Raw genomic sequence first — 144,179 nt, forward strand, 5'->3', positions numbered from 1 at the left:
AATTAATGCTCAATCTTAAACTCCTGCCAAATTGCTCAGTGTGATTGTGAAGCTCTCCAATCAGACAAACGCACCTTTTCTTCGCACTTATTCAAGCTTTTTGAACCAGAGTGTGCTAATAGCTTTCAGGAGCTTCAGAGTCTAAGGTGCCAGTGAGAGAGAGGATCCAGCTTTGCACCCATCCAAACAACAATGGAGTTGCACAAACTGCAAAGCCGACAAAGAAAAGCAAAGCTCCCCCAAGCAACGGAAGAAATGAAGAAGTCCTACCTCCAGTTCATACATAGGTGGGCCCAGGATGTCCTTCAAGGCAAGGAAGTCAATCAAAATGGGCATCTCAGGGGGCAGAGCTAGGTCAGAGGCGTCATGGAGGGTTTCAGATTTTGGATCTTCTGTGATATGTTCTTTCCAGTCTGGAAGATAGGGTTGGTTTTTGTTTTTTTTTAACTTTTCACTCTCAGTTTCATATTTGAAAAGGCAAAAAAAGACATTCTGATGGCAGCTCCTAAACAGAATGACCATATTCCACTGAAGAACAATGTACAGGTAATCTTCGACTTTAGTGACCGTTCAAAGGTTACAACTGCTCTGGAAAAAGTGATTTGTGACAGTTTTTCACACTTCCGACCCTTGCAACACCCCCAGGGTCCTGGGATCAAAATCCAGATGCTTGGCAACAGACTGACATTCATGTGATCCCCTTTTGTGACTTTCGGACAAACAAAGTCAATGGGGAAGCCAGATTCACTTAACCACGGTTCACTAACTTACCAAGTACAGAAATTCAATTAACCCCTGTAGCAAGAAAGGTCGTAACATGGGGCAAAATTCACTTAATAGATATCTCGCTTAACCACAGAAGTGTTGGACCCAACTGTGGTTGTAAATGGAGGACTACCTCTAATAAACCAAAATATGCCTAATCCTTTGGGTCATGCGTGCAATCTGGACAAGCAAACACTGCTTAAAACCCTGCAGCACAATCTAACCTTGATATAAAAAGTTACATATTCCACGAAACTGAATTCACCTAGACCAGCTTTTGTTTCAGGCAGTGAAAGGTGGACTGGGTTTCAGACACCACATGAAGTCGTGGTTTGTTGAATAAGCCAGGGTTATGTTTTCCAATCAAAGCAAACTAACAGCAGCTTCCTCGGCCAGTTTCTGATTTGTTCTCCTTCTATGCAGAGACCTGCTTTCACTTTGCAATTTTCTAGACTGGAACAAGCCAGGAAGACGTTAAAAACTAACCACAAATAAACCCTGCAGCCTGTCTTCACATACTGGCCTAAACTACAGCATCAGTGGGTAAATCAACAATAAACTATGGTTTCAACCTGATTTACTGCCTGTGTATGCACTGTTATTACTTCCCTGAGCCTTGTTTGCACATTATATTATTCGTGGTGAAGCACAGGAGGGCGAGCTTCAAACACCACCTTGGCCATAATACAATTTCCTTTTATTGTTTTTGGCGTAACGTGAGGGCCAAATGGAGACAAAATGTACTGTCCGATTCTGTTCTTGTTTAGGTCTGATACCTGAATTAATCCCTCGTGAAATAAATCTTTGGATGGGCTGTGCCAGGTTGGGGATCTTTTATGGGAGGGTTCTTCAAACTTAGCAACTCTAAGATGTGTGGACTTCAACTCCCAGAATCCCCAGGTAGAGCCTTGATTAGTTTGTAAGTAACTCAAGGTGGCAAACATCCCGCATACTCCTTCCTTCTCCTATTTTCCCCACAGTGACAATCTTGTGAGGTGAGTTGGGCTGAGAGTGACTGTCCAAAGTCACCCAGCCTGTTTCATACCTAAGGCAGGACTAGAACTCACCATCTCCTGGTGACTGGCCCAAAGTCAACCGGTCTGCTTTCATGCGTATGGAGGGACTAGAACTTACAGTCTCCTGATGACTGACCCAAAGTCACCCACCCAGTTTTCATGCCTAAGGTGAGACTAGAACTCACCATCTCCTGGTGACTGGCCCAAGTCACCCAGTTGGCTTTCACACCTAAGGCAGGACTAGAACTCACCATCACCTGATTTCTACCCTGGTGCTTTAACCTGTACTTATTGAAGGGTTCAGCAAACCTCTCTTATTTTTGCTGCCTACCCAACTGGAATTGAGGCAAGCTTTGACCAAACACAATCCCTGGCAGCTGATTCAGCTTGATGGCTGAAATACTGCATGTCTCCACGACAAATGTCATGTTCAAGACAAATTTGATTCACTCCAGCATTGGCCAAAGCAGCTTGCCTGCTCCAAGATCATCCTCCTCCTCCTCCTCCTCCTTCCTCCTCCTCCTCTCTACTTTTCCAAACAAAGGAAAATCCCTTTGCTTGTTTGGAAGAGGAGGATTCAAACCCCAGCACCAGGCAAAGGGCGAGACCTCTCCCTGCCCCATTTTGTCAGCCTCCCTTTCATTGCTCCGTTTCGCCTGCTGCCATTTCAGACCACACAAAGGGAGCGTTGGGCTTGGGAAGTCGGTTTTCCTCCAAATGGTCAAAAACAAAGACCAAAACGAGTGGGTTTTTTTTTTTAAAAAAAAAAACAACTTAAAAATTTACACCATTTGCAAAACATTCCCCTGACTGGCAGCAATTTCCAGCTCCAGTTTCCACACTGTAAATAACTTCTTTGCTGAATTTGTGGGTGGCGGGTGGGGGGGGGGCAGAGATGCAGAAGACAAAGCTGTCTTTTTGTTCTGCTGTTTAATAGTAAACAAGTTCCCCCCTAATGTTGCAAGGGAAAAGCTTTAGGCCTCTTCCACTGGTATCCCTAGAAACCTAAAAAAAAAAAAATGCATCTGAGGCTTTGCAAGGGGATGGGAGTAGACTTGAATAAGCGGGCTATCAACAGGTCGTCCAAAATTTATGTTGCTATGTGAAATATTTTTTTCAGTGAGTTTTGCCCCATTTTATGGCTTTCCTTGCCACAGTTGGTAAGTGGATCATTGCATTTGTTAAGTTAGTGACATAATAATAATAATAAAGATGTAGAGACTCTGGAAAGAGTGCAAAGAAAAGCAGCAAAGACGATTAGGGGACTGGAGGCTAAAACATATGAAAAAAAAGAGAAAGTCATAGAAAATGATAAAATTAAACTGCTCTGGGACTTCAGAATTCAAACAGACAAGCACCTGCAACATAACACCCCAGACTTAACAATTGTCGATAAGAAAGACAAAAAAGTCTGGATAGTGGATGTGGCAGTGCCTGGAGATAGCAGAATAGAAGAGAAAGAACTGGAGAAGATAACAAAATACAAAGACCTACAAATAGAAATAGAAAGACTGTGGCAAAAGCAAGCAAGGGTAGTACCAATAGTAATAGGCTCCTTGGGTGCAATCCCAAAACAACTGGAGCACCACATGAACACCATTGGCATTGACAAATTCGCTATTAGTCAATTGCAAAGGCGGCCTTACTAGGAACTGCTTCCACCCTGCGCCGATACTTGTAATACCATCAAACATCCACATCTGCCTATCCCAGGTCCTGGGTAAGGACTCGATAGGTAGACAAAATGCCAAATCCAGTCTGAACATCTGGCTGACTGTGCGATGATCCAAAATAATAATAATAATAATGCTTTTAAAAAGTTGGAAGGGACCTTGGAGGTCATCTAGTCCAACCCCCTGATCAGGCAGGAAACCCTATACCATTTCAGACAAGTAGCTGTCCAATCTCTTTTTAAAAACTTCCAGTGTTGGAGCATTCACCCTTTCTGGAGGCAGGTTGTTCCACTGGTTGATTGTTCTAACTGTCAGGAAATTTCTCCTTAGTTCTAGGTTGCTTCTCTCTTTGGTTAGTTTCCATTCATTGCTTCTTATCCTGCCTTCAGGCGCCTTGGAAAATAGCTTGACTCCCTCTTCTTTGTGGCAGCCCCTGAGATACTGGAAGACTGCTATCATGTCCCCCCTCGTCCTTCTCTTCAGTAGACTAGACATACCCAATTCCAGCAGCCGTTCCTTGTATGCTTTGGCCTCCAGTCCCCGAATCATCTTTGTTGCTCTTCTCTGTACTCTTTCTAGAGTCTCAGCATCTTTTTTATATCATGATGACCAAAACTGGATGCAGTATTTCAAGTGTAGCCTTACCGAGGCCCTGTAAAGTGGTACTGATACTTCACGTGATCTTGATTCTATCCTTCTGTTAATGCAGCCTAGCACTGTGTTGGCTTTTTTGGCAGTTGCAGCACACTGCTGGCTCATATTTAAGTGATTGTCTACATGGTAGTTAAAGGGCCATCATTCCCCACCCCTGACGTAGATGGGGGGAAAAAAACCCCTACAACTTGAAACATACACGCATGGATATTTTTTTTCTGACCATTCCCCTATTATGGAAAGTTCTCCAATGATGACTACTTTCATTTGTCAAACCTGCTTTCAGGAAGGACTTTTTAAGCTTTCCTCTTTGAGCTGGGCCTTTTGACTTAGGTCAGTGATGGCGAATCTTTTAGAGACAGAGTGCCAAAACTGCAACCCAAAACCCACTTATGCATCGTTGGGTGCCGTGTGGGCATGGCCCATTGGCTGGGTGTGGCCCATTGGGTGGGCATGGCTGCAGTAGTAACGGCAGACTGGGTGGGACTAAAAAGTTCAATCAATCAATTCCAACTTTGCAAGATCTTTTTTTTGCCCGCAAGAGAAATTAAAATTGATTGATCGATTGAACCTTTTTTTTTTTTTTTTTGCACATGGCGGCGGAGGCCTAAAGTGAAAAGGTTTTATAAAACCCAGCTGAAGGCCTAGGACTGGGGCGACGGCGCACGTGCCCACAGAGAGGGCTCTGAGTGCCACCTCTGGCACCCGTGCCATAGGTTCGCCACCACTGACTTAAGTTAAAGAATAAATCCAACTCTTTTTTAATTGCTCAATTTTCTCCTGGAGAAGAAAGGAAGGCTGGGAACAGGAATAGGACATCAATAATTAAAACACGCTTTAAAAGTTGCTTTTGAAATATACAACAACAATTATTGGATGTTAATGTAGGCATAGCCAGTAAAAAAAACAGAGGGAAAGGCCAATAAAAATAATTGTGGAAGAGGCAGGCTGACATCTGTTTCTCTCTAGAATGCAAGGGTGTGAGTCACACAAACTTATGGGTAGCAAACGCTGCATCAACATCTCTGTTGCCACCCAAAAAAGGTCCCATCTTAAAAAAAAAAAAAAAAGATTGAGGTACAAGTTCAAGAGATTAAAATGTTCTCACATTGCACAAAACGCTGTAAAAATACACCTCCAAATCTTCATATGGTTACAAGAACACGTTCTCTTCAATGTCTAGCAGGCTTTCAGCCAGACATAAAAATCACTGCGCTAGAATCATGCTAAGTCTGCAGCCAATATAAATATGCCTGGAATGATCAGTGAGTTTTAAATCTCAGGTTGTATTAATATGTGGGAAATACACATAGGCTCAGAATGTTTTGATCAGAATGAAGACAGGCACCTTTTTCAAGAGAGCTTGTAAAGACTCCTGAACGCACATATTGTAAGCGTTGGAAGCCATAGATAAAATACCTGCCGCGACAGATAATTTTCTGTTTGTATGGCAACCCACTGGAACAAACAATACCAATTTCCAGCAACGCTCCTGGGACCAAATCCCAAAACAAATCAGAATTGAGTTTAGAAGGTGTTTGTTTTAGCCCCAAACAAGCTTTTATCTTGTGAGGGTTGACAGTATATGGAAGGCGGACAGAATATGAGAACTCTCTCCACAGTAACAGACACAAATATTTTTAATTCCTTTTTTTTCTTCCCAAAAAATATTAATTTGCAGAAAATGACTGCCTTACGTCATGGTGGTTGGAAGATTAGAACATAGAATAATGGACGGGACCTCAGAGGTCTTCTAGTCCAACCCCATGCTCAAGCAGGAAACCCTACATCATTTCAACAAATGGTAGTCCAGTCTCTTTTTGAAAGCTTTCGGTGATGGAGCACTCACAACTTCTGAAGGCAAGCTATTCCGTTGGTTAATTGCTCTCACCGTGAGGAAATTTCTCTTTCATTCTAGGTTGCTTCTCTCCTCGGTTAATTTCCAACTGTTGTTTCTTGCCTTGCCTTTTGGTGCTTTGGAAAAGAGTTTGACCCCCTTCATCTTTGTAGGAGCCCCTCAGATATTGGAACACCGTTATCATGTCTCCCTTACTTCTTCTCTTTACTAGACATACCCAATTCCTGTAACCCTTCTTCATAGGTTTTAGCCTCCAGCCCTCCGATCATTCTTGCTGCTCTTCTCTGCACTCTTTCCAGAGTCTCAATTAAGAATAATTAAGATTACTATTCCGCTCGCCCCTAGATAGCAGCTGATTAGGTGGAAGCAGAGCCTTTGAAAAGTAACCCAGAAAGGGGGACGTGGAGATAGAAACGTATAAGACAGTGGTGGCAAACCTATGGCACGCGTGCCAGAGGTGGCGCTCGGAGCCATCTCTGTGGGCACACGTGCCGTTGCCCCTGCCTCATCTCCCCCTGAGACCTCACCAACAAACCCCTGGAGGAGAGTGGCCCATACGGAGCAGCGCCGCCAAGGACATGGCAGCCAGGCAGCGTAGACAAGACTCTGCCCTCACACCCCATCGCGCACAGTTGATGCTGCGGGGCGTGAGCAGAGGGCGTGGTGCTGCTGGGCTGCCTGGGCGATCTGCGGCAGACCCTGGAGGCAGTGAGTGGCCCTGCGGGCAGGCGGGGCAGGAGATGGAGTGGGGGTGGAGCAGGGGCAGGAAGTGGAGCAGGGGCGGGGCCAGTTTTGGGGCACTTGGTCTCTAAAAGATTTGCCATCACTGGTATAAGACGTGGAAGATGAAACCCACCCATGGCCTCAGAGATCAACTTGTGAGCCGAGCAACTGCTACATTCACCTCTCAGCTACAAACTCAGCTAAGATTTCCTCCTGCCAGCAGATGTGGGGGCAGATAATTCTGTGGTCCGCTGCGAGAGATGAATGCCAACACCGAAAACGGTGCCGTTTTATTTCAGCGAAGGACAAAACGTACGCATATCTGAAAAAATCAAAATGCAGCAGGTTTCCCTTCTTCGGAAACCATCCAAGCCAGGAAGCTGGTGAGAGCAGGAGATGGGCAGAACTTTTAAGAAAGGAGAAAGACAAAAAAAAGAAAAGAAAAGAGAGAGAGAGAGAGAGAGAGAGAGAGAGAGAGAGAGAGCTCACCAACCTTCTTCTGTGCCTTCCGAGCGATCTGGCTTCGTCTCCTTGTGCTGGCTTTCGGCCACTTTGACAGCAACTGCCCGGCAAATGGCTCCAAGTTTACGATCCAGGGAGCGGACTCCAGCTTCTCGGGTGTAGCTAGCAAAAAGCAGCAGCCAAGGGTGCCTTTTCAGTGTGCGAACACAAGCAAACGCCACCCCGGAATCCTGGTTGTGGCTACAGATCTGACTAGCTACCCTGCAGTTTCTGAATTAAGTGAGGGGGGGGGTCTGCAAATGATCTAAAAGGCAAAACAATCTAGGCCAAGAGTTGCAATAAAACAGAATCCTTGCCTCGGTATTTCCGCAGAGGATGCTGATTATGTTCCCTGCAGTGGTGGGGGCAAAACTCACAATGAGGGCCTGGCAGAATTTGTCTATGGAGAGTCTCAGACATCCAAAGGTGCTTTTTCAAAAGACAACCGGACTCTTATTATCGATGGTTATTTTTGTGTTACTTGGAAAGCCGAATTCTGCCACGTCCCAAAGTTTGTTTGTTTTTTTTCAAAAGGCAATGGACTTTGTTGCTTTTTCCTTGAAGACGTTTCACTTCTCATCCAAGAAGCTTCTTCAGTTCTGACTTCAAAAGGTCTTGAAGGAAAAACAAAATCCAGTTGCCTTTTTAATAAAGCACCTTCGGGACATGGCAGAATTTGGCTCTCAAAGTAACACAAAGCTAATTAAGAAGCCCACAAACTGGAAATGGTAGAACAAGATCACTGATCATCCTTAAACGCTGCTTCTTCTAAGACAAGTACCACCCACAGACACAAGCACATTTCTGTTGTCTTCCAGCTACTATTGTGTTGTTTCTCTCTTTTGCAAATCTCTCTTCCATTTCTGGAACCCAAAATGAGGAGGCCTGTTCAAAGATTCAGCTCGAAAAAGTCGTTATCGTTGCCTGTGGATTTTTTTTTCTTAACATTTGTCTGCCTTTTCTGTTAATTATTCAACTAATAATAATAATAGGCAACTGATGTTCAATATTATCACTACTATTTTTGTTATGCTGTCTGACACTGGTGGGGATGTATAAATTTAGAAGAGCTAAGAATGAAGGCCTCGTATTAATGAGCAGAGATATTTATGTTGCAAAAATCCCACTCTTCCAACGTTCTTTGAGAGTAAAATATTCCAAATTTATAATTGCTCATTTCACACCAGCAAAAACAAAACGTGGTATAGAATTTAAAATGCATCAATCATTACCGGGTGATAATCAGCAGGGTTGCTTCTTGGGGAATCTGAATCTGCTGAGGAGTCAGCCCGTGCTGTTCCAGCTGTTTCGGAATCAAATGCCGATGCGCGATTTCTATCTTTTCCTCTTGGGTGTATCCTTGGAGACAGTTCATGAGAGGAACTAACTAAGTACCATTTTAAGGAGGGTAAAACTGAACGTGAGAGTGAGAGAGAAAGCTGAGACAAGCTACTCCAGATGCCTTCTTAAGTTAAGTTGGTATAGTTCAGTGGTGGCGAACCTATGGCACGCGTGCCAGAGGCGGCACGCGGAGCCCTCTCTGTGGGCATGCGCCAGCGCCCCAGCACATGTGGTCTCTAAATGTTCGCCATCACTGGCCTAAGGCCAGCCAGCCTGGAGCCACCATTGGGGAGCCCGCCATCCCACCCGCCAGAGACCCCCTGGATCTCCCCCAACCCTGCCCGGCTCCCACAGGTGTCCCTCCCCATAAGCAATATCAAGGTGGCCATGCCCACCCCGGCCATGCCCACCCAATCTGCCATGACTACTGCAGCCACACCCATCCAGTGGCCATGCCCACCCATTCTGCCAAGCCTACTGTAGCTGCGCCCGCCGAGTAGGCCATTCCCAGCCGGCACCCAGCGATACATAAGTGGGTTTTGGGTTGCAGTTTGGGCACTTGGTCTCTGGTATAGTTAGTCCTTGAGATAAAACCACGATTGGGATCAGAATTTCTTGGGGCTGTTAAGTGAGTCATGCCCAATTTTATAATCTTTTTAGCCTGGTTGTCAAGCACATCGCTGCAGATGTTTAGTGAATCCTGCCGTCGTTACGTGAACTTGACTCCGCCCCAATGACTTTATTTGTCAGCAGGACCCCCCCAGGAACGGAATGGGACAGCTTGCTGAGCCAACTCACCATGGGACAACTGAAGAGAGGGAGAAGTAGAACTGCAGCTCACCCCGGTCCGTGACGACTCGCCACGGGACAAGAGTTACACTAATATCAAAGAAATAGTGGAGAAAGGATGCCAAAGGAGGGACAAAATGAAATGTGAGTGACAAAAATTAAAATGGTTTTTTAACTGTTTTAAATAATTAAATTGAATTGTTGAATTGTCCCGCAGCGAGTTGGCTGTGGCAAGAAACGATGGTTGGAAACTGATCAAAGAGAGAAGCAATTTAGAATTAAGGAGAAACTTCCTGACGGTGAGGACAATTAACCAGTGGAACAGCTTGCCTCCAGAAATCGTGGGCGCTCCATCACTGGAGATTTTTAAGAAGAGACTGGACAGTCACTTGTCTGAGATGATATAGGTTCTCCTGCTTGAGCAGGGGGCTGGACTTGAAGACCTCCAAGGTCCCTTCCAGTTGGCTGTGGCTAGTTGTCCCATTCCGGCTCACCCCACCCTTGAGGATTTCTAATTTGAGAAGGTTCAAATCTAAAGCAAGACAAGGCCTGCTGCGATTCACGTGTTCCTCTCTTGAGTTATCCCTTGTTGAATTGTTCCATGGTGAGTTGTCACACAGCGAGTTGGCCCATGGCAAATTGGCCAGGCCGAGTTGGCCGGGGCGAGTTGTCCTAGACACCTCGGGAAGATTTGAAATGACGATCACTTGATCCTGCAATGCTGCAATTACTGTAAATACATCCCTTTCTCTCTCTGAGACACACATGCACAAACACATCATGTTTGTGTTACCTGGAACCTGGATGATCTCCATTCTGTCCAACAAAGCAGGCGGGATGGTGGCAGTAGTGTTAGCGGTGGCTATGAAGAGGACTTGAGACAGATCAAACGCTACGTTTAAGTAATGGTCTGTGAAGTTATGGTTTTGCTCAGGATCCAAGACCTTTTAAAAGCAGAAACAAAAAATGAAGTGTTGGTTTTTTTTTTTTTAATATTTAAGTCATTTCATTTAGCTAAATATGCATGGCTACATTTTTATGAATTCGTGCAACACAAAAATGCAAATATAATTTTAGGATGATTTCTAAACAGTAGCCAAAATGAACTTTAAAATGATATTTTCACAATCCTCAGTGAGTAGATACAAATGGGAGTACCGAAATGCCAAACAGAGAATGATATGCAAACTCCGGCTTTAAAAAGAGGCCTTGTTGTTGCAATTTTTTAGCTAACAAAATTTCTAGGCACCTCCCAGTTCTGGCTATTGAATTACAGTTCCCAGGGTTCCATGGGAATAAGAAATGACATCAAGAAAACCCACGGATTCGAGGCTTTGCTTGCAAGAGGTTCCACGTGTGTCCCCGTCATAACCGATTAAATAAAATCAGATAATATATGACAGGAAAAAGATCTGGCTGACACCATGAACAGCACTGACACTTTCTGTAAATAAATACTGGGCTAGGTCAATAAGCAGTCTGATATGGTATAACTATGTGTCTCTTTGTTCCAGAAGCATCTGGGCATAAAGTTGATCCAAAAGCAAGGGACAAGAAGAACATCTCAATGTAAAAAAGAAAGAAAGAAAGAAAGAAAGAAAGAAAGAAAGAAAGAAAGAAAGAAAGAAAGAAAGAAAGAGAAGGAAGGAAGGAAGGAAGGAAGGAAGGAAGGAAGGAAGGAAGGAAGGAAGGAAGGAAGGAAAGAAGTTGTGGTTGGATGCTAGCAACAAAAAGGATGAGGATTTATGTTTTTGATCACCCCAGTGCTGCATAGAGAATTTTTTTCTGCGTCGCACTGCTAGAAATGAATCATCCTGGAAAGCCTATCGTGACTATAAATACCTCTATATCAACATTAATCTATGTACGTTTTAAAAATCCTCGCACAGGAAAATCACTGCAAAGTCCATTCTCATCAATGTAATAGACCAGGCCTGAGTAACTTCTGGATCTGACAATGTTATAGTCTCCTCCCAGATCAAAGCAGAGGAAGAAAACCAATGAGCAGGCAAGGGCCAAATTCTTTGGTCCTTGCATGCATGAAATGTGCCCCACCCTATTTGATGAGCAAGATCAGTGGGATGTCTTACTTAGCAGACGGATTAAAAACAAACCAGAGAAGAGGGTTCAAATGTCAATAATTGCCTTTTTAAAGGAGGCTGGAACAGACCTACAGGAGAATCACGGCGAAGGCAGAACACCAAATGCAACAGGCTGCTTTCCGTTGTGTGCAGCGTTAACTGCAGGGGGGTTTCTCCGTTAAGGGTTTATCAGCTGGAAACCCTGCTGAGACCACCAAGACAGAAACATGAGGATAATCCACCCACCATCAGAAGGGGAGCACAGACAGAGGTACAAGTATTTGCAACCAAACCCCTGCCTCGGTCATATTTCTCTGCCAAATGGCCACCCAGGAAATACGTCACTGTCACTTAAATGTGCTAATTAGAGCTAAATTAAACAAAAGTGTCATTCTGATTTGTGTTGCATTTCAAGGTGAACATCAGAGTTGCCGACACCAGACCAGGCTACACCGTTGTTGTTTTTTAAGGGTATCTTGGCTGAAGATTTGCAGACTGAAGTGAGCAGAAGGCTGCCAACGGCGAAAACCTTTCCATATTTCTGGATATGCAGTATATTTCACATTCTATTCGTCGTTTTAATCTCTTTGGGAGAAAATGTGCTTCAGGGATGGAACCAGTTCAGAGAAGGCAACTGGGTTGATTTTTTTTTTTATTTAAGTGGACTTTAGTAAAAGGACTGGTAGAAATGTGGACCATACTATTTCAGTCCAGAGATGGGGTTACTGCAGTCCTTTTCTCTAACATGTATTTACTTATATAAAATAAGTTTTTTTTTTACATGGCACACCACCCCACGGAAAACATCCACATTACTGACTGAATGCCATCAAACCTGGGAAATGTTTAGAAACAGCTGGAAGAATACTAGGCTTGGGGTACTAAGTTTAAAGCTCATAGGATAACTATGCTCCAACTTTATGCAGGCATTTCTATTATTTGAAGGGCCATCCCAGCAAGTTTAGTTGAAAGATAAATAACCAGAAGAATATGGGGATGGGGTGGAACCCAAGTTGCCCATTAATGGTTAACATGGAGCCAGGGAAAATCCACAATTCCCCAGATCCCATTCTCTGAACCAAGACAGGCGGTTTTCTGAGGTTTTAGTATTTATTTCTTAAGTTACATTTCAACCTATACATTGTTCAGCTCTGTTTCCATTTTTTTTCTCTCTGGAGAGATGACACACAGTGCTTTATCTTGATAACGCATGAGTGGCCACCTGCTGTGGATCAAACGTATACTAAGCTGCTGTCATTCTCTCTATTCTGTAGGTGCGCAAATTATTTCCAATCGTTTCCAAGCTCTCTTGTGCGCCTTTGTTGCTAAGGCAGCAAGCAAAAGCCAACAAACACAACTCGGAGGAAATAGCGGAACTCTGAAGTAAACAAGCTATGATGTAGCATCATGGCAATCTTTAAAGATTGTAATGGCTTATTACGTGACCAAGGGGATTTCTACTGCTTGGACTAAAAACAGCAGGGCTAAAGTTCAAAATTAACATGTTAATATGTTGGGTTTTATTATCTTATTATTTTCATGATGAAAAGAATAAAATTCGTGGGCATGACTCTGTTAAGAAGAGGTGTCAACTCCCCCGAAGCATCAGGTCTGCTTTTCTCCATGACTCCCTAATTTCAGTATTGGGTCGTGTTATATTGTTATATTCAGAATTGAATATGTCTAGTTTAAGGCAAAGAAGGACGAGGGGGGACATGATAGCAGTGTTCCAACATCTAAGGGGCTGCCATAAAAAAGAGGAGGTCAACTATTCTCCAAAACACCTGGAAGCAGGACAAGAAGCAACGGATGGAAACTAACCAAAGAGAGAAGCAACCTGGAACTAAGGAGGAATTTCCTGAGAGTGAGAACAATTAACCAGTAGAGCTTCAGAAGTTGTGGATGCTCCAACACTGGAGGATTTTAAGAAGAGATTGGACAAGCATTGGTCTGGAAGGGTCTAAGGGCAGTGGTGGCGAACCTATGGCACGGGTGCCAGAGGAGGCACTCAGAGCCCTCTCTGTTGGCACGCGTGCCACTGCCGCCAGCATCAGGCCACCACCGCCACTGGAGCAGGAGCCCCGCCCAGCACAAAGGAGACAAAGCGACCGACTAGCAAGCTCCAGTAGAGGTGGTAGAGCAGAGGTCACCAACCATTGTCGATTGGTGGACTGGAAGAAAAGGGTGGGGGAAGTTCTACATGCATGCATGTGCACATGGAGCCGCGAGCACGCACGCGCTGCAAATGGGGCGGGGCTAGTGCCTGCGTGATACTCACTAGCCCTGCCCCGTTCTTGCGTGGTGCAGCGCCTTGTATTTGTACCCTGCGGCGTGGCGGCAGCCATTTTTGCGCCTTGCAGCACGGTGGCCCATTTTTGTGCCCCTGGTTTTTGCGTGCCAGAGGCGGCACTCAGAGGCGCCTCCCTGCCCCTCTCCCCAAGGACACCACAATGCTGATGCAGCCCTGGCACTTTGTGATAAATAAGTGGGTTTTGGGTTGCAGTTTGGGCACTCGGTCTCTAAAAGGTTCGCCATCACTGGTCTAGGGTCTCCTGCTTGAGCAGGGGGTTGGATTAGAAGACTTCCAAGGTCCCTTCCAACTCTGTTATTCTGTAAGTGAAACTGATTGTTTTACACAAGTCTGGAATTTGTACAGATTTTATACACTGGGAGTTAAATTCAAATAAAGGCGGAAAAGAAGAACAGGTTATTCATGTTTGCTCGTACCTTCCAATTCTGTAACGCTGAGAAGAAATTTGAGCATTTCAACTGCCCTAGACGTGAGTTACAGTGCTAGAAAATGCAACCATCTCAAATTAGGATATGGATATACAGTAACCATGGGGTTTGGTTTTGTTTTCGAGGCTCCCAAGGTCTGTTTGAGCCCAGGGAAAAGCTGCTACATTAAGACATGGTGAACAAGATCCATTTGAGATACCAAGGGGAGGACGAGATTTCACAGCTGCAGCTTTGTTTTGGAATACGGCACTCAACCCACAAATCCAGAGAACTTGTCAGCAACAAAACTGCTCGAGGGCAAGAGAAGACACCCAATGAATCATACCGGAGCACCAGGGAATTTGCTTTCTATGCGTGGAAAGAGGCCAGAAACTCTTGATAGCTTTCAGAGTCTATTCCGAGATCTATTGCAACCTTCCATAGTGGCCAGATTTCTTGAGACTCTGCATTGCAAGCCAACAGAGAGAAAGTTGCTTTTCAGAAAGGGCTCTGGGTTCCGAATGGATGGTGTGCTTACTAGCAAAATGGTTACATGCATCTTACGACCCGTAAACATGCAACTACGGGTGGCCCCTGACTTATGACCACAACGGAGACTATTCTGACTCTGATATAAAACGCCTTCTTTAAATCAAGTCAGATAGATAACTCAAAAGAAACGATCTCATAACAAAAAATACATTTTAATCAGAAAGATTACTTGCATTCACGCTGTGGTTGTTACTCCTGGAAAATACATCTTTTGTCCATTTCTTCAGACCATTTCTTTAGGTAAAAGTATGATGCTCTCTTCCATACCATCTTTATAACGACTCAAGCTCATTGTGTGACCTTCAATGGCCCATGCTTCTTTCAGACAAAGAGATTCCACCCTGGCTTGTGTCCAGGAAGTCTCCCAATGACCTAGCATTTAACCCAATAACTGCCAGATATTCTAACATACTGATACCTGCTCTCTAGTTAGGGTTACATATGTTCCAGAATAGAGACCAAAACTTATGTTGCTAAGCAGGACAGCCCTCGAGTGAATTTTGCCCCATTTTACTGTCTTTCTCGCCACAGTGGTTAAATCAGTTAACCGTGGTGGTTCAGTTGGCCACGACGGTCGTTAAGGGCATCTGGCTTCCCCTATTGACTTTGCTTGTCTGAGGACCGCAAAAGGGGATCACGTGACCCCCCCCGGACACTGAAGCCGTTATAAATATGAACCAGTTGCCAAGCTTCTGATTTCTGATCACGTGACCCCTGGAGATGCCGCAATGTTCGTTAAGTGTGAAAAACGGTCACAGGTCACTTTTTTCAGGGCTGTTGTAACTTCGAATAGTCATTAAATGCTGTAAGTCGAGGACCATCCATAGCTAGCAAAGTCAGCAATATTCAAATGGGAAATCAAATACATAAAAACAAAAAGTGGGAAAAACAAGAAGTTGTGGATGCTCCAACACTGTAAGTTTTTAAGAAGAGACTGGACGACCATTTGTCTGAAATAGTATAGGGCAGGGATAGGCAACCTTGGCTCTTTTATGACTCGTGGACTTCAACTCCCAGAATTCCTGAGCCAGCGTGGCTCAGCTTGGAAACCTCTCCCTTTCCCCTCAGCATGGCTGGCTCAGGAATTCTGGGAGTTGAAGTCCACGAGTCATAAAAGAGCCAAGGTTGCCTACCCCTGGTATAGGGTTTCCTGCCTGAGCAGGGGGTTGGACTAGAAGACCTCCAAGGTCCCTTCCAACTCTATTATTATTATTATTATTATTATTATTATTATTATTATTATTATTATTATTATCATCATCATCATCATCATCATCGAATGGTTAGTGAATACATTTCATATTGTGCAATATTTCTGTTTGCTCTCCACATTTATCAGCGATTAATATGTTTGTGTATTACACAAATATAAATCTCTCTAGATAGATAGATAGATGGATGGATGGATGGATGGATAGATAGATAGATAGATAGATAGATAGATAGATAGATAGATAGATAGATAGATAGATAGATAGATATACACAATCTAGAAAATATGGATGATGGCCAGGAACCTAGCCAAAATCTCACCTCAGTATGCTGAGGTTTGAGAGGCAGCTCCTCCTATAAATTTTAGGTACCCATGGAAGACTTGACACAAGAAGGCCTCTATGAAAAAATTATGCCTTTGCTTTTTTCTGTTAATGTATATTTTTTATATTAACTCATTTACATCTATTTGAATGTTACTGCTGCATCACAATCATTTTTGTTCTGTCTGTGTACCACTTCAAGAAATGTATATGGAAAACTGCATAAACTATTTCGGAGAAAGAAATACTGAAAATGAGGATTATGCCCATTGAAGCTCCCTCAGTTTCTCCTTGTTCAGCATTCTGTGATTCATGCTTTTCTACTTCTGTGTATTTCCGAGTCCTCTCAAGCTCTCACTGGAGATGTGTTAAGAGAGCAACGCTACGTTACTATGAACAATTCTCACGTAATACAGGATGGAACGTCCACAATGCCTGGGCGACTGACTGCATGCTGCTGTCAACATAATTTATCCTTTCCATTATGGAATGAACACACATCCTTTTTGCTTATCGCCTTGAATTATGGCCTGGAAGAGTGCTGCTAATTAAAATTATATATCACACACTGGCATGCTGAGTTTGAACATTTGTCAAAGACAGAAAGCCATCTCAATTAGCTTTCCTTATTAGAACTTTTCAAATGAGCATAATACACTGAAAGAGTTGACGGAGAGTCAACGGAGATGGGTCAGAAGTCCTGCCAAGCAGCTAATGTTTCAGCCAAATCTCAACCTGGGTCCAAAGCTTGCTCCGTAGCAATGCCAAATAGCAAAAGAGGCACCAAACAATTCTTCCTACCCGATCCTCGTAATAGAAATCAGTTACTTTATCAAACTTTTATATTGCAAAGGTCTGACATCAACCTCCAGTTATCGAGAAAAGCCCTAGAGCAGACATGTCAAACACAAGGCCTGGGGGCCGGATGCAGCCCGCGAAGTGGTTTCATGTGGCCCGCGAAGCCATCCTGGAAACAGTGAGGGAACAGACCCCACTGCCTTGGCCCTGGCCCAGGCCGGCCGGGAGCCAATGTACAATTTTGTGGTGGCCATCTATGCTGAAATGCATCCAGTCTTAGCTCCACAAGGCCGTCTAGAAACAGCGAGGAACCAGCCCCTGCTGCATTGGTCCTGCCCCCTGGGTGCATGCTAGGGAGGTGTCACCCTTTGTGAGGAATGAAGAAATGGACCATGCCTTGGTGCTTGTCCCGGTCCCAACCCCTTCTGCCAGAGACCCTTAGATCTGTCCCACTCCTGCCCAGACCCCCACAGGCACCCTTGACATGAACGATGTAGAGCTGGCCATGCCCACCCAATAGGCCACACCCACTCCATCCACGCTCACCCAGTAGGCCACACCCATCCTGGCCACACCCACACCCCGAGGGCAACCGCAATGCTGATGCAGCCCTCAATGAAACTGAGTTTGACACCCCTGCCCTAGAGTTATTTGAAATTTCTAGCAGCTTCGCTTCCCTCACTGAATGAGGCTTTCATTCACAGGATCCAAGACAACTGTGTCACAGAATCACAAGACCTGCACAGAGTTCACTGGCATACAAGTGAAAACCGCCTAGAGAAAGAAGTTGCTTTTTTTCTAAGAATACAATATTGCTGCCTTAAATTAAGTTTTATTCAGCGTGACATTCGGTTGTCAGCCCCAGTGGGGACTTTACAAAAGTCATAAAGAGGGTGTGAAGGTAATAGTCTGCCCCATTTATTTTACTATCAAGATCCTGTTTTCAAATAGACAAGATTCAAGTGACTATTGCGATCCGGTTATCCCCTGAGCAGGACAGGAAGATAAAATATCATCTTCAGGCTCTTTGTTCCAGTGGTGGGGTTTGTTGTTGTTGTTGTTTTGCATGAAAATAAGATTAAAAAGAAGCTTTCGTGCATTCAAAATTCCTAGTCCCATAACAGGCAGAATCATCTCTGCAAGCATTTAGAGGCTGGCCTGTACTTTCTGCACGATTTCTCTTGTCTACAAATGTTCTCCATTAAGAAACACTCGGATTCCTTTCTGTCCACTCTGACCTTCAAGAGGAGGACATCTAAATATAGAATGAATGTTCCCTTGTTGACCAACGTAACTGGAAATAAGACATTCCGCTCTGATCAAGCAACAAATGCACCTTGACCTTAACCAGAGACTATCAACACATTGAAAAATTCCAGCCCTTTCCCCCAGCTACAAATAGCAGAACGTATTTATTTAACATTCAAGACAAATTGAACCCCAAGGTGTCATTTTCCTGAACACTTCAGGTTGGTTACTGCCTTCTTAAATATCATAGCTGAGGATGGGTGACCAAACACTCAAGTGTTGGTATCTAGGAAGCGAACCTATTTCCTCACCTGTGCAAGTGCAGATTGTTGCCAAACACTTAGCGAAGTGCTTTGCCCATCTTAAAACAGCCTCAGAAATATCAAATAAATTAATCTAGGGATATCTTTTATAAAATAAGGGGTAAACAGAATACAGTTTGTTTTTAATGTAACGCTATGACCCACAAACCAGAGCACAATGCAAAAATGTGTTTACTTAGAATTGCTCAGAAGAATTACAAGTTAGAGAATGTGCTTTGAAAGCCAAAATGAAATTCAGCAGCAACCACAATTCTTCCTCACACACCAATACAATCCTGGTTATCCAACTCCCCACAAGCTTTTTTTTTTTTAATTTCAGCACTATAAAGATGGGTTAAAACATATATTGCAGATATTATTTAACTGGGAGTCAGAGATGTTAGCTTCCTATAAAAGATTCTGATATAGAATCTCTTTGGTCTGGCAACAAATGCTAATAATCCTCTCTAAATTCCTTGTCCCAACAGAGGCAGTCTTGTGATATAACACATTGAAAAACAGAATGACTGTTTACGCTTAATTATAACCATTCTTAACACCATAGCAATGCCAAGTTGTACCAGGTCATCCATCTTATTTCAAGTGAAAACAATGGTTCCTTAATATGATGTGATTGTAGCATTTGAGTATTTAATGGAGAAAAAAAACACGGTCTAATGACAAATGACTTGTCATTTTGTCCAGCACAACACACTTGCTACTTCACCAGTGCAGCTGATCTGTTCTCCCTTCCTAATTCCTGTTAAAAATAAAAATGCCTTTCCTTGAGAATATCAATCCCATGTGCTTAAGTGCCTACTATCATGGGCCTATGATCCAAAATAGTTATCATTCTTAACAAGTTCTAACTTAATTGAACTTTTTTTTTTAAAAAAAGTAATAGTCTCCAGTTTCATTCCTCCACCACAGAAGCCAGTATGAATGTAGCAGAGATGTTTTCTAAAACCGATTAATGGATTGAAACTAGCATTCTGTACACTTCAAGAGTAAAAAATAAAAAATGACCACTCCCTATTTTAACAGTCCCAAGATAAACCAGAGATTCTCCCAACTTGAGAACTGAAACAGACATCAAGTCTCCAAAACGTAATACTCTTAATAACATGCTTTCCTTAAGAGGTGAAATTTATATCACACGTCTGTTTTATCGGAAAATCTATTTCATGTCTTCCTTATCTAGTGTATTCCAGATACGATGGGTGTGCAACTTCCATAATTTTGGCTGAGAAGGTGGGAACTGAGATCCTGACCCAACCGGAGAAGAGCATGAGGTCAGAATCCAGGGTTCAATCCTTGTTTGTCAGAACGCATCCCAATTCTTACCTCAAGCAATGCAGCTGCAGGATCTCCTTGCAGGCTTTTTCCAAGCTTGTCCACCTCATCCAGGAGAAAGACTGGATTGTTGACCCCAACAGTCTTCAAGCCATTGATGATACGGCCAGGCATGCTACCAACATACGTGCGCCTTGTTAAAAAAAAAGGAGAAAAACGGAAAGACTGAAATGCAACAGCATGAAAGCACTCAAAAATTGAAGATGCGAGCTTGGCTCAAGTTCTGCATGCACACCATCCCACAACGGACGCATGGCTGCCAAAACTGATGGAGTTAGCAGAGGGCTAAACTGACCATTTAGATCAGTGGTTCTCAACCTTTTTAATGCCGCGACCCCCCCCCAACTGGTCATAAGTCGAGGACTACTCAACCGGTCGTAAGTCGAGGACTATTCAACTGGTGCAGCACCGCTTTCAGAATGGGACTTTTGGTGGGCTCAGCAGGGCAGAGACAGCCTGGACAATTCCTATTGGCTTTTGAAGCCAATAGAATTAGACTCTATTCAAGAGAGTCTATTCTATTGGCTTTCAAAAGCCAATAGAATAAAAGGGAGGAGCACAGCTAAGGAAAAGGGGGGAAAAAATGGCGGACTGCACTGTTTGGCGACCCCCGTGAAATGGTCGTTCGACCCCAAATGGGGTCCCGACGCACAGGTTGAGAACCACTGATTTAGATTAAAGAAAAGAACACACTTAATTTTGCTTCTACTTGAAAATCGCTTCTGAACTTTGGGCTTGAGGTGGGAAAAAAAACCAAAATTTTGATTTTGGATTTTGCTGATTAGATAGGTTTAGTGTTCTAGAAATGGCTAGTATATACTATAATATAAAAGTAAAAAGTGGGGGAAACAAATTTAAATAAGAATTTTTGTAAACAGGATCTATGACGAGGCAATCAAGATGATCAATTAGAAAAGAAGCTTTATATTGATGTGGTTATTATTTGCAGAAACATGAGAAAAATGTTTATATTTAATTGTCATTTATTCAGATAATAAGAAATGCATTAATTTAAGGATGGCAAAAGAAAACATTATTGGAAGAAGAGAAAATTAAGCAAAGCCATTACATGGACTATAGAATTATAGAAATTGTTATTGTTTTTTAAATACTAACCCAGACAACACGCTATTCGCCAAATATTAAGGTGATTATGTTAAAAATCAATAAACCATATATAAAAACAATAAAAGTTGAGGTTTTATGTTATTATTTTATCCTACTGCACCAAAAGGAGCCGGAAGTCAATGCTTTTTTCTTTTCCCCTCTACCCTACACTTTTCTCTCTTCTCTTTTCCTCCCCTATTTTTCCTGTGTCTTTTTAATATAGATTTTTGTATTTTATGCTTCGTTAAAAAATAATAAAGTTTTGAACTACAAGTTATGCACGCACATCGGCAGGAGTGAGAAATTGCCTGAAAGGAGAAAAAATACACGGACTATGTTGCAATTCTGAAAACAGCTTATATAAATGAAGTAATGGTATGATCCGAGATATCTTAAGAGTATCTGATCAATTTCAGCTACTCCAGATTTGTCCACTTAAGCGTAGCTTTTCAAGATCTCAGTAAAGGCTCTCTCAACAGCTCTCAAATGAGACATCTTTGTGACATGGCCGATAATTTCAGAAAAATCATTTAACAAAGGCACAAAATATAAAATGCTCCAAACTGATTTTTGAAGTGCTCATCATCATTCATTGTAGGTAAAACTGGACATTCAAGCATGCTGACCTGAGTCCTCGAATGCCAGTTGTGTTAAAAGATTTTCTTTACATTGCTAGTTTGTTTAAACAATAAGATTCACCTCAAATCTGAATCAAGGAAAAAAAAATTGATAGCTGGTGAACAGACCTGGATATAACAAGGGTTAACAGAATAACAGTGTTGGAAGGGACCTTGGAGGTCATCTAGTCCAACCCCCTGCTCAGGCGGGAAACCCTATACCATTTCAGACAAAGGGCTGTCCAGTCTCTTCTTAAAAACTTCCAGTGTTGGAGCATTCACAGCTTCTGGAGGCAAGCTGTTCCACTAATTAATTGTTATATTCCACTAATATTCAAGCATGATGATAAACCGTACTTTATTATAGCAGAGATAAATCTAGTCTCTCTTTAGGCTTTGGGAAAAGCATGTTTTAATTTACAATAAAAAGGGTTGTGTATATGTGTGTATGTATAGGCATATACAGAGTTACTTATTCTTACTTGTAGTGCACTTACGTTATCACCAAAAAAAAAAAAAAAAAAAAAATCCAATAACTTCACATTGTGAAACCTTAGCAGTGAGTTTGTGAATTTCCGGCAACTAAATCTCACAGAAACAAAACGTAAATCAAGGAATGTGTGTACGATTATAAACCCATTTCGCTGAAAGGATGGAGAAAATGTTGTGTTATATAATGGGGTGGTTAATAAAATCCAGCTGGGGATGGAATGTTTTGCCAGCCTCCTTCACAGGAGCCAAATGATGTCAGAAGGCAGGATATAAGCCAAACTCCACCCCAAGTGTACACACACACACACACACACACACACAGAGAGAGAGAGAGAGAGAGAGAGAGAGAGAGAGAGAGAGAGAGAGAGAGAGAGAGAGAGAGAATCTCTTGTTGCTTCTGCATTTCTACTGCTCAGAGGGACAGATTAAAAACTTTTCTCCCGCATGGAATAGGAAAAATAATTCTTCAAAGCAGTTGACTTGTTTATGTTCTCCTGCGGTTTGTTTTCGCCCTGTCTGTAGCATCAGAGCAGCCTACCCCAAAGGCTCAGGGGATGTGTATACAAAGTGCACAAAAACAAGTTCCTAGCCCTGCACTATTATTAGACCTAAAGAATGTTGACAATAAAGGAACTCTTTTTCTTTTCCTTAGCCTGGACTGGCATGGCTGCTTACGACTACAAAGGCTCTTTTCCTTCAGCTCTCGGCCAGCTGTCTCCTGGGGATCGAAACACAAAACAGAACCAAAATCAAACTTCTCCCAGACAGGACTCAAGTCTAAGATTCCCCCTGTCTCTCCAGCATGGCTAGAGGAACTTAATAAGGTTGTTTCAAAGGGATAAATGATAAGAAACTTTCTAAGCTCAGGGCAAAACCACTCACTATCTGCATCCGAGCAGGAAGAGCATTCCTTTTAAGTGAAGCTGGCTGCACATTGTTGTTCTTGTTGTTAATTGCGAAGTCGTGTCCGACCCATCGCGACCCCATGGACAATGTTCCTCCAGGCCTTCCTGTCCTCTACCATCTTCTGGAGTCCATTTAAGCTCACTCCTGCTGCTTCAGTGACTCCATCCAGCCACCTCATCCTCTGTCGTCCCCTTCTTCTCTTGCCCTCCATCTTTCCCAGCATCAGGCTCTTCTCCAGTGAGTCCTTCCTTCTCATCAGGTGGCCAAAGTATTTGAGTTTCAACTTCAGGATCTGGCCTTCTAAAGAGCAGTCGGGGTTGATCTCTCTAGGACTGACCGGTTTGAACGCCTTGCAGTCCAGGGGACTCGCAGGAGTCTTCTCCAGCACCAGAGTTCAAAGGCCTCCATTCTTTGTCACTCAGCCTTTCTTATGCTCCAACTTTCACAGCCATACATTGCAACTGGGAAAACCATGGCCTGGACTATACGCATTTTTGTTGGCAGGGTGGCTGCACATAACCCGGGCTAAGTAATTGGTGAGATTTTTGTCTTAAAAAAAAAAAAAAAAATGCCAGAAATAACAAACACAGGGAGTCCTCGACTTACGGCCACAATCGAGCCCGAGCTTTCTGTTGCTAAGCGAAACATTTGTTCAGTGAGTTTTGCCCCCTTTTACGACCTTTCCTGCCACAGCTGTTAAGGTTAGTCACGCGGTCGTTAAGCGAACCTGACACTTCTTGTCGTAAGGTCACAAAAGGGGATCACACGACCCCGGGGCACCACAACCGTCCTAAATAGGAGTCCGTTGCCAAACCTCTCAATTCCGATCACATAACCGTAGGGATGCTGCAAAGGTCGTAAGTGTGAGAAATGGTCGTAACTCACTTTTTTCAGTGCCGTTGTAACTTTGAATGCTCGCTAAATGAACTGTTGTAAGTCGAGGACGACCTGTACCAGGTACAAGAAAATATAAGGACTCTTCATAGGTGTTTTCCTTTAAATATGTCAGGGGCTGCCCCAAAGAAGAGGGAGTCAAGCTATTCTCCAAGGCACCTGAAGGCAGGACAAGAAACAACGGATGGAAACTAACCAAAGAGAGAAGCAACCTAGAACTAAGGAGAAATTTCCTGACAGTGAGAACAATTAATCAGTGGAACTACCTGCCTCCAGAAGCGGTGAATGCTCCAACACTGGAAGTTTTTAAGAAGAGACTGGACAGCCATTTGTCTGAAATGGTATGGGGTTTCCTGCCTGAGCAGGGGGTTGGACTTGATGACCTCCAAGTTCCCTTCCAACTACATTACTATTATTATTATTATTATTATTATTATTATTATTATTATTATTATTTATTATCATCATCATCTTAACAGCTGCAGTGATTCTATCTTCCAAAGCACCAGAAGGCAATACCAAAAGCAATGGGTTGAAACTGAACAAGGACAGAAGCAACCTAGAACTAAGGAGAAACTTCCTGACTGTTAGAACAATTAACCAGTGGAACAACCTGCCTCCAGAAGTGGTGGGTGCTCCAACACTGGAAGTTTTTAAGAAGAGACTGGACAGCCACTTGTCTGAAATGGTATGGGGTTTCCTGCCTGAGCAGGGGGTTGGACCTGATGACCTCCAAGGTCCCTTCCAACTTTATTATTATTATTATTAAGCACGGATTCTCATTTGCAAGGCTGGGACTGTCACATATGCTGAAACAGAATTAAACAAACAGAATTCTGGCTGGGCTGTCGACTCTGAACCCAGCCCATCTGTTCCAGCTAAAAGAAATCACTCTGAAAATCTGGAAGCCAGTTGAAAGATGGTGAACAAGAAATCGGACTGTTCTCAGAGCTGGGGAAATCAGGAAGGAGGAAATTATTATAACTGCCCGTGCCCTGAAATACTTCCTCTGCTTTTCACTTACCTAAACCCACACCTATTAAGACTTTAATGTGGATAAAAAGGATTCCTAGGGAAGGGTACCAGAGAACAGGGGACATTGCAAAGCAGCCTGGAGTTCAACGCCACAAATTTCCCTTCAGTCTCTCGCCCTGAAACGAATCCAACCAGACGTTAAAGGGATTAATTTTAACTGGATTGCCTTCCTAGAAAGCTAGCCTGATGCCTTTGGACTGGGGAGTGCAACAGTCAAAATCTTTCTAAGCCACAAAGGTCGCTCTGTGCCTCTCATCTTCTCTCTCCGAATTAGCTCCAAGTTATTGTGAGGGTAGAAATTCTACCACGGAAGGAGAAAAGAGTTCGCCTCAGGGTGTAACTTTTGGAAACCCTTGGAAGGGGAGGGCAAAGAAATGACAGAGTCGTGCTTTTGCAAATCGGCACTCTGCAGAGTCAGAGACTTTCAAACTGCAGCAAGGAAAAGCTCTGGTTACATCCAAAGCACATCCTGCTTCCTGCACATAAACAAAACGTGTCAAAAAGGCATCACGACTGACGGAAGAGTATCTGTGGAACAGATACAGCTGCCAAAAAACCCAACCCAGTGCTGGGCTGCATTAACAGAGGGATAGAATCAAGATCACGTGAAGTATTAATACCACTTTACAAGGCCTTGGTAAGGCCACACTTGGAATACTGCATCCAGCTTTGGTCACCACGATGTAAAAAAGATGTTGAGACTCTAAAAAGAGTACAGAGAAGAGCAACAAAGATGATTAGGGGACTGGAGGCTAAAGTATATAAAGAACGGTTGCTGGAATTGGGTATGTCTAGTTTAACAAAGAGAAGGACTGGGGGTGACATGATAGCAGTGTTCCAGTATCTCAGGGGCTGCCCCAAAGAAGAGGGAGTCAAGCTATTCTCCAAAGCACCTGAAGGCAGGACAAGAAGCAACAGATGGAAACTAATCAAAGAGAGAAGCAACCTTAGAACTAAGGAGAAATGTTCTGATAGTTAGAACGGTTACTCTCTTCAAGACAGCAGTTTTCTTAGGTTCTCCAACGAAAGGCATATAACAACCTCTAGTGGTTCCCATTTGAACAGCAAGATCTGTTCTGCTTTTCAGAAGTAGTCTAATCAACACAACAAAGTTACCAGCTATGCCAGTCAGCAAGTGGTGAGGATGTGACCAGCTTGGAACCGAGCAAATGGCAATTGCGCATGTACTATATTTATCATGTATCTGACTTATTGAGAAATAGACGAACTAGGGACATCAACACTTGGAAATCCTTGCCCTAAATTTCAGCAGGCTTCAGGTGGTAGTAACAAAAATTGCCTATAGCACCATCAGCCCAAATGTCCCAGTTCTAAATTTTTCCTGCACTGGATTCAAGAATCTAGAGAGGAATTCTAGGTGTCTTTGATAAAATGCAACCATTGGGAGACCTGATCAAGAAGCTCTACACCAGGGTTTCTCAAGCTACGCAACTTTGAAGATAGGTGGATAGCATGGCTGGCTGGGGCATTCTGGGAACTGAAGTCCAACTATCTAAAATGGGTCAAAATTGAGAAACAAGGATACCACATTCGTTCACAGAACAGATAATAAGAGGCAGAGCCAGAGTATTAACAAGCTAACCTGAAGCAGGCTGACACACAATCGTAATTAAGACATGGTGGTTTCAAAGATCAGCATGAGAAGCAGTAATAGTGTAGTGGAAGCTTGGAACCAACTTCCAGCAGAGGTAGTCGGTCAATCATCAGTAACCGAGTTTAAACATGCTTGGGGTAAACATGCGTCCATCCTCTGACAAAAATTAAAAATAAAATTTAAATAAAATATAAAAATAATAAGAAACAAACAAACAAACAAAAACTCAAAGGGCAGACTCGAAGGACCATTAAGTCTTTTTTTTGCTGTCAGTTTTCTATGTTTCTGTGAGCAGGGGGTTGGACTAGATGACCTCCAAGGTCCCTTCCAACTTTCTTCTTATTATTATTATTTTAAAAAGTTTTTTGATGTTCAGTGCAGTTCAGTGATGTTCAGTTCTCTTCTATATAGGTTTAACTCGTGCAAACCTAACCTGTAATTATAAACATGATTACATACATGACCATGTGCGGTAGCATTTGCTACTTTCAAGCAGAGCTACAACACAAATAAAATCTCAAAAAAAACACTGAACGCTATTGTGCTTCACCCCCTTACATCTTTCTTCTGAAGCCATTTCTCCATGGCAGGGGGAAAAAAAAAAGTGGTTGCGTACAAATGACAACGTATTTTTCTCTGTAATGCAGTGGTTCTCAACCTTTCTAATGCCGCGATCCCATAATACAGTTCCCCATGTTGTGGTGACCCCCAACCACTTATACATCACTGGGTGCCAGGGGCGTGGCCAAAGAAAAGGGGGGAAAAATGGCGGACAGCCTTGTTTGGCGACCCCCGTGAAATGGTCGTTCGACCCCAAATGGGGTCCCGACCCACAGGTGGAGAACCACTGCTGTAATGGGAAGATGTTTATCAGTGTGAAGAAACTGGGATGGAGGTAAGAAAACAAGATGAGTGCTCTTCCACAGCCTCTAAATCCCCAGACAATCACAACAGTAACAACAACAACAACAAAGACTTAAAAATACCTGTGACCTCGGATGTCAGACTGGTCACAGACGCCGCCTAAGGCGATGCGGTGGAACTCTCTGCGCAAAGTCTTCGCCACCGATCGCCCCACGCTTGTTTTCCCAACTCCGGGGGGCCCCACGAAGCACAGGATGGGCCCCTTTAAATTGTTCTTGAGCTGCCTGACTGCCAAATACTCCAACACCCGCTTCTTCAGTTTCTGCATGGCGTAGTGATCGTTATCCAGAAGAATCCTGGCTGCACGGATATCCAGGCAATCTGTTTAAGCCAAACACAGAGACTTTTTTTTTTTACACCCTGAACTAAAGCAGTTCTTCCGGCCACTGGAAGAATACCGTTACAGGTAGTTCCTCGATTTACAACGGTTCATTTAGTGACTGTTCAGAGTGACGAACGGCACTGGAAAAAGGGACTTGCGGCCGTTTTTTCACACAAGCACTGCAGCATCACACACCTCCTCTCCCCCCCCCCCCGTGACTATGTGATTCAGAGGCTTGGCGACTGGTTCCTATTTATGACGGTCACAGCGTCCCAAGGTCACGCAATTCCCTCTGGCGACCTTCAACGGGGAAGCCAGGTTTTGCTTACTGACTGCCTTACTAACTTAACAGCGGCAGGGATGCCCCTAACAACAGTGGCGAGAAAAGTCGTAAAATGGGACAACGCTCACTTAACAGGGTGTCTCACAAATCTAGGATTTGACTGCGGTCGTAAGTCGAGGACCACCTGCATTTAAATAGAGGATATTTCTATGATCTTCTTTTCTTTTTAAATGGTGTTCTCATCCTAAGAAAATAATCCACTGACCTTTTGTACTCTTGCTCCAGGGTAATTCCACCATTAGTTCCAAATAATTCCGGGTTAAGGCATATTCCGGCATGGATTGAGGCATCTTCTTTAACCTAGAAAAACAGATAAACCTCTTTAGCGGAAGAGCTGAAATCCAAGTCTGCGGATTAGAAGAGCCAAGAAATGAAAGTACAGCCAGCATGTTGTTGGAACCCTTCATGACATCCTAGCTTGCACTAATACAAGCCATGACCACAGTGACTTACGAACACAATTTCTGTTGTTCAGTGAAACATTTCAGTGGGTTTCGCCCCATTTCATGACTTTTCTTGCCAGTTGTAAGTGAATCACGGCAGCTGATAAGTTGGTCACGACACGACACATCTTCTCCACGACCTGTTTTCCTTGCTACCTTCTGGGAGGGGGGGGGGGCTTCGTGGTATCCAAAGCAGAACATCCAGATTCAGCCAGTTTTGTACCATACAGCGTTAACCTTGTGAACTCTCAAGCTTCCTCCTTCCGTTATGCATTCAAGATGGACAGTGATTAATAGTTATATGCTACTTATATGTAAGGCTGTGGGTCTAAACATACTTTGTACATAGTTTGTTTAAAAAATGTGTTATGTAGTTTACAGATGGCATCTCCCTCCGGCCAGATTAGCCAAAATGTATAATGGATATTCATCTATGTGTTGGAAATGTAAAAAAGAAAAGGGCACCTTTTTTCATGTATGGTGGACATGTAGAGAAGCACAGGTGTATTGGCATATGGTCTGGGATTGGGCAATAGAAATGACTAGGCAAAACATTCTATACAAACCGGAGATATTACTATTAGGAATACTAGAGAAAAATGTAAATAAAGAGGACACATATTTAATTATCCATGTGGTCACAGCAGCAATGATACTATTTGCTCAAAAATGGAAAGCAATGGAAGTACCGAGTGGGGAAACATTAATAAAGAAAATTATGTATTGCGCAGAACTAGATAGGATAACTACAAGATTAAAAAAATCAGGAAGAAACAGAATTTTGTCGAATATGGAATAAATTTTATAGATGGAGGGGAAAAAAATGGAGGTCACAGTAAAGAGATAAACTGAGATAGAGACTAGAAATGTATAGTTGTATATAGGTATATTATATGTAATTAATGTACAGTATGGATTGAGATGTCAGTCAAAGACGATTTACCATGTTCAATGTTTTTAATCCTTTTTTTCCTTTGTACTTAAACATTTTCAAAAAGAAAATGTGTTATATATGTGTACATTTTGAGAGCAAGCAACTCAATTTCATTTTTAATGTGTGCCGTTGTGCCCACAGTAATAAATGATAATAAAGATTCTCTAATCTAATCTAATCTAATCTAGTCACACGGTTGTTAAGTGGATCTGGCTTCCCCCACTGTTTGTCGGAATGCCTCACTTGACGTTGAGACACAGCAACGGCCGTAAGTATGAATCACTTGCCAGGCATCCGAATTTTGATCACACGATCATGGGGCTGCTGCAAAAGCTAAGTGTGAAAAACGGCCGCAAGTCGCTTTTTTTTTCAGCGCCGTTGTAACTTTGAACGGTCACTAAATGAACTGTTATAAGTCGAGGACTACCTATGTAAGGCTTACATTCCGTTTGGCTTAACGTTCAGAATGTTTGCCAAAGGTTACAATCGGAGGGCATTTAATGCTGCTAACCAGGCACAGGTCTGAAAAGGGATCCTGTTCTGTACTTCAATAAATTAGAAACAGTTCTAATTCACAACATCCAGTTCTTGTACTTACAAAATCCTACTCAGTGTATGTGAAACAGTAACATAAAAACCACATCGCAAGAGCAGTGTTATGCAACTAAGACTGCAATCCCAAGCATGTGTCAACCCTGCTGCTAACATCGGATGTTCTTGCTTCCACAACAGATGGAAACGCGGCCATTTTTCTCTATTGCTTTTAGAGTTAGTTGATGCTGGGAGGGGGAATGTGGATGAGAGTCCAGCTAGTCATAACAATAATAACTCAGCTGTGGGAATCCAAGGTCATTGCGCCCAGCTTTAATAGAGTTTTAGCGGGCTGGGGAGAAAGCCCGAGCTTCAAGCTAATTGCAGAATGTGATTTATGATTGTTTATCAGAGGAGGGAATTGTGCTTTGATACTTTGTATCCAGGGGAGGGGAATTCAGTTTCAGGTTTCAACTATGTTAGTTGCGGATACTTTGTTTCTCAAATAAAAGATTCTTTAAGGTAAACAGTGCCTCGAAGTTCTTTTGAAGAGTTGCATCTGTCGCAACCATGACAGGCTTATTTGGAAATCAGATTTACCTAACTTAACGGGAGTGTCTTCTCCTTTGATGCATGTTTATTTGTTATTCCTTAGCTTTGGACCCCACCCACCCTTTAGGTTATTCCAGATTACAATCACTCTTTAAAACAGCGCGCAGAACAAAGGTAAATGATCTTCTGAGTGGAAGCCAAAATCAAAGACAAAAAGTACCCATAAACTAATAACGTGTGCTTTTGCCGTCAATAAATTACACATGCTTCGTTAACAGAAGGGGATCAATCCGCAAGAAAGTGATGAAAAACTCACTGGACCTTTTAACTTCCTTGAGGCAGACTTTGAGAGCTGGCTCAGGCATGCGAGAGGCTCGGATATTTTTTTCAAGAATAATAATATCATCGTGGTTTTCATCCTCCTCCTCATCTTCCATGGCACCTGGAATGTGGCCAATCCGCCGCATAGGACGTATTGCTACGATCTAGGAAATTGAAAAGTGGGAAGAGTAAATTATTTCAGGCAACTATCAATCAATCAATCAATCAGAATAGAGCTGGAAGTGACCTTGGAGGTCTTCTAGTCCAACCCCCAGCTCAAGCAGGAGACAGGTGGCTGTCCAGTCTCTTCTTAAAAGCCTCCAGTGAGGGAGTATCTACAACTTCTGGAGGCAAGTCGTTCCACTGATTAATTATTCTAACCGGCAGGAAATTTCTCCTTAGTTCCAGGTTGCTTCTCTCCTTGATTAGTTTCCATCCATTGTTTCTTGTCTTGCCTTCTGGTGCTTTGGAAAGGAAGTTGACCCTCTCTTCTTTGTGGCAGCCCCTCAAATAATGGAATACTGCTATCAAATCATCCCTAGTCCTTCTTTTCTCTAGACTAGCTATACCCAGCTCCTGCAGCCCTTCTTCATGTGCTTTAGTCTCCAGGTCCTTCATCATCCTAGTTGCTCTTCTTGGCACTTTTTCCAAAGTCTCGACATCCTTTTCGTAATGTGCTGACCAAAACTGGATGCGGTATTCTAGGTGTAGTCTATAACCAGGATCAAATGAGCTCACAACCTTCTAAAGCAGTGGTTCTCAACCTTTTTAATGCCGCAACCCTTTGCAGAATGGGACTTTTGGAGGGCTCAGCAGGGCAGAGACAGCCTCGACAATTCCTACTGGCTTTTGAAAGCCAATAGAATTAGACTCTATTCAAGAGAGTCTATTCTATTGGCTTTCAAAAGCCAATAGAATAAAAGGGAGTAGCACAGCTAAGGAAAAGGGGGAAAAAATGGTGGACTGCATTGTTTGGCGACCCCCGTGAAATGGTCGTTCGACCCCAAATGGGGTCCCGACCCACAGGTTGAGAACCACTGCTCTAAAAGATTGCTGTAGATCGCAAAGTATGGAAATCTAAACCCATACCGTATGTTTAAAATGAGAAACACATTCCTTATATCAAGTCAACCATTATCTATCTAGCCCAATCATGTCTGTTACCTGCTTGCAGTTCTCAAGTTTCAACCAGACTTGCCTGGCCTTGTCTGGGGATTAGAAGGATGAACTGAGTGCCTTTTGCAAGGGAAGTATGTATTTTACTATTGAGTTACAGCCTCAATTTAGTCTGCCTCCTCATTACTTTTTGCTATTGCTAAATCAGGGCTGTTGCTAATTCTTATCTCATGCCAAATAAATTACACCCACACAGGACCATTCATACGCCTTAAAGTAAATCATTTCATTACAAACATACCCTTTTGTCATCATCCTGCTTGTGTTTTCTGGTGTTCTGCAGAAGCTTCAAACCTTTAATCTGTCTAACAAGCAACGGTATGGTCATTTTGAACCGTTCTTCTAAACCAATAGCATCCAGGATCTAATAGAAAAGTACAAAAATTATTAAGCATGTGTTCCTTGCCTTCTCCTCGGATTTTTAGAACAGCTCAGATTTCACCACAAAATGTGCCCGCCTAATCTGAAACGGATCCGAGGAAATTAAAACCTCGTAAGCTATCAGAATCCATCTTGTGTGTGCTCCTATTCCACTGCTATTTATGAGGAGCTATTTATGCTAGCTGGACATATCCCATAATAGGGATTTGTTGAACAAATCATCATCTCCTGTGTAATATTTCATAATGCTATTGATACGTTTGCTATTTGTGTTGGCTAGGCAACAGTGAAAGAAAACGGCAGACAAACACTGAAAAATAAATAACAATACTATTCCCCTTTAGGAATGTTGGAAAACATTGAAAGCCCCTGACAGCAGGGGAGCTATTTGTTTCTAGCTGTGGAACTGCAGAAAAAGGATAAAAATGCAGGGTTTAGGAAAGGATACTAATGGAATTCAGGGAGGCACAAGAAACCCAATCTGAGAACCTGTCTAATATGGTCTATCTTCCTCCGTACCAATTTTTCCTCAATCTAGTGTCACAAAGATGTGCTAGAGCAGAGGTCCCCAACCCCTGCTCTAGCACATGCCAGCAACCAGTCCGCACAAACAACCAAAGCCCCATCCATGGGATGCAGGCAGCACACAAAACCATGCACTCTGGTCTGTGGAAAAACCTCTCTCCATGGAACTGGTCCTGCTTCCCAAAAGGTTGGGGGCCTCTGTGCTAGAGAACAACTTCCATCACTCTGGAACACCACCAATATCAAAAGTCAGGAACACTTTAGTGTTCCACCCCAGCCCCAATTTCACCACCCAAGGTGCCTTATTGAAGGGTGGCCACATGGACCTTAGAATCCTTAAATCATTTGCTAGACGTTCTAGACCAGAATGTTTCTCAACCTTGCAACTTGAAAGTTCCATGGACTTCAAGTCCCAGAATTCCCCAGCCAGCATCAAGTTGCCATGGTTGAGAAACACTGAATCTAGACAAAATGCCAGGTGGGTTTCCTTTAGACAAGCAAAGTATAACTACTGACATCAGGGAAAATGTGCTGTGGTTAACAACACCAGCTTTTGGAGCGGAAGCGTGTGGGTGCTGAAGATATCACAATTAGAAGAGAAGCACATTGTCAGCGTACAGAACTTAGCCTGTGATGCCACTGGAAACCTGTAAATGCACAAGCTAAAACTTGTTGGTGTCAGCTGCCTTGTGACCCATATATTTTCCCTTATGGGAAAAATTGTTTAGTACTCATTGTTTTTGGTACTCATCACATCTCCTGGAACCAATTAACAAGGAATACTGAGATACCACATTTCATGGATGAAGGACCATAACCAGATAATAAATTTGTTAATCTTTTAAGAAAATTGCAAGAAGACTCTTTCTGCTCCCGCTTGGCAGTTCTTAGTGTGTTGGTAGGTTTCAACATTCAAAATTTGTGAAGCCAGAATGGAAGCAGTGCTTGATACCTGAAGTTTCTCCTGGTTGCTGGTACGGATGATCGAGGTGACTATATCTGGTAGAGCTTCTCTGGGTAGATTGTCCAACAAGCGTCTCAGTTTTGCCACCGCCGGGATGGACATATCCAACATCTCAACCAGCTTTGTCAAAGATGGGGTAAAAATGTAAAGCAACATTTTAACACTGGTATTCTTTCATATCACTAGTATCGTTCGTATCATCAGTAAACACTGGGCTCCACTCAGTCGCCCAGACTCCATCCCGATGCAAGGGATTAGAGTCGTTAAAAGAAAAAAAAATCATTTGTATCACTCAGCATGATAAACCAATGCTACTGGTTAGGACAAAAAGAAAAGGACCCCTCCATTTTCTGAATTTCAATGGTGCCAAGGTCGTTTGTTCTAAGTGACTTGCCCAACCAACAGAAGAATGGTCAAGAAGCCTGTGAAATCTAAAGGATGTTTTTTTTTTTTTCCTATGCCATCTGACCACCTTTCGGACACAACTATCTGCTGGATTCAAACTTTGCACTAGTGAAACTTTTTCTTCCTGGGAGCAAGCAAGCGGCTGTTTGAGCATGATGGCAAGAACCTCATCTTCAAGCAGCTTTATCAGCAAAATAAGTTCTGATTGTCAGAACTGAAGAAGCTTCTTGGATGAGAAGCAAAACGTCTTCAAGAAATAAAAAAGTAAGCCCAGTTGCCTTTTGAAAAAGCACCTACGGGACATTTGTACTGGCTCCAATCTCTCTGGCGTGGCCTGCCCTCTTTTTGCAGTTTGGATGAAAATGTTCTCTCCTGAGCTACGCAAACAGGTCCTCCTCATCCCAAATGCATGAGAGCATTGCAACAGGAAAAGTAAACAACTAACATTGCATCAGCAACAAAGCACGGACTTTGCTAGTGAGCCACAATTCCTTTACACACAGCGATCGCTATCATTTCCTCAAAAGATATTTAGATATTTAGCACCATTTCATGGCACCTAACCTGCACTGCATATTTATAGAATTGCTCCGGCAACTCTCCCAGCTCCTCTTCGGACCTGTTGGTAAATTGTTCTAGCCGATCCAACTGTTCAACGTCCGCAACGAGATAAGGTTTTTCCTTCACCAGTTGCAAAATCTGGAACCTGCAGAGGCCTGTTAATAACAACGTATAATGGGGCTTGGGCCAGTTGCTGCCAACCACTTGAACTGCCAGTGCAGCTGTGCCAATCCTGAAAATGCAAAAAAAAAAAAAAAGAAAGAAAGTATTATTTGTCATGCCACAATAAGGAATATGCTTGAACAGGAGTTAATTATCCCATGGAGCTGTTTTGGAAGATATCGTCCATGATAAAGGCGCTAACATCACAGATACTCCTTGACTTAAGACCAAAATTTCTATAGTTAAGTAAGACAGATGTTAAGTGAATTTTGCCCCATTTTACAACCTTTCGAATCAGTTATTAAGTGAATCTGGCTTCCCCATTGACTTTGCTTGTCAGAAGGTCGCAAAAGGGGATCACATGACCCCGGGGACATTGCAACCGTCATAAATATGAGTCGGTTGCCAAACGGCTGAGTTTTGATCACATGACCATGGGGAATGCTGCAAGGGACCTAAGTGTGGAAAATGGTCATAAGGCACTTTTTCAGTGCCATTGTAACTTCAGACGGTCACTAAATAAACTGTTGTAAGTTGAGGACTACCTGTCTCCATGGGGCTGTTTTAAAAGATGTTGTCTATGACAAAGTGGCTAACAGTACTATGCTAGCAGTGTTAGTCCTAGCTACAGAAACGTTTGAAAATACTTTGAAAAAAGTTCCAGATGGTTAGATTCCTGCTTGAGGCAGGCATTTTGCTTAGAGATGCCTGGGACTGAACATGGAACATTTTGCATAGAGAACCCTTTCAATCTTTTGACAAGAGGAAGCATCTGACTGTTTATCAACCTACATTCCAGCATCAAAAAAGCAACACACACTTGCAGGGGTTTCCTTCATTGTGTTTCTGCAGCCACTTTTTTTGCTGAGAAAGCTGTTTTTTAACTATCAATCAGTTGTCTTTTCACCAGCAAATTGTTAAAGCGTGTTTTCCTTACAGCCATGTTCCTTCTTGAGAGCCTGGCCTACATTAATGCTCGCTAAAATCACAAACCACTTTCAAGGACAGAACAGGAGACTCTGATTGGTAGCCATGCGTTTTCCCACACCGTTTCATCTCTAGATCCACTTCCAAAAGCCAAGTTTCTAAAACTCGCAAGCAACCATTTTTAAAAATCTATTTCTTATGAACTTCACGAGTTACTACCATCGAACCGGAAGTACTTCTCCTGCGAACTGTGCTCCACTCCTCAAGCACCACGTTGTGTGCTCCGAAGAACACAACAGGATGGGGATCGTCAAGGCAAATTCATAACCTATTTATTTATTAAATTTCCAAAAGCTGCCCAGAGCCATTTGATAGGAAAGATGTAATAAATAAAATCTCACATACACGTTGTTTGCAATTTACACACAAAGACAAGGCAAGCCTTGGATCTCTTTTGTGGGCCAAAATAAAAATGAAGGGATAATAATAATAATAAAAAAACCCTGCCCTGAGATGGGCACCTATGGAAATGCATTAAACCAGCAATAAAGCTCAATGTCACAACTCTAATAAGATACTTAATTAATTTGCTCCAATTAGCCAAAGGAGCAAAGAGCATCCCTGGCCAGAAAGAAAAGAGAGGAAAGAGGGGGCTGCAGTCGCCATGGCAACCGTGAACCTTCGGTGTGATAGATGGCCGGAGGGAGGGTAGCACCGTGGCAACAGGCCAGGCGGTAACCATGGCAACGCAAGGGAAGGTCTCCGGATTAAGGCAGGTGGCCGAAGGGAGGGGGGACGAGGGGGCGTGGTCCTCCTGACGTCACGACCGCCATGTTGGGAAGGGCTCGCGGAAGGGGCCGCTGTTTACAGCAACCCGGGGAGCTCGGGGTAGGGGCGGGCACCGGTTGCCATAGCGACCGCGGCGAGCAAGGCCGCGTCCCAGACCTGTGGAGCGGCGGCAGCGCGTCGAGGTCGCTGGCCGGGTCCTTCGTGTCGGGAATGACGCCGAGGATGGTGCTCTTGAGCGACGTGCCCTTCAGCAGCCGGCTCCGCACCAGCTGCATGTTCCGCGGAGAGTCCACGCTGGCGCGCATGGTGGAGCCCGGCAGCAGCACGGCTTCGGGCGTCAGCAGCAGCGGCAGGCGGGTCGGGATTTGGATGGCGCTGTCCGAGGACGCCATGGTTGAGCAGCTCTCGCGCAATGCCCGTCACGTCGCGTACGTGCCGAGCTACGGCGAGCGGCGAGGGGCAAACGGCGCAAGGCGCGCGTGCTGCTCGCGGCCGCCCCCTCTGGCCGTATCTGGCGTTGCGCCGCCTCTTTAAGCCGGGCGGGGCAAGCGTGGAGAAACTCAGAGGCAATAGTAATTCATTTAAAAAAAAAGGGGTGGAATAAAATAGTATCGGTTACTAAATGAACTGTTGTAAGTCGAGGACTATCTGTATTTGCTTGAGAGGGGGGAGGAATCAGGCGAATTAAACAAGCATTAAAAATGTTATTTGCTGTGCAATCAATTGTCACTTGTAGGTAAATTCTTATTTTCAGTGGACTTTCTTTCCTGTAAGGGCATGCAAGATTCGCAGCCTTATTAGTTTCAATACCAACAAGAGTCAGAAGTAAAGCAAATTCTCCCTTTGATTCGTGCATTAAGACAGAGGAACACCCTTTAATTTATTATGTGCTGGTCCTTTCCATGTGGGAAGTCAGTCCCCCAGAGAAGGAAATATTAAAAGGGCAGGAAAATATATTTCCTCAAAGGATCTTAAAGAGGCAGAAAAACATGCCCAGTTTTTCTGTCTCCCTCCCCAAGCAGAAACCAGCTCTGTAGAAATGCAGATGTAAACCATTCAGCAAGGTTGAAGCTAGAAGATTAAGAAGACAAAGACACCTAAAATCTACCTACCCCACCCAAACTCTAAGACAGGACATAATAGGATTAACCCACAGATACCAAAGGGCACACTCAGACTCAGGTCAAAGTTCATGCCACAGGAACAACTCCAAACAAAAGGCTCCAGAGTGTATAGGAACCCACTCCCTACATGTGCTCACTCTTTTTTCTTCCAGAGCCATCTTTCTGTCTGGCTCTCCTCTTCAATAAACTGCAACCTTCTTTCTAAATCAGTCTCCATGTTGTTTATCCCCGGCTTGGACTGAACCATGATTTCTTCCAACCCCAGGATCCTGTCTAGATTCCACAGGAAGGTGCAGGAGCAGTTGGTGGAAAACTAGAATTGCTGCTCCCTCACCAGTGCTGATGGTTGACTGTGGTTCCCAGATGTTGACCTAGTTGACTTACGGAAGATGGGGGATTTTCTAAGAACTGGATTACCTTGAATCGGCTCCCAATGCGACTTCACCAGTTGGTTTTCAGCTGTGACCTGTTGCAAACAAAGGCTCTGCCAATCCCTGATGGCTTTCCTCTTCAACCAACCTAGAAGGAACATCTGGCTGAAGAAAGTTGTGTATTTCCATACTAACACTCCTAAAGATTGTTAATAGGAAAAACTCATGTTAAGCGGAACAATTCCAGACTTTCTCCTCTTGCTATATCAGTTTATGACCACAAGATGTCAGGGCATCATACATTATTTAATTTCCTGAGCTGTAATAAATGGGATGTTGTTTTTTTTTCAGATGGCACATTGTATTCTTTAAATCAATCTTTTAAATATTTGATGGGGACCCCCTGAAATCAGCTTGAGTTACCCGAACCTGATTTCATTACGCATATGAACTAGCTCAAGAAAATAAAAGGTTAAATCATGCATGCACACAAGTATTTAAATACAACTGCACCAGCATATCTAAATCAGGGGTGTCAAACTCGCAACATCATGTGATGTGTCACAATGCAACGCAACTTTTTTTCCATTGCCGGCAATGGGGTGGGCACGGTTTTGGCATGACACATCTGGCCCATGGGCCAGCAGTTTGACACCCCTGATCTAAATCAAATAGAGTGCTTGATAGGGTAAAAAGGTGAAATTCAGAGGCTTTCAAGGGAAGGTCAGAATAATTAAGTTGGTGACTGACATGAAAACTTGTTTTGTTTTACTTTTGTTTTTATAATGGATGCTCCTGGCAGACTACCTACCTACCTACCTATCATCCATCTATCTATCTATCTATCTATCTATCTATCTATCTATCTATCTATCTATCTAACTAACTAACTAACTAACTAACTATCTAACTATCTCTATCATCTGTCTGTCTGTCTATATCATCTGTCTGTCTATTTATCTATCTATCTATCTATCTATCTATCTATCTATCTATCTATCTATCTATCTATCATCTGTCTGAATGGAAGAAGAAATATATATCTTTCTCTTCGGTCGTGTCCAATTCTCGGAGATTGCCTGGATGAGTGCCTGCAGTTTTCCTGACAAGGTGTTTCAGAAGTAGTTTGCCATTATATATTGCCTATAGCTTGGAGTTTGATCCTGACAGGATTCAAGGTTGATTCAGCCTTCCAGCCTTCTGAAGGACGTAAAATGAGGAGCCAGATTGTTGGGGAAATATACTGACATAGTAAACAACTCAGAGAGGGCTGTAAAGCACTGTGAAGAGGTATATAAGTCTGTCTATCTATCTATCTATCTATCTATCTATCTATCTATCTATCTATCTATCTATCATATCTATCTATTTACTCTTTCTATCTATCGTCTCTATCATATCTTTCTATCTATCTATCTCTGTCTATCTCTATATCTATCTATCTATATCTATCTATCTATCTATCTATCTATCTATCTATCTATCATCTGTCTATCTTTCTATCTATACCTGTTTGGGGGAGTTGAACCAGTGGTGGGATTCAGCCAGTTCGCACCAGTTCAGCAGAACCAGTAGCTAATTTTTTGTTGCCCAGGCCCAGAATGGACTTCCGGAAGCAGCATCCATACAGAGAACCAGTTGCTCACATATTTGAATCCCACCACTGGGTTGGACACCTGTAGAATACTTGCTATATGTGCATGGGGGGGGGGGGAAGCGGGGCAGCATCTACGACTCCCCAGACTGAAGAAGGTTCAACCAGTGACTTCAAGCAGCTGAAAAGTGTCATCTTTTATTTTAAGAACTGGTCTCTAGACTTCTCTTAAATGGCCACGAATTAACTGCCCATCCTAGCATTTCTGGTTTCCTTCTCCCTTATTTGCAACTCTCAGAAAAAATGCTTTGGAATCGGGAATATTCCAATTCCACAACTCTATCTCCCAAGAGGGCATCTTCCGTTTTGTTTGCTCTTACAAAATGTACTCTTTGGTTCTGACTCTGCAAAACCCAAAGTTAAGAATTACAAAGCTTTCCAATTAGAATTGATAGAATGAGGTCATTTAAAAAAAAAAAAACAGACAGCAAAAATAGAGCACTTAACTTTCTCCCTGATAATTTGATCTGAAACACATTAACCAGCCCTGAAGGTGGAGTACTATGATGAACTGCCTTAAAACCTGCTCAACCGAGACTGTACAAAATGTTTGTACAGTGATACAAAAGTTTGACAATGAAACCTGTTCCTTAGGGGCAGGATAGGCACTCTTTCAAAGATGTATTCTCACAACCACCTGATAGGAATGACTTAATTTAGACTCTTGTAACAAGCAAGAACTGATATTCTTTTTGCTTTCTCTTTTTTTATTTTTTTTTATTTTATTTTTAACCAACAAAACAAAACAAAACATAACACACATACATATGCAGTATATACTCCTTCCCCTTTTTTTAAACAGCGATTACGTAACGGTAATCTTCTATTATTTACATTTCCCCCTATTCTTCTTTAGAATATTTGTCCTTATTGCCCCGTTGTTTCTTATTTACATTTTTCTTCCTTCATATTCTACTTCTTACTAAGAATAATTCATATTATTATTATTATATATTATTATACACATATTTTCACTTTTGATCTTTCCATATTTATTCTCCTCTATTATTTCTAGTCTCCAACCAGTCATACCACTTGTTCCATGTTATATAGTACTCTGTGTCTTCCTTTTCTTTTATCTCTTTTGTTAATTTGTCCGTCTCAGCACAGTCCAGGATTTTTCTTATCATTTCTTCCTCTGATGGTATATTCTCATTTTTCCAGCACTGTGCATACGCTAATCTTGCCGCCGTTATTATATGTAAAATTAAGTACCATATTTCTTTACTATATTTTCTGTTTAAAATACCCAGCAAAAAGATCTCTGGTTTCCAGTCTAAGGGTTGGTCTATTATTTCTTCGATCCATCTTCTTATTGTAGTCCAGTATTTTTTCCCAACTGGGCATGTCCACCATAAATGATAATATGTTCCATGTACTTTTTTACATTTCCAGCATGTTGGCGAATTGTTCTGGAACATCTGGCAAACTTTGCTGGTGGAAGATGCCATCTGTAAAACATCTTCAATTTGTTTTCCTTGAATGCCGCCGACATAGTCAATTTTATATTTATTTCCTATATTTTTTTCCCATTTCTCCAATTCTATATTATATCCAAATTTTTTTGCCAATCTAATCATGATATTCTTAACTGTCTCAACCAGTGGTGGGATTCAAATATGTGAACCACCGGTTCTCTGTGTGGATGCTGCTTCCAGAAGTCCATTCTGAGCCTGGGCAACAAAAAAAATCAGCTACCAGTTCTGCCAGACTGGTGTGAACTGGCTGAATACCATCACTGGTCTCAACTGATTTTATAATTTCATGACATATTGTCAGTCCAACCAGGTAGATTGGATAGATCAGAGCAGGAACTCAACTTTACAAGAAGACTAAAGTTACTTTGACTGAGATTGACTATCATCACAGAATCTTGCCAGCCCAATTGTGCTCTACCTTCTCCTCCTCCTTAGTGTTCAGAAAATTAGGAAGGCATCTACTTGAGCCATCTTCTGGATTTTTTTAAAAAAATATATAGTTCATTCCTCTTGTCTAGGCAACAGATCCTGTGTATATTTCTGACAAGGCCATCTTCTTTACCCTCTACTTCTGCTGATACCTGCGAAGTAACAGCCAGATGCTGGAAGAGCAAGCTATATACTAATAGAAGCTTAGTAATGAGATGTCTGCAAGAAAACAATCAAGCTCAGAGAGCATCAAGGACACCAAAGTTGTCTCCTTCTCCTCCTCCTTCTCCTCTTCCTCCCATTCTCCTTCTTTTCTACACAGCAAACCCATCCCTTCTGTCATGATGATATTACATAGTTCAATAATGAAACGTCTGCAAGAAAGCAATCAAGCTCAGAGAGCACCAAAAATCCCACAATTGTCTCCTCCTCCTCCTCCTCCACTCTGCAAAACCCAACCCCTTCTGTCACTGATGCTGTTACCTAGTTGGGTAATAAAATATCTGCAAGAAAACATCCAAGCTTAGAAAGCACCAAGGACTCCACAGAAAGTTATTGTGCCATGTGGCACTTCTCAAACAATGCCAGTCTCGTACATTCATCACAAGCTGAAGAATCTCACGGTTCTACTGCTGCTACTACTACTGCTGCTGCTGCTGCTGCTGCTGCTGCTGCTGCTGCCGCTACTACTACTACAATAACAACAGCAACAACAGCAACAGCAACAGCAACAACAATAATAATAATATAGAGTTGGAAGGGACCTTGGAGGTCTTCTAGTCCAACTCCCTGCTCAGGCAGGAAACTCTACACCATTTCAGACAAATGGCTGTCTAATCTCTTCTTAAAAACTTCCAGTGTTGAAGCATTCACAACTTCTGGAAGCAAGTAGTTCCATTGATTCATTGTTCTCAGTGTGAGGAAATTTCTCCTTAGTTCCAGGTTGCTTTTCTCTTTGGTTAGTTTCCATCCATTGCTTCTTGTCTTGCCTTCTGGTGCTTTGGAGAATAGCTTGACTCCCTCTTCTTTGGGGCAGCCCCTGAGATATTGGAACTCTGCTATCATGTCCCCCCTCATCCTTCTCTTCATTAGACTAGACATACCCAATTCCAGCAACTGTTCTTTGTATGTTTTAGCCTCCAGTCCCCTGATCATCTTTGTTGCTCTTCTCTGTACTCTTTCTAGAGTCTCAACATCTTTTTTACATTGTGGTGACCAAAACTGGATGCAGTACTGTATTCCAAGATGAAACAGACCTTCCAAGCCTGAATCCTCCTTCGTGCAATCTACTCACCAGTCAGAACCTTGAGAAAGGTCAACAGAAGTCAGGTGGGAGAGCAGGAGATGTTCTAGAATGTTATTAATGAATCCAGAGTGGCAGTTGAGTCAGGCAGTTGCAGAGACAGAGGCTGCACCATTTTGGAAGATCAGACAAAATACTTTCAGGTGGAAGCGAATTGAAGGAGTAGCAACGTGAAGGGAGAGGAGGACCTCATATATTCAATCTGTCAGTCATCTCTTGGGAGGCAGTAGCTCATGCAGAAAAGAATTAAGCAGTGCAGTCACTATATAGATGGGTGAAACCAGGCTTTATCCATAGGAGGAGTGGAGTTCTCAGATTTGTGATGTTGACTCGGGGGTTTGAGAATATCTGCATAGCGTTCTACTGAACCTTTATCCCGCTGGCCAATCCTTTACAATAAGCAACCAAAAAAGGCTACTGAGAGATTTTTCTTCATCTCAGAGTTGGTTGTGGACAGGAACTCATTTCAAAAGAGGGCAGACTTGCAAAAGGCAACGTTTTGATGTGAGATAAGGGTTTATTATCTATAACATTCATCTTCAGCTTCCTCTCTACATCCATACATTCTCCTTTCCATTTCAAATTCCTGTCATCTCAGCAAGTTGGGCAGAATAGCAAATGCTTTGGTTGAAAATCTATTCTTTCGTCCTAACATTAGCTCCAGGTTTAGGGGTCTTCACCAGCCCTTAGATTTATAGCTATTTCCCCCTTTTTGCTTGCTTGCTTCTGAACATGTCCGAAGACAAGGTCCCATCCTTTTGCCTCTAGAAAATGGCAAGATCTTCTCCCAGAACGAGTGGATCAGTATGATGCAGAACAATACATTCAACATCCCAACCTTTAAGCATATTTTCTATCAAAGGGAATGAGAACTGATAGGAACAAATGTATTTTGTTGTCACTAGATATAGATGCAAAACAGGAGTTTGTGCCTGAAAGTCCCATCAAACTCTTGGCCTAGTTAGAACCTTTTGATTTAAGCTGTTCTTTAGAAGAGGAACATATGCAGAGTTGGGGAAGAGATGACTAAGAAAGACAAGAAGGCCACACAAAACAAGGGGACAGGCTTGTTTGGGCTTTCATTAAGTTATGGACTCTGGGTGCCTAGTTGCTTTGGTCTTGAAAAGAAGAGGATGGTTGTCAAATAGACTCAATCAACTATGCCCTATTGATAAATATTTGGGATCCTTCTATTTTGGCTACTGAAAAATTGACTTAATGCCTCCAAAATTAAAATGGCTTTGCAAAAATGACCTATGCCAGGTATATTTGCCTTCATCATTGACTGTTAATCTTCTGACTCCAAGCCTTCCAGCTTTTAATTTTTTTTTCTTTTTACCAAAAGGAAAACGAAAAGAAATGGCTGTTCAGAATTAACCACCTTCTCTCTTTTTTTTCCCCATAAAAGAAAAAGATGGCTAGGAACAGCAAGCTGTGGTACCTTCAGGATGACAATATGATGTTGGGACATTATCTGCCTCCCACTGATGTGAACAATACAAATATTGAAAAGACCTTCTACCAGAAATATTCACGAAGCTTAAAAACCATGATTCCGATCCGCTTAAGAGCAAGGCAAGTTGCACGTTCTCATACTCAGAATATAGCACTGAATAGTATCTCTGTGATTGGCACCTCAACTCCTGAACGAGTCAATCATCTAATTTATGAAAATCAGAGCCCTGGTTTTAGTTATTCCCATACACTGAGATAGTAGATAGTAGATAGGCAGAGTACTTAAATTACCCTCAACAACTGACATACAGTTCTTGAAAAACATCACAGGTGATCAACCTGCAAGCAAGGGGATCACAATTCTGGATTTAATTTCACTGGCCCTTGACTAATTTCAAATCTGCTTCAAATTTAGATTTGTAAGAAGGGCGATCTGCCGGTTCCTCGGGGAACCGACGAGGCAGAAGGATGAGAAGATAGAGAGGCAATAAAAAGGTCTATCAAAGATGGAGAAGGAAAGGTCACAAAAGGGGATCGCATGACACTGCATCCGTCATAAATATGAGTCAGTTGCCCGCTGTCTGAATTTTGATCATGCGATCACAGAGATGCTGCAATGGTCATAAGCATGAAAAATGGTCATACGTCACTTTTTTTCAGTGCCGTTGTAACTTCAAACAGTCACTAAATGCACGGTTGTAAGTCAAGGACAATGTACCTGTAACTTTTAAAAAAAAAAAAATCCCCCCCCCCCGTTTTCTCGGGCGTTCCCCATTCGCCAAGCCAGCTTTACATTCCTCACACAGTTTTACACTTCCCGTGGAAATTAAATGATTGGCAAGCACCGGAGAACTGTTGAGAAATAAAAGCTGGAGTGAATTAAAACGGGCCTCTGCCATTTTCGCCACTGAAAAGACAACCAGGCAGGTTGACTTCCTGGAGACAGCTATTCAATATCCAGTGAAAAGGTTAGAGAATGCTTGCTCGAAGGCTGTGGTTGCCAGGGATGAGGAAAAGGTCTCGCCAATGAATAAGTGCCAGTCAAAGAGATGAGGAGGAGAAGGACTGAGCAGGCAACGGTCCAAGGCAGAAGGCAGCTTTTGATGCCTGTAACATCTTCCCCTTCTCTCCGACTGCTGATCCCTTCTTTCTGTCTGACTTACAGGTCTGCCAAGAATCCCGTGGACAGTGCTGGACTTTTCTCATTTGCGACCTATTCTTGGTATTCCGATATAATGCTCCAAGGATACCGGCACAAAATCAATATAGATACTTTGCCTCCTCTCTCCTACTACGATAGTGCCGAACCGAATGCCAAAAGGTACGGCTGTTCTGATGCCGTTATTATTTCAAAATCCCTCTCGACCCACCCACCCCAATCTTCCTGGAGAGCAGGAGGTGGCCCTCGTTTGCATTCGTTGAACTTTGATGATAATAAACCTAATAAGGCGGTTGTTTGTAAGAAAATAACAGGGCTGGAGGCGTCCTGCTACTCCTTTCCTAAAAGGAGAAGGAAAACAGGGCAGTGGGCCAAGCAAGACCCTGTAATTTCTACAAGATTTCGGCTGCAGGTGGAAAGTGATTGTCCTGACGTAAGTCTTCTTTGCAGACATTCTCTGGGGAAGGTGTGCATTAAGAAGAGATGGGACAACCCTTTGTCTGAAATGGTGTAGGACAGTGGTTCTCAACCTGTGGGTCGGGACCCCATTTGGGGCTGAACGACCATTTCACGGGGGTCGCCAAACAACGCAGTCCGCCATTTTTCCCCCCTTTTCCTTAGCTGTGCTGCTCCCTTTTATTCTATTGGCTTTTGAAAGCCAATAGAATAGGCTCTCTTGAATAGAGTCTAATTCTATTGGCTTTCAAAAGCCAATAGGAATTGTCCAGGCTGTCTCTACCCTGCTGAGCCCGCCAAAAGTCCCATTCTGCAAACGGTGCTGCACCAGTTGAGTAGTCCTCGACTTACGACCGGTTGGGGGTCGCGGCATTAAAAGAGTTGAGAACCACTGGTGTAGGGTTTTCCTGCCTGAGCAGGGGGTTGGACTAGATGACCTCCAAGGTCTCTCCCAACTCTGTTATTCACTGCAAAGTGTAAGACCAGTGAAATAATAAGCAGTGGAGTATTAAAAAACCCAACTTTCAGATAAGGCATTGGCAAAGCCTTGACTGATGCTTATCCAATTCTAGACTTATTCAAGTCTGCTTAAAGCAAGATACCCCATTATAACTTCTCAGTTTTTTATCTTCTGTAATAATGAATTGACACCAGTGGTTTTCAGAAGCGCGGGCATTGGAAGAAATATGTAACATGAGTCGTTTGCTTTTTTTTTCTTTTCTTTTACAGATTTCGACTCCTTTGGGAAGCTGAGGTTGCCAAAGTCGGACTTGAGAAAGCTTCTTTAGGCAAAGTGTTCTTTCAATTTCAAAGGACAAGGATTTTCATGGACATAATTGCTAATATTTTTTATGCCATTTTTGGTGTTTTGGGGCCAGTGAGTAACCTGGAAGTACATGTTGAGAGCTGACACAGATAACCTTTCACCATATTTGAGCAGAGAATTTGATGGGGGTGATTTCTCAAAATTTCTCCAGGGGGAAGGAGGACATTTCAAACCCTTGTTTGAGGCAGAACGTTTGATAAATCCACCCCCTCAGTCGAAAGGCTACCCTGGAGTGTTTTCTGACCTTCTTCTTTGGGATGGAAAGAATATGGAGGAAGCCAGAGAGGGCGTGATGGGGCAACTTGGGAGGGCCAACTCGCCACGGCCAACTTGCCATGCCGACTTGGTGTGGCCAACTCAAAGAGGGACAATTCAACAATTAAATTTCAGTATTTAAAATAATTTTTAAAAACCACTTTTGTCATTCACATTTCATTTTGTCCCTCCTTTTCCAGCCTTTCTTTAATTATTCTATTCCACCGTTTCTTCAATAAGAGTGTAACTCTTGTCCTGCAGCAAGTCCATGGTGAATTGGCCATGGAGAGAGAGAGAGAGAGAGAGAGAGAGAGAGAGAGAGAGAGAGAGAGAGAGAGAGAGAGAGAGAGAGAGAGAGAGAGAGAGAGAGAGAGAGTTGTCTCTAAGATGAGAGAGAAAGAAGGATAGAGAGGAGAGAGACAGAGAAAGAAGAAAGAAGAGAGAGGAGTGAGAGAGAAGAGAAGTGTCTCTAAGAGGAGAGAGAAAGAGAGAAAAAAGAGAGAAGAGAGGGAAGAGAGAGGAGAAAGTTGTCTCTAAGAGGAGAGAGAGAGAGAGAAGAGACAGAAAGAAGAGAGAAGAGAGAGAAAAGAGAGGAGAGAGGTGTCTCTAAGAGGACAGAGAAAGAAAGAGAGAGAGAAGAAAGAGAGAGACAGAGACACAGAGAGAAAGAGAGACAGACAGAGAGAGACAGAGAGACAGAAAGAGAGAGACAGAGAGGGAGAGAGACAGACAGAGAGAGAGACAGAGAGGGAGAGAGAGAGAGAGAGAGAGAGACAGAGACAGAGAGAGAGAGACAGAGGGAGAGAGAGAGAGAGAAAGAGAGAGAAGCAGAGAGAGCGAGAGAGAGAGAAAGAGACAGAGAGAGAGAGAGACAGAGAGAGAAAGAAAGAGAGAGACAGAGACAAAGACACAGAGACAGAGACAGAGAGAGGGAGAGAGACAGAGAGAGAGAGAAAGAGAGAGAGAGACAGAGACAGAGACATAGAGAGAGACAGAGAGAGAGAGAAAGAGAGAGACAGAGACAGAGAGACAGACAGAGAGAGAAAAAGAGAGACAGAGAGAAAGAGAGACAGACAGAGAGACAGACACAGAGAGACACAGAGAGACACAGAGAGGGAGAGAGAGAGAGACAGAGACAGAGAGAGAGAAAGAGAGACAGAGAGAAAGAGAGACAGACAGAGAGGGACAGACACAGAGAGACAGAGAGAGAGACAGAGAGACAGAGACAGAGACAGAGAGTGACACAGAGGGAGAGAGACACAGAGAGAGACAGAGAGAGAGACAGAGAGAAAGAGAGAGACAGAGAGAAAGAGAGAGAGAGAGAGAGAGACAGAGAGACAGAGAGAGAGAGAGAGAGAGAGAGAGAGAGAGAGACAGAGAGAGACAGAGAGAGAGAGAGAGAAACAGAGAGAGAGAAAGAGAGAGAGAGAGAAAGAAAAAGAGAGAGAGGCAGTATTGAATTATATCAACCACTTAAAAATATATATCAACTTAACAATACACATTTCCCCCCCCCAAAAAAATATTTTTATGGTTTTGTTTGTTTTTGCAGACCCTGATCTTCCATAACATCCTCCAGTACAGTGACAAAGATTCAAAGGACTTGGTGGAGGGTGTGGGCCTCTGCATGGCTCTTTTTTTCACTGAATTTTCAAAAGTTGTGTTGTGGTCATTGACATGGGCTATCAACTATCGCACGGCTGTCAGGGTAAAAGTTGCCGTGACAACTGTTGCTTTTGAGAACCTGCTAGCTTGTAAGTCCTTGAAACACACATCTTTAGGCACAGTAAGTCTTTGAGATCGCACCCTCATCTGATTTCCTAGAAATATTTAATTTGCAAAATGTACTCAGTGGCTGGTTTTCTGCAGGAGATGTTATGAGCTTCTGATTAATGGCTGGAGCCAACAATGATTGCTAATCATGATACAATGCGGTATCTTTAGAATCTAACGTAAGAAATAACAGCTAAAGAGGACAATGCAATGGCCTTTTACAGCTTCCCAACATCTTCTTGGTTATTGTGCAGAACTAAAAATGATGGACTAGAAAGCCTTTTGTTGTGATCCTCCAGGACTCTTAATGTTCTCATGATATCTCCATTTTTTATATTAAGCTAGGAGAACTTCTCTAAGTAGCCACATATGTGTGTGAATACTGCAAGCTCACAGAGAAGGACAAGATAAAACCTGCAACTGTTTAGTACTTGGGATTTCATGTCCCCTTTGACATGTTAACAATTCCTGTAAATCCACAATTGCTTCATTTTTATAAATAGAACAAACCAAATCCAGGTTACTAATTGAATTATTCCAGATGAAATTAACCTAGAGCTAAGCCCTTAATCCCATATTCCATTGATTTCAATAACAATAGAATAGAAGAATATCCTTTGTTGGAATATTCTTCATTGGCCAAGTGTGAGAAATTTGTCTCTGGTGCATAAACTCTCAGTGTACATACAACAACAAAGTAATAAATCATAAGATACCAACAGGAGAAGGTAATAGGAAAAATGAGAAGGATAATAGCAGGGGTCTTCAAACTTGGCCCTTTTATGACTTGTGGACGTCAACTCCCAGAATTCCTCAGCCAGGCACGTGTGACTGGCTGAGGAATTCTGGGAGTTGACGTCCACAAGTCATAAAAGGGCCAAGTCTGAAGACCCCTGATAATAGTAGTTCTAGTAATTATCGTCATATTATTTTCATATCACTTATTGTTATATTCTCATTATATTATTGTCACGTAGCAATTGTCACATATTCTATTCTATTCTATTCTATTCTATTCTATTCTATTCTATTCTATTCTACTCTATGATTCTGTTCTATTCTGTTCCATAATTCTATTCTATTCTATTTTATTCCATTCCATTCCATTCCATTCCATTCCATTCCATTCCATTCCATTCTATTCTATTCTATTCTATTCTATTCTATTCTATTCTATTCTATTCTATTCTATTCTATATTCCTATTCCTATTCCTATTCCTATTCTATTCTATTCTATTCTATTCTATTCTATTCTATTCTATTCTATTCTATTCTGTTGTCTTTAGGTTGACATCCTTGAAGTATGAATTGGCCAGCCTGATCCTGACATTAACTGTGATTGACTGTGATTTGGAAAGCTTTCAATGCAAGATCATTTCTGACCAGTTTCTTCATTGTCTTTCAGTTGATTAATTTCTTAGCCAGTGATGGTTTTCGGATATTCGAAGCTGCCTTGTTTGGCCCAATGCCCATGACCGCACCCCTTTTGATTGTTGTTTGCACCATCTATTCTTGTGCCCTCCTTGGTCCAACGGCACTCATAGGAACATTCATTTATGCCGCATTTATACCATTACAGGTGAAACTTTTTCCATAAATATATGTGTGTGTGTGTGTGTGTGTGTGTGTGTGTGTGTGTGTATGTATAATATAATGTTTTTACTCAGAAGATCTCTTCTACTGTTCTCTCTCTGTGTTATTAAAATAACAAACCACCCCCTCCCATTTTAAGGAAGTTGTTGGTGCAACTAGATGTGTAAAGTGTAAAGTGTTTTGGTTTTAAGCGTTTTGCTTCCTTGCAGAGACCTTGCAGGTTCCTTTCTACTGAGATTTTACTAAAACTCTGGGACTTCTGCAAATTTTATAGACCAAATCCATTGATACTGCTCTATACATGAGCAATGCCAGTGTGAATATTTAAGTAATAATACAGATAGCCCTCTACTTACAACAGTTCTTTTAGTGACCGTTCAAAGTTACTGAACTTTGAAACTGAAAAAAGTAGCTTAGGACCATTTTTTTCACGACTTTTGTAGCTTCCCCATAATCATGTGATCAAAATTCAGATGCTTGGCAAACTGGTTCATATTTATGACTGTTGTTGTGTCTCAAGGTTGTGCGATTCCCCCCCTTTTTTATTGAAAAGTTTTATAAAAATTACAGTATACACCCCAAAACCCACCCACCCTAAACCCCCCCTCCCTCCCCTACTTCCCAGAGCTGAGTACAGGGTTACAAATATAATAATCAAACTCTAACGAACATTAACCAACTATATAAATAACCAAGTCCATAATGCGCTTTAACTCCCCTTTAACATAGATATAAACAAATTAAAAATAAACATAATAATATAAACAAGTCAATACTATTAAACAATACAATATCCAAATTGTTAACAATACTAATACTAAAAATAATAATACAACTAATAAAAATTCTACTATAATAAAGTAATAATAATAATAATACTCTAAAATTTACTCATAAACTAGATGGAATTTTTTAGTCCCATATTTATTCTGAATATAATCTATCCATCTTCTCCAGACCGAAATGTATCTTTCTTGTGAATGATCCTTCAAGTAAGCAGAAATTTTCGCCATTTCTGCTAAATTTGACACTTTAAGCGTCCATTCTTCTATAGTAGGCAAATAATCCTTCTTCCAATATTGCCCTACCAATAACCTTGCAGCTGTTATCAAATTCAACATCAAGTTAATTTCTTTAACATCACAATCTACAATAACACCCAATAAAAATAATTGTGGAGTAAACTTTATCTTTCTCCTAAAAATCTTTTGAATGTTCCACCAAATCTTAATCCAAAAAGCTTTTATATTTCTACAAGTCCACCAGATATGAAAATAAGTAGCATCCAAGCTACCGCATCTCCAACATTTGGGCTATAAATTAGGATCCATACAAGACAACTTTTTAGGATCACAAATGCCATTTGTGATCTTCTGACAAGCGGAGTCAATGGGGGAAGCCAGGTTCACTTAACAACCAGGTTACTTATCAACTGCAGTGATTCGCTTAACCACCAAGGCAAGACAGGTCATAAAATGGGGCAAAACTCACTGAACTGATGTCTCACTTAACAACAGAAATTTTGGGCTCCATTGTGGTCGTAAGTTGAGGACTACCTGTTGTTACAGCTTAAATCTGAACAACAGAAGGGATAGCTATGGTTATGAAGACTGTTTAGTGTCATGGTTCCGACAGATGAAACTCTTCAAAGAACTTTGAGGCATTGTTTACCTTAAAGAATCTTTATTAGAGAACCATAGCATCGGCACTAACACAATCGAAGTCAAAAACTGGATTCCCCTCCCCTGAGCGCATAGTATCAAAGCACAATTCCGTCCTCCAATTAGCAGTCATAAATCGCATTCTCCAATTAGTTTGAAATGCAGGCTTTCCCTCTATTTCTCCAGCCCACCAATTCTTATCATCTCTTATTTCAATAACCTTGATTCACGCACTAGGTCCAGTATTGTTATGTCTGGCTAAACTCTCGTGCACTTTCCTCCCCCCACCCCAGCATCATCTAACTCTAACTCTAAGAGTAAAACATAAGAAGAAAATGGTTGCATCTCCAACTGTTGTCAAAGCAAAACATCCAATGCTAGTAGCATTGACATTTAGTCCTCTGCCATGGGTTTAGCTGTCAGCCATGTATGAAATCTCTTTTCCCTTGCAGATGTTGATGGCCAAATTAACTTCTGTTTTTCGAAGAAGATCTGTTGTGATGACTGACAGACGTGTGCAAATCACGAATGAGATTTTGATGTCCATTAAGCTAATCAAAATGTATGCCTGGGAAAAATCTTTTGCAAAAATTATCACAGGTACCTGGAGTGGGGAGGTGACTACTCTAGTTCTTCCCTGTTTCAGTGGAATGCTTTAACTAGCTCATTCTTACCCCAATTTTTATGATTCACCTCTAATCGAAGGTGCATAGGGTATAATTTGCAAAATTATAGACCATTGTCTAGAAAGATATGTGATTTGTCACTTGGCTCCACGTCATTACAGGATGGATGATGTCTTTTACCTTTTGCAGGCATCAGGGAAACAGAAAGAAGAATACTGGAAAAGGCAGGATATGTCCAAAGCGTGAACTCTGCCCTGACGCCAGTCGTTTCTACTCTAACCATAGTTATGCTGTTTTGCTTCCATACCTTGTTAAAGCGTGAATTATCAGCTGCTGTTGTAAGATGATACTTCTGTTTCTTAGTTGTTCCACTGTCTTTATGATAGCCATCAGTTCCTCACCAAGATAATACCAGAATGTCAGATCAACTTTCCTAGGAATAGAATCAAGATCACATGAAGTGTTAGTGCTGCTTTACAATGCCTTGGTAAGGCCACACTTGGAATGCTGCATCCAGTTTTGGTCTCCACAATATAAAAAATAGAATAGAATAGAGTAGAGCAGAGCAGAGCAGAACAGAACAGAACAGAACAGAATAGAATAGAATAGAATAATGATAGAATAGAATAGAGTAGAGTAGAGTAGAATAGGATAGAATAGAATAGAATAATGATAGAATTTAGAATAGAATAGAATAGAATAGAATAGAATAGAATGGGACCCTGGAGGTCATCTAGCCCAGCCCCCTGCTCAAGCAGGAGCACCTAACACCAGGGATAGGCAACCTTGGCTCTTTTATGACTCGTGGACTTCAACTCCCAGAATGGCTCAGCTTGGAAACCTCTCCCTTTCCCCTCAGCATGGCTGGCTCAGGAATTCTGGGAGTTGAAGTTGACGAGTCATAAAAGAGCCACGGTTGCCTACCCCTGACCTACACTATGTTGAGACTGGAGGTTAAAACATATGAAGAACAGTTGCAGGAACTGGACATGTTTACAACCATTGAAGAATCCTTGTGGTCACGTGATCAAAATTCAGGCACTTGGCAACTGGCTCATAAGTCAATGGAGCAGCCACCTTCCCTTTACAAGCCTGTTACTCAATGAACAACTGGAGCGGCAAGAAAAGTCACGAAATGGAGCCAAACTCAGTTAACCACTGTCTCGCTTAGCTAACCTGGGGCTCGGTTGTGGCTGTGAGTCAAGGACTACCTGCAATATCCTAGTAGTTTTTGCCAATTCCTGCTGACTTCTGAGACTAATTTAAGACTGAATAGCTGGCAGTATGGAGAGTCCTGCACCAAGTTGGGGTAATCTGTGATACCAAATTAGGAAAGAGAAACGTGGGGATTGAAAGTTAGAAACTCTAAAAGTCTGACTCTCCTGGATGTATCCCCCTCCCATCTGATACTCCTTTAATTCCTTCTCTTTTACAGGCCTTCAGTGTGATTTCAGTGTTTAATACCATGAGGTTTTCAATTGCCATTTTGCCATTTTCCGTGAAATCCACGGCAGAAGCCAATGTTGCCTTAAAAAGGCTGAAGGTAAAAAATAGTGGGGTTTGGGGGGGAGGGGAAAAAAAAACTATTACAGATATTTTGGGATATTTAAGCAAGTTCACAAAAAAGAATGCCCTGTGCCAGTTACAGAATACACTAGTTTCCTGCATTAGATCAATGTCCTTTAATCTATTCTTCTTCAGTTCAGAGAATCTCCATAGACGGAACGCCCAAGATTGACAAGATTAGGCTAATGTTTCCATCAAAAATACATTGATATGGCTTAGAATTTGTTTCTTCTCTTGTAGAAAATTCTCACTATGAAAACGCCTTCTGCATATGTGACAACCTTGCAGGGCTCCCTATATGCGGTGGTGCTGAAAGACGTCACCATGTCTTGGGAAAGTGCTTCCAGTGAACACCACACCAAAACTGTTAAAGAAAGACATCTGACTGGGAAAAGGGTCTGCAAATCCCCTCCCAGGGTACACCCAGTCATTTCTGATTCAGAGATATCAATTGTTGACAGGGATATTGACATCAGCTTTGTCCTGCAGAATATAAGTTTTACAGTAGAGAAAGTAAGTACAGGTGTCAGAATCCAATTATACTTCATCTCCGGTTATCAATTATAGAAAACCCCATTTCTGCCCTCTCTGGATTCTGTCATACAAGAAAGGGAAGGGGGTGAACAAAGGGGCTTTATGTCCCTCACTTCCTTCGGTACAACTGCAAAGGGATTGAATGTGGATAGCACCAAAAGGCCTTATTATAACAAAGGAGGCTATTTACCTTTCATGTAGTTTTCTCTGAAGTCTCCATCCAGCCGGCAGAAAGGAAAAGGGGGTGGGATTGTGATGCCTGAAACTGTCACTGGAAGAGGGGGGTGATTGGGTGGGACTACTGGGGAACCCCTTAAAACCTCGAATGGGAGAGCTTGGACCCCAAGTCCTGTCTAGAACGCCTGCAATCATTTTCTCTTAATCAAGGATTCCTGTTGGAAGAATTATTCCAAGAGTTCTATCTTCTTAAGATGCAAAGTGGGGTGGGTCCTTACAACAGGAGAACAATAATATTTAAACCAAAATCAACCTGGTGATAATTTACGTTAAGATGTTAAGATTTGGTCCGGGTATAAACAGCCACAGATCCATAATATAGCCTGCCTTCCATAGAAGACTTGTATATTATGTGGGTTAGAAGGAGGGCTGAGAAATTATCTACAGACCCCTTCACATCCTAGACATAAATTGTTTCAACTTCTCCCCTCGCTCTAGGTCATTGCATGCCAACACAACTAGACACAAAGAGTTTTTTTTTCCCTTGTGCCATCACTCTGCTGAACACCTAATTCCCACAGTATTGTCTTATGTCTATTTACATGTTGTATTGTATTATTATTATTATTCCTTGAGAAGAAAGCTATGGCAAATCTAGACAGCATACTAAAAAGCAGAGGCATCACCCTGCCAACAAAAGTACGTATAGTCAAGGCCATGGTTTTCCCAGTTGCAATGTATGACCATAAGAAAGGCTGAGCGACAAAGAATTGAGGCCTTTGAACTATGGGGCTGGAGAAAACTTCTGCGTGTCCCCTGGAGTGTAAGGCGATCAAACCGGTCAGTCCTAGAGGAGATCAACCCCGACTGCTCTTTAGAAGGCCAGATCTTGAAGTTGAAACTCAAGTACTTTGGCCACCTAATAAGAAGGAAGGACTCACTGGAGAAGAGCCTGATGCTGGGAAAGATGGAGGGCAAGAGAAGAAGGGGACGACAGAGAAGGAGGTGGCTGGATGGAGTCACTGAAGCAGTAGGAGTGAGCTTAAATGGACTCCAGAAGATGGTAGAGGACAGGAAGGCCTGGAGGATCATCATCATCATCATCATCATTATTATCCTTCTCCTTTTCTCTACTACCCTGTCTTATTGGTATCATTATTAAGATTATTACTCTGTTGTTTTGCATGTACACAGACAGCTTCTGCACCAGAGATAAATTCCTTGTGTGTCAAATGACACTTGGCCAAATAAAATATTCTAATTCTAAAGTATTCTAATTCTATTGCCATGTGTAAATTATACTCATTTTTTTTCCTTCCCAGGGCAAAGTTTTGGGGATTTGTGGCAATGTGGGAAGCGGAAAGACTTCACTCCTCAAAGCAGTATTAGGACAAGTATGTAAATGTCTACAACTTTCTCAGTTCATCTCTAATGCAATATTTTACGATATTTTACAATAACATGGCTCTTTTCCTTTACTATGCTATGCTGATCAAGTCAAAACTTCAGTATTCTGTGATGGCCAAAGGTAGACCCATAGAACATGAACTATACATCACTCTGTTAATATGTTGAACTTCTCAGCTCTTATGGCTAGTGCATGCCAACATTAGGGTGTTGGTTGCAGGTGTTTTACTATTTGTTTAAACCAGGGGTCTTCAAATTTGGCAACTTTAAGGCTTGTGGACTTCAATTCCCAGAATTCCTCAGCCAGCCAGGAATTCTGGGAGTTGAAGTCTACAAGTCTTAAAGTTGCCGAGTTTGAAGACCCCTGGTTTAAACAGAGGAAGCAGATCTGAAAATTTATGCATTTGCTCTCTAAATCTGTATACAAATTGCATTTCGGTGCATTAAAATGTCCAGGATGGAGCCTTGAGCCATTTAGAAAAATGGCTACTCCAATGGATGGTCAATCTTCAGGTTGCATATAAATATAACAGGTCCTGATCAGACAGTATTTGCAAAGATCAGGTTTCGTAAGATGTAGAAAAGTTTGTAGAATTAAACGTTTATTTAATTGCGAACTGTGGGAGGGAATTGCGCTGCACAGGCTAAATCAAGGTGCAGAAAATTCAATCTCTACATTTATTCTTGGTGTAGGAGACACAATAAAATCTTTCCCCAATTGTAATACAAAAACTACAATAAGAACAAAGAAATAATCACTTCCACTTCATTACATAAGGCCCAAATTTAGAGACTGGAATTAATGTCTCATTTGGCCTGGATGGGAGGGCTGGTTTTGTTATGCAGATCTTTCCCTAACTTTCCATTATTTTCAAGTTCTCCATCAGAAGCAAAACAGGTATCTAAGAACTGTGATTTAGGATACATGGATTAACAGATAACAGGAAAAGCCACTGAAGCAGATTTGGCATCCAACTATTCCTTCTATCCACTCCAGATGTATCTGTATCGTGGGAAGGTCGTTGTGAATGGCACTTTGGCATACATGTCACAGCAAGCGTGGATATTTCACGGAAGTGTCAGGGATAATATACTGTTTGGAGAAGACTATGATGAACAAAGGTAACTATAAAAAAAATAAAAATAAAGATTTCCCCTGTCCAGTCATGTCCGAGTCTAGCAATTGCTCATCTCCTTTTCTTAACCAAGGGAGTTAGCATTATATGAAGATTTTTCCGTGGTCACATGGCCAGCATGACTATAAGCTGAAGGCGCACAGAACTCTGTAACCTTCCCGCCAAAGTGGTACCTATTTATCTACTTGCATCTGTATGTTTTTGAACTGCTAAGTTGGCAGGAACTGAGGCAAGTAACGGGCGCTCATTCCATTGTGTAGATCTCAGGTCTCAGGCTATCTAGCTGACAAGCTGAGCATCTTTATCTGCTGAGCCCTCATGCAAAGATAATTATAAATTTAAGGGGAAGGTTCCCGATCTTTCAGAATTATTCCACTGCCTTTGCTGATCCTTGGCTCTGTTCTTTTTTCCTTTAAAAAAAAAAGAATTCAGTCTTTAATCCTTTTATTTTTAGCTCTATAAAGGAAAGGGCAAGCATTTTATTTGATTAAATGCTAGGATGTTGTACTATTAAATAACTGTTATCAGATGTGTTTATGGAAACACCTACGTATTTCTCTTGGCATATTTATAAGAAATGCCCTGGGGACGGAAAATGAAAATAACAAAATGAAATTCTCAAAACTGTAACTCAAATTTTAAAAAAAGCACATTAAACCAAACCACAACTGCTCGATTTGAGATGAAACGGTGGCATAAAATGTCAGCTACGTTAAAGGTTCTCAGAGGCTAACATTGCCAGAGGACGTCTGCAGGCAAGGCATCACAAATGAAAGACTGTGTCTTTCTGAGCCATCTTACCTGAGTGAGGGATGGGAACTGAAGTGAGGCTTCAGAAGTTGACCTGAATGTGTGAAGAAGTTCATTTGAGGATGGAGACGCTATTTGTAGTCTGGTCCTTCCAAAAGCCTATTACAAAATAATGTGGCATCTAGAAGGTCCTAGTTCAGTTGCTTCATCTCCTGGAAGGGCTGGAAGAATCTATTGTCAACCAACACAAACAATTGTGGATGATCTGACTGAAAAAGCTTCCAACCTGATATTGTAGCTTCATATAAACAATGCAAGGGTGAGATCAAGGAGTGAAACCATCCCTTAAGCTTCATAGAACTAATCTGTCTGTTGCAAGAGAACGCAGAACATAATAAAGTAGTAAACTTGAATTCTACATGTGTGGACCTGGTTGCTTCTGCCTGTATTTTTAACACAGAGGTGGTGACAAGACAAATTAATTTAAATGGATTTAATTGAAATGTACTTGAAATTTTAGTAAAGAGTGAGGTAATTAAGTACAGTTAACCTTAATGCTCCCCATATTTAATGTTCTTTTTAAATGTGTCAAGTCCAAGCTTACAATTTGCTAGACCATTTTAGGAGGTTTTTGAGGGCTTCACCCAAGGATTCTGAGGGCCACAGGCAGGTCCTCAGCTGAACAACCTACAGTAGAATAATCAAGATAAGAAATGTCTTAGCTTCTCATTTTCAAATAAGAGTTTATGTATTCCCCACAGCAAGTTCTTTGCTTTTAATGAAAATAAGGAAGCTGTTCTTTCTTATTAGTTTTCTAAATATTATACCCGACCAGTGTACTCAGCTGTGCGAGTAAATGATTGCTAAATATCACTTCTGTCATTTCCTCAAATTATATTGGAGTGGATTAAAAAGAAAAAGAAAAGAAAAGAAAGGAAGAAAAGTTTATTCCATCTTAGCGGGAACAAACAAACAAACAAACAAATGCAGCTCCTAAGAACTTATTTTCAACACATCTTCAAAATGGCTCCTGGGAATATTACTAGCATGTCACGAGCCATTAGATGCTGCAGGGGGGCATTAAGCTTTGCTGAAATGATATGAAATAAAAAAAAAGAACCTTCAGTTCAAATATGACATAGAATATCTAAGGGTAAAATAATTGACAAGACCCAGTTATTTGAGTGCCTTCTTTGTTTGAGTCATTTCCATCTCAGCTGGTTATTGTAGGAGCTCTACAACTTGGAAAAAAAAATAGTGAAGAGATGCTGTCTAAGGAACAGAGAGAGAAGAGGAAGCACAACCCACAGCTGCATAATGGGTGGAACAGGAGGCCTATGAGGGATCCTTAATGCTACCTCAGTACTTGTCTTTAATTGGTTCCAAGAGGCATGATAAGTACCCAAAAGGAGTACCAAACAATTTTTTCACACAAGGAATAATGTAAATAAACTTAATGTGTTCCTAAACCAAAGACAATGCACATTTTTTAAGGCAATATATAAAAAGATAGGGTTGTATATCATTATTTTGCATGAGAAACAATCCTAAAAATTAATACATACTTAGATTAGATACAATAAATAAAATACCTGTACTGATGAGAAAAAAAAAACCACACAAAAATACACAAAGTGACCACAGAAGATAAGATTGCAAAGGGATGTGCCCAGAGCAAGAGTTATCATGTGACTATTGTGGCACCCTAACCCCAACCTTTTGGGCACTAGGGACCGGTTCCATGGAGAGAGGTTTTTCTGAGGACCGGAGGGTGTGTGGTTTTGTGTGCTGCCTGCATCTCGCGGATGGGGCTTTGCTTGTTTGTGCGGACTGGTTGCTGTCATGCCACGCCCCAACACTGGTCCACAGACCAGGAGTTGGAGACCCCTGCCTTAACCCTTCAGTTGGAAAGGGCAGCAAGTCATGAGACAAACAACATCAACAAGTTCTAGCTTGCATGTTGAGTACCAAATGAACAATGAATACCGGGACAAAATTTTCATGTCAAAATACGTTGAGTACCAAATCTGATGAGTTTCAAAGCAGTTGAGTACCAAGGTACCTCTGTAGCAGGCTATAAAGTTGATGGTGGGGAAAATTGTACTTTCAAACTTGCAAGGGTCTATTAATGCAGCTTTACAATAAAATAGAATGAGATTATTTGGTCATGCTTCCTGTCTGGTCTAGCTGCTAAGACTGACATTGAGTCAAGACTGGAGAACCGGCAATATTCAACACTGAGGGAGTCTTCTCCAATAATAATCCCAGTAATGCTACAAGGCTCATTTACAGAAATATGAAAGAAATTTTCTGAGAATCATTGCTTGCAGCTCAGTTCAGTTTTAATATTTTTAGGTATAATCATATCATCAACATTTGCAGTCTCAAGACAGATATGGAACGTTTATCCTATGGAGATATGACCGAAGTAAGTATAATGTGTGTTTATTTAATTTAAGGACGCTAAATTAAACTGCCAACTTACTCTTGTTTATTCTGTGTATTTATATCTCATCTCGTGGAAACATAGATGGAGAGCTCCCCAGATTTTATATATGTGATAACTCAGTAAGGAATGATGGATGGAGAGAGAATAATGGACCTCAAATCACCTACTGAGTTTCTTGGTTAATTGGTTAATCAATGACAGCATTATATTTGTTTTTGCAGGAAAGAAAATACATTATTGGGCCTATAGCTAATTGGCCAAACTAGCCTTAGATATTCTTCCTAGTATAAAGGGTAGGAAATTCCAACTATAATGTTAATTCATGTTAAACATCTTCAGATGTTACATCAGATTTGTGAAACAGTGATACAAATGGATTTTCTATACTTTGTAATAAGGTGTGACATGATTTTGATTTCAGGGCTGCTACAGATTTAGACTTAGTTTCAGAATATATTAAGCCATTATTGGCTTACTCGTGGCTTGTTGGATAAGCCACACTATATTGTGCACAAGCTACTAAGCCACAAAGCATGGCTAATACACCCCTGGCTTCAAATAACCCAATAGGCTAAGTAAACTGGGATTGGATCCTACTTGTTATGGGAATTCATTTACTATCAGCCTGTAAATAACAGATAGGCCAAGATGTTAAACCAATTGTGTTTAGTTTTGATTTAATTTTTAATTTAGTTTTGATATGTTTCATAAACTCAGCATTTGCCATTATACGTTGAGCCTAAACTGGGCCATAGTGTGTTTTTATCTCTAAAGGGCTAGTGGATCTGAAGGAGAAAAAAAAAAAAAACCTTGCTTTACATATTCCTATTTTATTATCTGAGCAATTTGCTGTATTTTCCTGGAAATGACTGGAATACAAGCACGTGTGAGCTCCAAAGGAGGGTGGGGGGGAAATCTATTCTAACAAGGTTTGGCAATTTGTCCCTCCAAGCTATCTTGTCAATTTACATTTTCATTCTAGGCACCCTGGCTTGCAACATTATCAAGCTTGGGACTCATGGTTTTGAAATAGCTTTGTTCTGGGTACCCTACTCAACATCTGTGGATGTTGTGAAAATGGCATTATGGCCTCACTGGAATTCATATAGCTGTTGTTGATTTCTGAGTTTCTGACACACTCATGGTCTCCCAGGAGAAAAATCTTGAACATATCTTTTAGGAATTTCCTGTAAGCACATATACCATATAAATGGTTGCTGCTGTAAATAAAATACCTGGTGAGGGGCCAGGATCATGGTTAGTTATGGGGTGGGCCGGAACCACACAGAAACAGGAGGTCCTACATAATCCACAGCCCCAACCCTGGAACTAATATTACCTCACCATAACATGTTCCCAAAATGAAAGAGGTAGATTCTTCTACCTTTAAACCAAATCTCTAAGTCAAATCAGCCACTCTGCATCTGCTCTTGGAAAAATTAAACAAAAGAGAGAGATTCAGACAAACTGGCAAAAGATTAGAGGTCAAGAAAATCTCATAATTTGTCAGCCCTTTGAGGTCACTTTTATGTATTCGGTTCTTAGGCATTAGACAAAGACACATGATGAAGAAGCAATCTCTTTACTGATCTTCTCCTTACAACCAAGCAATAGCTAAAAAGCACGCAGGCCTTTTATAGAGTCCTGAACCTGAACAGCGTCAGCCAAGAGGAAGCTGGCTGTTTTCGTGCCTTGCGCATGTGCGCAAGGCTGGAGATAGCCAGTCTGGTCCCGGGCAGCTTTTGGTCTGCCCGGGACCGTTTGCAACATTTCTGAGCCTGTTCACTACTTCGGCAGGCTCAGGACACAACAGTCACCTAAGTCAGAAAATAGATGCCACCAGGACTGCTGTAAACTATTGTTGAGGAGTTAAGAGCCGAGGTGGCGCAGCAGTTAGAGTGCAGTACTGCAGGCCACTTTAGCTGACTATGTTCAGCAGGTCAGCGGTTCAAATCTCACCAGCTCAAGGTTGACTCAGCCTTCCATCCTTCCGGGGTAGGTAAAATGAGGACCCAGATTGTTGGGGGCAATGTAAATATATATACATTGCTTACTGGTGTACACCGCTTAGAGAGTGCTTGCACTTAAAGCGGTATATAAGTCTAATAAATAAATAAATAAATAAATAAATAAATAAATAAATAAATAAATAAAGTAAAAGAACTTGACTGATTTTCTGCTCCATCGAATACCAAAGAGACTCAAGATGGGACAATCTTGAGTTTCTTTCTCAGTCTCTCCTCTCTTGCGGGGCTAAGATAATGCTTGCGTATACGTGGTAGAGTGCCTTATTCAAGGCACTTCCACATTCCTCTATATGTAATTCAGACAGGAGTCAACCCCAAGTCTTTAGAGGAAGCGATAGGAAGGGAGGGTAGTATGATTGAAGCCCCATCATCAACAAGCCAGTCATAGTTGTGTGATAGATCTATGGTTGTGGACGTCATCTTAATTTTTTTTTAATTTCTCTCCCCTCTTCATGCATGGATGTCCCTGTTCTCTTCATAAATTATCAGTACTTGGGGCCTAACATTCTTCCTTTTGCGTGCTGAGATTTCTCTCTCTTTCTGCAGAATGTAGATAGTCCTCGACTTACGATCACAACTGAGCCCTGAATTTATGTTGCTAAATGAGAAATTTGTTAAGTGAGTTTCGTCCCGTTTGATGACTTTTCTTGCCCACATTTGCTAAGTTACTAAAAAGGACATTATGGTCTACAGAATAAGGAATCAATAATCTGAACATTTCTCATAAATGGAGGAAAATTTCATAGCCTGACAGTAACATGCAATGTTCACATTCTAATAAAGCTAGAAACCTTTTATTAAACAGTTATATAAGTATTATATATATGAGTTTGTTCGATGCATCCATTCTGTTTTTTTTTTTTTTTTAAAGATAGGAGAAGGGGGTGTGACCCTCTCGGGAGGTCAAAAGCAGAGAATCACTTTGGCTCGGGCGGTGTATGCAAACCGAGATATTTATTTATTGGACGATCCTTTGTCCGCCGTGGATGCTCAAGTTGGAAGCTATATTTTTGAAGAATGCATTAAAAAAGCTCTTAAGGGGAAAACCCTCCTTCTGGTGTCTCATCAGCTGCAGGTAAATGAATTGCTGAAAGAAATGGGAAAGAACTTTATAGGGCAGTGATGGCGAAACTTTTAGAGACCGAGTGCCCAAACTGTAACCCAAAACCCACTTATTTATCACCGGGTGCCAGGTGGGCATGGCTGTGGTGGTCATGGCAGACTGGGTGGGTGAGGCCAAGCTGGGCGTGGTCACCTCTATGTTGCTCATGGGGAGGGACACCTGTGGGGGCCGGGCAGGGTTGGGGAGAGATCCAGGGGGTCTCTGGCAGGTGGGGCAGTGGGCAGGAGGCTCGTCCTGCAGGGTGAGGCAATGCAAGGCAAGGCAGGGCTGGGGTGCCATTGTTGCAGGGCGAGGCAGGGGCCGGGGCGGCTGCTGCCTGACACCATTGGCCCCTGCACACAGAGGCCAGCGAGTGCATGGGGGCCAACAGTGTCTGTCAGCAGCCACAGCCTGCCAGCCCTCAACCGTCGCACTCTGGGGCTCCACAGCCCGCCACCAGAAGTTCAGAGAAGCTGCCTCTGAGCTGGACAGATGGCCGACAGCTGAGGAGGCGATGCAGTGGGTCATGCCCGGGGAAAAAAAGAGCATGCGAGGCCAGGAGGGATGGGACGGGGGGGGGGGAACCAGCCATGCTGGGATGCATCCGGCCACGAGGGACTTCGGCGAGTTAGCGGGTGGCTGGTTGAAGAGGGACGGTTGTTATCTCCAGGGCATGGCACGCATGCCCACAGAGAGGGCTCCGAGTGCCGCCTCTGGCATGCCTGCCATAGGTTCCCCACCCCTGTTATAGGGCGTGGCTACGTGGAACGGCAGCCCAAATCGGAAACACACCCAGGATGGAGTTTGGGGTGAAACAAATCCAATATAGGTAGTCCTCAACTTACAACCACAATTGAGCCCAACATTTCTGTTGCTAAGCGAGACATTTGTTAAGTGAGTTTTTATGACCTTTTTTTGATGCAGCTCTTAAGTAAATCACTGGGGTTGTTAAGTTAGCAACACGATTGTTAAGTGGATCCAACTTCCCCCTTGACTTGGCTTGTCAGAAGGTCGCAAAAGGAGATCACGTGATCCCCCAGGACACTGCAACTGTCATAAATATGAGTCAGTGGCCCAGGGTTCGAATTTTGATCACGTGACCGTGGGGAGGTCACAACAGTCGTAAGTGTGAAAAACAGTCCTAAGTCACTTTTTTCAGCACCGTTGCAACTTCGAGAGGGCAGTAAAATGAACTATTGTAAGTCAAGGACTTATCGTTTTTGCAATAGGGATTCTGCTTTTTTTGGAAAAAAAAATTAAAAGCTTGTTATCATTTCTAAAATGCTTTTGGGTTTTGTTTTTTTTTTTAAATTAATTTTAAAGACTTGATCGCCCTGGGATCTCAAAGACATTTTTAGTCTCACTTTCTTCCTAGAATATTCAATTCTATTCTTTCTCTCTCTTTTTTAATCTTTCTTGGTCAGTACGTCTTGAATATCAAGCGATGTTTGTCCCCCAGCTGTTTTCTACCACCACCTACCATCACCTCTCAATTCCCTCCCCCCATTTTTTTTTTTAATTCCTGCAAACCATTAGAGCCTCTTCAGTGCTGTTAATATTTCCCTCTGGTGTGTGAACATTTTCTTCATAATGGCCTACATTTGGAGAGTAAGTGTGCTATTAGTTTAAAAGTAACAAGCAGCCTCTGGGTTTTATGCCCCCCCGAAGAGAGGCAATCGCACACAGAGTCTAACATCACAGAAAATGAATTAGAGCATTTGGCAATGCCTTACAACAGTGAGGTTGGGGTGGTGGTGGCCTGGTTTGATTTCTCAAGCAGTGATTGTTGGTTAGAGAACTGAGGTCAGCAACCACCCATCTGTCCCATGGTAGAGGCAATCCTGCGGGTCTTCTGAGTCTGCTGCTCGGGTTTTATTTTTCGTTGTTAAAAGACTTTTCAAAAAAAAAACCAACCCATTTCTGCAGTTTTATTCCATTACTTCTTCCCTCCTCCCCTCTTGAAAAACAAAATAACTTCTCCATGCCAATAGAGGGCAGAAAAGGCTAGAAATTATCTGTAGAGCCATTGATCCATTTGAAACAGAACAGAAACAAAAGATCCTCATTCGAAAGAATGGGGAGAATTTGTATTGTTACCTAAACAGAGCCTTTGGGGGCTTACAGATTGTACGCTCTTCCCAAAGTGATAGCAATTTGTTGAGATTTTTTTTTTCTACAATAGGGTTGCTGTTTCAGCCAGGTCTAAGAAACCAGGCTGTGCCCTATAAAACATATTTCCTAAAATTTACACTCTTTTTCTGTTGAACAGAAATAATCCCTGCCTCTCTGTCTCTATATTGTTATGTACTTTATTTGTCTCTCTTTTTCCCTCTGTCTGTGACTCTGTGTCTCTGTCTCTGCTTCTCTCTGTCTCTCTGTCTCTGTCTCTCTCTGTCTCTGTCTCTCTCTCTCTCTCTCTCTCTCCCTGTGTGTGTGTGTGTGTGTTGAGAGAGAGAAACAGAGAGAGAGAGACAGAGAGAGACAGAGACAGAGACTGAAGTATGTATAAATCTGGCAAAATCCATTTTTCTTTTGGTTTGATTGAAATTTATGATCTGATTCAGTTCCAGCTTGAATCCAATTTGATTTCAAAAATTGTTTCAGTTCCCTTTGAATATTTATTTATTTATATATTTATTTATTTATGAGACTTATATACCGCTTTAAGTGCAAGCACTCTCTAAGCGGTGTACACCAGTAAATATTGCCCCCAACAATCTGGGTCCTCATTTTACCTACCCCGGAAGGATGGAAGGCTGAGTCAACCTGGAGCCGGTGAGATTTGAACCGCTGACCTGCTGAACACAGTCAGCTAAAGTGGCCTGCAGAATATCTGAGCTGTTTAACTACTTTCATTGAAACTTCAAAAATTTGGGCTCAGCTGTGATTGTAATTCAAGGATACCTGTATAAAGATAGAATCCGAAATACCAATTCCATAACCTGCTCATTAGTTGACTGATTCTTTTCTCTTTCCTTAATATCCACAGTATCTGCAGTTTTGTGATCAAATCATCTTGCTAGAAGATGGGGAGATATCGGAAAGCGGTACCCATGCACAGCTGATGAAAGCCAAGGGCCATTATGCTCAACTCTTTTATAATCAGCACGCAGAAGACGTCATTGTGGGTTTCAGTCCTCAGTACTTATTTTGTGCTGCTGCCTATTAGCATCTCAAAGTTAGTTCTCCTGTACTGGTGAAAGCTGGTTCTAGATCAGAGATCCCCAACCTTTTGGGCACCAGGGAACGGTTCCATGGAAAGGGGGTTTTCCACCAACTGGAGGGTGCGTGGTTTTGTGTGCTGTCTGCATCTCATGGATGGGACTTTGCTTGTTTGTGCAGCCTGGTTGCTGGCATGCTGTGGCCCGGTACTGGGCCACAGACTGAGGATTAGGGGCCCCTGTTCTAGAAGAACTTTCTTCTGATCCTGCATAGAACTTGACTCTTTTGATGCCTTTGTGATTTCTCAGCATCCATTTTGTAGGATAGAGGAATTCAAGAAATTGGACAAACATTTGTCTGAAATGTTACAGGGTTTTCTGCTTGAGCAGGGGGTTGGACTAGAAGACCTCCATGGTCCCTTCTGTTATTCTGTTATATTTTAATGCCTAACCCACACTTCCGAAGCACAAATGCAAAGAACAATGGGGTTTATGCCCCAAGACAGGCACTATTCTGAGATTTCCGCCTCACAAACGTTTGCACCCCACAAACTTTTTGAAACGTGCACAGATGAAGAGAAGACGCACAACAACAGTAGAATCTGTGTGGAGAGCAAAGGGGACATGACTCATGCGATCAGCATCATATGCAATACTGGGATACTTTTCCACATGTATTGTAATATTCCAGGCATGTGCCAAAAGAGCTCAACCCCACAATGCTGCAAGAACTAAGCAACACCTCTGGTGCATGTAAAAATGACAGAGCGAGGGAGTAGGCAAAAAGGCACAGTTTTAGAGATAATCATATGCAAAAAGGGCTTATTATAATAATTTGAGTAATAGCAGGTCCAGTTACTGTTGAATCTCAACTTCCATGAGCCCTTTGCTAGTATCAATAAAGGAGAATATCTGTAGCTCAGGGTAGACTACAGTTCTTATCACACACTGCTGTTATTCATGCTAGCAAGGAGAGATGCTTGGTGCTGTCTGAGTTTGCTTGTTTTCTTGCAGATATTTCATTACATCTGCAAGAATGTAGATGCTTCATTATTCAAACTAGTGATGTTGGGTAATGAAACATCTGCGAGGAAACGAGCAAGCTCAGAGAGCACCAAGGACCCCTCCTTGCTACTATGGATAACAGCAGTGTGTGATAGGAACTGTAGTCTAACAATATCTGGATGGATAATCATTGCGCAGTCTAATTGATGATATTTATGGCCCAACGATAAAGATATCTTAAGAGTAGCCCCTGAATCAGAAAGGCAATGAAAATGATTGCTGGAGAACATTATCAGGAAGTAACAGCCAGGTTGAGCTTGTGGGCTTCCAGGAAACGTCTACTTAGATCAGTGGTTCTCAACCTTTCTAATGCCGCGACCCCATAATACAGTTCCCCATGTTGTGGTGACCCCCAACCACTTATACATCACCGGGTACCAGGGGTGTGGCCAAAGAAAAGGGGGAAAAATGGCGGACAGCCTTGTTTGGCGACCCCCGTGAAATGGTCATTCAACCCCAAATGGGGTCCCGACCCACAGGTTGAGACCACTGACTTAGATGTTGTAGGTCAGGGGTCCCCAACCCCTGGTCCATGGACTGGTACTGGGCTGCAGTGTGCCAGCAACCGGTCCGCACAAACAAGCAAAGCCCCATCCACAGGATGCAAGCAGCACACAAAACCATGTACCCACTCGTCCGCAGAAAAATCTCTCTCCTCATAACCAGTCCCTGGTGCCCAAAAGGTTGGGGACCTCTGTTGTAGGTAACAAGCTATTAGACTCAACTGACTTGAGGTTGAATAAACAAGGGTATTTTTGTATTCTTAACAGATGAGAAAAACTGTCAGGACTAAGAAGAATCAATAGTCTTTAGAAACAATTGCTAAAATAACTTCCTTGGGTCAATGATGCTGTTCCTTTAGTATCAGATGCTGGAGAAAAACAAGAAAGAATAGGGGTTGTTATCCTCAAGGCCAGTTTATGGGCTGTCCTATGGCTTAGACGAGGAATGGAGAACAATGGGCCTTTTATAACTTGTGGACTTCAACTTCCAGAATTCCTGAGCCAGCCAGCAATGCAAATTCCTGCAAATTCTGGGAGTTGAAATCCACAAGTCCTAAAGGGGGGCATCATTCTACTTGATCTAGCCAGGCTCCTTCATTCTCAACTGAAAACTTTTGACTTTGTTTACTTTAGATTGCAGACAACCAATTTCTTTCGTCGTCTTCAGATGAATCCATGAAAAAGAAAGACATGAAGGATTACGATTCAGACATCTCTTCCGTAGAAGTAAAAGACTACGATAAAATCGCTCCGACCCCTCCTTTATATTTTAGCGATCGTAAGTTTTAGCTTGACTTCCCCCTCACTTTTCACCTGGCCAGGATTTGATAAGCCTGATGATACAGAGACTAAGAAAGGCCTTGAAGAAGGAACAGTCAGAAGTATGTTTCACTCTGTCTTCCTGCACCATTAAATTCCCCAAATCTCACTGTCAACCTCTATGTTAGTGCAAAAGCAGCCAAGCTTGCTTAGGATAACTGCTTCAAGGTTAGGCCTGAGTACTTTTGAGGTGAAACAAATGTTGAAAAGTGAAATAAGGATGCTTTTTTCCCCTTCATCAAAGTGTTATTACACACTAAATCAGAGGACCCCAATCTTTTGGGCACCAGGGACTGATCCCACGGAGAGATGGTTTTCCGCAGACCAGAGGGGGCATGGTTTTGTGTGCTGCCTGCATCTCATGGATGGGGCTCTGCTTGTTTGTGCGGACCAGTGGCTGGTATGCTGCGACCTGGTACCAGTCCATGGACCGGGCGGTTGGGGACCCTTGGTTTAAATCGTTGATACACGTAAGCAAGATAGTTACCTTGCTGAAGAAGTAGTGGACGAATAGCTTATTTCAATCTCCATTTCATACCCATTCATGTTATAATTCTAGAAACAAATTACTTTGGTAGGACAACCCTCTCTGGTAGACTTTATTTGTAGTAAAGGTGTTCTAGCTTGGGAAACCTATTTCTGGGTTCTAGACTTGGTTTAACAGAACAATTGCTGGGTTGACTCATCATGCGATGTTCAAACCAATATGTCAACGCTGCAGATATTGTATATTCTTGCTTTTGACAATATGCAGAATTGTCTGGTAAATATGGGGTTAATAAAGAGCAGAAGGGGCGTTGAGGGTAAAGTCAGGGAAAGAAAGAGGAAGAAAACATTTGACCTTCACACTAATTGGATAGTGTGAGATATGACGGCTAATTTAGGGAGGGAACACGCTGATAATTTAACTGCTCAGAGGAAGAGAACTTAGATCCTTGCATCTCTCCGTTGTGCCTGTGCCGACATTTTGTAACATTAAAAGACTTTTAGGAAAATAAATGCCTGGAAGTTCTTTGGAATGTTTCATTAGCCGGAACCACATCACAATAGTAGTATGGTTTCATGAAATAGTCACTTGATGATCATGGTCATGGAACATGACCGGTCATGGAAGACAAAGATAAACCTGGCTGGGGAATTCTGGGGATTGAAGTCCACATAAAATTGCTCAGGTTGGGAAACATTGAACTAGATGGGGCTCCTCCACCGTTTTCTCAAATTGTAAGAAAGAAGTGCTACGAGGCCATGAACATACTCTAGTAGGCTAGAAACCACCCTCTTTAAAGGTAAGGAGTGGATTTTACCCCACTAGTTGTGGCTGACTGTTTCAAGGCCATTTAGCCAGGGCTGTCTGAAGACATTTCCACAGTCATGTGGCCAGCATGACATCCCAGAGCGCTGTTACCTTCCCACCAAAGTGGTACCTATTTATCTACTCGCATTTGCATGGTTTCGAACTGCCAGATTGGCAGGAGCTGAGGTAAGGACAGGAGCTCATCCCGTCACATGGCACTCAGATTTTGAACCTGGGCTGGCAGCTTTCCGGCAGAAAAACCCAGCGTCTTAACCATTGACCACCCCACTGCCCTTCTATAAACGCTTATCATATTTCCTCAAACGAATTTAAGGAAAAGCCATGCCAGAGGCGCTTTCCCCAACTGAATGGAAGTTCTGGAAATGCCACATCTAAAAAAAAAAAAAAAGATAAATAAATCCAAATTAAGTAAAAGACCACAGAGAGAGGCCTAGTGAATTCTGTGCCTAGAAAAGTTCAGAAGAGGAAATGAAAAAAAGAAAAAGAAAAAAAAAAAAGCTCAAACTCCAAGCTAAATTAGCCCCTTGGGCAGTTTTCCTCCCGACCTGCCTCTGCTTTGTTCCACAATCAAAAGAGGTGAATAAGGAAATCAATTGGGTTTTGCATCCCAGCTGCTAGCAGTATTGATCCTTTCAGGTAAATCAATGTCCTCTTCAATTGCATTCCTGTCACGGGCTCCCATTCATTCAACAGCCATTAGAGAAACAAAAGGAGCATTTTCCATATGGCTTCATCCTAGGGGGGGGGGGTGGGAATGGCAAGCCGGCAGGGTGGGGGGAGTGTGCGCATTTGTAAAGGCTCTTGTGAAGTTGCAAATGTTCATTTGTGTAGATAGGCTCAACCCACCTCCAACTTTGCTTGAAATGCACGGGGGTTTGTCATCTCTGGGGAACGTTGTGGTGCAAATAAACGTGTGATGATTTTCTGCCACAGCTCCTGAAGACCAGCTTGTTCAAAAAGAGGAGAAGACAGAAGGCGCCATTAGATGGGAAACCTACCACATGTATATCAAGGCATCTGGAGGTATATGCCATAACTGGTTGCACATTTTCTTAAATGCATTTGTTCATGATAAATTCCTGCAAAAGTCATATGGGTGGGTGGGAGAAAGGGTATATATGCATATGCACAGACACACACACACACCTATATAATATATAATATCTGGATATGAGGGCACAGTGTGCCAAAGAAATGTGGTGGGGATTTAAATCATCTTGGACAAATCTGTCTTCCAAATAGAATGGGTAGGACAGACTTAGAAGCCTTTGAGATCTTTTAGATTTAAATAGAATGGGAATCCCAACCCTTCACATTATTTATCGGATCATGAACTAACAGAACAGGCTGCCTTCTCACAACAAGCTAAGCCACAAAACAATTCACCAACATTATTAACTCCCAAAGCAACTAAGTTTAGCATGGGCTGTTTGCTCTCCGAGCTTAGCGTTTTAGCTGCAAACATTTCATTTCCATTCAGGGGGGACATCTTCAATGCCCTTTAGCCCATTGTGCAAATGTGGCTGTTAGCTCTTTACCTGACCTTGTTCAGTGGTTCTGTGAACTCAGCCTTCATATCCTCAGGAATGCAGTTTGACATCCCATGTCCACATTTCCTTCTAGGTTTCCTGTTGTGGTTTGTCATCATTCTTCTCTTTGTTCTGATGATTGCCAGCTCAATCTTCAGCAACTGGTGGTTGAGTTTCTGGTTAAACCAAGGATCTGGGGTAAGTAAGTGCCATTTGGCATCAAATTATTATTCTGTTTATGTCAGCGGTGTCCTACCGTGGCAATTTTAAACTTGTGGAGTTCAACTCCCAGAATCCACCTGACTGAGAGGGTATAGGGTCTCCTGCTTGAACAGGGGGCTGGACTAGAAGACCTCCAAGGTCCCTTCTACTCTACTCTACTCTACTCTACTCTACTCTACTCTACTCTACTCTACTCTACTCTACTCTACTCTACTCTATTCTTCACTTATTCTATTCTATTCTATTCTATTCTATTCTATTCTAATTCCCCAGCCACCTCTGGTTTATGCCCTCTACTCATTGCTGAGCATGAGCTGGCCAAAAAAGTAAAGTAAGATTTTAATAAAATTTCTTTTTGAGGACATTCCCTTTCTACAAACTTTCCTCTACTTCTACCTTTTTGTCAAAGACCCAGAGGCAAGGACATGGCCAAGAAGAAACAGTGTGCAACTTTTAAAATTGAGTGTTGTTGTTTTTTCTCTTGAGACAAGTTTAATGTTGGTTTTATAATGCATGGCATTTTCCCAAGCATTAGTTATGTCCATTAATTGCTTTTCCAAATCCAACGACAACATTGCCGGTACATTTGGGATTAACTTTTGGACCTGCCAAAGGTTTGCCTACCAACACATAAGAGAAACAGTTATTTGTGGCACGTAACTCGCTGCCTGCCAACCTTAGGAAGCTGGAAAGGGAAGACACCACAAACGAACAATATGTTGTTAGATATCTTACACAAATCCTCTTTTCTTATGACAGTGGAAAGCAGCCTTTAGACTTAATTCTATAAGTTTTTGTTTTGGAAATCTGTCTTGACAGAGATTGATATATAATTGATGTTACTTTTTTCCCCCATCTCCTATTTAAGAAAAAAGGACAAGCTTCTCTTCTTCTTTTTGTTTCAAATCTGTTCTTTAGAACATAACGTGTAGCTATCCTCAAAACACAACTTGTGATGAGGGCAGCATCACCAACAATCCTCAGCTTCCGTTCTACCAGCTGGTCTTTGGGATGAGTGTGGTCTCCATGATTGTCCTGAGTTTCATCAAAGGTTATGGTTTCACTAAGTTGACCTTACGAGGTGCCTCAAACCTCCACAACACCATGTTTTACAAGGTATCACTAACCTTTGGTTAACCCTCATTGTGATTCCAATTTGTTTTTTTGATAGGGAGCACGAAGCAAAGTTGATTTCATAAACCTAATTTGGGGGTTGGGGAAGGGGTGGGAGAAAGTCACCCAGTGCCCATCAGGCACAAACCACCAGATCCACACTTGTAGAATTCAAACAAGCTACTTTATTATTCTATGCCTATTCTACAGGAATCTCCCCCAGATTGGGAGATTTTGCCTGGGAAAGACTAGATAAGACTCAAAGAAAAGGATGGGGGGGAGGTCAGAACTTGCTCTCTTTGTTTAAATAACAATTCCAGATAATGTCCCTCTTGATTCCCCCTCCTAACCGGAATGGTTGCTCTCCGACAGTGCTTCAGCAATTATTCAATAAACTGTGCCTTAACATACTGTGTGCACTTAATCCAGAGTCCAGTGTGGCCCATCAGAGACTTTGTATCTTGTCCAGAAGATGCAATGGAGGATTGTTTATTCCAAAGGGGGTTACTGTTGAGGATGCAACAAGCCTTCTTGGGGTGGCTGTCATGTGTGGAACAATCTTTCCTGACAAGTAAGGACGGCCCCTACTCTACAGGTCTTTTGAACACAGGCCATTTGCCAGGGGTAAATAAATGGCCTCTTCTATAAACGTTTCTCTTTGACCATGTTGTATCTTTCTCAGAACCTGCTAGTATTGGCTCAGATTGTAAAGATAGATAGATAGATAGATAGATAGATAGATAGATAGATAGATAGATAGATAGATAGATATAATATATAATATATAATAGATAGATAGATAGATAGATATAATATATAATAGATAGATAGATAGATATAATATATAATAGATAGATAGATAGATAGATAGATAGATAGATAGATAGATATAATATATGTGAGAGAGAGAGAGAGAGAAATAGATGATAGATAGATAGATAAAGATAATAGATGATTGATAGATAGATATAGATAGATAGAGATAATAGATGATAGAAAGAGAGAAAGATATAGATGATAGATAGATAGATATAATAGATAGATAGATAGAGATTAGAGAGAGAGAGAGAGAGAGAGAGAGAGAGAGAGAGAGAGATAAATAGAGAGAAAGATAGACAGACAGACAGACAGACATGGAATACAGCAAAAATAACATGTAAATAAATAAGGCTGGAGCAAGGAACCAATAAAACTAAAGCTTAGAAAAGACTATAACTTTTTGATGAATTCCAGAGAAGCACAGAACAAAGTTTTAGGAAAGGTTTGTGGCCTGAATCCACTTACAGCTAACAATCTGATACCGGAAAGTCATTTTCTTCCAAGTCAATTAAATTCTCTGCGGGTGTTTCTTTCCAGCAAAGGATCTGGTTGGACTGTTCTGCTCAAATTATGGCTGGTTTTGCAGTCTGGACGGATGCAGCTCGACCATCTGTAAAGAGCCTTCCCCTTTCTAGCTGCATCAATTTCATCCGGCAGAATTTCCCAACTCACTTAAACATAAGTAAGAATTCTGGGAATTGAAGTCCTCTAACCTGGAGGTCACCTTGGCCGAGGAAGACTAGCACAAATTGGCGGAGAAAGGATGAATTCTAGTGCCATATTTTATGAGAACCCATCAGCGTTGTTCCATTATTTTGCACTTAGCTAAAACAGGTATTAAGAGTCTGCAAAAAAAAATCCCATTTCTAGCAGAAAGTTTTATTTCTAGCTCTGTAGTTCTAGGGCGGTACTTCTTATTGGTTATGAACTCTTTCCCCAAGGACGGGTTATTAGAAACGGACCCAACTACTCCCTCTTCTTTTCTTCTTCACAAAACAGCCTTTAAAATCTCTTCCAGCTATTGGGGGAAGAAAAAAGAGAAGGCCCTGTTTTGCATTTATGCTGACGCTTAGGTGAAACTGACCTATTTCTGCCATCCAAAAACTGAGCGCTACAAAAGACTTATCTCCCATCTCATGGTGTTGTTATTGTTGCTCTACGTTGTTTGTTGTGTACTGCAGCGCTCTCTTCTCCCCCAACACCTACCTCATTTATCTACAGATCTTGGAGAGTCCAATGATTTTCTTTGATACCAATCCCATCGGCAGAATCATGAACCGTTTCTCTAAGGATATGGACGAAGTGGATACGCGATTGCCGTTTTACCTGGAGAATTTCCTCCTGCAGTTTTTTGGACTCCTGGCCATTTTTACTATTGTTACCATCATCTTTCCTTACCTCCTCATCAGCATGGTGGTCCTAATGATCATTTTCATTCTGCTCTTCCGGTAAGTGGGAAGTTCTGCCTTTCCGAACGTTTGCTCTCGTCGTCGTCTAAGTGAAAGCTGCAGAGATCCATCCACGGATGTTCAGATCTGTGGTCATGAGACTCCCCAGTTGATCCCTCTCCCAGTTCCAGGTTTTTCATATGCAGAAGGGAATTCACAAGCCCTGGACTGATTCAAACATTAATACACAAATGCCATCTTGTAATACTTCTGTCTTCAAGGATAGTTACTGCCACAGTCTCAACCCCATGGAGACCTGGGACTAACTTATGCTGTTAGGCATGGGCAGTTTTGGGGGGCCCTAATGTTCCCTGAGCTGCATTGCTTGCCAGTCTGCTTCCAGGTGCAATTCAAGGTGTTGATGATCACCTTTAAAGCCTTTCATGGCCTATGGCCAGGTTTCCTGAGGGACTGCCTCATTCCACTGGGATTCGCCTGTCCCACTCATGCTGGCAGAGGAAGCACGCTGCGGGTCCCATCAGCCTGATTATTCCAGCTGCTGAGGTCCAGGAGGAGGGCCTTCTCTGCTGTTACTGAACATCTTGTCCCCCCACTCCAATGTGAGGTTGGCCCCTACCCTCCTATCCTTTCATAAGACCCTCAACACTTGGCTCTGCCAGTTGGCCAAGGGCCCCCAATGGGAAAACAGAACAGGGGAGCTGGTTGATCAAGTAACAACAGATCCCACATCCTCCCACTCTGCATATATAGTGGGGCATGTTATTGTGCATTCCATTACAGTATTTTTCAGAACACTATCCAAGACCTCAAACGAATTGAGAACATCAGCAGATCTCTGTGGTTGTGTTTGATCACATCTTCCATCCAAGGTCTTAGTACGATCCGTGCTTTCAACAAGACAGAGGACTACATAAATCGGTATGTTTCCTGGGCCCAAATCATGCTGTTTTTTTTATTTCACTAGCCATCTCTCCACTCTAAGTACAGCTGTTTTACTACTTTCCACCTGAGCACCTACCTTGTATCTGCCAAGAAATTGATGAAGCCACTCTGCTATTGTGCTGCCTAAGTGGGAGATATCCAAGGGTTTTCCATTTGCAGAAAATGCTGAGCTGCAGGGAAGCTCTCTGATTGCCCTATGGATTCTCAGGATTGTCCCTAAGTGCATCTGTATATGACCCCCCCCTTGAGAGCACTTTATATTCTTTTGCAACCATTAAACTATTCTTAAGATCTGGTTTCTAAAGCAACAGAATTCAACATTCAAGCCTTCTGGCGATTTCTGGCAGAATCTGAGGCTCACTGAAAAAGTCGCTAACCAGTAACTCAGTGAGAGGGTAGGGTATCTATTCTGAACCAGTAGAATGGAGGGATTTGGGTCATTTTCCCACTATGCAACTTACGGATTCTTCTAGTATCATCCAACCATCATTGGGTCAAAATAACAGTAGCAAGGACTTCATAGCACTTTGGTGTTAGATCAATGGAAACAATGGCTGTAGCCCTAGTTCCCTAAGAGAGCTGTAATGGTACAAGGGAATGGTCTTGGAGACAGGAGGAAGACTCTGAAAATGGCCAGATAAGCAGCACTTGGGTCCACAGAAGGGATAGGGGCAAGGAAAAGATCTCACAAGACTTCACCCTCCCTAGTTTTCAAGAGAGTGAAATTAAGGAAGTAACAGACATGTTACTGTAACCTTGCAGTAAAGATAGTTAGTACTTCTGGTAGGTACTTCTTGTCTAGACTGCCTCAACGGTCTGACAAGTGCTTACAAGTACTTTGTACAATAGGTCCGACCCACAAACCTAATGAGCTCACTTAAATACTGCAGACATAAAACATATTAAACTTAGGGTCCTTGGCGCTCTCTGAACCTGGTGTCCGGTTGTCATAAACAACCACGCTCGGAGAGCACCAAGGACCCCACAGTTCAACCCTGAGCTACGCATGTTCTCTTCTATCGGTATATTAAACTTCATGACTGCTGACCTTCATTGGGATGTTGTGACTTTGAATGAGAACAGTGGTTCTCAACCTTTTTAATGCCGTGACCCCCAACCGGTCGTAAGTTGAGGACTACTCAACTGGTGCAGCACCGTTTGCAGAATGGGACTTTTGGCGGGCTCAGCAGGGCAGAGACAGCCTGGACAATTCCTATTGGCTTTTGAAAGCCAATAGAATTAGACTCTATTCTATTGGCTTTCAAAAGCCAGTAGAATAAAAGGGAGTAGCATAGCTAAGGAAAAGGGGGAAAAAATGGCGGACTGCGTTGTTTGGCGACCCCTGTGAAATGGTCGTTCGACCCCAAATGGGGTCCCGACCCACAGGTTGAGAACCGCTGAACTAGAACATGTGTTAATTGGGCAACTAAGTTAATCATGTTTTGCAAGTCCTGCCGTGGAGACTGGAAGCCTGATGTGGGGAACGTTATGGGATCCCATCACCGTCGGGTCCTTGAGACAACAGTGGCCTTCGGAAACCCGTCCCCTCTGAGAATTTTTTTTAAAAAGCTCACATTAAAAGAAGGAAGAGGTAGAGGAGGAAAAACTCCCTACCTTTCCCACCCAGCCAAGGATGCAGCCCCTCACAGCTTCGTTTTTTTTTTTTGTTTTTTAACCGACTACTGTCTTATTCAACCAACACTAAAAGTGGGTATGGTAAAAGACCTTCCCATCCAAGCTGCAGTCTCCACTGTGGGTTGCATGAATATTCATGGCTTGACGTGAACATTCTGCTGCAGTTGTAGTGTGTTTCAAAGCGAGATCTTGGCGGGAGCTCCCTTCCCATCAAGGTAGTCCCAATTCTCATCACTGCCCGGTGAAAGCGGACAATACCTATTGGAAGGAGGAATTTCTTATTTCTAATACTGGTTTTCAATTATTTGGCCTCTCTATTGGAATGAAAGGAAAAGAGGTGATAGCTAGAAGGGTGATAAAACCCTGACATAGCATTCACTGTGTGTATGTGCCTCAGTAAAGGTTCATTCCTCCTCCTCCTCCTCCTCCTCCTCCTCCTCTTTCATCTCCTCCTCCTCTTCCTCCATCTCTTCCTCCATCTTCTCCTCTCCTCCTCTTCCTCCATCTCCTCTTTCCCTTCCTCCTCCTCCTCCTCTTCCTCTTTCATCTCCTCCTCTTCCTCCTCCATCTCTTCCTCTCCTCCTCTTCCTCCATCTCCTATTTCTCTTCCTCCTCCTCCTCCTCCTCCTCCTCCTCCTCCTCCTCCTCCTCTCCCTCTGTCTTCTTCTTCTCCTCTTCCTCCTGACTGCTAATTTGTGCAGTTCAGCACCAGCCTGCTGGAGATAACACTGTCCCCTCTTAAGGTTCCTCACTTGCCCCCTATGAGTGTCGGTGGGAATATTCTTGGTGGAACCAGCAAGAACATCAAGGAACCTACCAAGAACCTACCAAGAACACTCCCACCATTTAACTGGGCCGACCACTTTATGTAAACAGAAAGCAAATCCCACTCCCTTCTAGCACTGATAACGTTACCTAGTTTGGGAGTGAAACATGTGCAAGAAAACCACCAAGCTCAGAGAGCACCAAGGAGAGTTTCAGCCTGAGTCACAAATATTCTCTTCTATCAATGCAAGACAACTATTGAACATCTCATTCTTACTTTCATTTCAGTTTTAGGATCTTGAATGATGAAAACTCAAACCATTTCATTATGTTTAACTATGCACTACGATGGTTTGCACTGAGGACAGATATTCTCATGAACTTCATGACGTTGATTGTAGCCCTGTGTGTGGTCCTCAGCCATTCTTCTATCAGTACTGCAGAAAAAGGCTTGGCTCTATCTTACTCTCTCCAGGTAAAAAAACTGTGTTTTTCCATCCTAAGTTCATCTCATTTTTCAAATGCATATTGCGGTCCCAAAGCGGATTGTTAAAAATATCCATGGAGCAAAGTCTTGTGCAGTTTTCTCCATATGGTGAGTCTCAGGATACCAATTAAAAATATCACACACACAGATGCAAAACAAAGTAAACTCCTGCAAGTCTGACATATGCCCACGTCTGTGGTAGAACACTTTCTTCTCTATCACCTTACTACACTCTTGTGAGTCTTGAAAACATTTATCTCTTATTTGGGGGAACCTGCTGTGTCCTTTGATATTGTGGCTTCATCCTGTCCTGGCCCAAGAGTAGGGCCAATCCTGTATTGAACAACATATGAATTGCACTCAAATATGTAAAGGGATAAGCAAAAGATCTGCCACAAGTGAGCTGCTGTTACTTGTTAAGATATTTGTAAGAAAAAAAGATGTTGAGACTCTACAAAGAGTGCAGAGAAGAGCAACAAAGATGATTCGGGGACTGGAGGCTAAAACATATAAAGAACGTTTGCTGGAATTGGATATGTCTAGTTTAATGAAAAGAAGGACTAGAGGTGACATGATAGCAGTGTCCCAATATTTGAGGGGCTGCCACAAAGAAAAGGGGGGGTGTCAACCTATTATTCTCCAAAGTACCAGAAGGCAGGACAAGAAACAATGGATGGAAACTAATCAAGGAGAGAACCAACCTAGAACAAAGGAGAAATTTCCTGACAGTTAAAATAATTAATCAGTGGAACGACTTGCCTCCAGAAGCTGGGTGCTCCAACACTGGAGATAATTTTAAGAAGAGATTGGACAATCAGGGTCAAGAGCTGATCCACCCTTCCAGCACATTTCCAAAAAAGGAAATTCCAAATCACATTCACATGAATTTCAGAAAACGAGAAGTTCCATGTTGGATCAGCTCTGCATTTATCTAGTAGTCTGGTTCCATAATAGTTGTGAGGATGTCTTAAACAGGACAGGTGTACAGCAGCATCCTGGCTACTGTTCGGCCACAGTAGGAGTCAAGAGATTGCCAACTTGTGAAATGGGATTTTTGAATGGTAACTACCGAGAGGTTTATCCGTCATGAATTTCTCTGATCTTTTAAATTCATTCTTGGTTTATTCACTGAGGCCACATAGGTATGCTGCCTATTCATGCAAGTCTACAGTACTGTGGTTTGCTTGTACCAGATGCCTACGTAACTGTGCTGGAACTGATTGGATTTGCTCTTTCAAAAGATCTCTCTCTACAGTAAGGTTTCCTCTGCTCTCTCTTTCCCCATTGTTTTCTCTAGCTGAGTGGGCTTCTTCAAGTATGTGTGAGATCGTGCATCGAAGTGCAAGCCAGATTTACTTCTGTGGAGCAGATAACAGGATACATTTTGGTAAGAAAGGCTCCCCATCAGAGAAATGAATGTCGAGATTTCTGTTTTATTTTTCGTGCACCCCAAACCCAAAAATCAGATTTGCAGAATTCCAGAGAACACGAAGGCATAAATCAATAGACGTTGGTTGAAATGCTGGTGTAGACACAGTATCGAGTTGGCATTTTCTAGTTTATAAATCCCATTTTCCATTTCTTCTTACAACTGAGAGTGACTCAAATGTCAAGTATCCACTGCTATAATTACACCAAACATCGGTTTTAAATCTTAGGTGAAAGAGAACTGGGTTATTTGGGCGTGCGGGGGGGTGTTCTTGTTCATAAATTTATCCCCACAATATTATTTTTAAAATGTCTCTTGGATCAATGTCATAAATTACAACAAACAGTATGAGCCTCGAATTATGAAAATGTCCAGTTTCTGGTCATTCCAATCTCTAACTAAAGTTACTATGATACCCTAATGCAGTGGTTCTCAACCTGTGGGTCGGGACCCCATTTGGGGTCGAACGACCATTTCACGGGGGTCGCCAAACAACGCAGTCCGCCATTTTTTTTCCCTTTTCCTTAGCTGTGCTACTCCCTTTTATTCTATTGGCTTTTGAAAGCCAATAGAATACAATCTCTTGAATAGAGTCTAATTCTATTGGCTTTCAAAAGCCAATAGGAGTTGTCCAGGCTGTCTCTGCCCTGCTGAGCCCGCCAAAAGTCCCATTCTGCAAACGGTGCTGCACCAGTTGAGTAGTCCTCGACTTACGACCGGTTGAGTAGTCCTCGACTTACGACCGGTTGGAGGTCGCGGCATTAAAAAGGTTGAGAACCACTGCCCTAATGGGTAGTAGCAATAATCGTGAGAAACAGAAAGAAAAAGGCCCAAATAAGAAACAGGTCAAACAAAAGAAATTTGAGTGGAAAGCAGAAATGTAAATTAAGGAAGCATCCCACTTTTGATGCTCCCTAGTTCTCTTGGAGATAAAGGAAAAGAGGGAAGACATGCATTCAGATTTACAATATTCCGTTACGGAAACTTTATAATAAAAGTAGCGTTAGCACCCGTAACTTTGGTTCTGACGGATACGGATTCCAGATGTTCTTTCTTTGTTTCCTTCAGAAATGCACTCCGGAGGGATCAGAGACCCCTCCAGTGGTCACCCCTCCCCCAGACTGGCCCGATAAGGGGGAAATCATTTTCAAGAACTATCAGATGAAATACCGGGAAAATAGTCCTATTGTCCTCCATGACATCAACATCCACATTCAAGCTAAAGAAAAAATTGGGATCATTGGCAGGACCGGTTCAGGTACAATCTATTCTATCGATCGCTTGTACGTTGTACTGATAATGAAATGCCCGTTTCTCTATGATTTACTCAGATATGGGAGTAAATGGGCAGGCATTGTAAAGACCGAGAAAGTCAGCAAATAACTTTTTTAACCTGAACTGGCGGAGGCCATACATTGTACTAAACAATTAAAAAAAAATCAATTTTGTCCTAGATATACCGTAAATGCCGGCGTATAAGACGACTTCCGCGAGCGCTGAAATCAGCGCCAAAGACGGGGGTCGTCTTATACGCCGAGTCGTCTTATACGCCGGAAATACTGGTAGTTTCCGACGTATAAGACGATGTTCTAGGAATGCGGCCCGGCTATAAAGACGGGGGTCGTCTTATACGCCGGGTCGCCTAATACGCCGGCATATATGGTAGTTCTTACTTTTAGCAAGGAATGGCAGCCTTTGGTTTTGTAATGGTATGTGAGAATGACCTTGGGAGACAGGAGGAAGAGCTCAGAGATTAAGTAACAGGTGAGACGGGTGAGAATTTGAGGTAATCTGAATCTATCAGATTCAGTTTAAATTCATTTAAAGTGATGATGATATATGGGGCCAGTTGCACTTCTACAAGCCTTCAAACAAATTTATCCGGTTGTTCAGGTTTATTTTCTCTCTCTCTCTCTCTCTCCCTCCCTCCCTCCCTCTGTCTCCCTCCCTCCCTCCTTCCACCTTTCTCTCTCTCTCTCTTTCCCTCTCCCTCCCTCTCATCTCCCTCCCTCTTTCTTTCTCTCTCCCCCTCTCTCTCCTTCCCTCCCTCTGTCTCCCTCCTTTCATCTCTCCCTCCCTCCCCCTTTCTCTCTCTCTCTTTCCCTCTCCCTCCCTCTGTCTCCCTCTCGCTTTCTCTCTCCCTCCCTCCCTGTCTCCCTCCATCCCTGTCTCCCTCCCTCCCCTTCTCTCTCTCCCTCCCTCCCTGTCTCCCTCCCTCCCTCCCTTCCCCTTTCTCTCTCTCCCTCTCCCTCCCTCTCTGTCTCCCTCCCTGTCTCCCTCCCCCTTTCTCTCTCTCTCTCTCCCTCCCTCCCTCCCTCCCTCTCTTTGGTTCCCAAATCTTTTGAATCTGTGCTCTTGCTGTACTTTTTCTAGTGCAGGGACTTCCAACCTTGGCAACTTTTAAGCCTTGTGGACTTCAACTCCCAGAGTTCCCCAGCCACAGAATTGAAGTCCACAAGTCTTAAAGTGGCCAAGGTTGGAGACCCCTGCTCTAGTGGAAAACCAGGAGGGAAGAGAGCTTGGGACAACACATCCTGGCATATGCAGAAGTAGAAAAACGTATTCCCCCCTCCAAGAAACATCCCTGATGACAGACGAAAAATGCTGTCGTTACTTTCGACAAGAAAGTGGGCTTCCTCGAGGTCATCTTGCATTATAGAGATCTGCAAAAATTTTCCCATCGTGGAATAATCCAACTTGAAAGAATAGACTTTTTTTAAAAAAAAAACTCAAAACAGATCCATTCTGAGGTTCGACACAGCCTGTTTCAAGAACGGAAGGTTCTTTAATCAAATAGTTTGCCATATCCAGTTTATTCTTTCTAATCCTAGTAACACAAACAGGGTGTCCCAGAAGGTTTAATGCCATTTTTAAGCTTTGAAAGCTCGACACTGCACTAAAATGAGAAGCTTTTAAAGCTTAAACCTGCACTGAGACTTTTGGGACACTCTACGTTTTGCAGTGTAGAATCTAAAGAGCAATCTAAATTCTCTTGCACTAGATTTCCAGAAAAAATATTTCTTGGCCCTCGGACGCTGGCATCTTTGGCCTGGCAGATTTTTTTAAATGATGGGGAAAGCTCATTTAAAAGGGACCCAGGTTGGCATTGTTCAAATCTTGCAGGAAAGTCCTCTTTGGGGGCTGCTCTGTTTCGACTCGTGGAACCAACGTCTGGCACGATTGTCATTGACGGCATTGACTCCTGCAGCATTAGCCTGGAATCTTTACGTTCAAAGCTGTCCATCATCCCGCAAGATCCTGTTCTGTTTGTAGGTACAATAAGGTAGCTGTTGCCATTATCCATTAACCTTTCCTGCCATTTTTTTTCGGGGGGGGGGTGGAGGGAGGGGCAGTGAAGTGGCTCAGTAATTAAGACATGGGGTTTGTCAGCTGGAAAACTGGCAATCCAGGCAGGTTTAAGACTCCAGCACCATGCGAGGGGGTGAGTTCCCGTCCTAGCTCCAGCTCTTGCATGCAAATGCGAGTAGATAAATAGGTACCACTTTGGTGGGAAGGAAAAGTGCCCCATGACCACATGACCCACATGACCCAGGGAAAAGTCTTTGGACAGTGCTGGGTCAATGGCCTTGAAACGGAGATGATCAGTGCCCCCTAGAGTTGGCAATGACTAGCGGAGTAAAATCTTCAGGGTTTCCATTACTTTTAGATTTTATTTATTTATTTATTTATGAGACTTATATACCGCTTTAAGTGCAAGCACTCTCTAAGCGGCGTACACCAGTAAGAAATGTGTATATATATATATATATATATATATATATATATATATATATACATACATACATTGCCCCCAACAATCTGGGTCCTCATTTTACCTACCCCGGAAGGATGGAAGGCTGAGTCAACCTTGAGCCGGTGAGATTTGAACCGCTGACCTGCTGAACACAGTCAGCTAAAGTGGCCTGCAGTACTGCTGCGCCACCTCGGCTCTTGCCAAAGCAAAAGCAGACCATTAAAGATGGTTTCCAGGCCCTCTTTTAAAAGGAATCCGGAGGATTGATGATCTCTGGATTACAAATTAGGGTGACTAGACAGACAGGCTATAAAAGATGGCTCTGTGTGATTCATTAGACCTCTTTAAAAAAGAAGAAGAAGAAAATGCCGTGATTTGCACCCAAGCGCTCCTCAACTGACTGGCTGCTATTTCATCTCTTATCTTTTAAGATCCAAACTCTGGGATCATTTTTATGATAAGTGCATTTGGATCCTCTCTGGGTCCTTGGGATGACGGGGTTGGTCGCTCCATCTTAGCCTTTTTCAAGAAGGCAAGGAGAAAAATAAAAGGTGAAGAAATAATTTCCTTGGTAGGAGGGTGTATAATACAGGTAGTCCTTGACTTACGACCACAATTGAGCTCAACTTTTCTGTTGCTAAGCGAGACAGCTGTTAAGTGAGTTCTGAGCCAATTTACAACTTTTCTTGCCTCAGTTGTTAAGTGAATCACGCGCTCCTTAAGTTAGTAACATGGTTGTTAAGCGAATGGGGCTTCCCCGTTGACTTTGCTCGGGAGAAGGTCGCAAAAGGGGATCACATGACCCCGGGATGCCCCAACTGTCATAAATATGACAGTTGCCAAGTGTTCAAATTTTGGTCACGTCACCCTGGGGATGCTGTAGTAGTCGTAAGTGTGAAAAATGGTCATAAATCAGTGGTGGCCATCTATGCTGAAAGGCATTCAGTCTTAGCTCCACAAGGCCGTCTGGAAACAGTGAGGAACCAGCCCCTGCCACGTCGGCACTACCCCCTGGGTGCATGCTGGGGAGTTGTCACCTTTTGTGAGGAATGAAGAAATGGACCATGCCTTGGCACTTGCCCCGGTCCTACCCCCTTCTTCTAGAGACCCTCAGATCGGTCCCACTCCTGCCCAGACCCGCACACGCACCCTTGACGCGAACGATGTAGAACTGGCCACACTCACCCAGTAGGCCGCACCCACCCTGGCTGCACCCACCTGGCTCCCCAAGGGCAACCGCAATGCTGATGCAGCCCTCAGTGAAGTTGAGTTTGACACCCCTGTTCTAAGGGATCCTATACCAAACAAACAGAAGGCAGGCTTATTTTGAATTTATTTTTTCCTCCTGCTTTGCTCTTTTCCAGCATCGAGAAACCTATTTTGAACCTCCTACTCCCTTAATACTCCATTTTTCTCTTTCCCATTTGTTTCCTCTCGCCATCACACCCACACATCCCCTGGGCAAATGAAAACCAGGTCCTGGGTCTAATCAGTGCTGGTCTTTAAACCTTATGGTGAGGCTCTCCTGCATTGTGAGTTATAATGACTCTGTTGATTAAATTGGGAGAGGGCCAAGCCTTGTAATGGTCTTTATCCCCTGGGCTTATTGGTCTTCCTGCCTCTTTGCTGGGCTGGTTATGAAAACTCATCCCACACAGTTCTCCATTATATTATATGCAAACACAGTCAATAGATTCATCACCACGTTAAGCCATAAGGTGGCTTATGGAATTTAATGCTGGCTAAAGCCACATCCTGCCGCTAATTCCATAAATGATTGCTACTGGATCACCTTATGCTAAACCAGTGTTCGTAGCTGCTTTGCACTAAAAGGGCTATTTCAACTCAAACCAACCATATTGGGACATAAGATTGTTTTCATTATCCTCATGAAAAATATTGTGGAAAGCCACGTGGTTGCAAGCATTCCCTCTCAACAATAACAAAGGATTGGAAACTTGGTCGTTTGATTTTTTTTGGGGGGGGGGGAATGCAAGGGTACATTATCTCTTTTGACTTCCATCAAGAATGGGTTTCTCTGAAGTATGTACAGCATAAGTGAAAAAAATAGAGGCAATATTATATATTAATTTACCAAATAGCCTAGCTGACACCAGCCAGAGCATAGAACAACTCAAAGAAGTAGTGGAAGATCGGAAGATGTGGAGAGACCTGGTCCATAGAATCGCCAAGAGTCGAACACAAGTGAATGGATAACATCACCATCACCCCAGTATTTTTCCAACTTCAGCCATCCAAAGATTCTACTTCTGGAACCTTCTTAGTAGAGTTTGATTCCACCTCTGTGCATTTAGCCTGATTTGCAAAATAATCATGAGCACTAGGACAGCCTACTAATAATACTAGAGTTATGTTTTCCTTGGCGTGCACGATTTATTTCTTTGGAACCAATTCCTAACTTGCAGGTACAACTTAGATCCTTTTCTTAACCACACTGATGATCAAATCTGGCAAGTTCTGAACCAGACGTTTATGAAGAACAAGGTATGTTTATGTTTTTGACACTGTGCATTATGATTTGCTGGTTATATAAAAAAAGACAGCACTTGAATGAATAGATCAATAGATTGTTAGATCGACAGAGATCGGGATAATATTGATAGATATAAAGATGGATGGAGAGACAGTAGAGACAGAAAGAGAGAGAGATCTATATAGATACAGATACAGGTATTTCTGAATCTGTATAACTATATATCTATAGATATAGATACAGATATAGATTGATAAAGATATAAAGAGAGAGATAAAGAGACAGAGAGAGAGAGAGAGAGAGATTCAAACAAGTTATCTATCATTGGATCCTTTAACACCAGAAGGCAACTGTTCACCTCTCTAAGAATGAATCAAGTTTATCTACTTATTCTATAATATTTCACCATCAAATGGAGATTATTTGTTGGAGAAAGGAGGTGTCCTCAATCCCTAGATGTTGGTTGCTCTGCAAAATGTTACACGGATCATTTCTCTCTCTCTCTCTCTCTCTTTCTTTCTCTCTCTCTCTGCTGTGCCTTTCTCCCGTTTGCCTGCCTTCCCCCCCCCGCCTGTCACCTAGCATTTGCATCACTTACCGCACGCTCCATTTACACCTGCATCACTTTCCCCAACAGAGAAGCGCCAATATAATTGTTAAAACCCCTGACCCGCCTTCAACTATTGTGAGCATCAAAGAGAACGTTTCAGCTAAGGGGTGTTTTCCTTTTCTCCCCCCTCTTGCTTTAGATTTCCAAACTACCAGGAAAGCTGGAGGCAGAAGTGGTCGAAAACGGGGAAAATTTTTCAGTGGGGGAACGACAGCTGCTCTGTCTGGCGAGAGCCCTCCTGCGAAACTCAAAAGTGAGTCCTGCCCGGATTTGACTTTATTCCGGCTGGTCTTGAATACTTGAGAGTCTCTTGAAGCTAAAAGATTGTTCAGTCTGCCTTTTCAGCTAGTTTTGCAGTTATGGTGAAGGGACATTAAAATGCTGTCCCTTCCAGTCCTATGATGCTATGACACTACTATTTAGCACTCGGCAATAACACTTAGACTTATATACCGCTTCACAGTGCTTTACAGCCCTCTCTAAGCGGTTTACAGAGTCAGCATGTTGCCGCCAACAATCTGGGTCCTCCTTTTTACTGACCTTGGAAAGATGGAAGGCTGAGTCAACCTTGAGCTGGTAAGAATCAAACTGCTGGCAGTCGGCAGAATTAGCCTGCAGTACTGCATTCTAACCAGTGCACCACCGTGGCTTAGATAGCAATAACAATAGAATTTAGACTTATCTATCGCTTCACAGTGCTTTACAGCCCTCTCTAAGCGGTTTAGAATCAGCCTATGGCCCCCAACAATCTGGGTCCTCATTTTATTGACCTCGGAAGGATGAAAGGCTGAATCACCCTTGAACTGGTCAGGATCGAACTCTTGGCAGTGGGCAGAGTCGGCCTGCAGTACTGCATTCTAAGCACTACACCACCACAGCTCTTATTTAAAGGCAAGTTAGATTATATCCCTGGTGTTTATATAGATTATGCACAAAACAAGGCTCTAAGCAGAAGCAGGAGTGATTCTGGAGTTCAGCAATGGTTTAGATTGAGGATTTGACTCAACCAAATCTCCAACTCAGCTCAGATGAACCAGGTCAGTTCAGATCAGATTTGGATGAAAGCTGATGACCCAGTGTATCTATGCAAAAAGGCTTTCTTCACAAATCTAATCAGGTTTTGAAGTGTCGTGACTCTTTGGAGGATATTGGGACTTCTGATGGACCCTTTTGGGCCTGGCCCAGCACAAGGGCGAGTCTTCTTGTTGTCTTCCATCCTGAAGGCAGGACAAGAAACAATGGATGGAAACTAATCAAGGAGAGAAGCAACCTAGAACTAAGGAGGAATTTCCTGACAGTTAGAACAATTAACCAGTGGAACAACCTACCTCCTGAAGCGGTGAATGCTCCAACACTGGAAGTTTTTAAGAAGAGGCTGGACAGCCATTTGTCTGAAATGGTATAAGGTTTCCTACCTGAGCAGGGGGTTGGACTAGAAGACCTCCAAGGTCCCTTCCAATTCTGTTATTCTGTTATGGTCAGTTATGAAAGTGGAGGGAGCTTCCCAGCACCTGGCTCTATAGAAGCTCTCTTCAGTAATTTTATCGGGCCCTCATCCTAACTTTACTCTGATTTTTTTTTCTAAGGGGCCTTACTCTGTGTTTTATTTAAGCAATTGTTTGCATATTTAAGAGACTCGTTGAAATATTTAAACACTCGTTTTGGTGATTGGTTTCACCTCACTCAAAGGATGGACTGTTTAAATTATACTGCAGTTCCAACACTATCATAATAATGTTTTTATTTTATTTTGTTCATCTGGTCAGGTAGAACAGCCCTACCGCTATTCCAACCAATTCTGGTCTATTCAAGAGGCCTCGTTCTGTTCCCTTTCCAGCCACTGCTGTCCCTGGGGCTGCCATTCTTTCTGCAAAAGGAAGATGGTGCTGTTGTTTAAAGGGCCAGCAGGCTCCATGTGCCAAATGTCAACTCTACCTGATCTTGTTAATAAGGAATCCAAATATTTGTTTGGTTAAATAGGCTCTAAGGAACAACAGGTTTACTCTGTATCTCTGCTTGGCATACTGCTTTTCGTTCCAAAAATATTTGTTCTGACATTTTGCTGTTCAGTACCTCACCGAAAAGCCCTTACATCTCCTCTCAAATCTATGTTTGTGCAACATGTGTCATCTGCACAGGTTACTATGGCTAGGTTCACACAGCACCTTAATTCCAAACTAAGCCGACCGCAATTCGTCAATGCATTACCGTCATTGTAAAACCCAAAGGTGCTTTTTCAAAAGGCAACTGGACTTTGTTTTCCCTTGAGGACATGTCACTTCTCATCCAAGAAGCTTCTTCAGTTCTGACTGAATGGTGGGGGATGGAAGGATTTATATTCCTTGTAGTCATCTGGTCGTTAGCACTCTTTCTGAGAGTCCTGGAGGCCACTTAGAGGTTTATCTGTGTCCTCAGAGTCACCTGAATCATGCAAATGGGTGTGGAACTATTCACTATAACATTATTCAGGTGTTATAAATTTCCAAGGGGCTTCAACAACTCTCAGTAAGAGTGCTAATGAACAGATAATAATAATACTAATACTAATAATAGTAATAATAATAAAGTTGGAAGGGACCTTGGAAGTCATCTAGTCCAACCCCCTGCTCAGGCAGGAAACCCTGTACCATTTCAGACAAATGGCTGTCCAGTCTCTTCTTAAAAACTTCCAGTGTTGGAGCATTCACTGCTTCTGGAGGCAGGTTGTTCCACTGGTTAATTGTTCTAACTGTCAGGAAGTTTCTCCTTAGTTCTAAGTTGCTTCTCTCCTTGATTAGTTTCCATCCGTTGCTTCTTGTCCTGCCTTCAGGTGCTTTGGAGAACAGCTTGACTCCCTCTTCTTTGTGGCAGCCCCTTTGTGGCAGCCCCTTTGTGGCAGTGTTCTTTGGAACACTGCTATCCTGTCCCCCCTCGTCCTTCTCTTCGTTAAACTAGACATACCCAATTCCAGTAGCCATTCCTTGTATGTTTTAGCCTCCAGTCCCCTAATCATCTTTGTTGCTCTTCTCTGTAAAGTAACGTTCTACATTTAGGCAAGAAAAACCAAATGTACAGGTATAGTATAGGGGGTACCTTGCTCAATAGTAGTAACTGTGAGAGGGATCTTGGAGTCCTAGTGGACAATCCCTTAAATATGAGCCAGCTGTGTGCTGCAGGTGCCAAAAAGGCCAACACAGTGCTAGGCTGCATGAACAGAGGGATAGAATCAAGATCACGTGAAGTATTAATACCACTTTACAATGCCTTGGTAAGGCCACACTGGGAATACTGCATCCAGTTTTGGTCACCACAATGTAAAAAAGATGTTCCTCCACCATTCAGTCAGAACTGAAGAAGCTTCTTGGATGAGAAGCAAAGCGTCGTCAAGGAAAAAGCAAAGTCCTTTTGAAAAAGCGCCTTTGGGACAATCATGATCTGGATGACTGAGAATCTCCAGAAACAGTCATTGTAAGACCATCTTTGTGCATCAGGCCTCCAGTTGGCGAGTTGCCTTGGCTACTTTTGTGTGCCAACATTCATTTACTTTTCCTTGCTTGCCCTTGTAGAAAAAGAAGACAATCGCCCAACCTGTTTGAATTCTTCCCACAGATTATCCTCCTTGACGAAGCCACTGCTTCTATTGATTCCGAGACAGATACGCAGATTCAGAGGGCCAATAAAGAAGCATTTGTAAACTGCACAGTCTTGACAATAGCACACCGCCTCAACACCATTAAAGAGTGCGACCGCATTTTGGTGCTGGATAAAGGCAAGGTATTGAACCGGGGGGGGGGGGGGAAATCGACAGAAGACCCAGTTTATCAAGTAACTGATGTATTAGACATTGGGATTATTTTCAGAAAAGTATTCTTTTGGGTCCTTTTTAAACAATAAGGATTCATTTTGCAGAAAAGGGAAAATGATTTATTTTTCTCTTAAGTAAACAATACTTAAAGGGTGAAATGCACTTTATTCATAACCAACACCCCAGTAGGCACCCAAATAATATTAGGAGAAAAATACAAAAATGAATGCAAATAATCTTAACATGAACTAAAGAGATAGGAAGCTAGCACTGATGAGGTTATCTAGTTGAGTAATGAAACGTCTTCAAGAGAACAACCAAGCCCAGAGAACACCAATGACCCCATATCCCTCCTCTCTTCCTCCTCCTCCTCCTCCTCTCCACAAACCCCACTGCCTTCTAGCACTGATAATGTCACAAAGTTGGGTAATGAAATGTCTGCAAGAAAACAACCACACTCAGAGAACACCAATGACCCCACACCCGTTCTCTCTTCCTCCTCGTTCTCCTCCTCCTCCTCCCTACAAACCCCACTGCCTTCTAGACTGATAATGTTACAAAGTTGGGTAATGAAACGTCTGCAAGAAAACAACCAAGCTCAGAGAACACCAATGACCCCACAACCCTTCTTTCTTCCTCCTCCTCCTCCTCCTCCTCCTCCTCCTCCCTACAAACCCCACTGCCTTCTAGCACTGATAATGTTGCGAAGTTGGGTAATGAAATGTCTGCAAGAAAACAACCACGCTCAGAGGGCGCCAAGGACTCCAGAGAGATGGGAATCTATGGCAGATTGCACATATTCCCGATCATGAGTTCTGTTTTAGAAAAGGAGCACAATACAATAAAGGAGCACCCAGGGCAAACCCAATCCACAATGAAGGCTCAGAACAAGTCAACGGTTTTCTCTTATTGAGCCCTCCTGGATTCCTCCCCCACTCGTCCCTCTTCTCCTTCCCCCAGACAACTTTTAAATGCATTCAGGGAACTCTCTGTACACTTGCTTCATACTTGACATTTGCTAATGTACCTGACATTTCTTATATTTCACTCCTGATTATTTTCAGGTTGTTACTTTCGGCAAGCCAAAAGAAATTTTCAAACATCCCAATTTTCATTTGCCTGTGGCTTAGCCACGGCCAGGAAAACCCCCATCAGAGGAAGGCAAGACCACCAGCAGCACCAGCAGCGCTTTCCAGGTGGACTTTGGACAATTGAGGCGTTGCAGGGAGGAAGGCAGCCAATGGAGAATACATGCTTAACTCACCCGGCCTGTCCACAGGTATTATGACTTTTCACCGTTGATCCCCGTCTTGCTTGGTGAGTTCCGAAGCTGGCATGAAGCAGGCAATTAAAACAGAGAATGTGCCGAGGAAAATGGAAAGAAGCACCATGAGCTGTGTGTCCAACAAGTTGCTTTCATCTTGTGTTTGGCGTTTCAAAAATAAAAGTAGCCACCGTCTCATGTGCAAAGAAAACATGCTTCTCTGGTACATTGGTCTCCAATGCAAGGGTGGGATGAAAACCTGAATACTGAACCATCTGCAATCCATTAGACTTGAATATGTTCCAGTGTAACCAATTGCAAATGTAGTTGGCTCCAACTAAAGTTTCATTGACCTTAGCACAGTTTAATCACAATTCTAACCATTGTCTGTCCACTGCAGGATGAAGGCCTCTTCCACATGTTTCCAACCGATACAGTCTTGAGCTTTCTTTCGCCAACTGGGCCCGCCATACTTGCTGATGTCATCGATCCATCTTGTTCTAGGTCTCTTTCGATCAAGTGGGAACTATTCTATGACTGTCTTGGTCCTTCTGCCCTTAATTCTTCTTGTTTTGAGACCGGCCCATTTCCATTTCAATTCTTTTACTCCCTCGATGGCATCGTATACTTTTGTTTGTTCTCCAATCCATGTGCAGGTCTTCCTATCTTGTCTTGTGATGCCAGTCCTGTGTCTTTCCATGGCTCTTTGCACAAGTAATGACAATTATCACTTTCAAAACCAAGCCAAAAATGCAGAATTTTTCTTTGAAGGAAGCATCCATATATCCTTGGTAGTAAGGTGACCAACTTTTTTACTATGAAAAGGAGGACACAAATAAATTGAAGAAAAAAATATCATAAATAAAAGAAACATTTTATTCATTGCAACAATAATACAGACAACTTGCACGTGCCAAGTTTGCCAGCCGGATGTTTTGGCGCGCTCAGCAGCAATTCCTATTGACTTTCGAAAGCCAATAGGGAGAGTAGCACAGCTCATGCAAAAGTTGAAAAAAAACCATCAAAAAAAAGGTGCCGGAATGCCGTTCTAAGCGTTCTGTGAGGGGGGAAAAAAAGCCCTGCAGATTAGTCTTCAAATATCGAAAAGGAGGACATGCAGGAGGACACTTTTCGAGGGAGGACAGAAATTACAAAAGGAGGACTGTCCTCCCTAAAGGAGGATGGTTGGTCACCTTATTGGTAGCAATCTTGTACTGTCTTAGATCGTCTGATTCACTGACTTCAGTGAGGCTTAGATTTAAGCAGCTCTGCCGAATTGCAGGAAGCAGTTTTTGTCCCTAGCTTTTGGTGTATCCAGTAATAAAAGGAGACGGGCACGATCCAGGTGGAGATTTTAAATCTCCCAGGCCTTATAACCAAAACTAATCCCAACATATAGTAAGTTTAAAAGCCTCATTGCAATCCATGAATTGTAGAACAGTTTTCCAAAGGCTGAATTGGGCCCGATAACATACAAACCTCTCTTACAGGTTTTCCTTGAATTACGACCACAACTGAGTCGCAAATCTTTTGTTGCTAAGTGAGACATATTTAAGTGAGTTTTGCCCCCTTTTATGACTTTTCTTGCCACAGTTGTTAAGTGAATCACTGCAGTTGTCAAGTTAATAACTCAGTTGTTAAGTGAATCTGGCTTCCCTCGTTGACTCTGCTCGTCAGAATGTCGCAAAAGGGGATCACATGACGCCGGGACATTGCGATCGTCATAACTGTGAGTCAGTTGCCAAACGTCTGAATTTTGATCACGTGACTCCGGGGATGCGGAAACGGTCGTAAGTGTGCAAAACGGTTATAAGTCCCTTTTTGCAGTCTTTGTTGTGACTTGGAACAGCCACTAAATGAACTGTTGTAAATCGAAGATTCCCTGTATTCTCTATGAGATTAGATTAGATTAGATTATTATAAACAGCTGCATTGCTAATGAACACAAGATCTGCATTGTAAATAGGGTAAGGGACCAGTCGTAAGCTTGACCTCGATTGTTAGTTTTTAAAGGGAACTCTTTTACCTGGCAAAGCCATCCCTGGTCACGCTGATTTATCTTTCCGCTATTCGTACAGAATAACAAACAGTCCTATTGGGAAGGATAAATATAGCCATTTAATTAATATTTGCTTGTTCCCATGGTTTTATTGCCCCCAGATTGCTAACTCATTGCCATTTTATTGTGTACAAATAATATTCCTACATTCATATCTGGCTTTAAATGTCAGTATATTACTACTACTACTACTACTACCATTACTATTCGGCAACTCCTTTTGTTTCTTTTTAGCATGAACAGCCTACTAGAGGCTGCCTTTGAATCACGAACAATAGTGCCGTACTGAGAGTCTAAAATGTTCCTAATGAATGCTGGAGTGGGAACATCATGGCCTAATGTAGCTACAATTACATGGGCTGTCTTCAGATGTTGCAGGATCAGGTGCAGAAGAGAACAAACCAGCACCTCCTCCTGTTAAATGGATAGCAACTGGCATGACTCATCGGCCGTGCTGGAATTATCCAAACAGAGCATTATATGTTTCCTGCAGGAGAACTGATCTAGCAGAATGTTCCCTGCTGAAAGAAACTGTATATTTTGGAGGAATGCTAGCTCACTAGCTAAAGCAAGGGTCCCCAACCACTGGGCCACAGCCTGTTCAGAACTGGTCCATGCAAGGGGCGGGTGAGTGTGCATCCACGCAGCTCCACTTGTGCGAGCGGTGGGCAGTCACACTCCACACAAAGCTCCACTTGCATGAGCAGTGGGCACTCCTGATCATGCACAAAGCTCCACTTGCATGAGCAGCAGGCGCTCCTGATTACGCACAAAGCTCCACTTGCATGAGCGGTGGGCACTCACACAAACAAAGCTCCACTTGCATGAGCGGTGGGCACTCACACTCACAAACAAAGCTTCACTTGCATGAGCGGTGGGCACTCACACACACAAACAAAGCTCCACTTGCATGAGCGGTGGGCACTCACACACACAAAGCTCCACTTGCACAAGCAGTGGGCACTCACACTCATGCAAGCTCCACTTGCATGAGCGGCGGGCACTCCTACCCACACCTGAAGCTCCATTTGTGTTAGCTTGCCCAAATAGAACTATATGCACACCCACTTGCACAAATGGAACTGTGCACACTCATCTGCACACCTACCACTCACACGGAACAGCCCCGTCTCCCCCACCCTGTCTGGGCAGGCCACCAAACTGGAAAGGTTGGGGTTCACTGAGCTAAAGCATTGGTCATTTGGATTCGCCAAATTGTTGCAGTATGGACTGTTCAGAACCATGCTCCTTTTCAAGACACACCATTTCTTACACTGCCATTGGTCTTCCTGATCTATCTCCCTTCTTTCAATTATCAACCACTATTTCATGGTCACTGAATGTGCTCAGAAAGGCACAGCCTTCCTCGTCTCCACCGCATATATTTCCAAAGTCACGGATGCTTAAGATTTCCAAACGTGGAGATTAAATGCTGTAGCAATTATAACTTCTAGAAGTAATTGCAATCTCTACCTAAAGAAGATTATCAAGTCGCTACTCAAGTGAAATCAATCTAGATTCAAATAAACACAACACACCTGCTTGATTTCATATTCTGGTATGCAAGCATGCCTAATATGAGTTTCCAATCGTGAAAAAATATGATCATTCTCATATCCTAATTATGAGCATCTCAGCTGTACAGGTCCATATTATGTTAGATAGTCCTTTTCCTTAATCCAGTGAGGCTCTTATGTTCTCACAGAGATCGCCCGACACTATCAAATCTTTCTTGAAAAGCCCCTGAGAACTAATCTTCTTCTAACATGGCTATCCCAAAGATGAAGATGTTGCAGCTGGGAAATTGTTTTGGGAAAAGATAGAACGGATATTGGCCTGTTTCAGGCTTCAAACTCACACAGACAGCAGCGAGCTGAGAATAGCAATTTACTCAAGACTGAGTAGATAACGGCAGATAAGGGAAGGAATGTAAATCAGCAAAATCTCTTGGAAAAAAAAATCTTGCCTGGGTGGTTTTGCTTTCAACAGGCGCACACAGAAGAATAGTTAAAATCCAGTCCAAAGTTCAAAAAGCGAAGTCAAGTTTGTCAGGCAGTCCAAGGTCAGAGTTTCACAAACATTTGAATGTTGCAAGGTAAGTAAACCATTTTCCTCCAATCCTTTTGGAATACAATTTTCACACACCTTAACCTTTGGACATTTTGTCTGAGAACTCTAGAAATGGTCATCTAAATCTCTCTGGAAGGTAGTAAACTGAAGAAAGGTCTCCTATTTTTTTAAATGACCCTGTAATCTCTTGCTTCAAGGTGAGATCAGGGTGACTGAGTGGAGCTGAGCGTTTACTGGCTGGATGCCCTTCCTGACACCTACACGGAGTTCACAGTAGATATTTTCTTTTTGCACCCTGATAGAGAAATATCTGTCACTGCCTAGGATTGAACTCTCAACCTTCCGAATAGGAGACAAACTGCCTTAACTTCTAGGCCACCACTCCAGTCAAAGAAAGGTCTCTTAATATATCACAGTAATTAGAAATGTTAAGGAAAAATGCAACTGAAGTCGATCCTTTACCAATTGTGACCTTGTTGGAGTCACAATCTGGATCAGACCTATCTACATTGATAGAAAACTTTCCAGTCTCTCTGGTATGACTGTCCCCCAACTCCCCAGTGTAAATCATACATTTGACTCTTGCTATGGATTGTGACCCCAGTGGGTTAAATTAAACAAGCAAATAAACCCTGTCCTTCCCCGTTGGCTTTTCTTCTTTCCTCAAACAGCACATCTGCAACCATTTACTCTTTAGGTTAATCAGTCTATTGATTAATCCATTGCAGCTCTAATGGGTAATAAATCAGCTTAAACAAACACAACCCTTTTCCTTTTAACCTCCCTTTGAAAGCATAAAATCCCGTTAGGGGACTGCCCCAAGCATAAGTGACGGCGCCTTCAGAACCTTTGTGACTTATTTGGGGCCTAGAGACACCTCTCTGGTGTGTTGCAACAGGCATATATGTTCAGGCTCATTTTTCAATGATTGAGCAACTGAAGGAACAGCCTTCCTGGACGGGGAACTCACGCCAAGCGTGACAGCCAGCTACCCAACCGAGGAAGAGTTCAACCAACCGGCGGGCAAGGCGAGGGCGCCAAGGGAGGCTCCTGGAGAACCCAAAAGAGCAGGTTAGCTGTTGGATGCCCGGCTGACATTGATACAAGAGGACAATGTTCTCAAGGGCTGTTGCTGATGGCAGTGATAAATGACAGCGATTTCTGGAGCTGAAAAAAAAGTCAAGTGAAGATAAAGGATAATAAATGGAGAAGCAACATACATGACACCAGGACTAGGGAAGTAAGTGCAAAGAGGGATGATTGATTGATTTCGGGGGGGGGGGAGATGAAAGCCATCTGGGCACAACAATATTTCTCTACAGTCGATGTTGGCCACTGTCAGTCTGTACCTGAACAAGAAACTAGGACATTTTAGCAGGATGGATGTCTGCAGAGAGCTGAAGAAGCTTCTCGGATGAGAAGTGAAATATCTTCAAAGAAAAACAAAGGAAGTCCAGTTGCCTCATGAAGGACCACCTATGAGAAGTACAAGGTTTCTTGCTTGAGCAGGGGGTTTGGACTAGAATACCTTCAAGGTCCCTTCCAGCTCTGTTCTGATTGATTGATTGATTGATTGATTGATTGATTGATTGAAATAGTCTAGGGTCTCCTGCTTGAGCAGGGGGCTGGACTAGAAGACCTCCAAGGTCCCTTCTAGCTATATTCTGATTGATTGTTGATTGATTGATTGATTGATTGATTGAAATGGTCTAGGGTCTCCTGCTTGAGCAGGGGCTGGACTAGAAGACCTCCAAGGTCCCTTCTAGCTATATTCTGATTGATTGTTGATTGATTGATTGATTGATTGATTGATTGATTGATTGATTGAAATGGTCTAGGGTCTCCTGCTTGAGCAGGGGGCTGGACTAGAAGACCTCCAAGATCTCTTCCAGCTCTGTTCTGATTGATTGAAAGCCAATGGGAGAAGCGGGTTCATTAATGACTCTGTGAATCACTTAACTACGGGATTTGCTTAACAACCAGGGCAAATAGGTGGTAAAATTGGGCACGATGCTCTTAACAAACACCCTGCTCAACAATGGAAAAGCTGGTCCCATCTGTAAGACCCACCTGTAAGTTGTGGAAAGGGGAGAGAGTTTTGGAAGGAAACGGTGTCCGTAAAAAGTGATAGGACAATTACATTTTGTGTCAGAGCTCTTATCTGCAGTTGGTGCTGTTTCTTGGGGGAATCGGCTGCAGCTTTTTATCTTTCCCTGCTGTCTTCTCCAAATACAACCCTATTTCACCGTGACTTCTTGCGTTTTGATTCTCAGTGCAAATATACACCAGCTAGGTTTTCGCGGGTGTTTGTGTGTAGGTCTTTGGTTGTTCGGGTTTTCTCCCGTGTAAAATTGGAAGTGTCTTGGCGACGTTTCAACGAAGTCCCATTCGTCATCCTCAGGCTGGTGTTTTCAGCTTCGTGCTTCGAGCAGCAATGGTCAAGAAATATATATATATATTTCACCGTGACTTCTTGCCTTTTGATTCTCAGTGCAAATATACACCAGCTTCATATATATATATATATATATATATATATATATATATTCGTGCCGGGGGGGGGGGAACCATGATCTTATGGTGCGCCTTCTGAGCTGCAAGATCTAGGACGGATTAATAACAATATGCAATTTTGATTTCTGACCAGGTTTGTGCAGATAGCACAATAATCTTGATCCACACTTATTCCTGTAAACATTTGCCATTTGTAAAGGCACAACTGATGCTCTCCCTCCTCATAGCAGATTCCAACTTCTATGGAAGCGATTCCATCGATTGAAAAATTGCAGAGAGATGCGCTGATCCATAAAATTCTGCAAGCAATTATTCTTTTGTTCCTCGGCTTCTGTTGCTTTTGTCGCCAAATTTTTTTTTTAAAAAAAAATGATGTGATCCTACACACTCATTCCTCTTCCCATTGTCTCTTCTTGACCAAATTGTCTTCAGGGTGAATCAGAACTGTTCATTAGCTCGCCTCCCTGGAGGAGACCAAATGCCACCCAAATGATAGATCTTGGTGTTTAACTCATTCCGATTAAATGTGGGTGGATCTGCCTGTCAATTAAGCCCGGATCAAGAGTTGCGGTCCTGCTATTCAGCATGTAAATTTTCCATCAAATGGAATTCTAAATAACAGGTTAGCTACCTCCTTGGCTGAGAACAGAAAGATAATATATAAATCCAGCAGAATCAAAGGGTCAAGGCTGCAGATCACTTAGAGAGAGAAAAAAAAACCACGAACTGAAAAGTGACAGAGAAACGAGCAGGATGCAAATGAATTTTTTTCTGCGGATTAAGTCAGGGGTGGAAGCTCAGAGGTCACCAGTCAAAAATGATTCCTCGGTGGAATCTAAAATGCTCTATGGAGTGATTACAAAATCTAGATATTCAGAGGCATAAAGCTTTTAAAAATGCAGAAAGATGCTGGGCAATTAAAGCAAGGGATAAGTCTATCTTCCCAGGTTGTTTGGAGAAAGAAAATGGGGCAAGAAAGACAACACCACCCCCAGTACAGGTAATCCTCGACATATGACCACAATTGAGCCCAAACTTTCTGTTGTTAAGTGAGACTCTTGTTAAATGAATTTTGCCCCATTTTACGACTTTTCGTGCTACCGTTGTTAAATGAATCACTGCAGTTGATAAGGTAGTAACCTGGTTGTTAAGTGAATCTGGCTTCCCCCAGTGACTTTGCTTGTCAAAAGGTTGCAAAAGGTGATCACATGACCCCAGGGATGCTGCAACCGTCATAAGTATGAGTCATTTCTCAATTTTGATCACGTGACCCTGGGGATGCTGCAACGGTCGTAACAGTGAAAAATAGTCATAAGTCACTTTTTTCAGTTCCGTTGTAACTTTGAACGGTCACTAAATGAACTGAGGGAGAGGGTCTCAGAATGTATTGAGTTGCTGGATAAAAATTAAAAATGCCTTTGATTTTTTTTATAGCCTGTCCACAACATTTGAGCACCAATGTATTAATTTATCCAAGGGAGATTGTGGCTTACTTAACCCTGGTTCTCTTGCTGACCTTACTTTCTTATTTGTTACCCCAGATGAATAAACGATGTGAGGTCATCTGGGTAGAGGAATGAAAATACAGTTTAGGGTTTACTATGAAATGCGGGTTGTTGCAAATTGCCGTCGTACAAATCAGCTGGCGCAATGCTTGGCAAGGGATGGCGGCCATGATATTGTTTATCCTGTTTTCTTTTCTATATACTGAAATTGTGCTGAATTGGAAGAGAAGTCCCAATCATGTCCAGCACTGATTAGCCCTTTTCCAAAGCCCTTGAATTCTTTGCGGAAAGGGCAAGGGAAAGACATCAACCTCCTCCTCTCCTCTCCTCCTCCTTTTCCTCCTCCTCCTCCTCCTCCTCTCCCCTTCTTCTCCTCCTCCTCCTCCCCTTCTTCTCCTCCTTCTCATTCTCCTCCTCCTTCCCTCTTTCTCCTCCTCCTCCTCCTCTCCTCCTTTTCCTCCTCCTCCTCCTCCTCCTCTCCTCCTCCCCTCCTCCTCTTCCTCTCCTCCTCCTCTTCCTCCTCCTCCTCCTCCCCTCCTTCTCCTCTTCCTTCTCCTCCTCCTCCTCCTCCTCCCCTTCTTTTCCTCCTTCGCATTCTCCTCCTCCTTCCCTCCTTCTCTTCTCCTCTTCTTCCCCTCCTTCTCCTCCTCCTCCTTCTCCTCCTCTTCTTCCCCTCCTCTTCCTCCTCTCTTCCTCCTCCTCCCCTCCTCCTCCTCCTCCCCTCGTCTTCCTCCTCCTCCTCCTTTCCACAATCCCCCTCCCTTCTAACACTGATGATGTTCCCTAATTGAGTAATCAAATGTCTGCAGGAAAACCATCAAGCTCAGAGAGCACCAAGCACCCTCCTCCTCCTCCTCCACCACCGCCACCACCACCATCAACACCAGCACCAGCACCCCATTTAAAAATACAGAAAACCTCATTCAACTCAAGAGCAAACTACCTGATCTTTGACCGACATAGCTGGTTATAGTTAAAGGATCCTGAAGCTGGGCAGGACATACCCTGTGAAGAATCCCCACTCACCCAGTAGCATGTAGTCCCAAGAAGTCTCTCTGACCACATCACCAAAGCCTGGTGACCCGCTCCAAACTGAAGGTGGAAAACGTAACCTGCGCCCAAGAAAGCAAAAAGAACACAATTAGTTGCACAGAAAACACCAGTCCATCTTTCCGTGAAGCTCAGCTCTTGTTCTGCAATCAATTCTTGATTCCATCCTAAAGACGATTAGTTCAAAGGTTCGAAGGATTGCTCACCTGATTTACAAAAGGAACAAACTATATGCAAGCAAGACGTTTTTCATCTGCTCCAGGAGAAAACATCTGTGCAAATAGCGATGGCTCTTTAGGTTATTCTGATCTGGGGATTTATTTCACACAGGGTCAGAAGCTGCTAGGATATTGCAATGGCACGTGAGGATGTCCTTGAGAGATGAGAGAAGAGAGGCTGTCTGGGGAACGATCAGATTAAAGGAAGGGGGAGCCCTCAACTGCACAACGGGAAAAGAAAGAAACTTAGAAAAGGTCAACCCGAACTTTCCAGGCTGTAAAAAGAGGAGGGGGAAAGATTTGTACTTTCAGACTTGCAAGATTCTATTAATGTTGTCTGTCCTTCTAAGTACAGAGAGGCCCAAAATGTCCAGAGGCAAGAAGAGAAAAGAAAAAAAAATCAATGCTTATTTCATGATGGGAATAAAAACAGATTTTCAGTTTTGAGCTCCTTTAAATTTGTTGAGTGGGTGGTCTCTCTCTCTCTCTCTCTCTCTCTCTCTCTCTCTCTCTCTCTCTCTCTCTCTCTCTCTCTCTCATATAGTCCCTTGCTTAACCATTTGTCGTGACCTGAAAATCTTTGGTGATTTTGCTCCTCCTGCAGCAAAGAAGACGGACTTTGGGTAGAAAAAAAAAAGGCTGGCTTAACAACTCTGAAACGAGGTGCGGAATGCTACAAAATGTATAGGATCACGTCCCATTTGTAAGCAGGGTTGGATTGGAAGGAAAAGATGTTTTGAACATTTCATTTGTTTTAGTTGCACTACTCTCTGTTCTTGTCCTCCAAATGCAGGTGAGCTGTGGTGGCGCAGTGCTCAGAATGCAGCATTGCAGGCTAACTCTGCCCACTGCCAGCGGTTCGATCCTGACCAGCTCAAGGTTGATTCAGCCTTCCAGCCTTCCGAGGTCGGTTAAAATGAGGACCTAGATTGTTGGGGGCAATATGTAAGCTGCTTAGAGAGGGCTGTAAAAGCGCTATGAAGCGGTATATAAGTCTAAGTGCTATTGCTTATTGTTCCAACAGCGTTCAGCAAGGTTCCAAGACTGCCAAAAATAAAAATAAAATCCACCTATATCCCAAGACAAAGAAAAAGGAAGAGGATGTCATCTAGAGACATCACAGGAGGATAAGGCTGAGTTTTTCCTGGCTTCTTTCTCTCTGTGTTTTGGAGTTTTATTTGGGGGGGGGGAGACTGCTGTTATAAATGCACCGAGCTGAGCCTTCGCAAGATTTTCCGGTGGACTGAAGGAAAAAAGTTGCAGGCAAGATTCGATCGATGTAGCTTTACAATAAAGCAGAATTATCTCATCTAGCTGTGTTTCCTGTCCAGTTTCCCCTGCAAGGCCAGCATCAATCTTGCAAGCTTGAAAGTACAATTTCCCACCCTCCATCTCCTTTACAATCTGAGAGGTCTCTTCTGAGCTTTTGCCCAGCCCACTATATTGCTGAGGGCTACGTGGCCCCTTCTCTGATCATTCCCTTGGCAACTGTCTTGTTGCCCTCTTCCCCAAGGTCTTTTCCAAGTGCCACGACACAAGCAGACTCACAATGAGTTGCTCAGTGAACGGAAAATGAATTTGTAAGGGACTAGGGAATTCTGCCATGGGAGGAAGAAATATTCTGATGACAACTTCAATGCTGGCCCTTTTTGAAGTTAATTCTTATCTACAGAGTTGTTACATGACTAGAGGGGAGGAAAGCAAGGATGACAGCCGCTCTGCCTGCAATGATCTTCATTTTAGAAATGAGTCTGACAGCCATAAAGTCTGCACACAACCTGGGGAAGTTGAAGGATAGGCAGCAGGGTGGAGAAAAATCAGAGAGGCGTTAAACCAACAAGCCAGTTACAGGAGACATTTTTTTTTGCCCCTTTGTTGAAGAGAAGCAATAAGAAAGACCCCCAAGACAGTTTAAAGTGATCCTTCCCGTGTGGCTGCTGGCAGACAAATAGCTTGCTTCCTGTGTTTTAATCACATCACTGAAAGGTTTTTGCTCCTGTTCAGAGAAAAATCTGCACAATTATATTGCTTAGAAACCATGGCTGTAGAAAAGTAGGTAACAGAGGAAAAAATGTGTATCCTTTTAATTTTTAAATGCATCCTAGCAATAGCAATAGCACTTAGACTTATATATTACTTCAGAGTGCTTTCACCGCCCTCTCTAAGAGGTTTACAAAGCCAGCATGTTGCCCCCACCCAACAATCTGGGTCCTCATTTTACCGACCTCAGAAGGATGGAAAGCTGAGTCAACCTTGAGCCGGTCAGAATCAAACTCCTGGCAGTGGGCAGAGTTAGCCTGCAATACTGCATTCTCACTGCGCCACCAAGTGCTCTTTAGCAATAGCATTTAGACTTATATAACATTTCATAGTGTTTTACAGCCGTGTCTAAGTGGTTTAAAAAAGCCAGCCTATTGCCCCCAACAATCTGGGTCCTCATTTTACTGACCTCGGAAGGATGGAAGGCTGAGTCAACCTTGAGCTGGCCAGGATCGAACTCCTGGCAGTGGGCAGAGTTAGCCTGCAATACTACATTCTAAGCACCAGGAAGGAAGGAAGGAAGGAAGGAAGGAAGGAAGGAAGGAAGGAAGGAAGGAAGGAAGGAAGGAAGGAAGGAAGGGCAATAGCACTTAGACTTATATACTGCTTCATAGTGCCTTCCATACTCTCTAACTAGTTTACAGAGTCAGCATATTGCCCCCAACAATCTGGGTTCTCATTCTACCGACCTCAGAAAGATGCAAAGCTGAGTCAACCTTGAGCCCGTCAGGATCAAACTGCTGGCAATGGGCAGAATTAGCCTGCAATCCTGCATTCTAACCACTGAGCCACTGTGGCTCATCCTAATTATGTTTTTTTATATAACATGAACTCATTGCTTAATAAGATTTAGCAATCTTCACCTGCTTTGCAAATCTTATGAATTACAATATTGATTTTTCACTTACAAGGACACAACGTCTCTGGTTTTAGCAGCATGTGTGTCCAATGAGAACCTTGCTGTAGAAAAGATGATTGTTGGAGTATGTGGTCAGCAGGTGTACAGAAAGGACAATCTGGCTTTGCTCCAAGAGAACATAAGCAGTTGGGTATCTGTTTCTGAAGAAGAGGAACTGGACAATTTGCTTCCAGAAGTTGTGAATGCTCCAACACTGGAAGTTTTTAAGAAGAGATTGGACAACAGTTTGTCTGAAATAGTGTAAGGTTTCCTGCCTGAGAAGGGGTTGGACTAGAAGACCTCCAAGATCCCTTCCAACTCTTCTCTTCTCTTCTCTTCTCTTCTCTTCTCTTCTCTTCTCTTGCTCTTAATATTCTCATACAGCCATACTCTCACCCTTTCACAGTAGCTGTGATCTATGGCCACAGTATTGACTGTCACAATTAAGCTTAATTATTTTCCAAGCCAACCTGGTATGAAAATCCATTGGTGATTTTGTCTATCTAGCACAATCTTTATTTGTAGTTCTGGTTTTTCTGTCCTAGTCCTGCCCATAAATTTGTCCTGGCTCTGCTCTCAGTTCAAGTGTATGGCCCTTGACCTATTGGACGATCACCCAAGTGTAGCCTTCAGCCAAGACAAACCTGTCCTCTTCTTAGCTGTCTACTTCTACGTCAGAATCAAACTTCTCGGGCAATTCTTCCATTTGATGAGACGGAATTTGCTTTCTAATTTTATTTCAGAGAGAAAGAGGATACCTAAGAACATCTCACACAGGAGAAGATAGTCTGGTGTTCTCTTTACCTCCATCTCATCTACTCCTCAGAGTAACTAAGGCATTCTTTCTGGGTCCACGATCATCCCAACAAATTGAATGTCTATGAAGTAAGAGGAGGAAATTGTTGATCCCAAACTGTAGAGTGCTGACTAAGTTGTGGACAGCCAGTACCATTCAGGTAGAACACAAAGTCTGAGACTGAACTGCAGGGATTGTGATTAACCTCCCGGGAAGCTGATGAATCACAGATTGGGTGGGCTGTATTCAAAATTTTGTATTTTAAGAAAAGGTCCCTGTGGTCTCTGCATCCTTACAAAAATCTATTAATGGAAATCTCCTGGGGAGATTTGCTACAGTTGTTTCCTCCCTAGATTTATGATTATGGGAGGCAAGGAAAAACTTTATAGCTGGGTAAGTAGGTGTTGCAGTCAATTCATTGAACCCAACTCAATTTCTCCCTATTGACTACCAGGTGTCTTTACATCAGAAGTTGATGAATGGCAGAGATAAAAGATTGATGAACATCCAAATGCATTTTCATTTGTGCCGCTCAGTGCACATTTTCCATAAAAATGTGTCTTTGGGGATGGAAACTAATCAAGGAGAGAAGCAACGTGGGATTAAGGAGAAACTTCCCAACAGTGAGGACAATTAACCAGTGGAACAGCTTGCCACCAGAAGTTGTGGGTGCTTCATCACTGGAGGTTTTCAAGAAGAGACTGGACAGCCATTTGTCTGGAACAGGATAGAGTCTCCTGCTTGAATGGGTGGTTGGACTAGGTGACCCCCAAGACCCCCTACAACCCTATGTTCCAAGTTCCCTTGAATTTAACTTGACTCCTGTTGCCCAGATGTCCTTGTGCTGCTTTTGTCTAAAAGACTGTTTCTAAAACAACCATTTGGGAGTGATTTGTAATCACTTTCTTGTGGAACTCTTCAAATTCCCACTCCAACCAACCATGTTGTGGTTTTCTGATGGTCCCATGTCCAAGTCCTAGGTCTAAGTAACAAGTCCGATTTAATTAGTTGTGGGGAGATTGCTGAATATTGTATAAACCATTAATCTCTAAACCAAGTGATCCTAAGCTCCTGTTTCCCATTCCAATTCTAAATAAAACTCTCTTTCTCCATTTGCTCTTGCTTGGGATAAGGCACTATTCATTTTTGGGCTGAATGTTATTGCTTAGATCTTTCAGTTGGCTTAGAAAGGCAAGGAGAAAAAAAAACGAGCCATTGAAGTAAAAAAGAATGTTTTGGTTGAATAGAGTGAGTTTGCTTTTTCTATTGATTTATTTCTACAATCATTAATTAGATCTGTCTGAGCAATGTACTACATTATGGGATTATTGTCAAATTTGTAGCTAAATTACAGTCTTAACTCAAAGCAGTAATTTAATTTAGTTCTTACTCGAGTGCCGCTGATGGCCGTTGCAGAATTCCACAATCAGATATTCAGTGGAAATAAATAGAAATGTGTCTTTCTTCAGAGAGGAGAAAAATCCAGACTGCATAAAATAAAGCCGATCTTTCTTTTGTTATATCAAATTAATGGCCCTTCTTGAATTTTTTTTAAAAAAGCCCTTCCATAAAAAGACTCTGAAGCTGAATCGCTCTGAACATACAAGAAGGAATACTTCTGCCAAATGCGACTTTAAGAACAGCCAATGCATAAAAAGAGACATTTCCAATTTCTATTTTAGGAAGCGAGCAAGCGTTGAATTTGGAAACACATGTTCAAGTTACGCTCCAAGCTCTCGGCTGGTGCGTAAGTGGTTAGATTTATAAATGTTATTCACCGCCTCAGATAAATTCAGTTTAAGTTTGTAAGAAGCCGTACAACAAAAAACGCTGAATTTGAGCTATGCAAACTCCTGTTCAAAGCATTCTGATTTGCAACTTTAAACTGATCAATGAATTAGAAGGGAAAACATGAGGACCACCAGCTTTGGTCTACAAAATTCTCAATGATGACAAAGTGAGGTGTCACAGGTTTTATTCCGTATACTCAACTCGGTGGGCTCTTGAACCCAAGATAGCCAACACAACACAGAGGTCCCTAGGTATCACGTACACAAGTACAGTGGTGGGATTCAGCTGGTTCGCAGCACTTCGGCAGAACCGGTAGCTAATTTTTTGTTGCCCAGGCTCAGAATGGACTTCCAGAAGCAGCATCAACACAGAGAACCGGTTGTTGACATATTTTAATCCCACCACTGGTCGTAAGTCTACCTGTAGCTCTCCAACTTTTCATATTCCTTCTTCCTGATGTTGCTGTCCCTTGGCACAGTTACGTCTATCATCACTGCGGTTTATCTGCTTCTTGGCTACTTCCACAAGGTCTGGTTGATTGGAGAGTACCTGCCTATCTGTTTAGATCTGGAAGCAGTGGTGGGATTCAGCTGGTTCTCACCACTTTGGCAGACAGGTAGCTAATTTTTTGTTGCCCATCCACACAGAGAACCGGTTGCTCACATATTTGAATCCAACCACTACACAAGCACTCAAAGGCTAGTAATTGCTCATACTCTGCTCTTTCCCACTTCTACCCCACCTCCTCGTGCTGCTCCTCCAACTACAGCTAGTCGTTGATTTACAACCGCAATTGAGCCCAACGTTTCTGTTGCTAAGCAAGACAGTTGTTAAGTGACTCTTGCCCCATTTGATGATCTTTCTTGCCAGACTCGTTAACTGAATTCCTGCAGATGTTAAGTTAGTCACATGGTTGCTAAGCGAATCTGACTTGCCCCATTGCTTGTCAGAAGGTCACGTGAACCCAGGACGTTGCAACTGTCATAAATATGAGTCAGTTGCCAAGTGGTTGAATTCAGACCACGTGACCATGGGGACGCTGCAATGGTCGTAAGTGTGGACAATGGTCATAGGTCACTTTTTTCAGTGTCGTCTGTGGGAAGTCAGTCCCTCCCCCCGAGAATAAGAAATACTTTTGGGAATATTAAAAGGCAGAACATTATATTTCCCCAAAGGATCTTAAAGGCAGAACCCCTCCCCCCCAGTGTCTCTCCTCCAATCAGAAGCCAGGTCTGCAGAAATGCAGATGTGATAATCTTATCAGAAAGATTGGAGTCAGCAAGCTGGGATTAGAAAGAAAGATCCCTAGAATCAATAATCCCCCACGCTAAAAAAAAATCCAACAGTCATCAGCCACAGCCCCAGGGAAGCAGGATGTGACCTTTGGGACATAATAGGATTAACCCACCACCATCCAAATACCAGAAAGACACACTCAGACTCAGGCAAAAGTTCATGCCACAGGAACAACTCCAAACAAAAGGCTCCAGAGGGTATAGAAACCCACTTCCTACATGTGCTCACTCTTTTTTCTTCCAGAGCCATCTTTCTGTCTGGCTCTCCTCTTCAATAAACTACAACCTTCTTTCTAAAGCAGTCTCCATTTTGTTTATTCCCAGCTTGGACTGGACCCTGATGAAGATTTTTCTTTCAACAGTTGTAACTTTGAACGGTCACTAAATGAACTGTTATAAATTGAGGACTAGTACTACTTCGTATGAGTCCTAGTGGCCGGCAACAGTATCTTTTTCTATCTGCTTTAGGCTGTTTCATGAACACAGACCTCCCTGCCTGCATTACAAAAGCCAGAATTAAACACCGAGAGAGTGAATAGCTTGATATTTAGCGTTCTCTCAGAAAACCATCCGGTCTTGTATCATTCCCTTACAAATCAGTACTCTGAGTTGGAAAGATGCTTTGTTTCTGTGTAACTATTGGACTCAGAAATGATGGCATATGACAAAGCAAAAACATTTGTTTTAGGACGATACTGAATGTTGTCATCTGCTTGCTGACTCTTAACATTTACCCACTGGTTGTGAGTAGCTGCCAGGAAATTGACAGAGTGAGATTTAGAAAGGTCAGTGTGAAGGAACAAAAAAAAAAAAAGAGGGGGAGGAGGAAGAATGAATCATAAATAAATTTCTACCAACAGGGAGTCTAAAATTGCCAACTATTCAAGAAAATTATGGGGACCAATCCAGACAGTCACTAGAACTCAAAACCTGACTGGAAGGCACGCATTTATGAAGTAAAGCAGGGAACCCCGGCTTTAGCAACTTTAAGATCTGTGTACTTCAATACCCAGAATTCCACAGTCAGCCATGCTGGCTGGAGAATTCTGGGAGTTGAAGTCCATAGGTCTTAAAGTTGCCATGGTTGGACATCCCTGGATGAGAGTATAATTTGTATAACTATGTTTTGCTTAGTAAGGCCTCTTTGCTTCATTTCATCAATCTAGCCAATAAATCACCGAAATGGACATGTGAACAAGTTTTTAAGAGATTTTATATATTCTCATAATTTTAAACAATGATTATGGTGGTATAGATCTGTGTTTCTCAGTGTTGGCAGCTCTAAGGTGGATGAGCTCCCAGAATTCCCCTTTTCAGCAAACTGGTTGGGGAATTCTGGGGGTTGAAGTCCACCCATCTTAAAGCTGCCAACGTTAAGAATACACATAGCCCTCGACTTACGACCGCAATGGAATCCAACATTTCTGTTAAGTGAGACATTTGTTAAGTGAGTTTTACCCCCCCATTTTACGACCTCTCCTTGCCACAGTTGTTAAGTAAATCACTGCAGTTGATAAGTGAGTCACTGGTTGTTAAGTGAATCTGGTTTTCCCATTGACTTTGCTTGTCTGAAGGTCGCAAAAGAGGAACACATGACCCCTGGGACATGGCAACAGTCATAAGTATGAACCAGTTGACCAAGCATCTGAATTTTGATCACATGGTTATGGGGAAGCTGCAAAGGTCGTGCAAAATGGTCATAAGTCCCTTTTTTCAGTGCCAATGTAACTCTGAGCGGTCACTAAATGAACTGTTGTAAGTCGAGAGCTACCTTCACTGATATGGATGATAGCCGAATAGAGAGAGAGTTGAAAAATAGAGAGATCATAGATGAACCCTTTGAAGGTTAACAGCACTCCAATGACTCATAGACAAATGCAACAATAACTACAGTGTCTGAAGTGTTTTTGCATCCGGAAGCAAAAGGGGGGGGGGGAAAGAAGAAGAAGAAAAACTGCCAGAAATTCTCCCCTCAGGGAGTGGCTGTTATATTTATTTTTCTATTTTAAAAATCCTAGAAAAAAGTCCTCTGTGTATGCGTGAGGGGAGAACTGAGCATAAAGCAGCTGGATAAATTTAAACATCTCCAACTGCTGATTCATTATAGTAAGCAGTAGATGGGCCTCCATTTATGCAATCCGTTGGCTTGTTCGTTTTTCTTGGTGCTAGAGTGGGCAAGGCGTTCAAACCTGTCAGTCCTAGAGGAGATCAACCCCGACTGCTCTTTAGACGGCCAGATCCTGAAGTTGAAACTCAAATACTTTGGCCACCTAATGAGAAGGAAGGACTCACTGGAGAAGAGCCTGATGCTGGGAAAGATGGAGGGCAAGAGAAGAAGGGGACGACAGAGAATGAGGTGGCTGGATGGAGTCACTGAAGCAGCAGGCGTGAACTTAAATGGACTCCAGAAGATGGTAGAGGACAGAAAGGCCTGGTGGAACATTGTCCATGGGGGCGCGATGGGTCGGACATGACTTCGCAATTAACAACAACAACAAAGAGTGGGCTTTGCTGGTCACCACTGTGACCCTAGGACTTTTTGTACCACTGACCTCTTAAATATAGATGTTGTTATTTTTTTTAATGTGGATCTTTGGAAGATGTGGCAGTCTTCTGGAGTGATGTGGCAGGAGAATTCAGAAGCAAGCGTCTGAATTTTGTTCACGTGACCACAGGGCTGCTACAATGGCCTTAATATGAAAACCAGTCCTAGATGACTTTTTTCAGTGATGTTGTAACTTTGAACAGTGACTAAACAAATTGGACTAACTATAGTAGGGTAAGCTCATTAAAAAAAGGGAGGAAACATCATGAAATGTTAGCATTACCATCGGAAAAGGATCTGAGTTGTGTCTATTAACTTGTTTGCAGTGCATTCCTAGGTACATGAAGTAAAAGCTACAGGCCAAAAAAAAAAAAAAATGTAATTATGCTCTCCCTTCACAGAGATGGAAGGTTTGGTAACAGACATGTTGGGGGCAGGAAGAAATACATCAAGGTATACTTATATCAAGATAGTATCAAGGAAATACCAAGCCATTATACTGAAATAATCTTGTGCCAAAATTAGCCCAAGTTCATTTCTATTTTGAGCTGAAATAGCAAAGCTCAAATCTATAAGGCGAATGTCTGACACACTTCTAGAAATGGAATACAACAGAAAGGGAGGCCAACCACCCACAGCCGGTGGCTGAACAGCCCAACAAAGAATCAAACCCTTTTATTTATTTATCTATTTCATTATTCATCACATTTCTACACTTCCCATCTCACCTACTTTGAGCAGTTTGCAAATAAATATTTTAAATGTCAGCTTCAAGTGAGAGTAGCAAACAGCCAACCAGATTTATAATGTTCGTGATTCTGATCCCGGTTTTCAAAATACCTGGCAGAGAAAATGATGAATCTCTACTTTTGTGGATCCCTGAAAATTGGAAAGTTACAGTTAGCATTTTATCATCCCCAGTGAATCTTCCATATAGTGGATAATGAGAATGAAAAAAAAAAATCAAGCATAATTTGCACTTGATCTAATTTGCTGGAGAAGGAACATCTTTCGGTGACAATTGCTTAGAATTTTCAACAGTTCTGTTTGCTCCATCCCATTGAATTCGTATTTAATCTATTCATCCATCCAATTATAAAGGCCACATTCCAGCAAAGAATTAAGGCTGCAATTTTAGGCACTTTCTCCAGAGAGGCTTTCCTGGAAATGAGATTTCTTTCCAAGGAAAAATATACAGGGATTGGACTAGATATACACAAGCCCACTGAAATCAGCAGCTACAGATAGATAGATAGATAGATAGATAGATAGATAGATAGATAGATAGATAGATAGATAGATAGACAGATAGATGGAGAGAGAGAGATTTAGATAGATGCAGAGACACAGAGATGATAGAGATAGATAGATAGATAGATAGATAGATAGATAGATAGATAGATAGATAGATAGATAGGTAGGTAGGTAGGTAGGTAGGTAGGTAGGTAGGTAGGTAGGTAGGTAGGTAGGTAGATAGAGAGGGAGAGAGAGAGAGAGAGAGACAGAGACAGAGATGATAGAGATATATAAATAGATAGATAGATAGATAGATAGATAGATAGATAGATAGATAGATAGATAGATAGATAGATAGAGATATATTAATACACGTGAAGTATTAATACCACTTTACAATGCCTTGGTAATACTGCATCCAGTTTTGATCACCATGATATAAAAAAGATGTTGAGATTCTAGAAAGAGTACAGAGAAGAGCAACAAAGATGTAGAGCAACAAAGATGATCAGGGGACTGGAGGTTAAAACATAGAAGGAACGGTTGCTGGAATTGGGTATGTCTAGTTTAATGAAGAGAAGGACGAGGGGGGGACATGATAGCTGTGTTCCAATATCTCAGGGACTGCCACAAAGAAGAGGGAGTCAAGCTATTTTCCAAAGCGCCTGAAGGCAGGACAAGAAGCAACGGGTGGAAACTAACCAAAGAGAGAAGCAACCTAGAACTAAGGTGGAATTTCCTGACAGTGAGAACAATGAACCAGTGGAACAACCTGCCTCCAGAAGCGGTGAATGCTCCAACGCTGGAAGTTTTTAAGAAGAAACTGGACAGCCATTTGTCCAAAATGGTATAGGGTTTCCTACCTGAGCAGGGGGTTGGACTAGATGACCTCCAAGGTCCCTTCCAACTCTACCATTATTATTAGCTAGCTAGCTAGCTAGCTAGATAGATAGATAGATAGATAGATAGATAGATATAGATGTCTTCTTCCCCTTTTTTTGCAAGTAGTTTGACTAGTTAACTATATTTCCACCCTGTTGCAGAATCTATTTGTTACGATTTCCACCGTAAAAACATGGCCGCTGGTTCCTATTTTGTCACTACTGATGGACAAAAAATACCTGCTGGGTCAAGGATATATCTGTGATGGCTTTTCATATGCTGCCATCACGACCGCCCATTTCAGTTCCCCCCCAAAATGAATTCATTCATTGGACTCTTGCTTTGTAGCGATGGAATTCTATTAAACAAGCGGAGGTTAAGAAACAGCTCCTGGATGTTATTAACCCAGGCAGAGGTTTTCAAAGGAAAGTCCCGTGGGACTTCAAACTTTTAACTTGTCTTGACTTTTAAGGCTCAAATCTTTAAGTATTTCAGAGACTGGGAATTGGTATGTGGTTTCCGGACAAAGGCCGAAGGATATATTTTTCCTCCGTTTCATGAATCTGAAGTTGGGGGGGGGGACTTGTGAGAAAGATTGACTTTATCTTTCTATTCCTTAGAGTCTCTCGAAGTTAAAAATCAAGTTGGAGGGCAAAAGAAAGGGATTCAGACTCACAGAAAAATATAAAGCCGCTTAAAGTTACAATTCAAACTTTATTCCTTTTCATGTAACAGCATTTTCAAGGGTCTGTGGGGGATAATGGTTATGATGGTGATTGATTTTACGTTTAGGTTCAGTCCTTCTTTTTAGAACTCAAGATGGCATAGGTGCTGGGAATCTTATCACCTGCTTCCTGGAACAACAACCTTACAGGTAGTCCTCGACTTACAACAGTTCATTTTGTGACTGTTTGAAGTTACAACGACACTGAAAAAAAAGGACGTATGCCCATTTTTCATACGTACGACCCTTGCAGCATCCCCACAGTCACGTGATCAAAAGTTGGATGCTTGGCAACTGATTCATATTTATGACGGTTGCCATGTCCCCAGGGTCATGTGATCCCCTTTGGCGACCTTATGACAAGCAAAGTCAATGGGAAAGCCAGATTCAGCTAACAATTGTGTTACTAACTTAACAACTGCAGTGAGTCACTTAATAATTGTGGCAAAAAAGGTCGTAAAATGGGACCAAAGTCACTTAACAAATTGCTCACTTAGGTTCAATGGTGGTTGTAAATCCAGGACTGCCTGTATTTGATCAGTTGAACTGAGAGCAAACACTTGGTTTAGAGTCACCCAGCTTCCAACATTCCATGTGATGGTTGGCCCAGCTAACGCAAAAATTTAAATACGCGAAAAATAATTAAGGAAAAGGATCTTGTGGAAACTGAGGGGGAAAAGAACCACATGTAGATTGAAGAAATTTGTCCTAGATGACCAAAGCTTTTGAGCAGTGTGTGTTCTTCAGGACTTAAAGGAAGAATCCAATAATTCTCTATCAGCAAAGTCAAAAGAAATCTGGATAATCTCACATATATGGGTGAGATCAAGTTAGAGAAGGCAGTTTTAGAAATAATTAGTGCTTATCTAAGTTGGAATATGGTTTATTACGGGGACATTGTGCTGTTGCTGATGGACAGAGAAATAAGTATGGTACCCCAGTAGAGAAAGTGGTGTTCTTAGCTGTCTTGAGGAGTGTCTATATATGACTTTTTAAATGCAATTCCTTTGTGGGAACTAAAAAAACACAAACCGATCAAGCTGTAGGAAGCTGTGTTGCCCTCCATCATTTTCCAGCTCTGTGCTTTCAACTCTGGAAGTTGCCTGAGGTCCTGCAGAGCTTTTGGACCACATCTCCCCCAAAAAACCTGGCCATATTCCCAGATTTCTCAGTTATGCTCAGGATTTCACTTACCGTACAATTTTTTTAAAAAAAATGCCTTTCTTCTACTGCCCATTGTATAGAGCAGGGGTAGGCAACCTCAGCTCTTTTATGACTCATGGACTTCAACTCCCAGAATTTCTGAGTCAGCTGACTCAGGAATCCTGGGGGTTGAAGTCCATGAGTCATAAAAGAGCCGAGGTTGCCTACCCCTGGTATAGAGGGAGCCAAATTTCCTTGTTCTTTTTCTGCAACTAACAAGACCTTTGGTGGCATGTGTCAGAGAAAAGATTGAAGAATTATAAAAGTTATAGGAGCTGCAACACTGAATTAGCTGAAACCAGGGAAAAATGTTTATGTCTTAATATTGCACACATGTACAAACTGATATTGCCAGCTATGTATTATGATGGTTGCCCCACCACCTGCTAATTCTGGCCCTCAACATCAAAGGGCTGCCCATTCCTGAGTCACCATGTGTATGAACCGTGGCTCACTCAACAAACCATGCATGAGCAAACTATAGTTTAATACCACATGCAAGCTGTCAAAATGACATCTTCCGTATGGAATGCTACCTCTTGCATAAGCCCTGTTTCCATAAACAGATCCAACTACTTGACAGTCCTCCCCAACTCTTCCTAGAGATGAATGACCATCCAAAGCATAACTTTGTTTTCCACCCACTTTGATAGAGCTTCGTTCCTGTACATATGTTGGCAAGCACTCAGTCCAGCTCTCCATTTCACATTAATCTTCTCCACTCTTGTCTAGAAGTCTCTTGACAGTCTGCCTTGCTGTATCAGTTAGCTCATTTTTCTGCATGACTACGGAATATGATGTAGGCTTGGTAGCTCATTAGCAGAAATAAAGCGCTATCTTTGGTTGGTAATTGATACAAGTGGCTTCCATAACATGCCTATGATTGCTATGTAATAGCACTTTAGAGAGGGCAATTTAGGATGCAGCCTAAAAATATTATACATTCCTGATTTCCTCTGATGATAGAAGCGTCCTTCAGGCAACACAGTCCTGCTTTTTGGAAATGTTATTCTACCTCTAGAAAAATAATCTGATGCTTATCATTCTACAGGGAGATGGCGGACATCTAGCATTTCAGCCAACTGTGAACCATCAGATCAGATCTCTAGAAACTCTGTAAACCACATCCTGCTCATTAGGATCTTCCTGAACATAAACACTGAATGTTACTGTATTGCACTAAGCCATGGTATAGGGTTTCCTGCCTGAGCAGGAGGTTGGACTAGATGACCTCCAAGGTCCCTTCCAACTTTATTATTATTATTATTATTATTATTATTATTATTATTATTATTATTATTATTATTATTATTATTATTATTATTGTGAACTTAACAATAGATTTTTAAAAAATAATCCTTGGATGGTTGGCTGGGCCAGTAAATGGAAGTGGATGGGGAAAACTTAAGTCGTAAAAACAATTCATACTCTTCATGAGTCACCCAGTCCCTTAAAAAAAAAAAACCATCTGAAGTGGTGGCCACCATCATACCTGACTGCAAAAAAGCCCACAGTTTAGCTAAGGGTCAGTGTTGAATATCCCTGCATGATGGCTCAGCAGTTAAATGTCAGCTGGAAAGCTGACAGTCTGGGCTTGAGACCTGAGTGCCACAGGATGGAGTGAGCTCCTGTTACTTTCCCCATCTCCTGACCACCTAGCAGTTTGAAAATATGCAAATGCGAGTAGATAAATAGGTACCACTTTGGTGGGAAGGTAACAGCGTTCCGTGAGCTTTTGGCGTATAGCCATGCCACATGACCACAGTAAATGTCTTTGGTTAGAACAGTGGTTCTCAACCTTTTTAATGCCGCGACACCCAACCGATCATAAGTCGAGGACTACTCAACCAGTCGTAAGTCGAGGACTACTCAACTGGTGCAGCACCATTTGCAGAACGGGACTTTTGGCGGGCTCAGCAGGGCAGAGACAGCCTGGACAATTCCTATTGGCTTTTGAAAGCCAATAGAATTAGACTCTATTCAAGAGAGTCTATTCTATTGGCTTTCAAAAGCCAACAGAATAAAAGGGAGGAGCACAGCTAAGGAAAAGGGGAAAAAAATGGCGGACTGCATTGTTTGGCGACCCCCGTGAAATGGTCGTTCGACCCCAAATGGGGTCCCAACCCACAGGTGGAGAACCACTGAGTTAGAACCTCTGAATTCAGGACGCTCCCGTCAAATCAGCACTGGACAGTTCCCAGTCCTAACAATATTGCATTAGCTGCGGGGCAAATCAAAATCCAGAATGGTACAATTGGCCTACTCACCATTGCCAGCTTGCTCATAAAGAACTGATTCTATTCATTATTGTCTCCCTTTGGATCCCTGAATAAGAGCTCCACTGAGAGAAATCCAGTTGAAGTTACTATGTACTGAGTTGCCAATCTTTCCAGCTGACCATGTTTCATATTCTAGTCCCAACTTCATTGCAGATGCACTGTTGGAAGAACTAATAATAAAAAAAAAAACGTATGTGCACAATATCCCTAATTCATTCTCTGCTTGATCACGGCACAGAGATAGGACTATTATTATGCAGCGGGCAGGAGCGTGAAAGTGAATAAAACACACTCTCCAAATGTATTCTCTGCAAAGCCTCCCGGGATTAGCCCTTTTGCGTCAATCTCTATCCAGAAAGGGGGTTTGCTTTGCTAAAAAATAATAACACGAATAAACATAACAATGCACCCAATTGTATTTCATCTAGGGAAAGGAAGAAACACAAAAATTTCTCAGCAATTAAAGCAGTATCAAGGGCAAACCTTTGACCAAAGGAATGCTGCAAAGCAAACCCATTCTCTGAAAGAAAGGAAGGACAATATTTCTAATATGAAGGGACAGCAAGATAACAATTACCATGTAAGAATCCAGCATACCAAAACTGGTTTTCTCCTTAAATAGAAATTTGAAGCAAAGATAGCAATTACTCAGAACACAGGAAGACAATAGTATTACCTGAAAGCAAGCTAGAGAAGTTACAGACTAAAGCTATGCAGGAATGAGACTAATATTAGAAAATCTCACTGTCAGAAATTGAGATTGGAACTACACCCTTCCATGCTTTTCAAAGGATAACATATTGCCTTCCTCTCTCTCTCCTTTTTACATCCATCAAACTGACTGTGTTTTCTGAGCCTGAGTTATTTAAAACCACCTTCCTCCAATGGAGTTTTTCTTCTGAGAATTGAAACCTGCACATTTGGAAGCATCCAAAGTTGGGAAAAACTGACCTAAATGCTCATTTCCTCCAGCCTAGAAGCACCCATATCTTAAGGTTGTCTTTGCGATGGTTTTTTTTTTCGGACCGGTACAGAAGAATTTTGGTATGGATAGCCCAAAACTAAGTCTATATTCTGGAGAAAGGGAGTTGTTTGATTATATTGATTCATTAACTGTTGCTTCATTGACTGGATTCATAACAACATAGTGTTTTACTATACAGGGGGAAAAACCAGAAGGAACTGGTGAGGTTCAATCAATTTAGAGAGTAAGGAAAATTACTCGCACCAGCTCTTCCTCCTCTTTAATCCATTCTTGTAAGGAGGATGAAAAATAAGAAGAGCGTAGACAGGGATTGCCTAGACTAGCCCCATTTTTACAATGACTTTTAAAGCATTTATTTCTGTATTCCAGCAGAAAGAAAGGCCTAACTTGCCAGCAGCCCTCTTTTCTAGGTTCACATCCAGCAGTTGACCAGAGGAATTAAGTGTAATACAAATGAACCCTGTTTTTTTTTTTATAAAGTTCAATCTAACCCAGTGGTGCGAACCTATGGCACGGGTGCCAGAAGTGGCACTCAGAGCCCTCTCTGTGGGCACGCCCGCTATCACCCCAGTCCTAGGCCTTCAGCTGGGTTTTATAAAACCTTTTCGCTTTAGGCCTCCACCACTGTGTGCAAAAAAAAAAAAAAAAGGTTCAATCAGTCAATTTCAACTTCTCTCAGGGAAAAAAAATCTTGCAAAGTTGGAATTGATTGATTGAACTTTTTAGTCCCACCCAATCTGCCATCACCACTGCAGCTACGCCCACCCAATAGGCCACACCCACCCAATGGGCCACACCCACCCGGCACACAACGATGCATAAGTGGGTTTTGGGTTGCAGTTTGGGCACTCTGTCTCTAAAAGGTTCGCCATCACTGATCTAACCCATTCCAGTGCTGACTGGGTTATAAGGTCTACACAGCATCCTAGCTCATTCTTCACCCCGTGAAGCATCCCCCCAAAACACAGTCTTTCTTCAATCCCTTTTCTCAAAATAACTCTTAAAGCTGCAATCTTTGGGTTGGGTGAATATCTCAACCCCAGGTAACCCGAGGTCTGCAAAGATCATTGATTGAGGCTGGCTCACAGAACAGCTTCCAAATGGTATTTGACAGCAGCCCCACAGAAATAGCAAGAACTACGATGGAAGCTTTCGCCTCCTGGCACCAAGAAGGAACAGATGCCAGATCTCCCTCTTCCCCCCACCATCCCCTCTTCAAATTACAATAACTATGACAATGAAATAATTGGGAATTTGAGGGCCAGGGAGACTTGGATTGGCCTATTTTATAATTAAATCCATGCTGTTCAGAGACCTGATGCCAGGCTGTGGTGAGACTTTGAGGTTAATAAGAAGATTTTTTTTTAAAAAAAAAAATCCATCCGTTATTTTACAGCAAGCCTATGCAGAGATTGGAGGTGGGGAGGGAGAGGATGTGTGCCTTGTGCTTTCATGCATGAAATACAAGGCTGGGAACAGCAGGAATTTTGCAGAAGCAGAGCCCCTAATAAGCAAGCAAGCAGGCGTGGGAGATAACTAATCTAGGAAAGATCACGGCTTTGCAGAGAGATGGAGAAATACATACAAAGAAAGAACACACATTTATCAGTGGATGGCCGGAAAAGCGTTTTAATGTCTGCTTTGAGAGGAAGTTCCTAATTCCGTAGGAAGCTGGCTCGCTGCCCAACATTGTATTTTTTTTTCCCCTCTTGTAATGCAACTGAACTATTCTCCACGCCATGCTGTTCTGTGCTTCCTTGCATGAAGTAAGGTCTGTCACCAAAATATGACAAAGTTGGTTTCATAAAATATTTAGAATAGAGCTGGAAGGGACCTTGGAGGTCTTCTAGAGCAGCCCCCTGCTCAAGCAGGAGACCCTATGCCAGTTCAGACAAATGGTTGTCCAGTCTCTTCTTAAAACTTCCAGTGATGAAGCAACTTCTGGAGGCATGCTGTTCCACTAGTTAGTTGTCCTTACTGTTAGGAAGTTTCTCCTTAATTCCAGGTTGCTTCTCTATCGACAGACAGAGGCTGATGGGATCTGAAATTGCTCCAACCAAGATCTTAGTAATTAGTAATAGTAATAGTAGTAAAGTTGGAAGGGACCTTGGAGGTCATCTAGTCCAACCCCCTGCTCGGGCAGGAAACACTACACCATTTCGGACAAATGGCTGTCCAGTCTCTTCTTAAAAACTTCCAGTGTTGGAGCATTTACTGCTTCTGGAGGCAAGCTGTTCCACTGATTAATTGTTCTCACTGTCAGGAAGTTTCTCCTTAGTTCTAGGTTGCTTCTCTCCTTGATTAGTTTCCACCCGTTGCTTCTTGTCCTGCCTTCAGGTGCTTTGGAAAATAGCTTAATTCCCTCTTCTTTATGGCAGCCCCTGCGATATTGGAATACTGCTATCATGTCCCCCCTTGTCCTTCTCTTCGTTAAACTAGACATACCCAATTCTAGCAACCGTTCCTTATAAGTTTTAGCCTCCAGTCCCCTAATCATCTTTGTTGCTCTTCTCTGTACTCTTTCTAGAGTCTCAACATCTTTTTTACATCGTGGTGACCAAAACTGGATGCAGTATTCCAAGTGTGGCCTTACCAAGGCATTGAAGAGTGGGATTAATACTTCACGTGATCTTGATTCTATCCCTCTGTTAATGCAGCCTAGCACTGTGTTGGCCTTTTTGGCAGCTGCAACACACTGCTGGCTCATATTTAGGTGATTGTCTACTAGGACTCCGAGGTCCCTCTCACAGTTACTACTATTGAGCATGGTGCCACCTATGCTGTACTTGTGCATTTGGTTTTTCTTGCCTAAATGTAGAACCTTGCTTTTTTTCACCATTGAATTTCATTTTGTTAGTTAGTGCCCAGTGTTCAAGTTTGTCCAGATCCTTCTGTATCTGAAGCCTGTCTTCTGGAGTGTTGGCTATTCCTGCCAGCTTGGTGTCGTCTGCAAATTTGATGAGTTCCCCATCTATCCCTTCATCCAAATCGTTGATGAAGATGTTGAAGAGTACTGGGCCCAGAACAGAGCCCTGGGGCACCCCACTACACCGTCCCAGAGTTTCCAAGGGCCTTGCAGCCTGAGCTTATTCACTCTTGGCTTGCTTCTTGCTCCAGAGGAAATGCAGTTTTGCAGCATTACCTTCAGAGCGATGGGACGCCCTATGCCCAAAGAGTTTCCAGGATTTTTCTCTTTCCACTGGTGGGGCGTGGTGCTGTGGTGGCCTGCCTATCTCCCTGTCCTCCATTCCCACTCTGAAAGGAATTTTATCGTTGTCCTTGCACAGGGTAGCTGGTTGGGAGCTTAATCGCGTTCCTTGCTGTGAAAAGAACTCAGGACAAGGAAAGGCTATCAGTAGGAAAGCATCTGTGGGCCTTTTTGCAGGCTCTTGTTGGCCAACTGGAGGCCCACAGGGCAATCGGGAAGGATAAGACTTGGCAGAGGGGTGACTTGTTCAATTGGCAAAATTGAGATTTACTCTCTGGAGTAAAAAGTTGGAAATCAAATGGAAGGATGAGTAATTTTGCTCAGCTTGCAGATAAACAGCTTCTGAGCCTGAAGCCTTTTTCTTGGGGGGGGGGAGAGGGTCCTTGGCTCAGATTTTGCATGGATAATCTAGGGAGAAAGATGGTAGCAACAATTCCAATACACCTTTAGTTGGCAATGCTTTTCCTTTGAGGACTTGGCAGAAAATGAAAGCCACTCCAGATAGTCCTTGACTTACAGTACAACAGTTCATTTAGGGACCATTTGAAGTTACAAGGCCCTGAAAAAAAAATGACTTATGACCATTTTACACATTTTCCACAATGGCAGCATCCCCAACGGTCACAGGATCAAAATTCGGACCCTTGGCAACTGACTCCTATTTATGACGGTTGCAGCGTCCTGGGGATCACATGATCTCCTTTTGCGACCTTCCGGCAAGCACCGTGAACCGAGAAACCAGATTCACTTCACAACCGAAATTGCTTGCTGTCTTCTCTTTTTGACAAGCGTCCTCCATAGTTGTAATTATTTGGGATAAAAGTCCTTATCTTTCTCTCTGGCCATTCTTATCCAAACTGTTAATTGGGTTTTTTTTTTTTTTTGAGGATGATGATGATGATGATGATGGTGATGATACTTGACCATTTCTCGGCATTCTAGCCAAACTCTGCTTCTCAGCCTCTGTGATGACCCAGGGCCCCGAACAGAGGCAAAGCAATCGGCTGGCAAGAGCAACAGTCTTTTAATCACTGCCAATGTTCACCCAAAAGCCCCCACCTATGCTGGCATGAGTTCAAACAATACAGCCAGGGAAGTTTACACTGTTCTCAAGGCAAGACAGATAACAAGAAAACGTAAAGAGTCCTTTTAACTCTCAGCTTGCCTGCGAACCGCAAACTGCAGACTGCAAGGAGAGATCAAGAATGTAATCTGTGGTCGTGAAGCAGGTTACAAGAGCACAATTCATACTATCTCAAGATTTCACGTTTGTTCCTGGCAAATGCCCCACCCCACAGCGTCTCCTTAAATACCTACTCCCCAGGTGTGCCTTGTGGAGTGGGGCGGGACGCTCTTCTCCCAAGCAAGTGAGCCTCCCTCCGTTGTTCCCTCCTCCTCTCTGTTCTCCTTGCTCTAGGATCAGGTGTGGGGGGGCTTACTCCTCACCTGAACTCTGCCTTCCCTGTTCCAAACCTGAAGGGCCCTGGCCTGCCTCAGCTTGCTCCTCCCTACAGTCCTCCAAAGCCACAGACACCCTCTCCTGGGCCTCCACAGGGAACTCCATGTCTTCCTTGGAGTCAGGCTCGGACGGAGGCATGACAGCCTCACCTGCAGACTTCAGAGAGAGATTAATCCAGCCTGCTAAAATGGAGAAGCTGATCACGGTCTCCAATCAGTAAACTCACTGCACTGATCCCAATTTATAGTTTTGTCCTGCCCTTGCTTTGCTTGGGTACAACTTAGGAATAAGAAGACAGTGATGGAGAAGACCATTCCTGACCATCATCCTTTAGCTTGAACTGTCTTCTGATGCTATTTTCCAGTTGAATTTCACTCCCGTTCGACTGCTAGATTTATCACTCTTAAGATCATGTATCCAAGGCCTTGTCTGATCTAAGTCAGATCCAAGCCCCCCAAAAAATCAAGAAGCTATTATTTGCAGGTTAATGCTTTACTCCGTGAACATCTGACTGGAATGTCACTCAAGCATGTATGTGCCCTGCCACACAGATTAAACTAAATGGTCCTTCATGATTGTGGAACATCTCCATTCAATTAATTCGTTTGTTTTATAAAGAGTCATGCCAACCTTTTTTTTTCTGCACGTCTCCCTTGTTTTTTGTTTTGCTAATTTACAATTCATTAATTCTACTTCTTTTTCACTGTGAGAGCATGACATTTCATCCACACATTATGTGGAAGAGCAGATTTATTTTGAAGTCACCAGGCAATCCCAAATGTCATGCACTAATTGGTTCCCAACAGATCTTGGAAAAAGACTGCACAGCATTTGCTAATCAAGAGGAGGAGCAGGAGAGGAGGAGAGGAAGATGAGGACTAGGAGGATGACAAGGACGAGGAGGAGGAGGGGGAGGGAGAGGAGGAAGAGGAGGAGGAAGAGGAGGAACATCAATACTGAAAAAAGGTTCATAACTTAGAGAAGAAAGGAAGAATATTCACTAAAGATTAAAATGGACCTTACTATTAATATAACACTTATTTATTTGCTCCTTTCAGCTTTGAGAGATGAACAGAAGCATAGATCAGAATGGGAGGATGTGTAAATAATGTACTATAGGATACTGTCATGAGATAAAGCAGATGGCATGGCACTGGCAATTATTAGACAAGATGAATCTGTGCAAAGGCCCACCTAGCCATGGTACCACCCACTCTTTAAGCAGCAGCCAGGAATCTAGGAGAACCCCCAAACGGAGGGGTGCCTTCCTGTCCAAAACGCAGGATTTAAGTACTGGCATCCGATGTCAGGAACACAGGTACATAATACATAATGTTTACTTGTCCCAAAGGTGCTTTTTCAAAAGGCAATTGGACTTTGTTTTTCTTGAAGACGTCTCCGCTTCTCATCCAAGAAGCTTCTTCCATTCTGACCCAATCAAAACTGAAGAAGCTTCTTGGATAGGAAGTGCAATGTCTTCAAGGAAAAATAAAGTCCAGTTGCCTCTTGAAAAAGCACCTTTGGGACAGCCATGACCTGGATGACTGAGAATCTCCATAGATATTTAGCTATGCACTTTGGGATAATGTGTAGGTGTTTTCCATTCTGACTGCACATGTGTGTGTTTGGAGGTCATCTCAATCTGCTATTATCTTCCAGAATCAGTACAGTAAGTATCCAGAATCTTCATTGAAGATTCAAAAAGAATGGAATAAATTAAGTTCCGTGGCATTTGTAACAAGGTTACCAGTTCTGATAACTTGATGTAAAGAATGCTTCACATTAAAATAGGGGCTGTCAGAGAGAAGACCATGCCAAGTGTAAGAAATCTTGCAGAAGGCTTGAGAATGACTTTGACATGCAACCCAACACGGTATAAAACTAAACAAGATCTGTGGGATTTTCAAATTATATTTCCATATGGCTGCTCGGAATCATCTGAGAACACTTTCAAGTTTGTCAAACGTAGTTTAGAGTAAACGTTTATCGTAAAAAAAAAAAAAAACAGAAAGGTAAGTGACAACCGTAATCTTTTAAGGTGAGGTTGGAAGCTCATCAAAGGAGTAACATTAAAAATTAATTCTAACAGTTACCACTTGGCCAGAGATCATCTCTTTGAATCTGACAGATTCATTTTTTTTTCCATGGCAGCAGGGAACAAATTAATTGAAGGATGATAAAAAAAAGATTCTTAGACCAAAAGAAAAAAGAAAAAGAGAAACACAAGATGGAGAGGACATTGATTTGTAAGGTGTGTTATCTTCAGCAAAATTAGTCCATCTCATACCTGGATGTAGCATTCCTTGGAATTAACCCGATTGGCTTTCATGCCTAAAATGGGATTACTATTCCCAGTCTCCTAGTTTCTAGACTGGTGCCCTAAGCAATAGACAAAATGATCTCTGTTTTAATAAAAAGCAATCACTTAGAGGCAGCTATTTCTGCTGGGAAAGTGTTGAAAGATTTTTTGGGAGGATGGAGTAAAGAGCCAATAGTGTTGCATTTTTTCCACCGGTGTCTTGATGCTTGCAGCATCCATTCGTTCAACCTTCTCCCGTCCACTGGGAAGCATGTTTTGAAGGAAAAGGTAGCATCAGTTCGCCAACCTTCATTTGAAGGTATGACATGCCCCGGCTTTGAATTTCCAAGGCATCAAGCAGGATGGGAAAACACTGACAGCTGAAATCAGCTCAAACATTTCCAGTGATAAAAATGCAATTATTCCTCCATCAGCTTAGGAGTCTGGCTTTTCGACAGCTGAAACCTCTGTAAACCATGTTTTATAATTGAAATGGGGAAAGGAGTCAACGAGATAACATAATATATAAATGCCTTCCAGAAAGACCTGAAAGAATAAATTGGGGGTGAGGACCAATTTCCCCCCCTTTTGTGATCAGTGCAATTATGACACAGGAATTATTCATTCGGAACTTTGCAAGTCAGATTTCCCAAGCTTTCTGTCACTTCGTAGATGACCTTTGCAAGGGGGCTCCGTAAAAAACATCTTTCGTTTATTTGCAAAGATGGAAGGGATCCCTGGAGAAGTTGGGACTAAGATTTACAGGTTGTTGTTTTTGTTGTTGTTGTTTAAATATTGAAAAGCTTTAATCTTCTCAAACCAGCAAGGACAACAGGAATGGAGATCTTAGGTGGGAAAGTTCACAAAAAATCCTTACATACAGTAGTATCTAGATCAGTGGTGGCGATCGTATGGCACACGTGCCAGAGGCGGCACTCAGAGCCCTCTCTGTGGGCACGCATGCCATCACCCCAGCCACCCCCCCCGTGGCCCCCTCCCCACCAGCAGCCCCCCAGAGGAAGTCGCCTAGGGCGCAGCCTGCGTGGAGCAGTGCAGCCAAGGACATGGCAGCTGGGCAGTGAAGACAAGACTCCACCCTCGTGCCCCATCATGTGCAGAGGGCGTGGACAGAAGGTGTGGCCGCCATGACACTGCTGGGTCACCTGGGCGATCTGCTGTGGTGGGCCGTGGAGAAGGTGGGTGGCTCTGCAGGCAGGGGAGGCAGGGATGGGAGAGGGGCAGGGGCGAGGCAGTTTTTGGGCACTTGGTCTCTAAAAGGTTCGCCATCACTGACCTAGATTAACAGAGGATTTCATGGAGAAGGGAAGTCTACAGAAGTCCATTTATATCATCTGCATCCCTTTTTGCCACTTTACGCCGTTGACAATCAACGGCATGCCTTGCACTAAAATGTTCATTTAACAGATCAACCCTCCATTTAGAAGAATAGACAGTTAAACGAGGGTGAATTCAGAACAACAACTGAAAAAAGAGCAGTGTCTGTTCTGTCTAAAATCCATTAAACTCCAAGATCCATTAAGCCAAGGTTCAGTACATTAGAGAATGCTATGTAAATCCATCATGGATCTATTTTGGAAAGTCATTTAAAAAAAAAAAAAAACACAAAAACAAAAACAAAAAAACACCCTGGTGTAACTAATGTTATTGATGTACACCAGATTTAGTTAGAGCTGTTTTTCTTTTCTTTTCTTTTCTCCTCCCCTCTGCCCTCTCCCCTCTCTTCTCCTCCTTCTTTCCTTTCCTTTCCTTTCTTCTCCTTTCTTTTCCTTTCCTTTCTCCTGCTTTTTATTTCCTTCCCTAATTCCTCCCCCCCCCCAAGCATTGCATAGCATTTACCCTGAAAGGGACTATAATACATAGAATGGATGGATAGATGGCTGCTTATTCTGCTTCATTTCTATTATTTATTGTAATGTGCGGTCCATCACAGTGAAAACTACTCTTAACCCTGCCTTTTCAACACCCCCGCAACACAGCACACGGTTTGGAAGCTAGAAATAAAAACTGGGTATTGGAAACAGAACTTCCTAACCTCAAACGCAATTCAGCTGTCGGTGCATTTTCTCATTGTCAGTTGTGCAGAAATATAATGTGTTTCCTTGTTGTTCTCTGAATAGCCAGCAGAACCCCATTTTTCTTCAGATTGATTTGCTACTAAGCAAAATGAATGTCAGCAGAGAGCCAGAAAATCAGCATCCTCTTCAAGAGTTGTACGTGAAGCAACACGGAAGAATGTCGTCCAGGTTACGGTTATCCCAAACGTGCTTTCTCAAAAAGCAACTGGATTTTCTTGGTTTTTTTCCTTGAAGACGTTTCGCTTCTCATCCAAGAAGCTCCTTCAGTTCTGACTGAATGGTGAGAAATGGAAGGATTTACTGTATATTCCTTTTTATTCTCCTAGTCTTTTCAGCAGTCCCAAGAAGGATCCACATCCATTTGCACTATTCAGGTGACCCTGAGGCCAAAAATAAACCTCCAAGGGGCCTCAACAATTCTCAGAAAGAGTACTAATGACCAGATGACTGCAAAGAATATAAATCCTTCCATTCCCTACCATTCAGTCAGAACCGAAGATGCTTCTTGGATCAGAAGCGAAACGTCTTCAAGGGAAAAAAACCAAGAAAGTCCCGTTGCCTTTTGAAAAAAAAACACCTTTGGGACAACAAAGCAAGAATCCTAATCTAACTCATTTAAAGACAAGATGGCGATGTTCCCCGAGAAAGAAATGGCATGACCAAGCAAATAAATCTGTTATGCTTTTTTTTTTAAGGAAGGAGTATTCAGTCTTCTATTTTCCCCTATTTAGAGAAAAAAAAAATCTGGTTGCTAGGACCAGACTTGATAGGATATAATCAAATTTCCCCTACATTCTGGTGGGTTGTCATATATGTAATTCTATCATCATTGCTGCAACGTGTAAAAAGCCAATCTTGACTTTCCCCCCTCGATTCTTCCTTTGGAATAACTAGGGCACCATCTGTGGAGATCACAGAAATAAAGAAATGAGGAAGCTGCTTATATGCCTTTTCAAGAACTTCAGAGTTGGTCATCAAACCACAAATTCTGTCCTGAACTTGGTAACTGGGAGCCTGTGACTCGGTTCTACTACGAATAAGTGTCTGACATATTCTCTCATGATCTTGTATATGTTTATGGTTACTTAAGACTATTATGATGTTAAAAAATGTTATATGCCACACAGAGTCATTTATGTGGGATGAGCAACTGTATAAACTCCCTTTTTAACGACCCTGTAATCCCTTAATTCGGAGTCGAGTCAGGGCAACTGGATGGAGCTGAGTGTTTACTAGCCGGATGCCCTTCCTGATGCCATTCAGAGTTCACAGAAGAGATGAGCAACTGTATAAATTTGATTATAGTCAAGGCCATGGTTTTCCCAGTTGCAATGTATGGCTGTGAAAGTTGGACCATAAGAAAGGCTGAGCGCAAAAGAATTGAGGCCTTTGAACTATGGTGATGGACAAGACTCCTGCGAGTCCCCTGGACTGCAAGGCAATCAAACCGGTCAGTCCTAGAGGAGATCAACCCTGACTGCTCTTTAGAAGGCCAGATCCTGAAGTTGAAACTCAAGTACTTTGGCCACCTAATGAGAAGGAAGGACTCACTGGAGAAGAGCCTAATGCTGGGAAAGATTGAGGGCAAGAGAAGAAGGGGCCGACAGAGAATGAGGTAGCTGGATGGAGTTACTGAAGCAGCAGGCATGAGCTTAAATGGACTCCAGAAGATGGTAGAGAAACGTTGTTCATGGGGTCGCGATGGGTCGGACATGACTTCTCAACCAATAACAACAATAAATTTGATCAATAGATAAGATACCAGAAACTCAAGAGTTCCTTTGAATGATCCCATGCCAATTAGCACATAAGGGAGCGAGACACAATAACTACTCAATTTTCAGGAAGAGATCTTTAATTTTAGTCTTAAACACAGAATCTTGGAAATTGCCAGAGATCTTCCCCAACCTCACTGACTGTCAGGTACAAGCAATCAAATCCATATGTGCAAGGTTCAAGTTGGCTGCTTTATGGTGTTCTACCTACAATGCAAGAATCTCCCCAAATTGCTTGCCTTCTCTTGGCAACTGTCAGATAGAGTTCCATGGAATGTGGGATGGATGGTCAGGCCTAGGTCTCTTGGGGCTGTGCAATGACTCGAGGCTAACTTCCAGCTTGATTCTTCCTCCTTGCCTGGCTGGGATTTCCCCAATATTGTTAGTTGGTTCATCAAGACAGACTCTCTTCGAATGATCCAAAATGCTTCTTCTCCGATGTCATTCCCGTTGGACTAAAGTGTCGTTTATGAGACAACCTATGACTCACCTGCTGTCGCTGGGTTGTTTGTGTCTGATGCCTCTTCCCATCCTTTTCTTGCCTCCTCACTATCTCTCACACCCTGCTGAACAAAGACTGTTCGGCTGTCTAGACGGTGCTGGAAAAATGTTAGCAATCCGGCTACGAGTTAATTTCTCCTTCGCGACGCAAACGTGATTGGCACTTTATATGCAGTGGTGATTTAGACAGCCGTTGGAACAAGCTTTTCCTTTGAAGAAAAAAAAGGGCAAGTGCCACCACAACAGGAGGTCTTTTCCCCAGAAAACTCACATCATCCTCATCACCTCTAGGAGGAGTGAATTTGGCGCACTATTTATGCTCCTGTTATCAGCTGCATACATTAAGGAACCTGCACATGGGGTGCAAGATGCCTTCTTCTTGTCTTAGAGTCTAGCTGTCAATCAAAACCAATCAATCAGAATTGAGCTGGAAGGGACCTTGGAGGTTTTCTAGTCCAGCCCCCTGCTCAAGCAGGAGACCCTATGCCATTCTAGACAAATGGATGTCCAATCTCTTCTTTAAAACCTCCAGTGATATGTATCCGAATTTACAGCCCAAATGTTGGAGATGTGGAAATTTAGATGCAACTTATTTTCATATTTGGTGGACTTGTAGAGATATTAAAGCTTTTTGGATTAAGATTTGGTGGAATATTCAAAAGATTTTTAAGAGAAAGATAAAGTTTACTCTGCAATTGTTTTTGTTGGGTATTATTGTAGATTTGGATGTGAAAGAAACTAATTTGATGTTGAATCTTATAACTGCTGCAAGATTATTGGTGGGGCAATATTGGAAGAAAAACTTATTGCCTACTCTGGAAGAATGGATACTTAAGGTGTCTAATTTAGCAGAAATGGCGAAAATCTCCACCTATTTGAAGGACCATTCACAAGAAAGATATATTATGGTTTGGAGAAGATGGATTGATTATATTCAGAAGAAGTATGAAACTGAAAAGTATTACCTTGCTTTTGAGTAGATTTTAGATAATTATTAATAGTATTAATAGTATTTTTATTATTGTTTTAATTTGTTAATATTTGTTTTGAGAAGGAGTTAAAGTGTGTTATGGTTTTGATTGATAGTTTAGTTGGTTTATCTTAGCTAGATTATGTTTGTTTATTTGTTACCCTGTAATCAGCTGAGCGCAAAAGAATTGAGGCCTTTGAACTATGGTGCTGGAGAAGACTCCTGTGAGTCCCTTGGACTGCAAGGCATTCAAACCGGTCAGTCTTAGAAGAGATCAACCCCGACTGCTCTTTAGAAGGCCAGATCCTGAAGTTGAAACTCAAGTACTTTGGCCACCTAATAAGAAGGAAGGATTCACTGGAGAAGAGCCTAATGCTGGGAAAGATTGAGGGCAATAGAAGAAGGGGACGACAGAGAATGATGTGGCTGGATGGAGTCACTGAAGCAGTAGGTGTGAATTTAAATGGACTCAAGAAGATGGTAGAGGAACGTCGTCCATGGGGTCGCGATGGGTCGGACATGACTTCGCAATTAACAACAACAACAATCAGCTCTGGGAAGTGGGGGAGGGGAGAGGGGATGGAGGCTTTATACTGTAATTTATAAAACTTTTAATAAAAAAAAACAAAACCTCCAGTGATGAAGCACCCACAACTTCTGGTTAATTGTTCTCGTTGCTAGGAAGTTTCTCCTTAGTTCCAGGTTGCTTCTCTCCTTGATTAGTTTCCATCCGTTGCTTCTTGTCCTGCCTTCAGGCGCTTTGGAGAATAGCTTGACTCCCTCTTCTTTCGGGCAGCCCTTCAAATACTGGAATACTAGGCCACTTCCTGCAACCATTTTTCACATGTTTTAGTCTCCAGGTCTTTAATCATCCTGGTTGCTCTTCTCTGCACTTTTTCCAAAGTCTCAATATCTTTTTTGTAATGCGGTGATCAAAACTGGATGCGGTACTCCAGGTGTGGTCTTACTAAGGCATGGTCTTTAACGCCCTTCCTAAGCCCTAACCCAGCATCGTATTGGTTTAGGAAGCCCACACTCCGCCATTTTCTTACCACCCAGCTGGAACTTGAACCCACTGGGGAGCCATCAGCCTTAGGAAGAGTTAGACTAACCTTCAAGTTGGAAAGGCCTTGAAATGCAAATGCTAAGGGGGATTTCTCTAAAATGTGTCATTTTGTAGCAGCTGGCACTCTTTGCCTTTCCAAAGAGCCGACAGTACGCTGGAGACTCCTTTGCGTATCCTTTCTGTTATCTTGATGGCAGATTCGCAGCAATTCAGGTATCCGGGGAGAGGAACATCCCAGCCGTCTTTTCAACACAAAGCTCGTAAGAATTTTAGAGAATTAGGAAGTGGGGGGTTTTTTTCCCCCTTTTTTTCTAAACAGCCTTTACTCGATCTTCCCAGGAGCAAAAGTCTGGAATTGTCAGCGGAATGATAGCTGCACAAGCTTTCGCCATCTCTGCATCTTCTCTGAAATGCACTGGCAATTTAGCTAATTAATTGGGCAGATTGCTCTGAGCAGAACTCAGCTCTCTCTTTATCTCCTCCGAATTAATGGGTTGCATGTACCTCCTCATTTTTTCCCTCCTCCCCTTCTTACACACATTTTTCAGCTCGCCCAAAGCAGCCTAGGAAAAAGACATAACAGGGGGAACACCTGACAGCTCTGATGATAAGAGAGATAAACCACCCTTTTAATCTCACTGGAAGGCATCCATTTTGCAAATTCCTCAGAACCTGTCTTCACCGCAGTTCATTTGTGCTTATTATATATTGCAAATGGCAAACCTGAGATGGTATCTGGAAAAAAGCCTCCTTAGATAAGCACATTAGAGAGACCCTTTCTCCCCACAGAGGCACTAGCATATAGTAAATACAGCCTGGATATCTCTCTAGCCATTAATTCGGTCCCCACTACTGAATTATTCTTCCCAGAGATACTTAAGGATCATCTGGAAACTGTCTTCCTCATAGCGACTGTGGTTTGAAAAAGGATTGGCTTGGGGAAAAAAATACCTTCGCAAAGTCCCACATTTAACAGCTGGGTTTTTTCTAGCTCTAATTTCTTAAAAAGCAAGTCACAGGTGAGAAGAAAGAGTTCCTGATCTGGAATGTTGAAAGAAAAATCTCCATCAGGGTCCAATCCAAGCCGGGAATAAGCAAAATGGAGACTGCTTTAGGAAAGAAGGTTCTTATTTATTTAGTTGCCAGAAACTTCAGTGACACAGCATCTGTTTCTGGGGTGGCTGACCACATGGTTAATTGTACTCACTGTTAGGAAATTTCTCCTTAATTCTAGGTTGCTTCTCTCCTTGCTTAGTTTCCACCTGTTGCTTCTTGTCCTGTCTTCCGGTGCTTTGGAGAATAGATTGACCCTTCTTCTTTGTGATAGCCCATAAAATACTGGAATACTGCTATCACGTCACCCCTAGTCCTTCTTTTCTCTAAACTGGCCATTCCCAAATCCTATAACCGTTCTTCATATATTTTTGTCTCCAGGCCTTTAATCATCTTAGAATCTTCTTTGCATTTTTCCAAAGTCTCAACATCTTTTTTTTGGGGGGGGGGGTAATGCAATGACCAAAACTGAATGCAGTATTCCAGGTGTGGTCTTACCATACAGGATTTACCATACAGGTAAGCAGAGCAATACTTACAAACTTTTAAAAATTAAAGGATTTGCTCCTAAAGTCTGCTGCCAGCCAGCCAGCCAGCCAGAGAGAGAGTGAGCAAAAAAAGGCAAATTAAGCAAAGGCGTCTTTGCCACACACTCTGGCGGCTGAACTTTGATCTAAAATTTGTGACTGGTAGGGAAAATAATTATCTGCAGCTAGAATCAAATTTCATTTTTTGATCCGAAGATGGCAGTGCCAGCCAATGTGATGGGAATCCTGAATGCACAGCCCCTGGTGTTAAAAGGGAAGCATTATCTTGGCCAGTAATCTTCTTGGGTAAATCCAATCAGTAGCAAAACCATTTTGTCATTGCAAATGCGTTTATGGAGCCCGACGGAAAGAAAATGCAATGTTCCCGAGTCTAGTACAAAATCACAGAAACTGACATCTGGGTAATAGGGATGGTTTCATTTATTTCCCCCTCAGAAAGAAAAGAAAAAGAAATGGAAGCTAACACTCACTCTTAGTCTGTCTCTACCCTGGAAGCAGAGTTATAGCTAAAATAACAATAAAAAGGACAGAAATTAAACCTCTACAGGAGTGGATGCTTGTCTATGTGGGTTTCTATATCTATAGCTAAAGAGCATTGCACAATTTGTTAGCCTCCAGAGATATTTGAGGTTACAGCTCCCGTAATTCCTAGAGACTGTGAGCATAAAGCATAAAGCCGTCTCAGTACACAACTGACAATTAGAGAGGGTCAGATCAGAAAGCATCAGAAGAAATTGCTAAGGCCTTCTTCCACACAGCTGGTGCCTTCTAGACGTGCTGGATGTCAGCTTCCAGAATTAAAAGCCACTGGTTTTTAATTTATGACTGTAACCAGTCCAACGCATCCAGAAATGGCACCAAGCTCAGGAACGTTGAAGAGCAATATTCACAAGAGCTCAACATGATGTTCTCTGGGGCGATTCCATCTGCTCAGCCACTGAAGCTAGTGGGAAAGCAAGATAAGCTGCCATTATATGTATATTACAGAGATTAAATGGGTTGGAACTATGTCCCCAAGGAACCAAGAAGTTAGATGCTAGTTGACGTGCACTTCAATCCTCCAAAACTTCCTCTGCTCCTCTTTTCTAAAATTAAAAGTGAGTCCAGTTTTCCCGTGCTTAAACAAGAGACCTCTACATTTCAGGAAACAAAAATACAACTGCACAGGTTGCATTAACAGACGGATAGACTCAAGATCACATGAAGTGTTAATACCACATTATATTGCCTTGGTAAGACCACACTTGGAATATTGCATCCAGTTTTGGTCGCCATGATATAAAAAAGATGTTGAGATTCTAGAAAGAGTGTATGGAAGAGCAACAAAGATAATTAGGGTACGGGAGGCTAAACCATATGAGGAATGGTGCAGGAATTGGGTATGTCTAGTTTATCAAAAGGAAGGACTAGGGGTGACATGATAGCAGTCTTCCAATATTTGAGGGGCTGACACAACAAAGAGGGGGGTCAACCTATTCTCCAAACCACCTGAAGCAACAGGACAAGATGCATCAGATGGAAACTTATCAAGAAGAGAAGCAACCTAGAACTAAAAAGAAATTCCTTGACAGTAAGAACAATTAAATCTTCTCTCTGTAGCCCTGAATCATGCAACAGACCTCACCCTTGGATGTCCAGGTGAAGATGGGACAATCAGCAGGACAGTTTGCTCAGCCTGACTTGCTTTTCCTACACCTGAAAACATTCACTACCACGCTGACACTCGCCTTCATGCTTTGTTGGGCTCGACTATTTCCTGGTGGTAATAAACCTGATAGGCCATTTGCAAGGAAACATGATAAGAGAAACAGGCATTCAGTGAAGGGAATCGCAATTTGTAATGGTAATGTGTCTTGCCATGAAAGTCCCTTTGATTTCCTGCGTGATGTTGGGAAGACATGACTGTCTTCAGAAGCTTTTTATAAATGAGAAATATTTCACGCATGATAGAATCTATTATATGGAGATTTTTAAAAAAAAAAGAAAAAGAAAACCCTGCTACGATTTTTTTTTCTCCAGCTACAGGATATGTAATAAAAGCAAATTAAATATATACTTATATTATTTGCTCTTAGGGACCAACAGCAAAATTGTGAATACATCAACAAATTGCTTTTCTTATTTTTAAAGTACACTGTGCAAAAAGGGGAACCGTGTTTGCCATTGGACCCCAGCTGAAGACCTGGTGCGTAGATATTTTATTAAAATAAGGGAGCAGGGTTGACTCTGATATTTGATGAGAATGTTAGGCTAAGGACAAGCTCTTTTAGTTCCAGATCTGATATAAGAGAAGAATCTCTCTTATATCTTTCTGATTTTAATCAAGCATTTTTCTGGAAAATTCATTGGAAGACATCTACCGGGGTGGACTTCCAGTCACTTTGTGGATCATTTGAAGGAGATACTGTTTCAAAAATATACACATAGTTTTGGGATAAATTACTTGTTCTATTAATTTAAATCTCTCTTCTTTAAGGTTTAGGTGTGCGCGTTTATGGATGTGCCGGTTCTTTGGTGCTCTCTGAGCTTTGTTCTTTTCTTGCAGATGTTTCCTTATCCAAGCTAGGTAGCATCATCAGTGCTAGCACCACCAAGGAACCAGCAAGAACATCAAGAATCCATCAAAAACACTTGCACCAACACTGACAGGGCAACCCACACACACACACACACACACATGGATGCATGCAGAGGGCAACTCTTCCCCCTTCTAGCACTGATGATGTTATCAAGTTTGGACAACGAAACGTCTGCAAGAAAACAACCAAGCTCAAAGAGCACCAAGGATCACACAGTCCTTCTCCTCCTCCTCCTCCTCCTCCTCCTCCTCCTCCTCCTCCTCCTCCTCCTCCCTGCAAACCTCCTCTCTTCTATTACTGATAATGTTACCAAATTTGGTAATGAAACGTCTGCAAGACAACAATCAAGTTCAGAGAGAACCAAGGACCTCTCATTTCAACCCTGCGCTACAAATATTTTTGATCACCATACTTTATGCAGGATATTATCTGCCATCCTTGATGACATCCTGCAAAAAGTATAGTGTGACTCTGAAACTGATGGCGCTTTGTGCACGCCGATTCCCACCGAATATGGCATGAAGAAGTTGTCAGAAGCATCAACATTCCAGGCTAAGAATACACTTTTGTCAAACACCGCAGATGTTACAAACTGCATCCTAGTCTAATTACTTTAGCAACCGTCATCCAAAAAGGAATGACTATATTTGGTTGAACGATACATCAGCCCCAGCAATAACTGCTTTTTATTAACACAGCGTTCCTGGGGTTTGATGCTTACTTGGGCTCTGCTGATGAAGCCCAGTAAAACTTTGACATGCAAATGGCTCTTTTCATCCACCGAAATGGCAATTAGTAGGATTAAGATATGGTTCGTGACTAACTTAACCAGGAAAGTAGCAACGGAAATGAACACAGAACTTTATGCATTATAAACGAAGAAGTGATAAAGTCAAGTCAGGGCAAGCTGACCCTCTCAATATTTGAAGGCTGGTCTTCCAGTTGAAAGTGAAAGTACTGGGATGTCCTTGTGTGGGGTCAAAAATATCAAGATGGTGGCAACTATAATGACTGAAACCTCATAGCACAGTTGCAGAGTCCAGCATGACTTTTTTGGGCCACTTCCCCAACCCATCCCCAAGGGTGTTCCTGTCCCCCCCCCCAGTACATTCTTTTTCAAATGGAATTGCCTGTAATTCCTGGAAATCATGAAAAGAGTGTTGAACAATATACAACCTCAAAGAGAACAATGGTATATTGGGTTTCCTGCTCCAGGTTCTCTTCCAACTCTGTTATTCTGTTATTTGGTTGATTACTCTAGAAGAAGGAACCATCACATCTTAATAATAATAATAAAGTTGGAAGGGACCTTGGAGGTCATCTAGTCCAACTCCCTGCTCAGGCAGGAAACCCTATACTATTTCAGACAAATGGCTGTCCAGTCTCTTCTTAAAAACTTCCAGTGTTGGAGCATTCACTGCTTCTGGAGGCAGGTTGTTCCACTGGTTAATTGTTCTCACTGTCGGGAAGTTTCTCCTTAGTTCTAGGTTGCTTCTCTCCTTGATTAGTTTCCCTCCGTTGCTTCTTGTCCTGCCTTCAGGTGCTTTGGAGAACAGCTTGACTCCCTCTTCTTTGTGGCAGCCCCTGAGATATTGGAAGACTGCTATCATGTCCCCCCCTCGTCCTTCTCTTCATTAAACTAGACATACCCAATTCCAGCAACCGGTCTTCGTATGTTTTAGCCTCCAGTCCCCTGATCATCTTTGTTGCTCTTCTCTGCACTCTTTCCAGAGTCTCAACATCTTTTTTACATCATGGTGACCAAAACTGGATGCAGTATTCCAAGTGTGGCCTTACCAAGGCTTTGTAAAGTGGTATTAACACTTCACATGATCTTGATTCTATCCCTCCGTTAATTCAGCCTAGCACTGTGTTGGCTTTTTTGGCAGCTGCAGCACACGGCTGGCTCATATCTAAATGATTGTCCACTAGGACTCCAGATCCCTTTCACAGTTGCTACTATTGACCAAGGTACCACCCATACTATTCCTGTGCATTTGGTTTTTCTTGCCTAAATGTAGAACCTTCCTTTTTTCAGCCTTGAATTTCATTTTATTCTTCATTGGCCTTGGTGGCATGTTGCCATTAAAAACCTAATGGAGCAAAGTGAGATTGGCTGATTAATTTATAAGAACCCTATTATGAATTGTGAGAGCTCTAATGCTTGGCAACTTTAAGACTTGTGGACCTCAACTCCCAGAATTCCTCAACCAGTTGAAGTCCACAGATCTTATAGTTGCCAAGGTTAAGGGACCCCTGCTCTAATGAACATGGATTCTTTGAATTTGGAAGACCCTTGATTTCCTATCTAATCCAATGCAAGGAGATCCAGCACAGCTTTTTGAGGGTTTGATTGATGTATTTCCCCACCACCACTGTGTTTAATAGTTAAACAGCCCACAAGAACAGGGAATCTCTTGATGCAATGCCAGCTTCCAAAAATATTTCTTGCCTGCTAGAAAAGAAATCCATTTACTCGTATTTCCATAACACAATATATTACTTTAAGGCAAGTCAAATCTCGATGGAGTTTGCTTTTATAATAAAAATTCTATGAGCAAACAGCAGGCGTTCCTTTACTGAATATTCGCTCTGAAAGAGTCTATAACACACTGTTATTAAAAGTTAACTGTTCTTTAGGCCAAAGCCTGTGCCCTCTCCGTGACAAAGGGAACAATTGCAAGCAAAATTAGTGTTTTAATATAAAAGGGGCCCAGGAAGTGCTGAGACTCTAATGCTAAGCTGCCATATTTTTTTTTTTTAAAGCATTGTTGCTGCCGGAATAGGCAACAGTTCATTGGGTCCGAATCTGCCTCTTCTTTCATGCTCACTCCCTTCTGTATAAATTTTCAAAGGTTTGTAAAAATGTCCTTGTTGAATATTCCAAAATAGCACCCTCATCTTATTAGAAAGCCGAAAGCAGCTAAGTGGAAAATGAATTCTGGTGTCTGGATTTTGCAACTTGAAGCCCATACGGGGGGGGGGGGATTCAATTGGCAATTATTTGCCCAAATAAATTCTCTCAGAAATTCCCATAGAAACAAATGGAAGCATAGGAAAAATTGAGAGGGCGAAGCCCACCAGGTTGGAAACAAAGCATCTGAAAGCAGACCCAGATGGCTATGAAAACTCTGCAAGAAACCTCAATAGACGGAATGGTCAAACAACAGCAACATATCACTTATTCCGTGTGAATGGTAGCCATACACTGGAGTTGCAGTAAATGCACCCTTCTCTATCTGAGTATCTATGGAGATTCTCAATCATCTATGCCAGTGGTTCTTAACCTTTTTGAACGAATCGCCCCCTTGACCCAATGAGGAAGTTGTCATCGCCCCCCTCCCCTAACATAACTTCTCAATCACAACATAGGAAATAATTCTTCAATTTATGCAAACACTTTTTTTTTGTTTTCTTTAAAATTGTCATCAGGATATATCGATGCAAATAATTTATTTCCAATCTTTTCCCCCTATCTCCCATATTCTGGCCAATGGCGCGCCACTGTATGGGTAGAGGCTGCTGCGCAATGCGCATGAAGATAAGCGATGCGTATTCACATATGTACGGCGTTCTGTACTGAAGCTAGCTGGAGGAACATTTGAAAACACAATTCAATCCATTAGTAGCGATCATCTGATGTTTTGGTACGACAGATATACAGCCATTCACTGTACGAAAAAAATCTCAAAGTTGTCCCCAAAACTTCTCGCTCCATCACCCCCATATCGCCCCCTTTTCATTCCTTCACCCCCACGTTGCCCCTTTTCGTTCCATTGCCCCCCTGAAAAATGAAATCGCCCCCTGGGGGGCAATATCGCCCAGGTTAAGAACCACTGATCCAGGTCACGGTTGTCCCAAAGGTGCTCTTTTTCAAAAAGCAACGGGACGTTCTATGTTTCTCCTTGAAGATGTTTCATTTCTCTGAATGGTGAGGAATGGAAGGATTTATATACCTTGCAGTCATGTGGTTGTTAGTCCTCTTCCATTCTTGAGGCCACTTGGAAGTTTATCTGTGTCGACATCACCTATCTCCTGTTTACAACACAGTTCTTTCAGCAGTTCCAGGAAGGTTCCATACTCACTTACATGATTCAGATGACCCTGAAGGCACAGATGAAAGCTCCCAAGTGGCCTCAATGATTCTCAGAGAGAGTGCTAATGGTCAGATGACTGCAAGGAATAGAAATCCTTCCATTCCCTACTTTTCAGTCAGAACTGAAGAAGCTTCTTGGATGAAGAGCGAAAGGTCTTCAAGCAGGAAAGTCCAGTTGCCTTTTGAAAAAGCACCTTTGGGTTTAGGCATTCAATCCTCTACTTGTGAGTAAGTATTTGCAGTCCTAGAGATTTACCATAGCACCCAGTGTGAAGCTCTAACTGAGGGATCTGGATAGTCCTCTCATTCTGCTGCTTGCTGTCCTCATCATTTCTCATCTTCTGGGGAATCTCTTTTTCCTTCCTTTCCTGTCTTCTCACTCTCCTTTTTTAATCTGTATTTCTTTTTTAATTAAGACTCACAGAGGCTCTAAAGAAGAGCTTATCAGAACAAGAAGGGGATCAGGATACCAGCACATGAAGATCAAATAGAAGAGAACATATGTAGTTTAGGGTCCAACCATGGAGAAACAACCACATGGCATCACCATAGTACATAGACATCAACTAAAGCATTTTAAGTATAAAAGACCCAATAGCCCAGTTAGAAAAAACAAAAGTCACCTACAACATACAGTATAAGGACTGTAATAGTCACTGTGGCTAGGCAGAAGACTAGCAGAGAAGATCCATGAACATCAGCTAGTACACAGAAGTTGCAATGGAAACTCCTTAATATGACAACAAATAGGCAGATTCAACCATAGTTTCAGTTGGGAAACTGTGAGCATCCTAGACCAAGAGGCATCCAAAAATACTAGGGAATTCCTGGAAACTTGTTATTTAGACACATCAACCATCAAAAGACTCATAGAGATAAACCACATTTACATACCATTTAAAAAAGCTAAGAAGGACACACACAAAAAAAACCTAGAATGCATCCTCTCCAGCAAACAACATCAGATAAGCAAGGTTTGACATCAGACAAATAATCTGGCAGAAAACAATATTCTAATCAAGGTACTACCAAGGAGAAATTCCCATTCCCACCAGCACTCGCTGGGCAAGCTACTGTTATATATAAACAGAGATCAAACCCGACACCCACCAGCACTGATGAAGTTGCCCTGTCAGGTAATAAAACATCTGCAAGCAAACAAACAAGCTCAGAGAACACCAAAAGGACTCCTCAGAACATGAAATGTTAAAATATTGTATTTGCTGATTCTGTGGATTTGCCTTCTATGAAAATGAAAATGAATTCTTTTCTTTTGCTCTGGCAGCCCAAAGCACAATCAATTAAAACCTTTTCAAGATGAGCTATAGCTTTTCTTAATATTATGCAAACTTCTGCACATTTGCAGTTGAAAGGAAAAAAAGGGGGGAAAGGTAGAGCAGATTTAAAAAAAAAATATTAAAAAAATCTTATCCTATTTTAGTGCAAATATTGCCAAGAGGATAAATCCTTCATTTTTTTCCCCACTTGATTTAAATACTGCATCACATGGACAGACACTAATAAGATCAAAGAGGTTTTTTTTAAAAAAAAAAATTAAGTATTATGGACTTCAGAGTTGAGCATTGTGGCCTCCTTTTAAATCTAAAAAGATAACCTGCTTTGCAATTTATTTCACCTACTTACTTTAAATAGAAAATAGAGATCCTGTGGTGGGAGATGGCCTACATTAATTTTCATAAAAGAACTCTTATTGGAATGATTGTTATTATTATTTCTGTGATAAACTTAGTAGGAGATGCTGTGTTTAACTAAGGAATACCCTAAAGATATAATTGTTGGTCCCAGCCAAGTTGTGAGAGATAGGTAACATTTATACCCTCTGCAAAGATTTACTTCCTTTGTACATACCAAGCAGTTATGACATTTAGAATTCTACCATTTAATAGGCTATAGTTGTTTGAAATATTTTGGGGCACAACATGTGTCAGCACTTCATCAAATCAATATTTCTTTGGCTGAGAACTTGTTCTTTCCTGGTCACCTGAAGTAGAAGACAGATCTCCCATGACTTGTAGAGATAAATTGCCATCAAGTCAGAGTCACCTTTTAATGACCACATAGATTTTCTCCATGATGACCTGGCCCTAACCTAGTCCTTCAGGTCTTTGAATGGTGTCCCATCACCACCATAACTGAGTCCATCCATCTTGCTACTGGTTGTCCTCTTCTTCTCTTTACTTCTATCTTCCCCAGCATTCAAACCTCTTCCAGAGAGCTAAGTCTTCAAATAAGGCACGCCAAGTACGATTGTTATGACATACGGCCATAATGAGCAGGCTCCATTACACTCATATGTTAAGGACTACTTGTATTTATATTCACCCAACTTTGTCAGTACTGAGTCCTGATTTACAAATATATTCAGAAGAGAGTCAAATGTCGTGAAGCTGGGTAAGACTTCAGAAGCAAGAATGTTAATGGTTATTGAAGATGGTTTTAACTGTTGGTTTCATTTTATGCCACCCAAGAGTCACATTCGTGAGATGGGAGATGAATTTGAAACATAAATAAGTGAAACTTCAGAAACCTATGGATGCCACTGAACGGCTCCACGCCAAGGTCCACACGCAAGGACAAGATCAAAAAGACAATGACTATTTAGTTTTTCAGGAAGGGATCTTTAATTTTAGACTGGAAGAAATGCAAAATTCTATTCTATTCTATTCTATTCTATTCTATTCTATTCTCATTCCATTAATTCTATTCTATTCTATTCTATTCTATTCTATTCTATTCTATTCTATTCTATTCTATTCTCCGTTCCACTCTACTCTACTCTACTCTACTCTATTGTATTCTCATTCCATTAATTCTATTCTATTCTATTCTCCATTCCACTCTACTCTACTCTACTCTATTCTATTCTATTCTCCGTTCCATTCTACTCTACTCTACTCTACTCTACTCTACTCTACTCTACTCTACTCTACTCTACTCTACTCTATTTCTATTCTATTCTATTCTATTCTATTCTATTCTATTCTATTCTATTCCATTCCATTCCATTCCATTCCATTCCATTCCATTCCATTCCATTCCATTAATGTTTGAGCCTCTTTTTCACAAGTTCTGCTCTGATTTTTATGGATATTTCTTCCTGACCATTTCATCTATGGCTGGCTTCATTGTTGCTGTTGCTGCTGTTCCTTCCATG

General features: G+C 42.4%; 2 protein-coding genes across 4 annotated transcripts in view; one reads left to right on the plus strand and one right to left on the minus strand.

Moving 5' to 3' along the window:
- The window catches only part of LONP2 (lon peptidase 2, peroxisomal), a 50,448-nt gene extending 13,223 nt beyond the window's left edge, over positions 1–37,225 (minus strand). The window contains exons 1-12 of the mRNA XM_039352443.1: positions 36,990–37,225; positions 34,959–35,187; positions 33,978–34,109; positions 32,361–32,483; positions 30,944–31,107; positions 28,368–28,462; positions 27,560–27,818; positions 19,899–20,040; positions 10,114–10,264; positions 8,423–8,549; positions 7,183–7,313; positions 271–413 (exon numbers count right to left, since the gene is read on the minus strand). Of these exons, the coding sequence (XP_039208377.1) occupies positions 271–413; positions 7,183–7,313; positions 8,423–8,549; positions 10,114–10,264; positions 19,899–20,040; positions 27,560–27,818; positions 28,368–28,462; positions 30,944–31,107; positions 32,361–32,483; positions 33,978–34,109; positions 34,959–35,187; positions 36,990–37,225 (1,932 nt within the window). The remainder of the gene's footprint in view (positions 1–270; positions 414–7,182; positions 7,314–8,422; positions 8,550–10,113; positions 10,265–19,898; positions 20,041–27,559; positions 27,819–28,367; positions 28,463–30,943; positions 31,108–32,360; positions 32,484–33,977; positions 34,110–34,958; positions 35,188–36,989) is intronic.
- Positions 37,226–43,281: 6,056 nt separating this feature from the next.
- Positions 43,282–93,903, plus strand: LOC120312133 (multidrug resistance-associated protein 9-like). 3 transcript variants are annotated; one of them, XR_005557797.1, is made up of 30 exons: positions 43,282–43,335; positions 44,601–44,767; positions 45,813–45,968; positions 46,992–47,139; positions 48,896–49,129; positions 50,523–50,696; positions 52,824–52,971; positions 53,187–53,335; positions 54,433–54,540; positions 54,804–55,076; positions 56,597–56,668; positions 57,679–57,803; positions 60,923–60,995; positions 63,915–64,118; positions 67,135–67,269; positions 69,508–69,652; positions 71,942–72,031; positions 72,632–72,735; positions 73,678–73,875; positions 75,913–76,139; positions 76,881–77,018; positions 79,731–79,917; positions 81,227–81,316; positions 82,427–82,616; positions 84,482–84,641; positions 87,539–87,617; positions 88,356–88,469; positions 91,805–91,969; positions 93,065–93,279; positions 93,665–93,903. XR_005557797.1 is itself a non-coding variant. In XM_039352444.1 (29 exons), exons 2-29 carry the CDS (start codon positions 44,607–44,609, stop codon positions 93,128–93,130), a joined length of 4,113 nt encoding a protein of 1,370 aa, XP_039208378.1. In that variant the 5' UTR covers positions 43,282–43,335; positions 44,601–44,606; the 3' UTR covers positions 93,131–93,446. The 3 variants fall into 3 exon arrangements, 2 of the variants coding, with proteins under 2 accessions (XP_039208378.1, XP_039208379.1); XM_039352444.1 differs by lacking the exon at positions 93,665–93,903 and having other exon boundaries at positions 93,065–93,446; XM_039352445.1 differs by lacking the exon at positions 93,665–93,903 and having other exon boundaries at positions 43,287–43,396; positions 93,065–93,446.
- The last annotated feature ends 50,276 nt before the right edge of the window (positions 93,904–144,179 follow it).

Source organism: Crotalus tigris, unplaced genomic scaffold (assembly GCF_016545835.1).
Source record: "Crotalus tigris isolate CLP2741 ecotype Arizona unplaced genomic scaffold, ASM1654583v1 scf7180000018432.44079421565:4894166, whole genome shotgun sequence".
Taxonomy (NCBI): domain Eukaryota; kingdom Metazoa; phylum Chordata; class Lepidosauria; order Squamata; family Viperidae; genus Crotalus; species Crotalus tigris.

Coding starts and splice junctions, on each gene's coding strand:
- LOC120312133 (XM_039352444.1), top strand. CDS start 44,607: ATGGCTAGGAACAGCAAGCTGTGGTACCTTCAGGATGACAATATGATG. Junction 67,270..69,507: donor AGCACGCAGAAGACGTCATT/GTGGGTTTCAGT, acceptor TGTTTACTTTAG/ATTGCAGACAACCAATTTCT. Junction 73,876..75,912: donor ACAACACCATGTTTTACAAG/GTATCACTAACC, acceptor ATTTATCTACAG/ATCTTGGAGAGTCCAATGAT.